Here is a 144,179-nt window from a genome sequence, read left to right as displayed (position 1 = left end):
TCCATATTCTCCCATGAGCCTACTCTGTCACATGTCTCCAGATTGTCTCAGAGATGTCTTCCCCATCTTGATTTCCTTTCTCTCCCAGACTTCTCTCCTCCCACTCCTGCTCTCCCCACATCTAATCCCTACCCTCATTCCCCTCCCCATACCCTCTCCCATCCAGTTCTCTCTCTTTGTACACTTTCAATATCCTTTCTATTTCCATTTCTCAGTGGGATTCAAGCATCCTTCTTGGACCTTCTTCGTTACTTAGCTTCTTTGAGTCTGTGGATTGTAGTATGATTATCCTGTACCAAATGGCTAATATCCACTTATAAGTGACTATATACCATGTACTGGGTCTGGGTTACCTAACTCAGGATGACCTTTACTAATTCTATCCATTTGCCTGAAAATTGTACAATTTCTTTGTTTCTAATAGCTGAGTAGTAGTCCATTGTGTATTCTATTTTCTCTATCCATTCTTCGGTTGAAGGACATCTGAGTTGTTTCCAGTTTCTGGAGATTATGAGTAAAGCTTCAAGGAAAATAGCTAGACATATATCCTTATGGTATATATAGTGTAGCATCTTTTAGGTATAGTCCCAGGAGCAGTATAGCTGGGTCTTCAGATGGAACTATTCCCAGTTTTCTGAAAAAGCACCAGATTGATTTCCAAAGTCATTGTACAAATTTGCATTCCCACCAGCAATGATGGAATGCTCTCCTTGCTCCACATCCTCTCCAGCATGTGCTGATGCCTGAGTTTTTGATCTTAGCCATTCAGATAGGTGTAAGATGGAATCGCAGAGTAATTTTGATTTGCATTTCTTTGATGATTAAGGATGTTGAACATTTCTTTAAGTGCTTCTCAGCCATTAGTTTACTCTGTTGAGAATTCTCTGTATCCCATTTTTTGTTTGGGTTATTTGGTTTGTTGGTGTTTAATTTCTTGAGTTCTTTATATATTTTGGATATTAGCTCTCTGTCAGATGTAGGGTTGGTGAAGAAAATTTTTTCCCCACTCCATAGCCTGCTGTTTTGTCCTATTGATGGTGTCCTTTGTTTTATAGAAGCTTTTCAGTTTTATGAGGTCCCATTTATTAACTGTTGATCTTAGTGCCTGAGCTGTTGGTGTTCTGTTCAGAAAATTGTCTCCTGGGCCAATGAGCTCAAAGATATTCTCCACTTTCTCTTCTAATAGATTTGGTGTATACAGTTTTATGTTGAGGTCTTTGATCTACTTGGACTTGAGTTTTGTGCAGGGTGATAAATATGGATCATTTAATGCTAGCTCTTTTGATTACTGGGGCTTTGTGGAGTTGAGAGAGAATACTATCTTTGTTTTTCACTTGTTTTCGTTGACTAGATCTGTTTTCAGATTCTTTTTCCTTTCTTTGCTATATTGTATGTGGTGGGGGCACATAATTGTGAACAGGAGTGAATATAGATTAGAAACTTTTTAATTTTTATAGAGTGGGAAGGATATTGAAGGCAATAGGAAAAATATAAAATAGTAGATATGATAAAAGATAAATTTCTCAAGAAAAGACTTATAGTACTCAGAACAAATCAGAATTCTGAGACTTTGCTAGTGGGACAGACCTAATTGTGTTGTTGAGGTAAACTTTAATATAAATGAAAGAATAGAAAACCACTTCAAAATCTATTGTTATCATATTTTTTCCAAACAGTTTTCTTGATCATTTGAATACATATCTATATGATAGAATATTGGCTCTATGTTTTCCTTCTTCATTTCTTTCTCGATGTACAGACTCAGGTGTACCATTAATAATATGCCTCATGCTTTGTTATAAACTGACAGTGTGATATTGCTGGCTCACGATTTGCAAAACCTTTTCACTCAGGCTTCTGGATTCTTTGTGCTGTCACATCTGCTAACATCTCTGGTGCTGAATGTTGATGACTTGGTTAAGGATAGTCAGTGTCTCTGTTTGACAATCATAGTTGGTACAGTAGGTGCTGAGATATCCAAATAAGGAGTTTCCCATCAAACTGACCACATCTGAGCACACCTGGAGGCACAGCTTTCCTTCATTTCTCATCTTGCGTCGTACTCAAGTGTAGAAAAGCTAGGAAATAGCAAGGTGAGGAAATGAAATTTTAATTCCAAAACCAAACATTAAATAATTGTGTTGGTTTAAAGTGCACAAAATAAAAGATTCCTTCAAAGAAGCTGACAGCAATTTCTTCTATATTTGCTAGCTTTTATTGATTTATTGAGCATGACAATGTTGACTAAGACTAATACATAGAAAGATCTCCTAAATACTCGATCAAGACTGGCTGCTGTGTTAGTTGATGATGTAGTCTTGTTAATGTGGTCATAATGTGGCAGAAGTTATCCTTTTATTGTCTCTTGGGTGATTATCAGAGTGCTTGTCGTTAGTGACTACATATCAAACAGATGCTCTGTTGTAAGTCATTTTTCCTCCTGGCCCTAAGCTCCTGGAATAAGGACTTGTGAGACTCAAATATGTTTACAAATACCTAGGCCACATACCTAGCCTCTTCTCTGATTAGTTCCTAACTTAATATTTCATTTATTCTAATCTACGTTCTGCCTCATGGCTGGTTATCTCTGCTCAGGTACCACGTCTCTGTCCTCCTCATATCTCCCTGGGGGACTCTCTCCTGCACCTGGCTATATCCCAAAGTCCTTTCAGACAGGTGTCCCACCTTCTATTTCCTGTGTCAGCTATAGGACATTAACTTTTTATTGACAGCTGATTTGTCCATACAGACATAGAGATTCATTCTACAGTACTCAGCCAGCTTAGCATACTCTTTGCTCTCAAGAACTGGACAAGTATGGCTCAACATCCATCCTTATTTCCCTTAAATATTTTGGATTTCTTGATAATGATACAGTTTGTGTCATCATTAAATAGAAATCTATTGTGACAAGTAGATGCAACTTTATTACCATTTATCTTTTTTTTATTACTTTCTAAAGTGCCTTATAATAGCTCTCCCAGAATTGGAATATATTGCAAAATCAAAGAACTCCTAGCCAACCAAATTACTTGATTGTTAAGGGAATTCAATAAATCAGTTCCATAAAGGGAGGCTTGAACCTGGGTGTGGGATTGGAGATGAAGTTAGTTTCTTTGGAAGCAGAGGCAGAACAAGATTTCCTTGTGATAATGAGATGGTTGCCCAAAGGAAGAGATACTAAACATGTTTTTTCAGGGACAAGTTTTTTTTTTATTAGCTTAATGAATTATATTTTGTTTTTTTCTTAATGAAATTTTATATGTCATTTTGTATCAACTAAAAGTAGGCATAGACAAAACTAGACATGTTACATGTTACTGTAATAACATGTTTTTGCATTTGAATGTCAGTGTTTGATCCCGAGCAGTCACATTTCCTTCTTTGCTCCCAGTCTTCACATTCTTTTCTAGTATACCTAGATATTTTCAGAAATAAGCCTGTCTTACTGTATTTTTAAAGCTATATTGTCATTACAGATGCATAGTAAAACTTTAGGAAACAAGCAGTTAATCGCTTGGGTTGCCGAAGCTCAGATTACAGGTTCAATTGGCTCACTCACACATTGATTACATTGAACACATCCTGTGTCAAGAGAAAGGAGAGAGCGATGCGGTCCTTGTGCGCTTGTTACCTCTATTTGGATGCAGTAGACAGGTGTTTAAAAACCCAGTTACATATGCAGTGACACAGTGTGTTAAATGCTGGAAAAGGAAAGAAGTGGCGATGAAGGGACTTACTTTATATGAAGCAGTGGAGGGAGTCTGTCTCTCTGAGACAGTGCCCTGGACTTAGCAGTGAGGATGTTGAAGGAAATCAGATCGGAAGCCTGACAGTGCAGTAAGCGCTCCAGAAAATGCACTGAACTGTAAGAAATCAGATGCAAAGGCAAAATTTGAAGATGGGAGCTCAGAGCTGTGGTATCTGCAGGAAGAGGCACCTGAAATCTGTTCACGTGTGGACAGCTCAGCCTGTAGTGCTCCACCCAGTGCTCCCTCCACGCCTAGATGAGGGCCGTGATCTCCCTTGTGAGCCAAATCGGAGAAAAAGAAGCCGTATTCATCATGGGCAGGTCTTGCAAAGAGGACCGTGTAGCTGATACTTGCCCCCCACAGACTCAGGCTACACTTGTGACCTTCATCGTTCACCCCAGAAAACTGAATAGTGACAGGACAGTGTTTTTCCCAGAGAAACCTGCTGAATTCTCCGCAATTAGTACAGCGTTTGATACGTGGTAGATGCACAATACACAGTTTTCGACATCTGTGAAACACATTGAAGAGTAGCTCGGTGGCTTCCTTTCCATGAAAAAACAGTCATGTTCAGAAAAGCACAGCTTTCTGTCTGTGGCCTGGCTCTTGTTTTGGCTTACCGTAGGTCTCATAAAGGACGAAAGGAAACCTTTTTATTGCTTCTGAAAAATCTTCCTTTCCACTGCTTTCTATTAGGTGTGGTGGAAAAAAAAAATCCAAGTTCCTAGTCTCTTGAGATCTTATAAAGAATCTAAATGGTTGAGCAGACACAGGGAGCTCTGAGGCATTTTAAATGCTTGGCCATGCATGTCTCAATTGCCTTTCTGTATACCTCTGCAGGCTGGGGCTGCATTATCTGTCGTGGATGCCGCCCACCTTTGTAACCAGTGGACTCTAAGCCAACCTCCGCTCCTCATCCACCATCCGTGGAGTTTTCTCTAGAGCCAAGAAGACCCATTGAAAGCTAGTGTAAGGGCATTGGTTCAAAGCTCCCTTTAAATGTTTAACCATTTTCATCAGTCCATTTGAAGTTTGGAAAGTATGGGCAACAACATTTGCATATATAATTTATAAGGCCTAGTACCTTGCACTTTGGCACAGTTTTGTGTGGCTGTCACTCGCCACTTACATAAGACTTATGGGAAAGTGCTTTTGAGCTGGTTTAAAAAATGAAGCCTCTGTTTTCAGAGACAAATAGTTCCAGGATTTCATCACACAGATCTTCCTGCTTTATGGCTTCAGCTAAATGCTAGCAGGTTTCCCACACCCAGAGGAGAGCTCAGTGCGGTCTATTTCTCATCACTACTGTGATGTATTCGGTTATGATGTCACAGGAGTTTCCAGACTTTGGCTGAAAAATTAGCACTGTGGCATGCATATTGATGTTATATGTTATATAGAGACAATGTAAGATGTTTGTCAAGTCTAGGTAAATAAAAAAAAAATTCTTTCTCAGGAGCGGGTGAGCCAGCCCTGCCCTGATGACATGGGAGTAGGAGAGTAGGTCCTGCCATGATGATATGGGAGCGAGAGAGTAGGCCCTGCCCTGAGGACAAGGGAGTGGGCCCTGATCCATGGCTCTGAGTGAACCTCACCTCAACATCTATTCCATGCATGACCTGCTAGAAGACATGAAGGGGCTGGATCTGCAGATTCAAAGATTAAGAATCTCCTTGACACACAGAAACAATGGGATATCTGACAGAATTCCCAGTGAGGATCCTGTGCCGATAGTGTAGGCCTCCAACCAGACCCATGACTTGTAGCAATGAACATTTGAAAATAAGCATATGTGGACAAAAGGCTATACTGCATGATACACTACAGCTTCTGTGACAAGTTTGTTTGTTTTGTTGTTGTTGTTGTTGTATTTTACTGGTGGGGGGAGGAAAGGAATTTTGGTGCATGACATGTAAATCATAGACATTCAATAAAAGTAAAAAAATACTATTTGCTTTACTTAATCATTGTCAAATTCTTTTAAAACTACTTTTACTTTTCTATGTCTGTCTATGTACCTGGTGAAAAAAAAGAGAAAAAGAAGGAAAGCATAAAAAAATTACTTTCTAAATAGGATATCTGGATAAAATATGGAGACTTCAGAAGCTTGCTTCCAAATACCTTTTCCAATTCTCTAACAGGTGACTAAGTGCAAGAAAGCAGTTAAAGAAATTTACTAAGGGATTTCTTACTTTGACCTTGGACAATTAATTTACTTAAAGTTCCTGAGCCTGGATTTCCAAAGTTGTAAAAGAGGAATGATGTTTGTCTTCTTGAAAGCCAATGTTTTGGCTTAACAAACACAGGTCAATAAATTCCATACAACACATCAGCACACTGAAGGGTAGAAACAATGTGGTCACACTCAAGTGTAGAAGGAGTGTGCCTTACACAACAAAGGCTGTCTTGTTGGCCATGCTAGTCAATAACAAACACTAATAAAAGTCAAAGGGTTTGATTTTTTTTTCTCTCTCTAAGACTAGGAACTAATTGAAGACACCTAATTCCACTTTTATTCAACAGTCTTAGGCAGAGCAGTCAGAGAAGGGAAAGAAATAAAGGGCATCACTCAGATTCTCACTGTTTAAAGATTACATGCTTTTAGCTACAGAAAACTCACTCCACCCCTGCAAAATACCCCCCCCAACCCAATTCCCCCAAAGCTCAGTACAATTGATAAATGCATTTAGCCAAATGCAAAGTGAAAGGATTTTGCAGTGGAAAAGAACATCTTGGTGATTGGGGCCCTAGGAATGTCACAAAAATCACAACATGCAACAAACCTCACACAAGATATTTATTGGGGAAGAGGGTGTGTGCACAAAATGGCTGCCTCTGAGTGGGATGGAAACAGTAGCGTACCAGGTTGTGATGGAAGGCGTCATTGGTGGTATATGGAGTATGTGCATAGGGAAATGTGTTGCATTGGCCTTTGGTGATGATGGGATGTTAGGGCCAAGTCATTGAAGGCAGGGTGGTGGGTGGGGAGCACTTGCTTCTGGAGTGTGGATGGGTCTTAGTTGACTGACACAGAATACAAAATCAATTAACCAAAATCAAGAATGTTTCTTTCCAACAACAGCCAATTATATGAACTGAAAATCAAGGAAGCAGTCTCATTTATAATACCTATGAAAGAAAATCCTACAAATAGTAAACAAAACTAGTAAAAGACAGAGTAAAATAAACATCAATAAAAGAGATTTAAGAAAATAGGACATTTTGAGTTCATGTTTTAGAAAAAAACAATACTGTTAAAATTTTCATGCTACTGAGAGTTATCTATATATTCAAGACAATGCCCATCAAAACACAAATGGCATTCATTTTAGGCTTATAACAAAAAACAATCTTAATATTCAATATAGAGCCATAGCAATGACACCAACAAAACTGAAATAGCCAAACCCATCTTGGCCAAAAGGAACAAAGCAGGAGATGTTCTGCACTACCCTATTTTGAAATACAAAGCTATGATAATCAAAAAAGCATGGTATTTGCATACAAACAGATACACAAATTAATGGAACAGAACAGAAAGCCTGGAAATAAACCCACACATCTCTAGCTAATTGACTTCCAAGAAGGCTGAAACATGCCCTGGAGAAAGAAAAGGCTTTTCAAGAATCAGGATAGAAAATAATGGACATCCACATGTGACGCAGAAGACTGAAACTAGGAGTCCAGCTCTCATCAGCTACGAAAATCAACACAAAACGGAGATGGAAGACTCACTTGAGACCTCAAGCTGTGAAACTACTAGAAGAAAACCTAAGGGAAACTCCAGGACAGTACAGTGGGAAGGACTGTGTTCAGCCAGGAGCTGAGGAGTGCAGGGGACAAAAGCAAAAGGAGACAAATGGTCAACAAGTACACGGAAAAGTTCTCTACGACTAACTAGTAGGGAAGTGCACATCAAAACTCTTTGCTGTGTAGAATGGTGGATACTATCAAAAGATAAAGAGGTGACAAGTGCTGGCAAGGGTAAGCAGGACGGGGGTGGGGCGGGGTGGGGGCGGGGCAGGGCGGGGGCTGCCTTAAACACTGCTGGCAGGAATGTTAGTGTAGACAGATGGAGAATAACACAGGGATTCTGCAAAAATTAAAAATAGAACTACTATGTGATCCAACTATTCTACTACAGTGAAATTGTCATGCTGAGCAGACATACACACTCCCACATTTGCTGTAGCGTTGTTCACAGTAAGCAAGACTGATAGACGACATCCTTGTTCATTAACTGATGACTAGAATGGAAGTGTGGTGCACGTACACCATGCAATGCCATCCAGGCAGGAGGAAGAATGAAATCCTGTTGAGTGTAGCAAAGTGGATGGGGCTGGAAATGATTATCCCCAGTGAAAGAGGTCAGGCCCGGAAAGACAAATACCCCGTGAATTTCACTCATAATGTGGAGCATAAAACAGTTTCAGAAAGGCTGTGAGCAGAATGGTGGTAACCAGGGTCAACCAAGGGCACTAAACTATAGTCATACAGCAGTAACCAGTTTCTGCTTGCTAGTGCCTAACCTGCTAACTCTAGATGACAGTAATATATTCATTAAAAGGAAAGCTACAAGGATCCTGAGTGTTTTCATCATAAAGAGGTGATACGTTTTTGAGGAGACAGATATTTTTAACCTGATAAATATTATACAATGTATGGCTATATCAGAATGCCCTATGGTACCTCATAAATGTGTATATATGTATGTATATATTGTATTTTTATGTATAATTAAATTTAAGAAACAAATTTAATTCTTACAAGAACTATATAAGTTAAAGCTTGGGGATAGAGCAAGGAACACTTCTTCAATGTTCTCTGTCTTTTTCAGTCTTGCTCTCTGTCTCTCTGTGTCTGTCTGCCTGTCTGTTTCTTCTATCTGTACCGCAAAGAAATAGCAAAACAAAGAGGCCAAAAGGATATTGATTTGTAAAAATTTCCATAGTGGTCAAACATAGAGGCATTGCTCATTTTTTAAACTTAAGTGTTGCTAAGAAAAATATATCTAGGGAGAGGTCAGGATGCAAAACAAGACGAAACAGAAACCAATGATTAATCTAAAATAACCATGTCTGTTAGAAGACACTTTAGAAAAATGGTATTTAAAAACATTCAGAGAGACATGGCAGGGTCTGTCAGTAACAATTTGAGTTAGGCAGTGCTTACTTGATGGTGTCTGTCATACAAGAAGTTTACCACAGGAGCTGTGTCATGGTCTGTTGGGCTATTTATCATCAGGAATACTTTGGAAGTGACTATACGTTCAGAATTTCCTTTCTTCAAATTTCTGTGGATTATGTGGGGTCTTCAAAATGCTTAGGGAAGTTGTAATACATACAGGAAAAGTTTCAGGTTGCAGTAAAGCTTAAGGTTCTGTGGTACTTCTCCGATTCTTGGCTTTCCATAGTGGAGGTTTCTGAGTTGGCTAGTTTGGTGGGTATCTCCTCTGCCTTAACCTCCTCCTCTTCCTTCTCCTCCATATTTTTCAAAGTTTAGTGCCAAGGACACACCCTTCAAAATAAAGAGACTTTCCTTTGATCTTTTGTATGAAAAACTGTGCTTTCTTGCTACACTATGTTAATCTTCCTGATCCATGAGCATGGGAGATCTTTCCATCTTCTGATATCTTCTTCAATTTCTTTCTTCAGAGACCTTAATTTTTTTTTTCACACAAGACTTTCACTTCACTTGCTTGGTTAGAGTTTCACCAAGATATTTTATGGATTTTTTAAAATGTTTTTTTTTATGTGTGTGTGTTTGTGGCTTCTATGGAGAATGTTGTTTCCTTAATTTTTTTTCAGCCTGTTTATGTTTTTGCATAAAGGAGAGCTACTGATTTTTTGAGTTAATTTTGTATCCAGCTACTTTGATGAAGGTGTTTATCAGCTGCAGGAGTTTTTTTGGTAGATTTTTTTTGGGTCACATGTATACTATCATAACATCTATGAACAGTGATACTTTAGAATTTTTGAAGTCACATGTGTACTATCTTAACATCTGTGAATAGTGATGCTTTGACTTCTTCCTTTCCAATTTGTGTCCTCTTGAATTCTTTTAGTTGTCTTATTGCGCTAGCTAGGACCTCACATACTATATCAAAGAGGTATGGAGAGCATGGGCAGCCTTGTCTTGGCCCTGATTTCAGTGGAATTGATTTTAGCTTCTCTTCATTTAGTTTGATGTTGCCTATAGGCTTGCTGTATATTGCCTTTACTATGTTTAGGTATGTGCCTTGTATTCTTGATCTCTCCAATACTTTTAACATGAATGGGTGCTAGATTTTGTCAAATGCTTTTTTTGGTATCTAAGGAGATGATCATGTGTTTTTTCTTTCAGTTTGTTTATATGATGGATTAAATCGATGTATTTCCACATATTGAACCATCCCTGAGTGCCTGGGATGAAGCCTACTTGGTCTTGATACATTGATAAATATCTATGAAAACGAACAGGTGAACAAGGGAAGCTCTGCCAGTGAAGGAAGGGAGCATGGAGTGAGCGCTTTGTATTTATTAATGGGACTGTTCTGGGCAGCTGCATGGACCAACGACATGAAGGGTATGAAGAGACAAAACTCAGAAGTAGCACAAATATACTTAGAGAGATTGCAGGCTAGACCACTCAAGACTAGTTCATCTTTGGTAGATTACTGTAAATATCTGTAATTCGTGGTTGCAAATGGCTTGTGACACATAGAAGGAAAGAAGTAACTTGTTTCTCTCTGTTGAAGTATGACTTCCTAGTTTTCCTTTGTGTTGAGTTTCATCCTGAATTTCATGTAGCATGGACAAAGGGAGTAGAGTCTATCACAGTCACTCCTGAGATGCTCACGTCCAGGCTCCACACAGATCCTCCCATGAGGGTAACTGTGCTGGGTCATCTGCCTCCCTCATAGCAAACAGACTGTTTGAAGCCAATATGTTTGGTGCTCAGATCTGAGGCCCAATTGGATTGTGTCCATCCACATCTTGCACTGCCCCAGCCAGACTGTTGGATCTGAAGCAACTCTGGTCACCCTTGCCCTTTCTCTCACTGCATCCCGCTTCCTCAGCATGAGCATATCTTACTGCCCTTCCCCGGGAAACACTGGCTTCTGTGTATCAGTCTCCACTTACCTGGGTGGGTTGCCTACGTTGGCTTCCACTTTAAATGCACAAACATAAAGCCAAGGCCCCTAGTCAAGATATTTGGACTCTGAAAAGCATATTTTGCTCTCATAAAAGGAAGGTAAACGTAACTTTGCCAATGAATGTACCGTAGAAAAAAATGGATATAACCATAAACACAAACATGTAATTTATCAATTTCTCACAAACTCACTTGTTGCTTTTCCACTTGTATGTCCTTACTGTTTACTATCAGGTTTGCTAACAGGAACTGTGTTTATACACACACACACACACACACACACACACACACACACACACACACTATTATGTCATTAGCATTGAGTACATAGCATACTTAAATATTTGTTTAAAATGAGAACAATTAATCAGATAGGTTGACTGGGGTCATATGGTTATAAAATAGAAAGTCTTTTCAAGGAAAAGTATGGAAGAACTAAAGTTTTATTGGCTGTAATAAGAAGAGGAAGGACTGAGAGGAAAGCAGGGTCTGAGAAGAGCTAGGATTCAGATGAGTAGTGCAGTGTTAGAGATGGAGACCTCCCGCAACCTCTGATGCAAGGACGAGGACAGACGAAAGCTGACAGGCATGGCATTTCCTCTCAAACACGTGCTAAGCCATTCTACTTGCCTAGGTGTGACAGACACGTCATCTCCTCTGCACAGAACTTTTGCCTCCCATGTCTTCTCATCACCTCAAAGCAGGGTCCACTCCTGAAACAGGGTGTGGAGCTACGCTGAGGTAAAGGAACAGTCCACGGAAGCAGACGCTGGGTTCTTTTCTGGTTAAAATTGGCTTTAAAGTTTTCATTAATGGAAATTTACTCAGAGGAGATCTGATTCTTCTGAAGGAACTGGTTTTGTCATTCACTAGAAGGATGTTTTCTCTTGAGTAGCTGGCAAACCCCCCCCCCCCAAAACAAAAAAAACAAAAAAAGGGTATGCCTTAAAAATACAACTCACCCATAGGTTCAGATAATATTATATTTAAAAGACAGCAAAAGGTTATTGGTGTTATTGCTGGGGTCACTGGCCTTTGGTGAGGGTTATACTGAGGGTCAAAGTGTGTGTCATAAGAAGGGGTGACTGAGCTTGATGTTGAAAAACTGCAACAAAGCAAGGTTTGCCTCGGTGGAATGTACAGTAGGTTTTCAGATGGAGAGGTTATACACATAGTGAGTGGTCACTGCGGCTTCACAAGAGTTCATGCTGCCCTGGACTGTGACTCTAACAGGTGGGGGTAAAGGCAGTGAGGTGCCTCAAGCAGAAAGAATGGGCTACGCTGTGTCTCGAATGGTTTGTGTTTTGGGTGATTGATTGAGTGAGCAAGTGGATGGCTGTGTGTGCCTGTCCCGCTGTGATTGTATCTTGTGTTTATACGCTATGAATTCAACACTCACTTGGCATCATTTCTGTACTATTATGAAGGCCTAGAAGTGGTTTGTGGTGTTATGGAAAGAGAAGATTTCCCAGAAAAAATAGTGGAGAAGTTTCTTAGACTTGGAAAGTACCAGCTATGCATTTTTCAAAAAAGTCTGGTTAGAAGTTAATTCTGTTCATACTGGCTGATCTAGAATATGGCTGGTGTTCTATTGAATGCTTTGGACCATTTGAACCTTATCCAGTAAAGGGTCATGTTGTATCATTAATTGCGCTGCCTAAGACAGACAAAACAAGATTTCACATTACATTTTTTTTCCCCAAGCGAGCTGGGAGATGGGGTAAAGACAATGTGAAAATCTAGACTTTAATCCACAAAATTCAAAACATCTTTATTAAAATAAATATCAAAAGATAAGCAAAATGGGAGCCATAATAAATATGATCAAGGTATATTATTGCTAATGTATACAGTATGGATAGAAATGGCAGGCAGGTGTTCTGAGATCACCACAGTGATTAACAGGCACTGGCAGAAAAAAAACCCCACTTAAATGAAGAAACATTAATGGACAACATGGAATTGCGTTGGGGAACAGGTTTGGTGGGACAAGCCTGTGATCCCAGCATGGTGAAAGCAGAGGCAGGGGCATTACAAATTAAAGGCTGACCTGGATTACAAAAGGAGACCCCCCCCCCCAAAAAAAAGGAGGAAGAAAGAAGAAAAAAGAAGTAAGAGAGAAAGAAAGGAAAGAAGGAAGATAGGAGGGAAAGAAAAAGAGGTAAGGGAGACAGGTGGCAGGCAAGTCAAAACTAATTTGGTACTTTTGTATATTGAATAAATAAAATGAAAAAGAAGTTATGAATAAGGTTCTATTTTCATCTCAAATTGAATTGTTCTAGTATATTGGAGGGCTAAAACCTTTTACTGCGTCTTTGAAAGATGAGTTGATAACCTGCTGCTTTCAAAACTTGACCTTAGTCATGGTCTATCCTTGGTCTCATACTCTTGTGTTCCTGGAAATATTTTCTAAATAAGTCATATTTAAAGAAAAAAGATGGTTCAGAAAAGTCCATGTATGCATGTCTTTGAAAGTTCTGAGTTTTGTACAATGTGTTTTATTATATTCACCACGCCCAGCTCTTTCCAGATCCACCCTCTTTGCTTTTTTTCTATAGTTTTCTCCCCCATGCCTGTCAATGCTTTCTTCCTATGGCCCTAATGAGGACACCACGCTCACAGGCGGACCCCCTTCACATAGAGGGTAGCATTCGTTTTCATGGGAATGGTGACTGTTTTGAAAGGGCCAGTGGATATCAGACTCTGGGATGAACATGACAAAAGAAATAGCTAGTAATAGAATTAAACGGTGTGAAGAATTTTGGGGGTCTTTCTTGTTTTCCTTTTGTTCTTTGTTCTGTTCATCTCTATTTATTTCTTCGCAGTGAACTGTCCCTGCCCACGTGTCCCACACCCCTCCCCTGACCAGCTGCAGCCCTCTTGCCCTGGCTGTGTTTTGTGTTTTTGTTCTTGATGGGATGTTCTTTGCTCCAGTAGCAACTTGCAAGGCGAACCTCTATTTGTTTATAAATTTTCTCATTTGTTTAGCAACTTAATTGCCTGCTGGGGAAGCTATTTTAGATCACAGTTAAGTCTTAATACCCTTTGGAAGTTTATCCCACACATGCAAATAAATTTGACTAAATTTGGTAAAAATGATTAGGTTTCAATTAACCTGTCAGCAGTTTTGCATCTCTGGCTGTTAGATTCAGTTCTGAATAAAGAGTTTCTGGATTATATAACATCCAAGTTCATTTTAAACTCTCTTAAAAGTCTTTAACACAAACAAATGAAAATTATCTTTGAACTTTTACCTATCGAACACTCTATCAGAATTTGGGAATTTAATCCACCAAGTGTTTTCTAGAATACTTGGCTTTATTACTAATGTAAAGGGAAGAAACCTAGTGTCTTCTTTTGCCTTGTACTCACTGATTTGAACACATTGCAGTGAGGAGTTATGGACACATGACAGCATTGGACTGAGCAAGGATTAACTTGAACTATGCAATGTGAGTTGTTTTTAGGCTATTTGCAACCTACACCAATGGCAACCTATATGACTAATGATTTTCTTAATCTCAGTGATTCCTTACACAGATCTAATATTCCCATCCCAACTTAGACAAACTTGCTTATTAACTCTGGAAACCCATCTGGTTAGGACTCATACTATGTCTGCTATACGGTGACAATTTACTTTTCAGGCAAGAACTTACCAGTTTTACAAACTCAGGAACAAAGAAAATATGTGAGAAATGTCTTTATTTTGCCAAGGGTCAACCATTCTCATGGGCTTTCTACCCATTTGAACAGGCCTTGTGAGGGACTCTGATGCTCTGTCCAGGTGACAAGGACTTATTGAAGTCCTATCATATGCCAAGGAGTGAGTTGTGACAGGGGCAGAAATATGCAAGAACAGTGCCAGACATTGTAGCATTAAGAGTGAAGTCAATCTGCAAAAGTCTCTGGAATAAGTCACACAGTTCCCACAATAGCGAATTAACCTCGCAAATGTTTATGAAGCTCTGCCGTAGGTCAGATGCTGGGTTAAGCACTGCATCCAAGATGGAGCATTAAACACAGTGTTCAATCTTCTTGGCCTCCTGGAACAGAACACTTACATGACACATATTTGGCATTAAATATAAAGCCCTTTGTAATTATCTCCAATTTGTTTCGCTTACTGCCGTTGGATCGAACTCTCCAAGGCTGGAATCTGATTACATCACTCTTCTTGCTTAAAAACCCTGAGTGACATTACTATTGCCTAATGAACAAAGACCAGATTCCTTAGTCCAGCTTTGTGCTCTGACCTTAGATTGGTTTTCCTGTCCTTCCTCCTACTCACATGTCCTTGACTGTAGCCACATAAGAGGAGAACACTTGATGACCTGCGCACCCCACCCCATGCAACAGCATGTGCTTTCAGAAAATTATTGGTTTGCTTATATGGCTCCTACTTGTACACTTATCTGCCACACTTATGCTTTAGTCTTCTTACTCAGATGTCACCTATTTGACAGCCCCTCAAGCACAGTGTACTGCTTTTAAGGACAGGATCTCCACACGAACTCCAACTTTCTTGTGAAGCAGTAGAATCAGATAGAATTGTATCCAAAATGCTGCTAAGAAATCTGAAGTAGTGCTTGCTTCCAAATAGTGTAAACTGGGATTAGGATTAGGATGCCATTTTCACCTCTGCCAGTTTACACTCACGGTGTTCACAAAAAGCATTACAGAGTTGTTTTCTACCTGCGAAGCTGTAGTTACTTTGGAAGTGGAATCCAAGCTGTGGCCTCTGCTTTGGACTGAACCCCGATGGCCATAGCCATTGTTTCTGGTCCACAAGTTCAGGTTAACTATACTGGTTTCCCTGGTCTGTGAATCCCAAGGGCTCCTGGTCATGGGCTGCGGTTTCCATCACTTCTCCTGTCTCTAATCTTTTAGGTTTACCCCAGGGAGTCTGTCTGACAGTGTCTCCACTTCTGTCCTGGCCTTGCCAACAGTGTGGATGGTCCCATTTTTAAACCTTGGGAAGAACTGTTTTTCTGGGTATGCGATTTTGAGACTATAAAAGTAACCAAAGAGTATGGTGGGCTCATCCTTTAGAACCCAGAGTCATCCATCTACTGCAGTGACCAACGTGGGCGATAATGCCCTGTGCTAGGATGGGTTTCTTCTGTTTAAATGAGAGTTTCCTACTCTCTCAGTTGGGGCTACTGTCGTATCCTTAATGGATTAACCTTGAACATTCTATTAAACAGTACTTTGCATTGTTTTACTTTAAACTTTGAAACATGTAAAGTTTTCATTTAACCAGCACCTACTGAATACAAGCTGTGCCTCAGATGCTGGGCTGGACCGTAGAGCACTCCATCATACATCCTCAACACTATAAGGCTACTCCCCTTAGCCCTCTGTTGTAGGTAAGTGAACCTAGGATCTGAAAGTTACCTTGTCCAAGGTGACCAGGCAAAGTAGTGGGGTGGGGTTGAAAGCTCAGGTCTGTTGGACTGGATCACAGAGCTCAAGTTCTTTTTCTTCTTCATGCTACTCCCTAGTGTAGGTGCCACAACAATCTAGATTCAAAGACAGTGTTAGCACCCCACATTTGACATCGTCTTAAAGCTGGCATCTAATGATTAACTGGGAGGCTGGTCCTAATGCTGCCAAAGTGCCAGTAAAAGTCTGTAAGATTTGTGAGACCTGAAAGCTAAAAGCACCTCTTTGTGCATGCCAGGGCTCGACTCTCCTTCCTAACTCCAAGTGTAGGAGGAAAAAAAAAAAGAGTACTTTTTTTACAGCTCAATTTTCTAAGTGACTTAGACATCTTTGGGGGCTTCTTATTTTGTGTGTTTTCTTGAGCCCTCTAAGGACTAACATGCTGGAGAATGACAGTGATTTTTTCCAGATGTTAAGCTTTGATTGCAAGTAGAATAGGAACAGCCAAGCAGCGGTGGAGCTGGCCTTGCCTAGTGGAAAATATTCAGACACCAGCAGGGAGGCCTGCCAAGCCTCATGCGAGGCTTTATTTGTATTGATCTGTGCTTGGCTCAGCCAGCTCAGCCTGAGGGTTTTGAGGCTGATTAGAATGACTAGGCAAATGAACTTGGGGTGCGCTCTCATTTCTCTATGAGTCCTTAGGATTGATCAGATTAATTATAGAGTCAATTATACATTTAGGTAAGAGATTGAAAAAAATATGCACCATTTAGGAGTATTATTAAGTATCTTAAATTGAGTAAGTTTGGAGGTAAATGAACAACTGAAAAGAAACTCTGAGTGTTTAAAGAAAATTTTTTCCTCTTAAAGACCTCATGTAACTTGAAGAAACCATAGATTCACAATAAAAGCATGTTAATTTGAATTTTTCATTTTTAACTTTGAAAAACACAGTTTACTAGTTTCTGTATATCATGGAAATTCCTGGCCCTTGAAAAGGATCTTCTTAGATTCCTGGCAGGAATAATTGTTCAGGAGGCCTTCCCATCTCTCTGAGTTTCTAAGGAGGGGGCAATTCCAGAGCTCTCAGAGTTTCTTTCCCTTGTCATAATAGTTTTCATTCCCACTAATAATGTTCAAAGACCCTTTATCCACATCCTCATCAATGCAGACCATATTCATACTTTTGATAATATCAATTCTGGCTACAGTGGGATGGTATTTTATTTTATTTTTTTGTACAAATTTGGAGTTTATTAAGACACAGTTTTATAGATTTAAGCACAGGGGGAGAGGGGGGGATTGAGAATTACATAGCAAAGATGTGGGAGGGATTCTTAAAAGAGAGTCATACAAAGTTATGTAATTGCTAATTGAAACTGTTAAATGTCTTAATAGATCTATTTTAGAGGCTTCTGAAGTTAGACTACTAAAAGATTTCTAATTTCCCTTTATCCTCCCCTGCTTTACCCCTTTCTCTTTCCCCTTCCTCTCTGCTTCCCTTTCTGTTGTTATAAATGAATTAAAGGTGGTTGAGGTGCATTGGCCTGGGTCATGGTCTGATGAAACAGGCCACAGGAGTCAAGGAGCCTTACTACAGCAGGTCACATGGAGTTGAAGCATCTATTTTGACTGTAAACAAAGCTCCTGATCATGTTTGTGAGAGGCTCAGAAAGTCACAGGTTTACATTTGGGAAAAGAATAAGGTTAAACTCAAAGGTCATATATGTTTATACCTTAAGAATGGTTAAATGCTGTTTTTACATGCTTACCTGAAAAATCTCAAGAAAAAGGAATATTTTCTTTATGTACAATCCTCAAGGCAAATTTTGTTAGTTGTGAAAAATTATCACCTCTCAACTGTTGAGAGACTTTAATCTGAGTCTTGGGTGAACTGTTTCTTTATTGATTAATACCTAATTATTCTCCTTTTCATGTCTAATTAATTTCCTGTTGTTCAATTCTGCCTTGGTTTTCCTCTCTGAGGAACTGTGGAGCTTGAAAGTCATTTTCCACCATTGAACACAGACAAGGAGTTGAAGTCTTGACCTGTCTGATCCAAAGGGTCAGATACACTAGGGAGTCTAAATGTGGAGACCGAGGGTCAGCATTGGTGGGAATCTGACAGAGAGGATGTCATTACATGGGGGTACCAAACCATATAAACAGTAAGCAGGCAGCAGTTTTATGACTAATTTAAGGTTTGTACCCAAAATCACAGTTTTTTTCCTATCATGGTGTACCTGAGAACCATCATGTTAGACAATCATTACAACTTCAGGCAGCATCTGACAGAGATCTGAGTGTGTAAACCTTGGACTGTGTAAACTGAGGACAGGCACATGGCCCCACTTGTTAGGTGTATACTCACAGGCATTCTGTCTTGTTATGTCAGAGTTTCTCCTTCTGCTGCGGTGGGACTAGCAAGCAAAGCTATCTTCACTGTAATAACGTCTGAGCAAAGCAGTGAGACCCCATAAATGCTTGTTATTTCCCAGCTCTAATCTCGTCTTTTCTCCCCTGAGTCTTGGTAGCTAATATTGTATACTCAATTATGACATCGATATTTTAATAAAACAAATGAGGTCATATGTAATAGTGCAACCATTTGGTGTTTTTTAAAAAAAAATCTGACATATTTCACTGAACAATCTCCTGATTCCATGATGTTACATATTGTAGGATTTCATGCTTTTTATGTCCAAGTAGTATTTTCTTATACATGGCCACCATATTTTCTTTATCTGGTCACACCTATCTTTTCTCTGCCAGTGCGAATAACATCAATGAACACAGGAGTGATGATAGCTCCGTTAATTCACCATTCTTATTTTCTTTAGATAAATAAAGTAGTGCAATTACTGGATCATGTGATAGTTTTATTTTTAATTTTCTGAGCGATTTCCATGCTGTTTTCCTCAACACACGTACTTATTCCCATTTCCTCGCCAGCATATAAAGGGTCACGGACTGAACAAGGGTAATCATAGACAGGCCAGAGTAGACGAGGACTCAATCCTACACAGAAAACTAAGGCGACTCCAGAATGTGAGGAGCAGGAGGAACAAGCAACAGCGCACCATCCTTTAAGATGGGGAAGATGGCGACCGCACAAGCCTCAACACGTGGAAGAGTCACCGCTGGCTTGTCATTTTCATGTAGGGAAGTTAGCTTGAGTTTCGTTTTAAAAGCATCTGCTTCTGACTTCTAACCACAAGTAGGAGACATAGGTGGATGATTCATAGACATGATGGGATGTGAGAACATGAAACAATATTTTTAAAAAATGCTAACAGTGCTGTTCCTTGCAGAGTATAGGTCAGTTATTTACCGTTGTTACCATGTGGATGACCCGGCGCTAAGCTCACTACCGTTTTCCAGCGTCTCATGAGAGATGGAAATTTAGAGTGCGGTCTCTGTTATGTGCACGCATCTTTCATGTGCTCATAAGTCTGTGTCACTGTTCAAAATGCAGCTCTAACTTCAACAAGAACAATAAGGTCTATTCTAGAACCAAATACGAATGACCATGGTGTGGGAATACAGATTTAGGTTGGTCCAAATACCATGTGCCAGTGAGTAACAACTTTATGAAGTTTTTATAATAACAGAATGAAGAAAGTCATAAGTCATAATGTTTTCAAATACATTGTTGGGTATATCAGCTTGGTGGGTAACAACAAAGTGGAAAATCTCTGCTATAGGCCTCAACTGCTGACTCATGAAACTCTTAGCTTTTGTGGAAAGCAAGGGTCTGTTAATATATTCAGAAGAATTTACCTGGTCACCCCAAGGATGGTAGGTCCACATGCGGAGGCGGACATGGCTACCTAGGGGAGTAAGATGACTCAAGAAGTTTAGCTGTGGACCTGCAACCTTCTAACCTGTTCATAATTACAGAAGTTCTAAGAGCCAGTCATCTTTGTAACAAAGAGTATTTAGCGTGGACAAAGCTGTTTCAGGAACATCAGTTAACAATTGCAATCTGTGGGTCACATCCTAAGTGAAGGACTGTTGGACGTTCAACCACCTAAGCCTACTTTTATTAGCCTATGTCTGTGTACCTTTATTTTAGAGTTTTTAAAGTGAGCAATGTTTTACCATAAGTTCAATCATCCTCCGTGTTTTCTGTGGTAGCACTACAGAAAGTCAAAGCCAACTAGAACGGCCAAAGGAATGAACACAATTCTAACAACTATTCTGTTGAAAGTGGCACCTCTGTTTGCTCAGCTATCTGATCCCAGACAGAAATAAATGGATTAACAAATTTTCCAAAATAAATACAGATTGAAAAAATAAAGTCACCCCCAGGCTTAGTAGAAGCCAGAGACTTCCAGCTTAATAGGTAATTGTTTTGGAAATTTGTGTTTCTAAATTGAGGGGGGTGTGGGGTGGGTGGGCAAACGCAAACGCCATCCCAACCATAGCAAATTAAAAGCAGTTGTCGAAGAATGAGCTGATCTTGGCAAAAGGCAGTGGGTTGCGACATTTGAGACAATGGGGGGGGGCGGGGGGGAGGAAGAACTCAGATAGACATCTGAAGGAGTATCTGTTTCTTCATTTTGTTGGCAATTTACTTTAGCCAGAAAACTGAAGGCTGGCTGTGTGCAGAAGCTCATTATTTTTGATACAAATGGATAGCCGGTCTATCTTTTAATTCAACCATATTCCCTGAAAACCAAACAAAAACAAACCAGCCAACTGACAAGGAGTTGAGGTTCAAACACTGCTGCTTTCTAAATGCTTGAGTTTTCCACCGAAGAGCAGCCTCCCAATTAGGTATGATTACTTATTGTTTAATCAATTGAATTCATTTTACTGGCAGGGTGATAGTGCTGTCAATAGGCATAGTGGCAGTTGTCTAACAGACCGTTAGAGCCTTTCTGGGGAGCAGTTGGGTGATACTGTTAAAAACCGTGGTGTAGCTGGTGTTTCATGCCTATAACCCCGGCACTTGGGAGACTGACGCAGCAAGTTTGTGGCTACTCTGTAAGACCTGTCTCACAAAAATAACAACAAAAACTTAATCTTTTTCCTCAAGAGGTTTCACTGAATGGAATTATCCAAAGGTAATTGACAATTACCAATTACCAACCGAAAAGGAAACGTTCTTTCAAAAAGTCTTATTTCTACAGAAAAATACTTTGCAACCAGATTCTAGGAAAATGATATGTATACAGGAAGATATACATGAGATTCTGAAAATTTCTGAACATAAAAAGTAACGAAAGGAGATCTAACTTTCACACAAACTCTGGTGCCCCATATTTGAACATGTCCCTTGGATGGAGATGCCTGGTGGCTCTCAGAGGAAAGATAATAGGTCACCAAGGAGAGACTTGATACCCTATGAGCATATACAGGGGGAGGAGGTCCCCCTCAGACACAGACATAGAGGAGGGGAGGGGAGTAGGGGGGAAGTGGGAGGAAGGGAGGAATGGGAGGATACATGGGATGGGCTAACAACTGAGATGTAATATGAATAAATTAATTTAAAAAAAGTAACGATAATGTTATCTTATGCTATTAACATGAGAAAAGTAGCCTAGAAAGAGTATACAGAGCTAATATTATTTAAATAAAAGAAAAATGAATATGTGCTCCAGGGTGGAGTTGATGGGCTACCAACTACAGTAGGAAAAAGAGTTAACATTGAAAACAGCTTAGAGCCTTTTTCTCTTGTGCTGGGGTTTGGAGCTGGATCTGGGGAAAAAGATTTTTTAGAGTAGACCTAAAGTTATAACTTTTTCTGTGTAGTCATTAAACATACATTATTGTGTTTGTGTGTGTAGTGTGTTGTAAATATGGCAAATATTTACATGTGCACGTATGTGTATGTGGAGGTTGGAGATGGACATATTTTTCCTCAATTGTTTCTACCTTAATTTTCCATAGTATTTTTAATTATTTGTGCATTTACACATCATAAACCTGTTTACACAGGTGCAAAGGATCAGACCGAGGTCTGCGTGCTTATGTGGCCAACACCTCACTGACGAGCTGGGTCCTCAGTCCTGGACACACATTCTTCCTGGGAGAAGCTCGGTGAAAACAACCAGATGATGGGCTGGACATGAATGCTTTTTAAGCATTACACTTATTTGCTTATCTAGTGTGCATAAGTATGTGTGTATAGGCATGTAAGCGCCACAGCATGCCTGCAGAGGTCAAGTGACAATTTTATTTAGTCAGTTTATTTCTTTCCACTTCTTGGGTAGGCTCTGGGGACTGAATTCAGTTCATCAGCCTTGTGTAGCAAGTGTCTTTACCCACTGAGACACCCCACTGACCCTACAATATTTTGACAAATGAAAATTCTCCAGTGATTAGGCTACTGTAAGAAACATTATACCGATGTTTCCTTTCATTTTGTTTTTCTAACATTAAGTGATTTTTTAAAAAACAAATGATGTCATCACTGCAGTCAGTGATGTGATGCTTGAGGTTAAGTATTAAGTGTTGCTGGTTATCAACTTGTTCACCACTTCAACCTTCTCACCTGTTCTTTCTTTCTTTTTTTTTTTGTATTTTTTTCTCCTTTATTAATTTATTCTTGTTACATCTCAATGATTATCCCATCCCTTGTATCCTCCCATTCTTCCCTCCCTCCCATTTTCCCCTTACTCCCCTCCCCTATGACTGTTCCTGAGAGGGATTACCTCCCCCTCTATATGATCATAGGGTATCAAGTCTCTTCTTGGTAACCTGCTGTCCTTCCTCTGAGTGCCACCAGGTCTCCCCCTCCAGGGGACATGGTCAAAGGTGAGGCACCAGAGTATGTGAGAAAGTAATATCCCACTCTCCACTCTACTGTGGAGAGTGTTCTGTCCATTGTCTAGATCTGGGTAGGGGTTTAAGGTTTACCGCCTGTATTGTCCTTGGCTGGTGCCTTAGTTTGAGCGGGACCCCTGGGCCCAAATCTGCCTATCATAATGTTCTACTTGTAGGCTTCTAGGACCCTCTGGATCCTTCTACTTTGCCATTCTCCCATGCTTCTCTCATCTAGAGTCCCACTAGAATGTCCTCTCCTCTGTCGCAGTTTCCTGGTAAGTGAAGGCTTTCGTGGGACATGCCCGTTGGGCTAATATGCAGATATAAGTGAGTATATACCATTTGAGTCTTTCTGCTTCTGGGTTAACTCATTATGATCATTTCTAGCTCAATCCATTTATCCACAAATTTCGGGAATTCCTTGTTTTTAATAGCTGAGTAGTATTCCATAGTGTATATGTACCACAGTTTCTTTATCCATTGTTCTATTGAATGTTCTTTCTTTTTAATGGCGTATTATCAAAACTGTGCATGTCACAGCCGTTTATATGAAGTGGCAATCAGCCTTTATGATTCCAGTTTTAATTGTGACAGGGATTGACTGTGGAATCACAGCGGCAGAGGATTTCCCACACAGTAAGTAAATATCCACTCTTCTTGGGTATCTCATTGTCCAACGACATGGTGGAAGTTTGCTGCTCTCTGAGTGTGGTGAGGGTCACCTTTTTACTGTAGTGTCTGTCCTCTGTGTTCCTTTTGAAGAACAGAGGGAGGCAGCAACAACATCTCCACCAGACACCTTATTAAGAAGTGGCCATACACTAACAATAAAACAAATCATATTTCACAGCCTTCCACATTATCTTGGCCAAGGAGCTCAGCATCACCATGGAATCTTTCTAAGATACGTTCTCCAAAGTCCACTGGCACTGTCATCACCAAATCACACTCAACTTAAAAAATAGTTTATTTTGAATGAAATATGAGTAGCCAACATATGGGAATATAGATTCAAGAAGTTCTGAATGGAATGCTCTGAAGTGGAGGAATTTATGTAACTTTGGTATGCAAATAATAAAGTAAGAAAGTAATTATTCAGCTACCACCAATTGTGTCCCAGAAGACCAACGCAAAGTAGGGACTAATCTTTTCCATTAGTTTCATTTACAATTTTTATCTTATGACATCCTCAGCTTTGGGGTTGGTGGAAGCTAATGGTCTGTTAAGTTGAGCAATGCATTCCTAGGGGCTTGCCTAGCTGTCCTGAGAATGTCAGGTCAGATGTAAAGGTTAGAAGTAACTGGCTATTTCCCCCAAAAGTCCTAAGCTAGTCCTAGATGATTTTGGCCCTTTACCTGCAGCATTCCATCGGCGCACAGTCATAGTAGTCTTCTCATACAAGGTCAAACGGTCTGCAGGATTTTAGCAGCAATGAGACTCCTTTGAGTTGACCAGTTCCCCTGTTGTCAGTCACCATCATCTGTGCAATGCAGTAGCCAGATGCCAGAGGATCATTTCAGAAATCCGGGAAACTCGAGACCAGGGAAATCAGGTTTCAGGAGAAGCAAGCAGCCTTTAAAGAAGAAGTCTTCAGATGGTAGAAATGGTATTGCCCATTGCGTCTGGGCAAGAGGAAATCTAAGAATGCTACCAGACTTTGCAGACTCCTGCAGGCTTATATGATCTGGATATACAATAATCTTCAGATCATTTATTTGTCAACATAGTGACATGGCTTTAAGGAGCAGAGGTGAGCACAGTGAAGTTCATTTTGTTCACTGATATTTATTCTAGGTACTGTGCAGGCTGTAAAGTCGCTGAAGGGATACTACATTGTAGGGAGCCCAGGTAAATATTTGTTAGGATATGTAGTGATAACACTTTATGAAAACATATCTTGTTCAAAGAGACTGAACTTTTGCTGGATTTCATAGACAGTAATATATCTTAAGATCATTTAAGACCATGTATTTAAGTTGATATAATTCTGTGTGATCAGTCTGCACAGTGTGCTTTTAACGGAACAATGTAACACGCAATCTTCCTTTTCTTGAGTTTATCATGCACTCAGATACTCATCTTTTACAACCTTAGCTAATGCATAACTTTAATAGCTCTCCTTTTTTTAGAGTGCAAATAGTCTTTTCATTAAACATATTATGATTATGTTTCCCAACTTCTTTATCTTATTTTTATTTCTTTTACATATCTTTAATCTTAATTTATATATTCTTCCATGCTCCTGACCAAGAGTAATTTGTGTGTGTGTGTGTGTGTGTGTGTGTGTGTGTGTGTTATAGTGATCACTTACTGAAAGCAGCCAAGAGGTAGAAAACAACCTCATGCAACAAACAGCAACCATAAATATTGGAAACAACCTGTGGATAGAGCTTAACAACCTATGCTTGCAGTACTGCTTTTCTGAATGCTTTGGAATCAACGGGGGTCAATGAAGTTACTTCTTTCCTTGCTAATGATTTCTGTAAAGAATCCATCATCCCTTTTCCATGGTGTGCTTTCTGTGCTGTGCGTTACATTCAGAACCAAGCCCTCTGTTAGGGACAGACATAGGGACACTCAGCATTAGACAGAAAACACAACATACAGATTACAGATAGGTCAGTAACCACAAACTATAGACTGATGGAAGACACAGGGAGAGAGTAGAGAAACTCAAATTTGGGTTTGCTTTGGCAAACTAATTCAAAAGGAAGTTTGTATTTTTGCTTTTTCATGTGGCATTCATACATTTTGGTATTTTTGATGTTATCTTTAATATGTTAACTGATGAAAGGGTAGGTTGTAAGGTAGAATGAAACACTGGGAGCTGCAATCAAATGCATACATAAAAATACAGCATCATTACCAAAATCAATAAGGAAAGTCAGTCAGTTAGACAAATTCTGTTAATATTCTTTATTTTTCCATTACTTGGGATGTAAGAGTTTGGTTATGCAATTGAAATATTCCCTAAAGAGAGTTCTTTTTGTGCAATTTAAAATAGGGCATTGAAAAGTTAAATCTAGAATTTTTCTTTAAGTATAAATTAAATGAAAGAATGATACCTTAGGATACTATAAAACTTTAATATTTTATTTATATATTTATATTTAAATATAAATATATTTAATATATATATTTTGAGACAGGATTTTACTTTTCAGTCCTTACTGTGTAGACCAGGCTGGCCTGGAACTCACAGAGATCCACCTGCCTCTACTTCCTGAGTGCTGAAAAACTCTAATATTCTTGAACATGAAGACTCAATTCAAGTATTATAAGAGGTTCAGGTGAGCAAATATTTATAACAGCAGTATGACTAAATGCAAGAAAAATACTGGCATCATCATTTGTAGTTTAAAATGATTGAGTTGACCATTGCTCTTAATATTTAAAAAGTAAAATGAACACATTTTGTATATCTCAGAAAATTCTACAAGAGTCATATAAAGGCATTTCAGACTATACTACATATATTTTCAGAAGAATATGGTCAATTGAAGACCCAATATGGGGAGCTTGGTCCATCCACTAGTGGTCATTGATTGGTACGAACTTTCTGAAATCAAGTAGCTGTGCTTTCTTTTTTTTTTTTCCTCCTTTATTAATTTATTCTTGTTACATCTCAATGGTTATCCCTTCTCTTGTATCATCCCATTCTTCCCTCCCTCCCAATTTCCCCTTATTCCCCTCCCCTATGACTGTTCCTGAGAGGGATTACCTCCCCCTCTATATGATCATAGGGTATCAAGTCTCTTCTTGGTAACCTGCTGTCCTTCCTCTGATTGCCACCAGGTCTCCCCCTCCAGGGGACATGGTCAAAGGTGAGGCACCAGAGTATGTGAGAGAGTAATATCCCACTCTCCACTCTACTGTGGAGAGTGTTCTGTCCATTGGCTAGATCTGGGTAGGGGTTTAAGGTTTACCGCCTATATTGTCCTTGGCTGGTGCCTTAGTTTGAGCGGGACCCCTGGGCCCAAATCTGCCTATCATAATGTTCTACTTGTAGGCTTCTAGGACCCTCTGGGTCCTTCTACTTTGCCTTTCTCCCATGATTCTCTCATCTAGAGTCCCACTAGAATGTCCTCTCCTCTGTCGCAGTTTCCTGGTAAGTGAAGGCTTTCGTGGGACATGCCCGTTGGGCTAATATGCAGATATAAGTGAGTATATACCATTTGAGTCTTTCTGCTTCTGGATTAACTCACTCATTATGATCATTTCTAGCTCAATCCATTTATCCACAAATTTCGGGAATTCCTTGTTTTTAATAGCTGAATAGTATTCCATAGTGTATATGTACCACAGTTTCTTTATCCATTCTTCTATTGAGGGACACTTAGGCTGTTTCCATGTTCTGGCTATTATGAATAAGGCTGCTATGAACATGGTTGAGCAAATTTTCTTGCTGTGTGCTGGAGCATCTTCTGGGTATATTCCAAGGAGTGGAATACCTGAGTCTTGAGGAAGCCCTATTCCCATTTTTCTGAGATAGCACCAGATAGATTTCCAAAGTGGTTGTACTAGTTTGCATTCCCACCAGCAATGAAGGAGTGTTCCTCTCTCCCCACATCCTCGCCAGCATGTGGTGTCGCTTGAATTTTTGATCTTAGCCATCCTGATGGGTGTAAGATGGAATCTCAGCGTTGTTTTGATTTGCATTTCCCTGATGATTAAGGAGGTTGAGCATTTCTTTAAGTGTTTCTCAGCCATTTGATATTCCTCTGTTGAGAATTCTCTGTTTAGTTTCATGCCCCATTTCTCGATTGGGTTATTTGGTTTGGTGGTATTTAATTTCTTGAGTTCTTTATATATTTTGGATATTAGACCTTTGTCAGATGTGGGGTTGGTGAAGATCTTTTCCCAGTCTGTAGGTTGTCGCTTTGTTCTCTTGACAGTGTCTCCTGCCTTACAGAAGCTTCTCAGCCTCATGAGGTCCCATTTATTAATTGTTGACATTAATGCCTGGGCTGTTGGTGTTCTGTTCAGGAAGTTGTCTCCTGTGCTAATATGTTCCAGGCTCTTTCCCATTTTTTCTTCTAAGTGATTTAGTGTCTCTGGTTTTATGTTGAGGGTTTAATCCACTTGGATTTGAGTTTTGTACAAGGTGACAAATATGGGTCCAGTTGCATTTTTTTACACATAGACATCCAGTTAGACCAGCACCCTTTGTTGAAGATGCTATCCCTTTTCCATCGAGTGGATTTGGCTTCTTCATCAAAAATCAAATGACCATATGTGTGTGGATTCATATCTGGGTCTTCAATTCGATTCCACTGATCAACCTGCCTGTTGCTGTGCCAGTACCATGCTGTTTTAATTACTATTGCTTTATAGTACAGTTTGAGATCAGGTATGGAGACTCCTCTGGAGCACCTTTTATTGTACAAGATTGTTTTAGCTATTCTGGGTTTTTTGTTTTTCCATATGAAGTTCAGAATTGAACTTTCAATGTCTTTAAAAAATTGTGTAGGTATTTTGATAGGGATTGCATTGAATCTGTAGATTACTTTTGGTAGGATGGCCATTTTTATTATGTTAATTCTCCCGATCCATAAGCAAGGTAGATAATTCCATCTTCTCATGTCATCTTCAATCTCTTTCTTTAGGGTTTTGAAATTTTTTTCAAACAGGTCCTTCACTTGCTTAGTAAGAGTAACTCTTAAGTACTTTATATTGCTTGTGGCTAATGTGAAGGGTGTAGTTTTCCTAATTTCTTCCTCGGCAAGCTTGTCATTTGTGTACAGGAAGGCTACAGACTTTTTTGCATTAATTTTGTATCCAGCCAATTTGCTGAAGGTGTTTATCAGCTGTAGGAGTTCTCTGGTGGAATTTTGAGGGTCACTTATGTAGACTATCATATCATCTGCAAATAGGGATAATTTGACTTCTTCCTTTCCCATTTGAATACCCTTGATCTCCTTTTGTTGTCTTATTGCTCTGGCTAGAACTTCGAGTACTATATTGAAGAGATATGGAGAGAGTGGGCAGCCTTGCCTTGTTCCTGATTTTAGAGGAATTTCCTTGAGTATCTCACCATTTACTTTGATTTTGGCTATTGGCTTCCTATATATAGCCTTTATTATGTTGAGGAAAGTGCCTTGTATTCCCGATCTCTCTAAAACTTTAAACATGAATGGGTGTTGGATTTTATCAAATGCTTTCTCTGCATCCAAAGAGATGATCATGTGGTTTTTTTATTTTCAGTTTGTTTATGTGGTGGATTACATTGATGGATTTCTGTATATTAAACCATCCCTGCATGCCTGGAATGAAGCCTACTTGGTCATGATGAATGATATCTTTGATGTGCTCTTGTATTTGTTTTGCAAGTATTTTATTTAGTATTTTTGCATCGATGTACATCAGAGAAATTGGTCTGAAATTCTCTTTCTTTGTTGAGTCTTTTTGAGGTTTAGGTATCAATGAGACTATGGCCTCATAGAATGAGTTTGGTAATGTTCCATCCCTTTCTATCTTTTGGAGTAGCTTGAAGAATATCGGTATTAGCTCGCCCTTGAAGGTCTGGTAGAATTCTGCACTGAAGCCATCTGGCCCTGGGCTTTTTTTGGTGGGAGACTATCAATGATTACTTCAATTTCTGTAAGGGAAATGGGACTATTTAGCTTATTTATCTGTTCTTCACTCAACTTTGGCAAATGAATTTGATCAAGAAAATCGTCCATTTCCCTTAGATTTTCAAATTTTGTGGCATATATGCCTTCAAAGTAGGATCTTATGATTCTTTGTATTTCTTCAGTGTCTGTTGTTATGTCTCCCTTTTCATTTCTGATTTTGTTGATTTCAATACTTTCTCTCTGCCTTTTAGTTAGTTTGGCTAATGGTCTGTCTATCTTGTTGACTTTCTCAAAGAACCAGCTCTTGGTTTTGTTGATTCTTTGGACTGTTTTCTTAGTTTCTAATTTGTTAATTTCACCCCTGAGTTTGATTATTTCCAGACATCTACTCCTTTTGGGTGTTTCTGCTTCTTTTTTTTCTAGGGCTTCCAGTTGTGTCGTTAAGGTGTTTATGTGCGATGCTTCCAATTTCTTTTTAAAGGCACTTAGTGCTATGAATTTTCCTCTTAGCACTGCTTTCAATGTATCCCACAAATTTGGGTATGTTGTTCCTTCATTTTCACTGAATTTCAGAAACTCCTTGATTTATTTCTTTATTTCTTCCCTGACCCAGGTGTCATTTAGCAGAGAGTTGTTTAGTTTCCACATACGTGTAGGCTTTTTGTTATTTCTGTTGTTGTTGAATTGCAGCCTAAGCCCATGATGATCTGATAGGATACAAGGTATTATTTCAATCCTCTTGTATCTGTTGAGGCTTTCTTTGTGAACTACGATGTGATCAATTTTGGAGAAGGTTCCATGGGGTGCAGAGAAGAAGGTATATTCTTTCTTGTTTGGGTGAAAGGTTCTATAGATATCTGTTAGATCCATTTGACTCATGGCATTGGTTAATGATGTTATTTCTCGGCTCAGTTTCTCTTTCGATGACTTGTCCTTCAGTGAGAGTGGGGTGTTGAAGTCTCCCACTATTATTGTGTGGGGATCGATGTGTGGTTTAAACCTTTTTAGCAGATCTTTTACAAATGTGGGTGCCCTTGTATTGGGAGCATAGATGTTCAGAATTGTGATGTCATCTTGGTTGACTTTACCTTTGATGAGTATGAAGTGTCTGTCCTCATCTTTTTTGATTAATATTGGTTGAAAGTCTATTTTGTTCGATATTAAAATGGCTATGCCTGCTTGCTTCTTGTGACCATTTGCTTGGAATATTTTTTCCAACCTTTTATCCTGAGGTAATGCCTATCATTATGGGTGAGATGTGTTTCTTGAATGCAGAAGAATGTTGGATCCTGTTTATGCACCCATTCAGTTAGTCTGTGTCTTTTTATTGGAGAATTGAGACCATTGATGTTGAGAGATATTAATGACCAGTTACTGTTAAGAGTCTTAATTTTGATGTTGGTTCCAGTCGAGCGTTTGTGTAGTTGTGTTTTTGTCATGGTATAGTTTTCTATTTCCTGAGTAGTTTTGATTGTAGCCTGACCCTTTGGGATGGAGTTTTCTTTCTAGTACCTTCTGTAAAGCTGGATTTGTGGATAGGTACTGTTTGAATATGGTTTTGTAGCCGCTGGTGCCGCTGGTGACACTGCTGTCTCTGCCGCTGCTGCTCTGATCCGAGAAAGTCCATGCTCCTCCTGTGTGCAGGGGCAAGCCGATCCTCCGCACCCTGGTCCCTATGAACCGTGGAGCACTTCTGCTGCCATGGTGTGGGGACCTTGGTGTTCCTGGTTCAGAAATCTGTGCAATTCCCTGAATTGTTCACTGGAGCTTTCAAACACGGTCCACACTGTTTGCCGCCATCTTGGATCCCCCAAGTTACCTAATTTTAAAGACAGTGATTTAGTAGGCTACATTTGGAGGTTGGAATAACATCTCCTCCTGCTTTTGATGGCGAGTCCAAAGTAAATTCTTATTTACATTCTTTACTCATACTGAATACAGAACCAAAGAATCAGACCTTGACAATGAAGAATGGCCCAAAGCTTCCTTTTCATTGTCTTTTGTTACGTTGCTCTGAAACTTTAGTTTAGTTTGTAAGAAAATCAGTTTAGGAACATCAGGTGTTCTTCTCCATGAGGAATTAAGTCATCATGAGTTAAATCTCTCTATTTCTCTAAATATTCATATGGAAGGGTACTGTAGTCATAAGCCATAAAAAACTTGAGGAACAGAGGACAGTGTCTCCCAAACACTTTCTCTTTTCTTGAAATGGTCTTCTTCTTTTTTTAATTTTTACTTTTACTTTTTTTCTTTTTTAAAATTAATTTATTCTTGTTACATCTCAATGGTTATCCCATCCCTGTATCCTCCCATTCTTCCCTCCTTCCCATTTCCCCCTTATTCCCCTCCACTATGACTGTTCCTGAGGGGGATTACCTCCCCCTGTATATGCTCAAAGGGTATCAAGTCTCTTCTTGGTAACCTGCTGTCCTAATTTATTCAGATTACAACTCAATTGTTATCCCATCACTTGTGCCCTCCCATTCCTCCCTCCCACTTTTACCCTGTTCTATGACAGGTCTATGACAGAGAGGGACCTCCTCCCCCACTATATGGTCATAGGCTATTAAGTCTCATCTTGGTAGCCTGCTTATTCTTTCTTTGAGTGCCACCAAGCCTTCCCACCAAGGAGAGGTGGTCAAATATGGAGTACCAGAGTTCATGTCAAAGTCAGTCCCTGCTCTCCACATAACTGTGGAGAATGTCCTGTCCATTGGGCAAATAAGAGTAGAGGTTCGATGCTTACTATTGTATTGTCCTTGGTTAGTGAGATAGTTTGAGCAGAACCCCCTGGGCCCCAATCCACTCATCACGATGTTCTTTTTATAGGTTTCTAGGACCCTCTGTGTCCTTCTGTTTCCCCATCGCCTATATTTCTTTTACCTAGAGTCTCAGTAGGATGTCCTCACATCTATCCCAATCTCCTGGTAAGTGAAGACTTTTGTGGGACATGCCTTTTGGGCTAGTGTCCAATTATAAGTGAGTATATACCAGGTGAGTCTTTCTGCTTCTGGATTAACTCATTCATTATTATCATTTCTAGTCTCATTCATTCATCCACAAATTTTGGGATTTCTTTGTTTTTAATAGCTGAGTAGTATTCCATAGTGTAAACGTACCACAGTTTCTTTATACATTTTCAACTGAGGGGCACAACCAAGAGAACATCACAATTCTGAACATCTATGTTCCCAATAGAAAGGCACCCACATTTGTAAAAGAACTATTAAAAAAGCTTAAACCACACATCGATCCCCACACATTAATAGTGGGAGACTTCAATACTCCACTTTCACTGAAGGATAGGTTGTTGAAACAGAAACTAAGCTGAGAAATAACATCATTAACCAACGCCATGAATCAAATGGATCTGACAGAGATTTATAGAACTTTTCACCCAAATACAAAGGATTATACCTTCTTCTCAGCAACCCATGGAACCTTCACCAAAATTGATCACATAGTAGGTCACAAAGCAAGCCTCAACAGATACAAGAAGATTGAAATAATACCTTGTATCCTATCAGATCACCGTGGCCTAAGGCTGGACTTCAACAACAAGAGAAATAATGAAAAGCCTACACACACATGGAAACTAAACAACTCTCTACTTAATGACACCTGGGTCAGGGAAAAAATAAAGAAATTAAGGACTTCCTGAAATTCAATGATAATGAAGGAACAACATACCCAAATTTGTGGGACACATTGAAAATGGTGCTAAGAGGAAAATTCATAGTACTAAGTGCCATTAGAAGGAAAGTAGAAACATCCCATATAAGCAACTTAATGATACATCTGGAAGCCCTAGAAAAAAAAAGCAGAAACACCCAAGAGGAGTAGACGTCTGGAAGAAATGGTCTTCTCATTCTAGTGGTGCCATGCCTCTTCTGAGGACTGCAAATGTCTACATTAACCCTTGAGACTTGTGTTTTGGGCTGACACACAGCTTAGAAAAGTAGAATCAAGGTTGATTCCTTCACTATGTCTGGGGCTTACCATGTCCATTTTATGGGACATGGATGGTCTCAAGATACTGAATGGTCACACTTCATGTGTGTATTCTTTGACCAAATGGTAAAACCTTTTCTGACTCAGGAGTGAGGTGTGTGAGAAGTTGTTTTCCTGGAACAATTCCTCCTAAGACAGCCCCCCCACAACAAAATAATTAATTACCCAGTTCTACCTTTCTGTGATTAAAGGGACAATGCTCTGATTTTTGGTTTCTTTATAATCATATATTCATAGAACTTCTATACAAAAGGAGCAAGATCACAAGAAACAGGAGAAGATGAAGTAAAATTTAAAAAGGACAAGTTAGATGATGGGGTAGCTGACAAAAACAAAAAGCCAGTGGGAACAAACAAATTCAGACACATGTGCTCAACAGACAAACATTAACTATTGGCACAGACTAAGCCAGAGGGATATCAACAAAAGCGAAACTTCTGGAGGGACTCACTAGCATTTATCAGAAGAGGCAACAAGGTTGGAGGGTTCCATGGGCCCATGTTGATGACTCTCAGTTGGGATTCTCCTCACTAAAGGTAACTTTCTGTGGGTTCCATTTTGCATGCCAAATTTTTCAATGAAAATCAACAACTCAGTTTTTAAAAGAAATAAGAGTTTATTCCAAGGCAAATGTGGATTCTTCCAGTGGAAAAATACACCATCACATCTGTCTACAGTCACGATGTTCTTCTTAGCCAAGGTCACACTAATGTGTAGGGAAGCCTCTTTGGAGAATTTCAGCTTCATAGATCAGCATGGTGATCAATTGTTGGGCCTCTGTGTTGGGCAGTAGAGGTGCTTAAAGGCAACAGTAAAATTATATATATTAAGGTAGTTACAGTATTTCCAAGAGAAGTGGCAATAGGGCTTTCACCTATGTTCACATTTTGCTGGTTAGTTTACCAAATTAATGTATTTTGGACAGAGACAGAATTTTAAAACCTTTAAGATATGAAGGAGTAGAAAGGATTTTAGAAATTCAAGGAAATTAAAGTGCAGAGGAGAAATAAGAATGAAATGATATTTTAAGTAAATTGTAGTTTCTGATACTGTTTACATCAATAAAGCATGGTCATCGCTGTACTTCAGTTTATATCTCAAATGCATCACTGTATTGCAGTATCTAGCATGGTGCTCTATTCAGTTAATGATTTTTGAGTTTTGATAAATGTGTACCAGCAATTCAGTAACTCTTTAGACAGCTGAATTAAGCCTGAAACAACAAATGGCAAAAGCTTATTCACTGTCAATGACCATCCACCTTTGAAATGTCACTAACATGTCTGAAATCTCAAAGTGCTTTTCAGTATAAAATCTGAGGACACATATTGTAAACATGAGTTAGCAGCTGATATTGATTTGGAGAAACACTAAGGTAACGTTTAATTACCTTTAAAAAAAAGTGGGTCAGCCTGGGCACACACAACTTGCCAAGCAGAAGCTTAGATTTAGAATGTAAATAATGTATTTGTTTATATATATTTATCCTCTTCTACTTGAGACAAGCTTTTTTTTTTATACACTCCCAAGTCAAAACTATCAAGTCCTATACAGTCTTCGCAGTAAGACTTGATGGTTTTGACTTGCGAGAGTGTGGAAAAAACTGATTTCAATCAGCAGACTCTTGTGATCCCAGAGCTGGATATATATAAGACAGAAGTCTTCAACAAAAAGGAAACAGTTGCTCCTCTTGGCTCAGGAAATTGAGTGCCCAGTACTGGAAGTTCAGTGCCACCTGGGAGACATTCAGACTTGTTGCCTAGCTGTTCATCTTAATGTTCTAATTCCACGGTGTTCTCCAGAGGACAAACTTGTTTATATTATGAGTTAGTGACTAAGAATTTAGGGTTGCATGAAACAAAAACAACCAGAACAACAGCAATTTAAAAAAGGCATTTCATTAGTGTCTTACCAGCTCCTTGTAGGAAAACTCTAGTTTGTTGGCCAGGGATGAATTCCTTTGTTTCCTCTCTGGGCATTTTATTTAGTTCCTAACCAACCAAACTATTCTGTGACTCTTGTCTTGGCATTCAGAAAATGGGATTGTGGGTAGCCATTCATTTTTCCCAACACAGAAAACAAAAAAGGGTAATGAAATATTGGAAAGAAAAAAAAAAGACTTTGGGGGAGATAAGCCCACTCACCCTTTTTAAATGGCACATAGCAAACTTTAGACTAAGTCTTTCGTTACCCCCCCCCCCATGACATGCCTCCCCACCAAAGAATCTATTGGAATGTGAAATAGCTAAGTCCATTTGTCTTTAGTCTTTATAAGAACACTTGATGACTGTTACTTGCAAGGGTGTGATAAAGTTTCTTGTAAGTAGAGGGTCAGGGCCTTAGATGCTTGTGATCCCAGGGCTTAGATTACAAATGGGATGAGCAGAGTTCAGTAAGACAAAGAGATTCAGTATCAGACATGAGAAATCCTCTTTTGAGTTGTTGGTGAGTGCTATCCAAGAGACTCTATAAGCATACAGTCTACTAATACTGTTATTGCTTATCCCCCAGAGGTGAAAGGCAAGTCCATATTTCTGAAGATACCAGGCTTCCAAAAGAATGAAACAAGCAGAAGCCCCACCCAGCTGTGCTTCCTATGAGCTGCGTCAGTGACCATCATGGGACCACACGTCCATGGGTGCAACAGTAGCATGAACACCTTGGCAGTAACCAATAGCTAATTGGACTTAAGACCTCTCAATGAAAGCGATGCCACACCCGCTATTGGAAACTAGGCAAACTAATCAATGCTGGTGAACTTGCAACCACTCTTTCACTAAATCACTATAATCCCAAACAGCAATCTGTAAATATTTGTTCATATGCTACAGTTGAGTGTAGTCTTCACCCGGCATGCAGGAAACTTCTCTTTTCAACAGACAAAGAATGCTACAGAAAACCACAAAATGCAGAGTTGTGGAGCCACGTACCAATGAACATGTCTGCAAAATACCCCCATACTGTGGCTCAGTGAACATTGCAGAAGCAGGGAGGGAACCAGAGATTGTAAGAGCCAGAGGTCAGGGACTTTTCTGTGAGACTGTGTCTCCTCACTAGATGCTTCCCCTCTAAAGTCTCACTAACATGACCACCCAAACATGACCTGCAGAAGGACAGCATCAACAGACATGCCAAACTGCACAGGGAAAAGCTCATGAGGCCCCAACCACACACAGAGAGCTCCAAACTACTGAGTAAGATTCAGGGCAGGAAAGCGGGTTCTCCCCAGGAATGAACACACCAATTGGTTGTCTAGGCCAAATGGCCAGCCGAGAAAATATACATACAAGTAACATTATATAGGCTCAACAGGTGTACTTGGGAATATATATGTATATTCAAATAGATATATGTACATAATAGCAATTGATAAAAAAAGAGGCCATAAATTCGAAGAAGAATGGGAAGGGGTGTATGGGTGTGAAGGGGTGTATGGGTGTGAAGGGGTGTATGGGTGTGAAGGGGTGTATGGGTGTGAAGGGGTGTATGGTGTGAAGGGGTGGATGGGTGTGAAGGGGTGGATGGGTGTGAAGGGGTGTATGGTGTGAAGGGGTGGATGGGTGTGAAGGGGTGGATGGGTGTGAAGGGGTGTATGGGTGTGAAGGGGTGTATGGGTGTGAAGGGGTGTATGGGTGTGAAGGGGTGTATGGGTGTGAAGGGGTGTATGGGAGGGAAGGGGTGTATGGGTGTGAAGGGGTGTATGGGTGTGAAGGGGTGTATGGGAGGGAAGGGGTGTATGGGTGTGAAGGGGTGTATGGGAGGGAAGGGGTGTATGGGTGTGAAGGGGTGTATGGGTGTGAAGGGGTGTATGGGTGTGAAGGGGTGTATGGGAGGGAAGGGGTGTATGGGTGTGAAGGGGTGATTGGGAGGGAAGGGGTGGATGGGTGTGAAGGGGTGTATGGGAGGGAAGGGGTGTATGGGTGTGAAGGGGTGATTGGGAGGGAAGGGGTGTATGGGTGTGAAGGGGTGTATGGGAGGGAAGGGGTGGATGGGTGTGAAGGGGTGTATGGGAGGGAAGGGGTGTATGGTGTGAAGGGGTGTATGGGAGGGAAGGGGTGTATGGGTGTGAAGGGGTGGATGGGTGTGAAGGGGTGGATGGGTGTGAAGGGGTGGATGGGTGTGAAGGGGTGTATGGGTGTGAAGGGGTGTATGGGTGTGAAGGGGTGTATGGGTGTGAAGGGGTGTATGGGTGTGAAGGGGTGTATGGGTGTGAAGGGGTGTATGGGTGTGAAGGGGTGTATGGGTGTGAAGGGGTGTATGGGTGTGAAGGGGTGGATGGGTGTGAAGGGGTGGATGGGTGGGAAGGGGTGGATGGGAGGGAAGGGGTGGATGGGTGTGAAGGGGTGGATGGGTGTGAAGGGGTGGATGGGAGGGCATAAAGGGAGGAAAGTAAGGGAAGAGATACTCTAATTGTAGTATAACAAATAACAACAGAAGACCAGGTTTAAGAACTAAATATTTACTTCTTGATTACATAAGGAACTTAGCACTGGTCTGTTCGATTCTACAATACTCACTGACTTGCTGCAGGGTGACTGTGAAGATCAACAGGGATAAAATAGGCAGTATCTGTCATAAAAAGTCTCCTGATGTCCCTCTAATACTCAGTGAGGGTAAAGTGACTTCATCAGTGTCACACAGCTACTAAGTAGCCAGACAGGACTGACCCCAAAGCCTTCACTTCTAGAGTCTTCTGTGACCGTGTGCATAGATAACCATCCAATTCCAGGCAAACATATGTTATTGTTAAAGTATGTTCTGAGAAAATATTACAGTTACTTGAAAGAGAATAGTTTGTACCTCTTCTTTCCTGAGGTTTAGTGCTTTGCAGATTTCCCAATATTCTCCGTGTAAGCTGGATCCCATGGGCAGCTTCATCTCACTGACAGGGTACTTCCAAATCCATTTGTGAAGAGGAAATTTAAAAAAACTTGGTTTCTTGAGCTTTGCATGAAGGGATGTATGTGACACTTTGTGGGGAGATTTTGTGATGTGATAATTTATTTCCTCTAAGGCCTCATATGTTGACTGCTTTATATAGTCTTGCGTCAGATGCCATGGTATGCGGGTGGAATTTACTACCTATAAAGATGTCAGAACTGTAGATATTTAGTCATAGCATTTATTTATAACATTTATGGATGCAGAAATATATCCAAGTATGATGTAAAATAAAAATATTGAGACAAAAGGCAGAAGTTATGGAGTGGAACTCTTGTTAAGTTGGAGCAGAAAGAATATTTTCTGAGGAAAAAGAGTACTAAAGGATAAAGTGTTAATTTAGGATTAGAAATAACGAATGGTACATTTACACTATAGGATACTAATCAGCTATTAAAAACAAGGAAATCTTGAAATTTGCAGGCAGATGGATGGAACTAGAAATGATCATCCTGAGTGACGTAACATAGACCCAGAAAGATATACATGTTATATACTGCCTTATAATTGCACACTAGCCCCACAAGGATGTCCCCTGAAAGTCTTAGCAGGAGATTGGGATAGATACTTGGACTTCCTACTGGGACTCCAGGTGAGAGATGTAAGGGAGAATGGGGAAACAAAAGGATCCAGAGGGTCCTAGAAATGTACAAGACTGTCAAAGCTGGCGAATCAGACCCAGGGGGGTCAGCTCAAACTACTGTACCAACCAAGGACAGTGCATGCAGTAAACCTAGGCCCCCTGTTCAGATCTAGCCAATGGACAACACATTCTCCAGTTGTGTGGAGAGCGGGGACTGACTCTGACATGAACACTGGTGCCCCCTATTTGGCCACTTGCCCTTGGTGGGGAGGCCTGGTGGCACTCAGAGGAAGGGTAAGCAGGCTACCAGGATGAGACCTGATAGGCTGTGACCATATGGTGGGGAAGGAGGTTCCCTTCGGTCACAGACATAGGGGAGGGTAATAGGGTGAAAGAGGGAGGGAGGGGGGAACGGGAAGATACATGTGAGGAGATAACAATTGAGATGTAATTTTAATAAATTACTTAAAGTAATGTTAAGTTTTAAAATTTAGTTTTTGGGCGCTTGTGTGTGTGCCCATGAGGAGGCCTATATTATTCCTCAGAAACTGCCCACCTTATTTTTTGAGACAAGATCTTTCACTGTCTTGAAATGCTCATAGTAGGCAAAGATGGCTACCAGTGATCCTAGAGACCTGCCTATTTCTTCCTCCCCAGCACTGGGATTACGAGCATGTGCCACCATACCCAGGCTTTCTTTTCCTCTACGTGGCTGCTAGAGATTGAATGCAGATCCTCATGCCTGCAAGCCCTTTGTTACCTTAGCTACGTCCCCAGTCCAGGGGGTGACATTTGAGCTGTGCGTGTTGTGCCAGGGCAAGGGAAGGGAGAGTAAAGTGGAAAGGGTGCCACAAGCACTTCAGATTTCCTAACAGCATCTTATTTTCAGGAATGAATGGTCAAACTATTGTTATCTGTTGGTTTGGCATTAGCCATGTTTGTAACAAGGGGATACATGAGCCCTACTGTGCTCATGACTTAACCTTTGCCGGTGCTCAACACATTCTGCTAAAGTTGCCACAGTCTTTAGCATCTTGAATGTTTAATGCCAAATTATTCCTTTAAATATGTGTAATATGAGGGAAAAGGAAATAAAATGACAACAAAACAAAAGACTAAGGGATCATCCAGAAAATTTCCCCTAATTTCTACCTTCTTATTACTAGGAAAAACCCAGCACACATTCGTATTTCTAATAAAAAAAAGAAAAACAAATCATCTTATATTTTAATTAATTAAAACACAAATTATATTTTTATTTATATATTTTGTGCACAAGTGTGTGTGTGTGTGTGTGTGTGTGTGTGTGTGTGTGTGTGCGCATGTGTGTGTGTCACAGAGGGGAGCTTGCAGGAGGTACTAGCGGGTGCAAGGATTGTACTCACACTGTCAGGCTTAGACATAGGTGCCTTTACCTAGTGAGCCATCCCTCTGGTCAGTGTCTTTAGTTACTTTGAGGCAGAAAAATGAGAAGTAGGAAACAGCTTTAAGTAAACTCAAGAAAAAATATTTCCTTGTTTCTAGGAAAAGGCTTTGAAAGATTATTGAAGTACTTTAGGCAGTTTCCGAAGATCTCTTGTAGACATTAGATAGTTCTTACAAAATGAAATTTTAATTGTCTGTATTTAAAAAAATAAACAAAAACATATGAATCCAATTTCAAATAAATATACATGACTAAACAAATGTAAAAAAGTATTTGGCAAAATTTACTTGAGGTTTGGTAAAATTAAAAAAAAACCTGTGCTTTGGGCTGGTACAGGCACAACTTTTTGAAAAAAGAACCTTGAAATAATAACCAAATCCCAAATATGTACACGCTAGGCTACTCTGTGGGCACGTTACTGCTATGAAGTTTGGGGGCTGGGTCACTTATTTTCTTTCAGTAAGAAAAATAAGTCCACTTCTGACAAATTCAAGGAAGATCATATTTACATTTTTTTTCCAGTGAATTCCTATAATTTGAAAACCCAATAATTTAACAAGCATGCTGCTGCTTGATTTTAAGAGGGCAACAGCACAATTCTTACAATTACGGGATTCAGAAACTGGCTTCTGGCCGCCCCTGCCCATCTTCCCTCTGGAAGGTTGATGATAATTGCAGAGTTCATCTAATCTATCTTTGGATCTTTCCTTATCCCCTCCCTCTCTTTTTATTTTTGAATTTGTTTCAGTAAGAGGATCCTGGGTGTATGCTGGGAACCGCAAATCCTAGCTTCCTTCCCTCCTAGCAGTTTCATCCTTCCATCATAAGCTTGAGTTTCTCTGCAGGTGCCAGCATCAACACTGCTGCCCTGACTCTTTACGGACTCTGCTACCGTAGCGTCTCCACCATATCTTCCCATCACTGTCCGCTCTGTGGACCACCCTGGTAGACGAGCACTGGAGGCATCTCATATTACCTGTGCTACTGGGTTTCACTGGAGTGTTCCTAGACTGTGATGCTCTGACCTTTTTGGTAGGAGCAACAGGATTTGACTCAAACCCTAGCAGGAAGAGAATGCGAGGGTATCACATCGTGCCTAAGGGCCAGTTCGGACTGTACCCACGTCTAGAACTAGGCCCACAGCACCATCATGCTCTTTTTTTCTGTATCAGCTGATCATAATGAGACTGTACCATTTGTCTGTTCTGAAAGCAGGCTTACTTCACTTCTTTTTCTGCCTGGAAAAACATGGCTGCATGAACTTTCTGTATATGATAAGTTTAGCCACCAAAAGTGAGATTAATTTTTGTTTTGTTCCAAGTTTTAAATTTTAGAAGGTAGAACTCTTACTGACTTGGGTTGGTTATGGGACTCCCTTTTGGGCTATGCTACTGTGAACAGGGAATGCAAAATCAAGACTGCCAGCAATTAATAAGGCTTGCTAGGTGTGAGGGGGCTTGTGGTCAGATGAGGCTGATCCATGCAGTGGGTGTACACTGTAAAAGTTGCTCACTTTTAACTTTTGATTTTCTGGTTATCAAATGACTACACTTTATTCATTTTTTCTTACTTGAAAGCTACGTTTCTTTTTTAAAAAATGTTTTATTGACTCTTTGTGAATTTCACATCATGAACCCTAATCCTACTCAGCTCTTCATTATGTACTCTCTGCTCTTGTAATCCCCACAAAAGAAAATAAAAAACAACAAAAATTTCTTCATGGAAGCTGCAGTGTGTCGTAGTGTCACAGAGTACACCTTTTGTCCACACAGCTTTACTTGCAAATGTTCCCTGCAATTAGGCATTGATCTGGTTCAAGGCCTCTGGCTTCTGCTACACTATTCTTACCAGGACTCCTCTTGGAGATCCTATTGTTGTTCTGTGTCATGAAGACCTTGTGGCTTTGGATCTGTAGCACCAGCCTCATCATGTGCTTCAGCAGTTCATTGATGGGGAAGATGTTAGGGTGGACCAACTCAAAGCCCTGAATCTGGGCCTGTGTGGTATGGTAGCTGAGTTGGTCAGCCAGCCAGCCTTCCCACACTGACACCACTGGGAACAGCTCTTAGCACTGCCTGGGTTAGCTCACCCCATGCTGCAGCTGGTAGGGGCAAGGCCAGTTCTCCAGCTCTCAAGCCCTCAGGGCCAGCTCACCCATGCCTTCTCCACCAGGTCCAGCTCTACCACGCTGCCCTGGTGAGGTGGGGAGCCAGCTCTTCTGGCTACTTCAGGTGGAGAAGGGTAAGGGTGAGGGGCCATCTTTCCCATGCCCACACCACCTTAGGGCAGATGAGTGTCAGGACTAGCTCTCTCTAGGGCTGGCTCATCCACACCATTTCACCAGAATCAGCACTACTGTGATGTCCAGGTGAGGTGCAGAGCCCACTCTCCCAATTGTTGTAGCTGGTGGCCGGAGGCCAGGACCAATTCCCCTGCTCTCCTGATCTGGGGCTGAATCTCCCACCTGCCACAGGTGAAGGGAGAAAGCTGTATTTCCAATGTAGACTTTATTAGATTAACACAAGCAGGTAGGAAATATATAAAGGGGCCAGAGATAAGTAGTGGCACTTTTCATGTCACACCTGTGAGTAATTTCACAGTCTATGTAAAAACAAACAACTAAACAAAGTCATTAAAATTTTGTATACATTGTCATTTCCTCTTTGGAATATTCTAATCCTGTGTGTTGGAAGACTATCGACTATTATTAATTTTAAAATCATGTTTGCCTTGGCTGAGCCTGGAGTTCATTTAGGAAGACTCACATTAGAAATACTCTGCTTCATGTGCCACATACAGTTATGGAGACACCACCAGGTTCCATGGTGCTGGAAATGATGGAAAAATGAAATGATTCCCAGGACTACTGAACCCACAGAGAATGAAGGAAAAGATAAAAATGAAGAAAAGGAAAAGATAGAGACAAACAAAGGGCATTTTAGGGCAAACAAATATGATCCTAAGCAAGATTTTACGAGACAACAGTCTGAATAAACCAGAGCCTGAAGCTACTGGGAGAACTTTCTTTTCTCTTTTCCTCTTCCTGGTATTGTCCCTATTTTCTTAGCTATGTCAGTATTATCAGTGGTTTTCTGTCTTCCTGAGGTTGTGACCCTAATACAGTTCTTCATGTTGTGAAAAATTACTTTTGTTGCTATTTCATAACTGTAATTCCACTACAGTTATGAATCATAATGGAAACACACTGTAAGCATCTGTGTTTTATGGTGGTCTTAAGTGACCCCTATGAAAGTGTTCTTTAACCCTAAAGGAGTTGTGACCCACAGGTTGAAAAACACTATCCTACATCTACAGGGGCTGACCTTTTGTGTCTGGTAATGGCAGACTCTTCTGTTCTCTTAGGTAATTATTACATTTATTTTCTTCATATCTTGGCATTATCTTACTAATAACCTCCCTGTTTTCTATGTTTATAAGAAAGAGTATTCTCAAGATACTGCCTTAAGTGCCTTCATGTGACCCCATCTGTGTGTGACCTTCATGTGGCCCCATCTGTGTGTGACCTTGCACATCAACAGTCTATCGTAGAGGTCTGTGTCTATGACCATGGACCAATTTCTCTCCTACAAGACTTTTTTTTCTTTCATTGTACTTCAACTGCTGTTTAAGCTATTTTCCCTCCTTTCTTGACAGGATCGTCTCCAGCAGCACCAGGATGAACTCCTTCCCCACCCCTTCTCCCACCTAAAAGCATTCCTGTCTTTGATTCTACTTTTTTGACCATGACTCTGCCCCTCACTTCCATGTGGAATGAGATGGTTTGAAATAGTTGCATCTGCTTGTGACCCTTGCTGTTCTTTATTTCCTGAGCACATGACGACCGTCGTTTGTTTTTGTCAATCGACTCCAATTGCTTCACTAGGCTGTCAGATTAGATAGCCATTTAAAAATAGTTTACTGGAAATACTGCAAAAGACCAGTGGGCTAGACAGTAGCTAGGGCACCTCCAGAAACAATGGTCTTCCTATTAGTACTGCTCACATGCTGGAATGTTCACATGCTGGAGTGCTCACATGGTGGAGTGCTCACATGGTGGGGTGCTCACATGGTGGGGTGCTTACATGGTGGAGTGCTCACATGGTAGGGTACTCACATGGTGGAGTGCTCACATGATGTGGTGCTCACATGCTGGAGAGCTCACATGGTGGAGGACTCACATGGTAGAGTGCTCACATGGTGGGGTGCTCACATGGTGGGGTGCTCACATGGTATAGTGCTCACATGGTGGGGTGCTCACATGGTGGAGTGCTCACATGGTGGGGTGCTCAGATACTTTCATTCTGAAGCACTTTCCATCTACCATGTCACACTTACCAGGGTTTCCCCTTCACTGGCCACTTTAAGGCTCTTTTGGTTATTTCCTCCTTATTCTTGTAATGTCTTAACAGTGGAGAACTGTTGTCATGGAGATCCTATCTGGTTTCATACATTCAGGCAACTGTTAGTTGCCACTCACTTATGGTGTATTTTGTATATCAATGGGTGATTTTTACAAAATGGGTTGAAAACATATTATTTAGAGTATGTGATACATCTGATGTAAATATTGATAAATATGAGTTGAACACATTCGCTTTTGTTTTCAATTGGCCCTCTCTGTGCTCCTTTCATTTTTGCTCTCTTCAGGATTAATTATGCATGTAAAATTACCTTATTATTGTGTCACTCGTCAGGTTTATTATCCATTATTTTGCTATGGGCTAGTTATTGCACAACCGCACATTGGTAAGCCTAATATGATTACTTCTTCTACTTTTCACATCTTTTGGAACCTCAGCTTCACAGAGTCACTTCCTTCCATTCATGATGCCAGTTCAGTCAAATGTTTTTAGCTCAGTAATTTTTCCTAATCTCCAAATAAATTACTTATATTTAGCAGGGCCTGAAGTAATTTATGTGTATTCATGTACTTACTCTTCATTGTTGTCCATTTCTTTCTTTTTAAAAAATATTTAGTTTTACTTATATATTATGTATATCTGTGAGTGTATATGGGACAGTGAACCCGGGAGCTAGAGTTATAGGCAGCTGTAGGTTGACTAACCTGGGTGCTGCAGCTCTTGGGCCCCATAAAGAGCAGGAAGCACTCTTAATTATTGTATGTAAAACATTGCCACAGTTTCACTTTTCCTAAGATTTTCCACATTTTCATTAGTGATTTTTCTTCAGTGTTGGTAAGGACCGGGCAGTTTAATACACATCTACATTTGAAGTATACGATGGCAGGAATCAACATGGAAGCATGATCTGTTTCTCAGTGCTCTATGTCTGTACCAGGTACTAAGTGCTGCAAACAAAGTGCTCAACTGAAGCTTCACAATAATTATGTCACCCAGCAGTTTTATAGAACTTATTTTAATCTATAGCCAAGAACTATCATGAAGAAGCCTAATCATTTCTGCAGTGTCACGGAGCACAGTGGACTGTGCAGCCTGAGCTAAAGCCTTTCTCAACGACTCTGTCTCAGGGATTCCTGTTGGGTCCCATGCAGTCTAACTGTGGTTCATGACTGTGTTGTGTTGTTGAAAACGGTTAATACTGTTTACTAATAATCACATGTCATTATTACGGTAGTTACTACTTAACCCGTTACCATATCAATAAAGACACAGACACCTGTTATATTTTTAATATGCCTTAAACTCTGTGGCTGGGCAGGAACTACCCCTCTAAGCTATCTTTAAGCCTCCAGTCTCACATCCCATGCCAATTGCTCTAATAATCCCCAGCTGGGCTATTTCCCATTCAATATCCCACAAATCCTTGCACATGTTCCTCATCTGGGCTACTGTACTCCATCACCGATCCTCAGAGCAGGATCCCCCTGGACACGTGCTATTTGTTCATGGTAATCCGTGCGGTTCTGCCTCTTCTCCTCTCCTGTACCTGTCTCTCTAGTCCATGGTTCTTGGGTCCTCCAAGTCTGAGAACCTTAGCTCTGCCTACCTGACTTCTGCCCTGCCCAGGTGTATAGGCAACTTTATTCAGCCAGTCAGGGATAATTTTTTTTGCGGGGGGCAAAGTTCATAAAAGTCATTTTTGAGTGTGGGAGAGTCTGCTAGTAGAACAGAGAATCTCAGGGAGCAAGCAATTAACACCTGAACACAAAGCACCAGACCGTGCTGCAACAGTGTTGTTCTTTGCATCCCGAGTGTTTAGAAAACCTTTGTTGGGCAATTTAAGTTGTAGAACTCACCCTCACGATAGAAGAGTACCTCCTTGTGTGCTCAGCATTGTTGTTTTAAGGAGAAGCTAAGTCTCCTTAACTGCGAAGAGGGCTTAGGTGTATTTACATTCAACTATTTCTGCGCCGACCTGTTTCAAAATTGATCTTAAGATTACTTCTTTTCTCTTCTTTAATGGTTCTACTGATCCTTTCTTTATCAGAATAAAACACACACTTTCTGGGAATCTACACGCAGCATTGTTTACCCTGGTTTTCATGAATGTCTTGCAAAAATGTTTGTGAGCTACATAGCACTTTTTTTTTTACTTTATTAATTTATTCTTGTTACATCTCAATGGTTATCCCATCCCTTGTATCCTCCCATTCTTCCCTCCCTCACATTTTCCCCTTATTCCTCTCCCCTATGACTGTTCCTGAGGGGGATTACCTCCCCCTGTAAATGTTCATAGGGTATCAAGTCTCTTCTTGGTAACCTGCTGTCCTTCCTCTGAGTGCCACCAGGTCTCCCCGTCCAGGGGACATGGTCAAAGGTGAGGCACCAGAGTATGTGAGAAAGTAATATCCCACTCTCCACTCTACTGTGGAGAGTGTTCTGTCCATTGTCTAGATCTGGGTAGGGGTTTAAGGTTTACCACCTGTATTGTCCTTGGCTGGTGCCTTAGTTTGAGCGGGACCCCTGTGCCCAAATCTGCCTATCATAATGTTCTACTTGTAGGCTTCTAGGACCCTCTGGATCCTTCTACTTTGCCATTCTCCCATGCTTCTCTCATCTAGAGTCCCACTAGAATGTCCTCCCCTCTGTCTCAGTTTCCTGGTAAGTGAAGGCTTTCATGGGACATGCCCCTTGGGCTAATGTGCAGATACAAGTGAGTATATACCATTTGAGTCTTTCTGCTTCTGGGTTAACTCACTCATTATGATCATTTCTAGCTCAATCCATTTGTCCACAAATTTCAGGAATTCCTTGTTTTTAATAGCTGAGTAGTATTCCATAGTGTATATGTACCACAGTTCTTTATCCATTCTTCTACTGATGCTGATGCTGGCGAGGATGTGGGGAGAGAGGAACACTCCTTCATTGCTGGTGGGAATGCAAACTAGTACAACCACTTTGGAAATCTATCTGGTGCTATCTCAGAAAACCGGGAATAGGGCTTCCTCAAGACCCAGCTATTCCACTCCTTGGAATATACCCAGAAGATGCTCCAGCACACAGCAAGAAAATTTGCTCAACCATGTTCATAGCAGCCTTATTCATAATAGTCAGAACATGGAAACAACATAGCACTTTCTCTCCACTGCAGGGTGCAATCTGCCTTACAGTGCACGATGAGTGAACAAATAAAAGTTGGTTAGAGGTGTAGCTTGACCTGTACATCACACCCTGGATTTTCCATCTGAACACTTGCATTATATCATGTAAGACTGACTTGTTAAGGTGGAGTTGAATGTTTGCATTCTGTGAACTTATCTTAGGATATTGATGATTTCCTCACATGGGATCTAATAAAATTAAAAACAACAGCTTATTCTTCTGACTCTCAGAACACGTCACTAGACTCTTTTTTGGAACACTATTAGATCAAGTATTATTATCTTGGCTCAACATTACAATAAATTTAGTTAATTGAGTTGTTTTATCACTCAGAAAGATACACAGATCCCAAGCTGTGTTTATCACCACATTATCATCTTGAGAAAAACCACACATTGCAGTCAGCTGCCTGTTTATGGTAGCTACACTAAAATTAATTTCTTAAAATATTTTTGTGTAGCCATAACCAGGTGTGCTGCCTGCAGACCCTCTCTTCTCTCTCTGTTCTCCTTGATCCAATCCTCTAGTCTCATCCCCAGGGCTGCAGCAGGATACTTGTGACAACATTCCTCGTCCCCTTCATCTCAAGTGGATTACTCAGATCTTCTAACCTTCCTCCCCTGGACTCCAACCCTAGGAGGTACATCTGCTAATTCAAGGTTTGCTCCTCCCAGGGCAACAAGTAGGCTGAAGGCAGACCCACACCTTTTCTACTGCCCCAGAGATTCTCCCCTGCAGTCCCAGCCCCCAGTCTGTCCCCAGGTCTGTAGCAGGTAACCCACTGCTTTCCATTGCTCCCTTCCTCCTCTGACCTCATGCTCAATGGAGCACAAAGATCTTTTCCCCCACCTTTCCTTCCCTAGCCCATTCCCACTATCCCAGTCTCCAGTACAAGCAGGCACTCACGGGGAACATACTAGCTAAACAGAACAGGGAAACAGGTAAGCTAACAGAAGCCCTACCATTCCATGCTTTCTTCCAAATCAAATCCCCAAGACCCATCCCTAGGGCTGCAACAGAACACTGTCTGCAGTCCATCTGTGGTCACTCATTGATTCGATGACTGTAGATCAACATATAACGTGGTAAGGTCAACTGTTGATGAATCCATGTGGTTTATAGATCAACTATCCATCAACTCACATATTTTGTAGGTCTGTCATTTGTCCACATTAATTTTTACCTGAAGCTTGAACAACAAACTTCACCTTCATGTAAGATAAGCAAGGCAACTCATTTACCATTTTTGTATCTCTTCCTAAAACAGCAGGAACTCAAAGGAAGGACTTCCTTCTGCTTCCTTTGGAAGCTCTGCAGGGCTAACGGATGAGATGGCCACTCTGGTATTTGATGAGGAAACACTGGTGAGATTAGAGCTGGTCAGGAAAGAAGCTCCTGGCTTTGCACACATGGCTCTGGTTGGACGCGGCAAAGCTCGGGTTGGCTCCTACGGCTGTCTATGCCTTCTGTCTTTGTTGTCTTTTCTTCTGAGCTCTTTAACCAGGTGGGTGCAGAATAAGCCTTTTCTTTGTTAGCCCTGAAGAACCAGTAAAGGTCATGAAAGAATCCACCTTCTATCACCACAGTTTCCCTTTAAAAGTATCCAAGTTTAAATTAATAAAATATCATTGGGTTTATTTCTTCATAAAACTTACAGAGATCCCTGATAATGTATCTTTTGGTGATGCCATTCATACCCTCCATATAGAAGATTTCCTACTTGATATCCAATTTGGATGTTCCATGTAGTGAACTGGCAGGTGACCTGAAGATCAGTTTAATTTTGAACATGAGAGATTTGAGGTTTCTATGAGATACTATGTTGCAACTGTAGTAGGGGAGTGAAGAGAGCTTGGGGTGGGGACTAAGAATGCTATACTTTAGCAAGGGGTAGGGAAGCAGACAGTTGTGGAGACACCCACCGAGACAGGAAGAACATCAAAACCCAGTGGCAAGTGTGTTTTAGAAAATAGAGATGGTCCTCATCCACACGGCTGGTCGGAGCAGTGAGGTAAGAACTGCATAAGTGACCATTCATTTGATCGGCGATAGGATAGAAACCAGGTTATAAGTGATTGTATAATAAATTGCTACACTAGTAGAAAGTATCAAGTAATCTTTCACTTTTTATGGACAAACAGGAACAAACTTCCACATGCATGAATATAGCAGTATATATACATCAAGAGGGTGTGGATGGATATAAATCAAGTTTTCCACACTGGATGCCTCATTAAAAGGCCCCAAAACTTCCGTTTCTTCATTAGGTGTTATAGATTTATATCTTTAATTTAATGAAAAGAATGAAAGGGATGAAAAGGGGAAATGAAAGGTAGAGATGTGAAGGCATAATACTGTGAGCTGTTTTGCTTAGCTTGGAAGTAGAACAGGGGAATAGGGAAGAAAAGACACGCCTCAGGGAATTCCTGAGTGCTTGGGGATAACTGGACAGAGCCAGAGAGATAATACAGCAGGGAAGAAAATCATTATAGAAATAAAATTTGGGAAATGTCTATGTTCTGTTTAAGAGTCTGTCTGTCTGTCTGTCTGTCTATCTATCTATCTATCTATCTATCTATCTATCAATCTATCTATCATGGTGACTTGAATAAAAATGGTCCCCATAGACCAATTGAGAGTGGTGTGGCCTTGTTGGAGTGGGTGTGGCCTTGTTGAGGAAATGTGTCATTGGAGTGAGCTTTGACGTCTCAGATGCTCAAGCCATGGCCAGTCTGTTTCATTTTTTCATGTTCCTGACAATCTGAATGTAGAATTCTTAGCTTCTTCTCCAGCACCATGTCTGCCTGCTTGCTGCCATGTTTCCTACTATGATACTTGACTAAACCTCTGAAAGTATAAGCCAGCTCCAGTGAAATGTTTTTCTTTTTAAGCACAGCCATGGTCATGGTGTCTTGTCACAGAAATAAAAACCACCCTAACTAATACATTAATTCTAACCCATCTAGTCCAAGTAGTGCTGCCAACATGTGTATGGGTATGGGCTCTCCACTGGGGCATTGACAATCTACTATTGGCTGTACTCCAAAGAAAAAAGACTCTTTCTCTTCTAGCTGCCATTGCTTGAAAATAGTGCCCCACATATGCCTGCATCTTGGAAGCTGGAGTCACACAGCACATATGTTTTGTAAACACAAAATTTTTTGTGACTATATATTATGAATACTTTAAAATGTGGCCTTATAATAATTACTGTATTTTCAGTATTCCATAGCACAAGTAGACTGCAATTTAAGTAGTGCTCTTGGTTTCGGTCTTAAAGTGTGATAGGAACACCATTGTGATTATTTTCTGCTTTTTTCTTTTGATAAATTCTTGGACATGGACATGAGGGATTAGAATATAAATATTTATAAGGCTTTTGGGGTCATACTAAGTGGTCAAAAATATTTTTTATTTGAAGTTTCTATAACCTCTTAAAACTTGTGAAAAGTACCTTGTAGAAGGTTATGTAACAAATTATGAAGGTAGGGCTGTGAGTGGTGGCACATGCCTTTAATCTCAGCACTCAGGAGGCAGAGGCAGAGGCAGGTGGATCTCTGTGAGTTCGAGGCCAGCCTGGTCTACAGAGCAAGTTCAGGACAGCCAAGGCTACCCAGAGAAACCCTGTCTCGAAAACAAAACAAAACAAAAAACAAACAAAAAACAAACAAACCAAACAAAAACAAAAAACAAAAACCCAAAAACAACAACAACAAAACTATGAAGGTATTTCTTTCTAAATGTTTCACTTAATGGCAAACGGAAAATTCAGTCTTCCATGATAATATAATATTCAGGGGTAAGGAATATGTACTTTTCCTTCAATCATTTTTTTGATGCTTGAAATAAGGCCAGCATATACAGTTTTAATATGTCTATTTATTTATTTATTTATTTTTAAAAATTTTATTAATTTATTCTTGTTACATCTCAATGGTTATCCCATCCCTTGTATCCTCCCATTCTTCCATCCCCCCATTTTCCCCTTATTCACCTCCCCTATGACTGTTCCTGAGGGGGATTACCTCCCCCTGTATATGCTCATAGGGTATCAAGTCTCTTCTTGGTAACCTGCTGTCCTTCCTCTGAGTGCCACCAGGTCTCCCTCTCCAGGAGACATGGTCAAATATGAGGCACCAGAGTACCTGTGAAAGTCATACCCCACTCTCCACTCAACTGTGGAGAATGTTCTGCCCATTGGCTAGATCTGGGTAGGGGTTTAAAGTGTACCGCCTGTATTGTCCTTGGCTGGTGCCTTTGTTTGAGCGGGACCCCTGGGCCCAAATCTGCCTATCATAATGTTCTACTTGTAGGTTTCTAGGACCCTCTGGATCCTTCTACTTTGCTATTCTCCCATGATTCTCTCATCTAGAGTCCCAATAGGATGTCCTCCCCTCTGTTCCAGTTTCCTGGTAAATGAAGGCTTTCATGGGACATGCCCCTTGGGCTAGTATGCAGATATAAGTGAGTATATACCATTTGAGTCTTTCTGCTTCTGGGTTAACTCACTCATTATGACCATTTCTAGCTCAATCCATTTATCCAAAAATTTCTGGAATTCCTTGTTTTTAATAGCTGAGTAGTATTCCATAGTGTATATTACCACAGTTTCTTTATCCATTCTTCTACTGAGGGTCACTTAGGCTGTTTCCATGTTCTGGCTATTATGAATAAGGCTGCTATGAACATGGTTGAGCAAATTTTCTTGTGTCATAGAGCATCTTCTGGGTGTATTCCAAGGAGTGGAATAGCTAGGTCTTGAGGAAGCCCTATTCCCAGTTTTCTGAGATAGCACCAGAATAGATTTCCAAAGAGGCTGAACTAGTTTGTATTCCCACCAGCAATGAAGGAGTGCTCCTCTCTCTCCACATCCTCGCCAGCATGTGGTGTCACTTGAATTTTTGATCTTAGCCATACTGATGGGTGTAAGATGGAATCTCAGAGTTGTTTTGATTTGCATTTCCCTGATGACTAAGGAAGTTGAGCATTTCTTTAAGTGTTTCTCAGCCATTTGATATTCGTCTATTGAGAATTCTCTGTTTAGTTCCAAGCCCCATTTCTCAGTTGGGTTATTTGGTTTGGTGGTGTTTACTTTCTTGAGTTCTTTATGTATTTTGGATATTAGACCTTTGTCAGATGTAGGGTTGGTGAAGATCTTTTCCCAGTCTGTAGGCTGTCGCTTTGTAGTCTTGACAGTTTCTCCTGCCTTACAGAAGCTTCTCAGCCTCATGAGCTGAACCCAGGACTCTGAATCTGAACTGTCTGCCAAGTCCCATTTGGGTCTCAAGGCACCGCAAGACCCAAATCCTGCCCAGAGTCCCCTCTCCCGCAGCAACTCCCATTGGCCACCACACTAATCGCCTCCACTGGAAGGCTCTGAGCTGCAAACCTCAGCCATTGCCGCTGCTGACACTGGTGCCGCTGCTGCTTCTGCCTCTGCCACTGCTGCTCCGATCTGAGAAAATCCGCGCTCCTCCCATGTGCAGGGGCGCGCAGGTCCTCCATACCCTGGTCCCTCCGAACCGTGGAGCACTCCTGCTGCCGTGGTATGGGGACCTCAGTGTTCCTGGCTCAGAAATCTGTGCAATTTCCTGAATTGTTCACTGGAGCTTCCAAACAGGGTTCACACTGCTCACCGCCATCTTGGATCTCAATGTACCTATTTTTTAAATGTATCTATTATCCTTATTTTTTTTTATAATGGCACATAACTCTGCCTGGACAAATGAACTCATGTGTATATCTAACGTGTTCTTCATTTAACTATCAAATTATAGTTGGTTTTAGTTTTTAATTAATTATGTTATACTTATATCATTTACAGATAATGATTTTTTCTTTTTCTATATATTTTTTTTATCACATTGGCTAGTTCCTCAAGAACAATATTGAATTTGTAGCTTTCACCATGGCAAACTTGATCTTTTTAGTAGCTGTAGTGCAGACACCTTCAAGCTTTAGTGCTGCATTTTCTAACCTAACAATGGACACTAGTCTCAGAGAAGACAAAGGGTTCCATAGTCAAAGAAGCCTGGGAAATAGTACAGTAAGTTCTCCTCTGAGAGAGTAGTAAAACAAACATATTGCCAATATTAAAGCCACGGAGAAATCCTCTAGTAATAAAAGCAATCTGTTTAATTTGTTATTAAGTTTGTTTGTTCTCAGGGAGATTATATTTTATAACCATGGGCATTTCCTCCTATAATACAAGTTTGGTAGACTCTGTTTTCTCATTTCACCTTTGAGTATTGAGTTTCCTGTCAGCTTCTGAGAAATCTTTTGTTTTCTTAAATCAATCATGAAAAGGAAGTTGATTTAGTTCAGGAATGTGCACAACACTGTATGGAATTCCTTTTCAAATTTATGGGAACAATGTTTCATATTTTTTCCTCCTTAAAACTCTGTCCTATAGATGGTCAACCGTTCCTTTCCGTAGTGCAGATGCTGAGGTTTTTGGAGTCTTTACTGATGTTTCTAATACCAGGCCTACCATATATTTGCTGTAGGAAAGCTGACTGGTTACCTTGGCTGCTTCTGTCTCCTGTCTGTAAAATGTAGTGAGACAGTGGTTACTTAGCCAAGGATTGTGGTGTTGGTTGGATGCCAGCACCCAGCAAGTGCTACCTGCTAAAAGTATCTCTTGTTTATTGCTGAATGTTGATAATGACAGATGCTAAGATCCTCTGGACTTGTAGAATAGTATATACCAATTTGACAACCTTTCTGTGGTGTCATCTGAACTAATTGGTTAATTTGTGTAAGATGAGGTTTCACTTTGTAGCTTAAGATGGTCTAGAACTTATCATATGTATTTTCAGCTTAGTCTGTGGCGGTGGTTGTGAATACTAGTAATTATTCATATTGTTTTCTATTCATTATTTGTTCTTACTCAGAGCTGTTAGCTATTTTTTTCTTTTCTTTTTTTTTTTTTTTTTTTTTTTTCTGTTAGCCATTTTTAAAAATTGGCTCTAGAACAGGTTTCAATTCCATTTGCAATTCCTAGGACTGTTACATTTTCAACTTACTAACTTTGTGTGTGTAAACTTTTCTGTCCTGTTTTATTTCTTCTAATATCTCCTTATATTCCTTAATTGTATGTATGTATGTATGTATGTATGTATGTATGTATGTATATGCACATACTTGATCTTACACATGCTTCTGGGCTCACTGTTCTTTTTATCAAAGCTCCAGTCTTTCCTAATTACTCATAAATGGCATGCTCTTCCTAGTTTTAATGTTATAGCATAGTAAGGGTTAACTATAGAGGGTTAAACAGGCTGGGTGCCTTTATAGAATGCACGCTAAGCATGCCAATGATGTCAGTAATGTTTATATGAAAATATATTATCCAGGACATTGTGTGGTATGTCAAAGTAGGCAAAGTTGAAGCCAAAAGATATAGCACAGGGGCCGCTACAGTGTCTGAGGTGTGGCGTATACTATAACCTGTCTATGCTGGTGGTATAGAGAAAAGGTGGGGAGGAGGTGATTTATGACAAATATGGAATTTTCAGTTCACAAATGGAATCTACAGAAAGGATTGAGCAATTAGAAAAGGAAACAGAAAGATTCAAGTTGGTATGTTTCTGGGAAAGAGGGGCAGAATTAAAATAGGATATTAAGAATGTTAATTTTTTTCATTACTTTCATGCATTTAGTAACAGCTGTGTGACCAGTTGAGCATTAGGAGCCAAAAGTGTAATGACAACTGAGATGCTTTTCTCCCTTCAACAAAATGTTGTATTATCCTTTATTTGGCCTCTGACAGAAAAGTCTAGATGCAATGTCTATGAGATTAAGCCAATCTAGACACATTAGGCCAATTTCAGGGATGTAGGTCTAGACTATGTTGTCAGAAGCCTGGCCTATGATTTTGATCATGGCAGTGGCCAGGCAAGCCCGTTTAGCTGAGCAAAGACAGATTGCATGCTGGTCATTTATATAGTGTGACTAAGGTTCCAAGGGAGCAAGGTTCCAAGGTGGCAAGGGAGCATCTTTGTCATGTGACAGCCACAAAAGCTCAGGTGCTGTTCAAGTGCTGGAAGAAGTTTGGAAGCATCTCTCTACCAAGGAGGAAGCCAAGGTTGCGTTCTCATGCCCTTTATACAAAAGCACAAGGTTCTCTGGAATTTGCAAATGGCAGTTCTTCTCAGAAAACAACCCAAAAATATGAAATTGACAAGGCTTAAAAATCAAATGACGCAATTCTGCCTGCCTTCCCAGAGACCTACAGATAGGAGGGACATGAGGGCAATCAGTTAAGCCCTTTCCAGCCCAAACTCCTACCAGCCAACTCACCTGAAAGCTGACTCAACAGTGATAAACTGAACTCTGTGCTCCATTTCCTGGCCAGCAAGTCTTCCTGCTTTCGCAGAGGCCTACCAGCAATAGGACATCCAATAAGCCTCTTCCCTCTCCAAGCCCCTACCTGACAACTTCCCTGAAAGCACCCCCAGTAGTGGTAAAGTTATACCTGGAGTTCTGGAGGCCTGCAGTCACCAGGGACAAATAGGTACAGTACAACACTGTCCCAAGCCCTTGCCTGATATATTCCCCTAAAATGCACCCATCAACTTTAAACTGCACCCTACCTACTAGACTCTATTTTCCAGCCCACAAATGGCCTGCTTTTGGGGGCCCACCAACACCAGGTACCCCAGCTCACACTGGTAATATGGAACCCAGAGACAAGGGTGGCACATAAAACCCTGGAGACTGTACAAGTCACAAAAACTGCAGAAGAGACATCATATTAGACCTGAGGACTAGCTAGTAACACAACTCCAGGCCAGTGGACAGAGAGGAAACAGAAACAAAGGGAAAACATCCAAACACACACACACACACACACACACACACACACACACACACACACACGGAATCCTGGAGATGGAAAACCTAGGAAAGAGAACAGAAACTACGTACACAGTATCACCAACAGAATACACAAAATAGAAGAGAAAATCTTGCATAGATGACATGAGAGAAGAACTTGATATGTTGGTCAAAGAAAATATTAAATCTAAAAAATTTCTGACACAAAACATCTAGGAAATCTGGGACACTGAAAAGACCAAACCTAAGAATAATAGGAGTAGAAGAAGGAGGAAATTCTCAGTCCAAAGTTCCAGAAAATAGTTTCAACAAAACCATAGAAGAAAATTTTCTTGACTTAAAGAAAGAAAGAGATGCCTATAAAAATCCAAGAAAATCCTCCAACCACGTAATCATAAAAGCACTAAATTTTCAGAACAAAGAAAGAATATTGAAAGCTGGAATGGAAAAGGTCAAGTAACATATAAAGGCAGACCTATCACAATTATACCTACTTCTCAGCAGAGATTCTAAAAGCCAGAAGACGTGGGAAGATATCTTGTATCCTCTAAGAAACTACAGATATCATCCCTGTCTGGCTTCTATATTCAGCAAAACTTTCAATCACCAAAAAGAGAGAACAAAATATGACAAAACCAAATTTAAACAATATTTTTATACAAATATATCCCTATGGAAGATACTAGAAGGAAAATTCCAACCCAAGAAGGTTAATTATGTCCAAGAAAAGACAGGAAATAAATAACTCCACACTAGCACACACACACACACACACACACACACACACACACACACACACACACACACACATACACACACACACACACACACACACACACTCTACCACCACCACCAAAATAAAAATAACAGGAATCATTGATCATTAATATGTCTCAACATCAATGGATTCAATTTCTCAATAAAAAGATGCAGGCTAACAGAATGAATGTGAAAACAGGATCCATTAGTCTGCTGTATACAAGAAACACACTTCAGCAACAAAGATAGACATTACCTCAGAGTAAAGGGCTGTAAAAAGATTTTCCAAGCAAATGGACCCAAAATGAAAGCTGGAGTAGCCATTCTAGTATCTAATAAAATAGACTTTCAATCAAAATTAATTAAAAGAGATAGAGGACACTTTATACCTATCAAAGGAAAAATCCACCAAGATGATGTCTCAATTCGGAACATCTATGTGCCAAAATGCAAAGACATGCACATTTATAAAAGAAACATTACCAAAGCTTAAATCACATATAAGACCCCATACAGTAATAGTCAGAGACTTAAACGCCACACTCTTACCAAAGGACAGATCATCCAGACAGAAACTAAATGGAGAAATAATGAAACTAATCAATGTTATGAGTTAATTAGACTTAACAGTATCTATAGAGCATTCCATTCAAATTCAAAAGAATATATGTTCTTCTAATACCTCATGTATCTTCTCAAAAATTGACCACATAGTCGATCACAAAGCAAGTCTCAACAGAGACAAGAAAGTTGAAACAATCTCCTGTATTTTATCAGACTACCATGGATCAAAGCTGGACTTCAACAACAACAAAAGCAACAGAAAGCCTACAAACTCATGGAAACTGAACAATTCTCTGCTCAATGACCACTAGGTCAGGGAGGAAGTAAGGAAAGAAATTAAAGACTTTCTGGAATCCAATGAAAATGAAGGCACAACACATCCAAATTTATGGGAAACATGAAAGCAGTGCTAAGAGAAAAGTTCATAGGACTAAGCACCCTCATAAAGAAATTGAAGAGATGTCATACTAGCAATTTAAAAGCATATCTGGAAGCCCTGGAACAAAAAGAAGCAGTAGAAGGAGTAGATGACAGGAAATAATGAAACTCAGAGCTGAAATCAACAAATTAGAAACAAAGAGAACAATACAGAAAGTCAACAAAATCAGGAGTTGGTTCTTTGAGAAAATCAACAAGATAGACAAACCCTTAAACAAACTAACTAAAAGGCAGACAAAGAATATCTAAATTAACAAAATCGGAAATGAAACAGGGCACATAACAACAGATACTGAGGAAATCTCAAGAATCATTAGGTCTTACTTCAAAAACCTTTATTCCACAAAATTGGAAAATCTAAATGAAATGGATCATTTTCCTTATAGATACCACTCACCAAAGTTAAGTCAAGATCATGTAAACAATATAAATAGGCTTATAATCTCTAAGTAAATAGAAGCAGTCATTAAAAGTCTCCCAACCAAAAAACTCCCAGGACCATATGGCTTTAACACAGAATTCTACCAGACTTTTAAAGAAAGCTTACCAATACTTCTCAAATACTGTCAAATTCATTCTATGAGGCACAGTTATCCTAATACCTAAACTACACAACGACTCAACCAAGAAAGAGGATTTCAGACCAAGTTCCCTATTAACATGGATGCAAAAATATTCAATAAAATACTCACAAACCAAATTCCAGAGCAATCAAAAACATCTTCCGCCATGACCAAGTAGGCTTCATCCTAGAGATTCAGGGATGCCTCAATATACAAAAATCCATCAATGTAATCCATCATATAAACAAACTGCAAGAAACCACATGATTATCTCATTAGATGCCAAAAAAGCCTTTGACAAAATCCAGCACCCCTTTAGGATAAAAGTCTTGGGGAGATCAGGGATACAAGGCACATACCTAAACACAATAGAGGCAATTACACAACAAGCCAAGAGCCAACATCAAATTAAATAGAGAGAAACTTAAATCAATAAATAAAACTACAAGTATAAATATATATGTATTATTCTTTTAATGTAGTAATTTAGTATTCTGGACTATGTTTATATATTTATATATCTCTATGTTGTTAAAGTTGAATGTGTATATATATATATTCAACTACATATCAATATATTTCTTTGTGGTTATCTCTACACATATGTGGTAGTCACATTAATAATCTTTAGTAAAAATGTTGCTAATTCTGGTAATTATTAGTAAAGACACACATACATAAATGTACATAAACATCTACATCCTGTATCTTCTATATAATACTTACATATAAACCCTTAAGGTGTTTTGCAATTTAGTTTGCTCAGTAGAAAGCCTGTTAGGGTTATTTTTTTTATATAAAACTGTGTTTGTTTCTTAATTTTTTTCTTAACTCTGGTATCACACTAATAATTTAGACTCCATTATATTATTTAAAACAAGTTTCACAGCACAAGAACTGAGCAGTCATTATTCCATTCTTAACCCTCTAAGCTAATTTGGGTTCCTCCTACCTGACTTCCTAGAGATTCTTGCACTTTGTAGCTTTTCCTGTTCCTGTTCTTTCTCTTGATGTCTCCTGGACCTCTCTGGTGGCTGATTCCCCTGCTGGGCAGGAAGTCCAGCCCTCTTCTCTCCCCTGCTCAGTGATTAGCTGTAAGTTCCTTTATTACCATACCAAGGGACAATTGAGGAGCAGTGTTTACATAACATTGACACAGGAAATTCTCAAACAAGGATTTCAACCAGACATGGAGGGTAGAGACATCAGCATTTGAATTACACAATAACCTTATATCTACATCAATTGTTCATGGAAACTCTGAGAAAGAATTCAGGATCAACACCAAAGTATGCATCTTAACAATTTGGCTGATGCAGACTCATGGAAAACTGTGATAAATATTTAAAAGTTTGGAAAAAACATCAGAGCAATGCAAGGAAGAATGTAAAAAATTTCATATTTATTTAATAAAGAGACTTTATGATTTTGACTGATCAGAAGAAAGAACACATTATAATATAATGATTCCTGGAGCAATCTAATGCTGAAGGAAGTTCTTAGGAACCCAGGAATGGAAGTGGACAACGCCTTTGGGCACCTCTTGAGTTTAATTGAAATGTCAAGACATCTGAATCATTGTGATTTCAACAATACAGAAGGACATGATGGTTTGTACTCACGCTCGGTGTGCATACTTAACTGACAAAATGAAGAAAGCAGATACGTTAAATGCATGGGTAAGCAGTGTAATAAGATTAACTTTGCATCATTTTAAAATTACCTGGAGAATGAAGTCAATGTGAGCACTTAAAATGGGCTTGTGATAGCCTTGGGAATATTTGCCCACTATCCCACATAAAGACATTAGTGGATGCTGTCTAGGCAGCACTGTTGGTGGTTTGGTTTATCATTCTGGTTGAGGTAGTCATAGCCAAGTGGGCCCATACAGTTGAAGACAGACATGGGTCTCGTCCTTGGTGCAGTGCCAGAAAATGGAGAATCCTGCGGATGGACTAGAACCTGGCCTGGCTCTGTCAGAGTGAGACAAAGAGACAACCGTGCTAAGAAAGTAGGAGTCAGGACTGAGTTGTTGATGGTCTTCAGATCCAGTCATGTGAACCTGGCTTTGACAACCAGTGTTTTCAGGCAATTAAAATGCCCTTCATTGTCGATAACTAATTTAGCTCTTACTGAATCCTCAGGTCTACACTTTTGCATGTGCTCTGCAGCTTGCCTCTCAGTTGGTGTTGTAAACCATGAGTTTAAGGCTCAGAGGGATTTGGGTTTGAATTCAAATCCCTGCCCTTAATAGCCATTGTTACCCTGGTCAAGTTGTCTTTTCTAGGTCTTGTTTTCTTCATCTGTGAATGATGACATCACTGTCACATAAGGTGCAGAGAGTGCAGAGTACTATCATCCTTGCCAGTCATTTTTAGGTTTTCTGTCTATTGCCTCATATGCATTCACTTTAATCAAATCCCATTTAGCCCTGCCCTCCGCTGCTCTTGATCACTTCATCAGTGTCACATGTTTTGTGTGTTTGTTAGTCTTTCTTTGTCTCGATTGTACTCAGCATCCTAGTGTCTATCCTGCCTTTTCTCACAAGGCTGTCTCCTCCCTTCCTATGGCTTTGTGTGATGTCTATGGTCCAGATGTCTCCCAGCACTATCTCCGCATCCAGCCCCTCCCTTGACCTTCACACTCAGAGGTCCAGCTTCCTGCCTGGCACGTCTACTTGAGTGTCCTCAGAGACACTTCAAGTGTACTGAGTCTGAAGCAGACTTCTTCACATCCCTCTCACTCATTAAGACTGTTTTTTTTTTGTTTTTTGTTTTTTGTTTTTTTTTTTAATCTGCGCTATGGTCTGTGCAGTCATTAAACCTAGAAATCTGACAATTCTTATTTTTTCTATTTCCTGTTTCCTTTCATTTCTTCTTTTAGCACTAAGTTATTATCTCTCATCCTATTTTTTTCCAGACTCTTCTAACATGAGCAGTGATATTCAGGTGCCTGCATTTTACCCCACATGCTATGTTTTAATTAAACTTCCTTTCCTCACTTGAGTTAAATAAAGCTTATAGATATTAGAAAGAAAGCAAGCTCTACATATCTTTAAACCTAGTTTTGGAGGACATGTTTGCAATATAAAGGTGCCATTGGATTTTAATAAAATGCATATGAAGCATCTGTGCATTACTTAACATTTGCTCAAACCACACACAAAGCATCTGGCTTCTTCATAGCACTAAACACAGTACTCAGTTTGTCCCACAAACCCAGAGTTCTTTGATATTCCTAGGACAGTTGAGGACAAGACACCCAGTTCCTTTGTGTCTGTTGGGCCTCTCTCAGTCAACTCATGGAGACTCACAATAGCGTCTGGCTTGTCGCATACCCCTCCCTGTCCCTGCTCAGCTGCCCCTAGGGAGATGGTGGGAACACTGAGGCTGGCTCCGGCTTCACTACTCATGACACCTGCAAGATCTATGCAGAGCCTCATTGTTCTGTGTCCATCTTCCAAACCAGAAAACTGTTTCCAATCAGGCGAACACCTCTCTACCTTTTCTGACTTCATCTAAGCTACTGCAAATCCACTATTTATGTAGTAGCCAGAAATCTCAGTTTCGGTGTCCTTTTGATTTGAAGTATGTATGCTAAAAATCATACATAAAATGTGACAAGTTACTGTGAAATAAGCATTATCCAATGTGAGAAATAGAATGTGAGCATTGGAGTGATGCTATGCAGGGAACTGCTACCAGCCCAGTGGTTGAGCTGCCTTCCACAAGCTACTCATCAGAGAGCTAAGGAAATAAAGATTTGGGCAAGAAAACCCAAGTCTGAATCCTGACTCATGACTTGCTTCCCAGTGGCTTTTAACAACACAATTGATGTTTAAAAATGATAGTGTGTAGAGTGAAGAAAATGTCTCATCTCAGTCTAGATGAGAGCTCTGTTTGGTCTGCTCTCAGCCTTCCTGGGCTGAGGATGATGGCTCCCATCATGCTACACTATCACAGTGCACCAACAAGCCAGAGCACAGGATTTAGGAAGTGCTAATGCACAGACTGTTTTTTAACAATTAGTATTTCACACTGTTTAATGAATTAATTTTCAGCTGACATAGCATTTATACATAATTATTTCTTAGAGCATATATATATATATATATATATATATATATATATATATATATATATATATATATATACAGTGTCTATTGATCAAACTAGGGTAGTCCAACATTTTTATCCCCTTGAAAATAATATTCTTATTTTATTCTATCTTGTCTCTGTTTCTCTGCCTTACTCCTTGTGTGCTTTTCTTTGTCTGTCTCTTTATCCACTCCTACCTTGGTGTGTGTGTGTGTGTGTGTGTGTGTGTGTGTGTGTGTGTGTGTGGTGTGTGTATGTGTGTGTGTGTGTGTGTGTGTGTGTGTGTGTGTGTGTGTGTGTGTGATTTACTGGGAAATAACCCATATCTACCTAACTTGCAGTGAAGCTCAAGAACAGTCCCTGTGTCTGCTGGGATTGCTGGTGGTCATCGAATATGTCTCTTTCTCGTCTCGTTGCATGACAGCCTGTGGTGTTTGCCTTGCTATGGGTTACTTACTGCTTAGAAGATAATGTCCCCTAGGCCAGTGGGTGTTGCTGCTGATGACAGGAGTCTTATATATGGCTGGTAATAGTTTGTTATGTTTTTATTTTATTTTAAAGATTTAAAAAGATTTCTTTATTTGTTTTCTGTGTATGAGTCTTTTGCCTGAATGGATGTATGCAGACTACATGCATCTCTGATGCCCATAGAGTTCAGAAGAGGCCATTGTATCCCTGGGGATTGGAGAGTTACAGGCAGTTGTGGGCTATCTTGTGGTGCTGGGAGCTGGATCTGGGTCCTCTGCAAGAAGAGAAAATACATCCCTCCAGCCACAGCACACAGCTCTCTCTGTGTATGCTGTATTATCTTCTCCCATTTGTCCGATGGTTGAAGTCTGTGTTGACTGTCTTAATTGTTGTGAATCATGCTTTGTTACATTTAGGGAAGTCATGTATTTCTATAATATACTGACCTAATTTCCTTTGATGCATACTCAGCAGTGGATTGTACTCTGGATCACACAATATTTTATTATCAGGCTTCTTTTGAGGAATATCTATACATTCCCCTCAGTGCATATGTCCATTTACAGCTCTATCAACAGTGCATAAGAGTACCCCTTTCTCTGCAGCCACATTAGCTTTTATTATCACTTTTTGGGTTTTATTTTTTTGGCAATTTTTTTTTGTGGTACTGGAAAGAACACAGGCCTGTGCACACCAGGCAAATGCTGTGCTACTAAGATACATACCCAGCCTCTTTTGCTGACAGTTGAGATGACATCTCATTTTCATTTTGGTTTGCATTCCCATAGTGATAATGAGCATTGTTTATATATTTTTTGGCTGTTTGTAGGATTTAAAAAAATATAGTCAGATAGTCAATCCTTTTAATAGACTTAGTTGTTTTTGCAACTTTTGCGGTTTTGGGCTCCATACATACTGTCAGCCAAGTAGTTTTCATTTTTCACATTTTCCTGGTTGTCTTCCTAGTCTTGATTGTTTCCTTTATGTGAAGAACTGTCTTACTTTGATCCGATCCCTAGGCCTATGTGTTAAGCAGTTGATGTACAAGTTAGGGGCTAGGAGGTGGTGGAGCATCTAAGAGGTGGGGCCTAATGGAGAACATTTTAGGAGATGGTACCTTTGAGAGGGATAGTGGAACCTTGGCTTCCTCCTTACTTTTTTTTCAAAGTCTCTTTTCTATTATGTGTCTGTGGCAATCTGTTGTCTCACCATGAACCTAAAGATATGGGCCAATAGATTATGAACTGGAATTTACCCAACATTTCTTCTTCATAAGCTAATTTAGGTATTTCATTGCCGTGAAGAACACCAAATAACACTCTTTTTTGGTTTATTTTTTGGGGTCCTATATGAAAAATCTTTGCTTGTACCACATCTTGAAGAATTTTTCACTGTGGCTTGACTTTCTTTACTCACCTCTCTCCTCTCCTCTTTCTCTTTCCATTCATTTTATTCATCCTTCTTTCCTTTCTCCCTTGGTCCCTTTCTTATTTTTCCTCCATTCCCTTCTTCCTTCTTTCTTTCTTTTCTTCCTTCCATCTTTGCAGACCTATGATACTTTGGATTGTCCTACGGTACACTGTAAGATACAGGAGTAAAGTTTGATCTTCTGCATCATAGGCATCTTATGTACTGAAGCAGATGTCTTTTATCCATTGTGCATTTGTTGCACTTTTCCTAGACAGCTAGCTGCAGATGCTTGAATTTATGTCTTAAGTCGGTATCTGTTCCATTAGTCTATGTGTCTGCTTTTATGCAAGTGCCATGTTTTCTTGACAACCAAAGCCTCTTAGTGACTTTTGAAGTGAGATAGTTTAATGTCTTCTGCTTTGTCCTCTTTGCTCAAGGTTGCTCTAGTTGTACATATTTGTGGTTTTCTACTTCTGTGAATGCTATCACTGTTGTTTTGATAGAGGCTTCTTGTGGTGATGGCACTGCAGATCACTGTGGGCATGTGGAAATCCACGGACATAGATGTGTTTCCGTCCTCCTGGCTGGCTCATCAACCTCAGCCACTTTCTCTTAGTAATGTCTTTGTTATGTCCCACAAGTCTGGGCAAATACTTTTATTTGTTTTGACAATTAAAAATTTTCCCTAGTTAATTTCTTCTTTTATCAATTGGTTTTCAGATGTTGCTTAATTTCCTTGCATTTGTATCACTTCAGCAGTTTTTCTTATTGATTTCTAGGTGTAGTTCCTCGTGGTTGGCATAGATACTTGCTGTGATTTCAGTTGTTGTTGGTTTTTTTTTTTGGTTGTTGTTTTGTTTTGTTTTTTGAGACAGTTTTTGAGACAAGGTCTTGCCCTGTGGTGAGGCTGGCCTCATCCTTCATAGTTCTTCCACAGCTCTTGAATTCTGCGATCGCAGGTGCGGGCAAAGCTTGTGCCACCACATGTAATTTAAAACAGACCTGGGGCTCTCTGCTCAAGGGTTCACGCGTATTGTTTGCTATAGACTCAGTTTCTGGTTTCTTTTTTTTTTTTTTTTTTTTTTTTTCTTTTAAATTTTTTTCAGATGTTATTTATTTTTTTTTTATTATTAATTTATTCTTGTTACATCTCAATGGTTATCCCTTCCCTTGTATCCTCCCGTTCTTCCCTCCCTCCCATTTTCCCCTTACTCCCCTCCCCTATGACTGTTCCTGAGGGGGATTACCTCCCCCTCTATATGTTCATAAGGTATCAAGTCTCTTCTTGGTAACCTGCTGTCCTTCCTCTGAGTGCCATCAGGTCTCCCCCTCCAGGGGACATGGTCAAAGGTGAGGCACCAGAGTATGTGAGAAAGTAATATCCCATTCTCCACTCTACTGTGGAGAGTGTTCCGTCCATTGACTAGATCTGGGTAGGGGTTTAAGGTTTACCGCCTGTATTGTCCTTGGCTGGTGCCTTAGTTTGAGCGGGACCCCTATGCCCAAATCTGCCTATCATAATGTTCTACTTGTAGGCTTCTAGGACCCTCTGGGTCCTTCTACTTTGCCTTTCTCCCATGATTCTCTCATCTAGAATCCCACTAGAATGTCCTCTCCTCTGTCTCAGTTTCCTGGTAAGTGAAGGCTTTCGTGGGACATGCCCCTTGGGCTAGTATGCAGATATAAGTGAGTATATACCATTTGAGTCTTTCTGCTTCTGGGTTAACTCACTCATTATGATCATTTCTAGCTCAATCCATTTATCCACAAATTTCGGGAAGTCCTTGTTTTTAATAGCTGAATAGTATTCCATAGTGTATATGTACCACAGTTTCTTTATCCATTCTTCTATTGAGGGACACTTCGGCTGTTTCCATGTTCTGGCTATTATGAATAAGGCTGCTATGAACATGGTTGAGCAAATTTTCTTGTTGTGTGCTGAGATTCCATCTTACACCCATCAGAATGGCTAAGATCAAAAATTCAAGCGACACCACATGCTGGCGAGGATGTGGGGAGAGAGGAACACTCCTTCATTGCTGGTGGGAATGCAAACTAGTACAACCACTTTGGAAATCTATCTGGTGCTATCTCAGAAAAATGGGAATAGGGCTTCCTCAAGACCCAGCTATTCCACTCCTTGGAATATATCCAGTTTCTGGTTTCTTAATTTTCTATGTGAGGTCACCATTCTTTGACAGACCGTGGAACATGTTGGTTAACAAAGCTGCTTATTGCTGAGGTATTTATTCCTGTCCTCATTGGCTTTGTGTTAATTCTTGTGACACTTTGGTCACTTCAGCTGTCTTAGTGCTAGATGGTGCTGTAAGTAAGAAAGTTTGGCTACATGTATGTGATTGGTGTGTTGTCAAGGTTCGGTAACAACCAAGGAGTGGGTACCAAACAAGAATCAGTCCAAAAGATGCAGTTGGTAATGATGTTCAAAATGAACTTGGAGTTCTTAAAAGGTTCATTTACACTCATGGACCTTCACCAGGGCAGGCTCACAGGTCTTACCCAGTCATGAGTCTGTGATCAAGGGCTCCAGGAAGCTGCCTGGTTCTCTGCCTCAATTATTGGAGGGACTGGGTTGAGATTCCTGTATCATGACTTGGTACTCACCTTTCCTTTCTTCCCTCACGGAGACATTGGTCTATCTGCTGTGCTTCCTGAGGCCAGGGATAGGTAAGGTGGGCAGTACCTCAGCCAGTAAAGCTGACAGGAAGCTTGGCTGCTTCTGAGTCTCATGGCTTCAGGAACCTGCACAATCTTGGGTATGTGCCCCAGGCCCATTCCACAGCTGGGGGTGTACAGGGTGAAACACGAGACTTTCCTACTGGGGCAGGTCCAGAGACTGTTTGTAAACACTGGCCAGGGCACAAGGTGTCCCTGGATCCTGCCTGATTCTGGGTTTCATTGTAGTCAGCCTGCCCCTCCCAGTTCCAAGTTCTGCTTTTACTTGTCCATTCTACTCCAGCAGCTGTAGGTTCTGCCTCTGGTGTGCGGTGCTGCCCGAAGCTGCGGAGAGGTGCTTCTGTAGAAAGAGGGACTTGCTCCCCTGGCCAGTGTGAAGCTGGGGCAGAGGGTGCGTTTGGGTGGGGTGGGGCCTTGGGGGTATTGAGAGAAACACCGACCTCTGGTTCTCAGTAGAGCTTGTCTGGTATTGGTTGTACATTTAAAGCCTGGACTCAACTTCCTTTCTCTCCTCAAGCAGGTGATGTTCCCAACTGTCCTGCTAGTGTGTGGAACAGAGTGAGTAGTCATGTGAGTAAGTCTTCCTATCTTGTCATGCCACTCCCTCTAAAAACAGGTGCCAGGATCACTCGCCTAGCCTCCTTGGATTGTGTGAAGATACTTTGGTGTTTGAGTAACTTCAACGTGATGCTTCTGTGGAGAGATGATTGGCGAAAGGTCTTACTCAGCTGCCATCTTGCTCTGTAATGCTCTGGCTGTTAGTTTAAACTTCTACTTCTTCCCTTTGGCACTACCAGGGGGCTGCAAAAAGAACATTTAATTGAAATCATACATAGTTTTAGGATTTTCCTTTGGTAAATAATGGCTACTTATTTTTAGATGGAAATTTTATTTTTCCTGTTTTTTTTTTTAATAAGGAAAATAATGGTAATATTCAAGCATTTATCTGGAATCCTCTGGTCAACCAGTTCAAAATATTTTAATACTTGCTTCTTTTCTGCAAGAATGTGTGTGGCAAGAGCAAGGCCATTCCAGGGCAGGCTGGCCTTGCACGAGCTTCTGCCTGGAGCTGCTGGGAACAGCTTGACTGAGGTGTTTGGATTTCTAGTTCTTTTTTTTCTCCTCTGAATTTCCTCATTTGCTTTTCTGGGTGTTAGAATGATGCTGGTACATAGGAGCATGACTTCTATATATTATCTATTTTCTGGTAGAGATGTAAAATCTATGTTTCTGCTTGTATTAAGTTATCTTTGCTTCATAAAAAAATGCCAAGATGAGTTTTCAGTGTGACGAACCATACAATGTGTCCCGTAGGCTTATAGAAAGAGAACGCGGCTAAAGCAGAGGAATAGCACAGTCACAGCCAGCAGCAGCGAGCGATCTCGTCAGTGACTGTTACTCAGGCTTTAGAAGAAAATGAATTCATTTCAGCCATTGGGTGTAACCTGTGGCTGACAGCTGATCCACCCATCTGAGCACTCAAACTTGCTCACACACAAATACAAAGCCTGCTTTTAACTTAGTTTATAAGAGACTGTAAAATAAAACATTTTCAAGGTTGAACTGCATACGTCGACTTTTTTTATTCACACAAGTATTCAATCATATTAAAAATCCCCCAAACTATTCTGTTGTTTTGAAATGTTTGTTTCACCAAAGCTGTTAAATAGTTCTTTCTATTTAATCACATTCCTTTTGAACTCTAGAGAAAATATGATATATATATATATATCATATATGTCATATATCATATATGTGAGTGAGTATATATATATACACTCACGTTTTACAGAGAGAAATGCTACAGCTGTGTCCATATGCAGTCACATCATTCGTAGGATAAGCTGTGAAGAGTCACCTTTGCCGTTCTAATGAACACTTGCATTTTCCGTAGGGATGGAGTATTTACAGTTGCCATCTTTTTTACTGGGTAGCAGACTACTCCAAGAGCACGTGTTTTGTCCTCCAGATAGCTTGAAGACCTCATGCTATTTAATAACAGAGGGACCAGGAGAGGCAACATATTTACGTACGTGTATTTGGCAAAGCAGCAGATCACCTGCTATTGTTGACTGAAGCGACAACAGTGCACATTTATTGAACTATTGCTGCAATATGTACAAAACTTATTTACTCTTCATAATGAGGGACGCAGAAATGAAATCAAGATATTTCACGACCTGATAGGTGTGGGTGAAGGCCTGTGGACCTGGACTCAGGATCGTGAAGACTCTGAGAGTCAAAGCTTTGGCACTTACTTGCAGACTATTGGTGGAAGAGTGGCCTATAAAATAGTGGGAGAAAGAGTCTGGGTGGTATGTGTGTGTGTGTGTGTGTGTGTGTGTGTGTGTGTGTGCACGTGTGCACGCGCACATGTGTGCCTGTGAGTATGCATGCACGTCTGCTCATACATGTGTAGCTATTTAGTCTTCTGCAATGAAAACATTTTATTCTTTTTACATACCAGATCTCACATACTGAGATTTCTCATGTTGGGAAATACAAATGCCTCAGGAGCTAATGGAATCCTTTATCATGCCTCCCAGATCATAAGCAAGAGGCGGAGGTGCAGATATAGCTGGCCGCTGTGAAACACAGCCTTGTAGATGTGTTTTCTGCTCGAGCAGCCCAGGGATTTAAGTAGGCGTGACACTAATAGGATTTAAATGTCTTGCTGTTTGTTTGTCTACTTCAGATGATATAAATAATTAAGTTGTTGAACCAACTTTTAAAGGCCATAAAACAGAATTACAATAAGACTTGTCAAAGGCATATGTATTATGTTTGTTTTCAGTTTACAAAAGCCTGGATTAGTATAGTTAGAAAGTTTTTATGGAAACAAACTGATTTAAAACTGAAAAAAGCTTATAGAAGAGTATATGTAAAATATATACATGTATAAACTATTAATCCACCCGTCCATTCAGCTGTGTTTTGTAGTACTGGAGTTGAACACTTGGCCTTGTTTATATTAATTTAGGGCTCGATCACCAAAACTTGTCCATAGAATTTAGTGGTGAATGCTGGAAAAGTACCCTCCCATTGATGCATATTACGTTTTTGAAACGTGACCCCAGTAAGCTGCTTAGACTGGCTGTAATGTTGTCATGCTTGTGCCTCAGCCTCCTGGACAGCTGGACCACAGGTGTGTACCACTCACTGTGTTCAACTATTTATCTAGCCCATAAAAATACATTTATATGTAAAATAAACAAAATTACAAGGTGAGAAAATGTTATCAATATATAAAAGCTGTTATGTGTCATAAAGTGGGGATTCATCCTCAGTAATCTGGCTTGTTAAGGTAGGGCTTTAGTGCTTAATACTTTTATGTGTGTTATTTGTAAACCTCACTCTGGTTTAACCAGGAATGAGACTATGTCTGCTGAGCGTGATGTCAGACTTGGGGCAAAGGTCATGTTAGTGTCCTAATTCATGCATTCCTCAGGAGAGAAAACTGCATTTCATGCATAACATAGAAGCAAGCTGGTAGGTACCTTAAAAATGCTGGGCTCAAATACAAATCGTTGATAATTTAAAAGGAACACAGAGGAAAAGGAACACATTTTTCTGGTGACAAAGACTACATTGATCTCTACAGTTGTGAATGTATTTCCTTTCTCAGTTTGGCTAGAGTGAAGTGCCCACAGGAAATATGTTCCAGCTTCCTCTGGTCTTCGCTGTGGACTCAAGCTACAGAATCAGGCTGTGCATTGGACTGTGGGTTCTCAGGGTTGACTTTGCCCTCAGTGCCCCATTGTCTATCTGTGAGACTCTGAACACGTGTCTCATCCTCCAGGAATCTCACTTTTCTCACCTGCACAGTGAGAAAATTAGAGTCCATGCCTACTGTGGCCAGCCAGCAAGTCAATGCACTGGTGAGGTAACACATGGGAAGCCCTTGGACCAGAGTTCCGGCACCCAGTGAGTGCTCACACCCATGCCGATTACTTCAGACAGTCCGGGCGCGCTGTTGACAAAGTTTTCGTAAGAAAACTGAGACTGTCCAGAGTTTTCAGGGGTGCAACAGTGTATGACAATTTCTAAATGTCTGATGGATGAGCTGGAGAAGTAGAGAAGCCCTCATCTAACAAGGTGCGGCCACTGTTGCTTTGTTAACGACAGGGGAAGAGATTAAATAGCACCTTGAAGCAGAGGGCCAACTTGCTGTGCTACTGATATCCAAGGCCGAATTTTTGGGGGAGAATATGACAGTGGCTATGCTTGGTGAGGTGGCCAGATGAGACACTACAAAAGGACCATTAACGTTGATTAACTTAGCCTTTTTAAAAAAATCAGTAAATGTAAAATTATTTCATAAGAACTGTTACTAGAAACAGGACTATAGGCTGCTGTGAACGGTAAACGTCTGTTCTAACAGACCAGCGCTAGGACCGTAAATGGGAGTGTGCTTATCACCGCCCACAGTTTCCCAGGCATGGATGCTTATGTCTTGCTGCCTCCAGGGAGGTGTACTTCATGCCTCATGCATGGCTAGCTCTGCTCAAGAATCCCTTAGGGTATCTGTGCCATCTGTGGTCTGCGCATCATGCATCGCGTATCACATACCTAACTCTTAACAACAGCGCCGTGGAGCTCATTGTCGGTGACACGTGAAGAGGTGGGTGATTACAGAGCTTGAACAGTGGAGTGCACTTTTTAAACCCACGTTTTTGTAATTTCCCATTCACAGCCCTCCTGCCCCAACCGCGACATTTACACAATAAGCCTGGGTTTTTGATTTACAGAACTGAGAGTGAACACACTGATTTTTTTTTTAATACACCGAGCTTGTGGTAATTTGTTGTAGCAGCCACAACAACAAACTTTGACAGGGATTGCATCGTAGAGGAGACACACTAATAACTGCTAGCAATGCTGACCAGCCGTCTGGTGTATTAGTGAAGGGGAGGGCAGCAGCTGGTTGCTGTTCTGTACAGTGTTAGGGCTTCTGAGAGCTGGTTACTAACGGTAACTAAGGCCAGAACAGACATCTTGGAGACACTGAGGTTTATGAGAACATATGACATTGATGCAAGAGTTAGTTAGCTATGTCTGTGGAGTGAGGAACACTTGAAATCTGGAGCCTATCTGGTATATTTAAGAAAACACAAACAAATGAAAAGTAAAACCAAGACAGATTTAGCCAAAGTAAAGGCAGGAGAAAAATATTAGTCATAGTTGCTTTCACAGCCATTGCAAACTCTACACTTAGCAAGAAAAAAATGATTTTTAAGTCACCTAGAACTAATTTTGTGATCATCTTGTCATTTCAGGAAAATAGCTTTCAATAAACACTATTCTCAGCTGGGCAGTGGTGGCGCATGCCTTTAATCCCAGCTCCTGAGTGGCAGGGGCAGGTGGATCTCTACAGTTCTTGGCCAGCCTGGTCTACAGAGTGAGTTCCAGGACAGCTAGGATTACACAAAGAAACCCCATCTTTGAAAAACCAGAAATCAACGAAATAAATAGAAAGAAAGAAAGAAAGAAAGAAAGAAAGAAAGAAAGAAAGTTCTCGACATAGTAAGGTGGGCATATGCCTTGTTAACTTCAAAACACGATCAGCACAGATGACAGAAACAAGTGGGCATATCACGTCACTACAAACAAAAGAATTCCATGTTTTTTTTAGGCTACTTTAGCTTTTTTAAAAATATATTTTATTAATTTATTCATATTACATCTAAATCATTATCCCCTCCCTTGTATCCTTCCATTCCTCCCACTCTCCCATTTCCCCTTATTCCCCTCCCCTATGACTGTGACTGAGGGGGACCTCCTCCCCCTGTATATGCTCATAGGGTATCAAGTCTCTTCTTGGTAGCCTGCTAGCCTTCCTCTGAGTGCCACCAGGTCTCTCCATCCAGGGGACTTTTTTAAAAATTGTATTTATTTATTTACTTATTTTAATTTTTCAAGAGAGGGTTTCTTTGTGTAGTCCTGGCTGCCCTGGACTCACTTTATTGGCTGGCCTCAAACTCATAAAAATCCCCCTGCATCTGCCTCACCAGTGCTGGGATTACAGGCATGTGCCGTCATGTCTGGCTTTCTTTTATTTTTAGTAAAAAGGTAATAACAGTTGTAGAGATTTATGAGGTACAGTGGTGTTCTTTAGCACATGGACATAATGTGCACTATTTTGTCAAGTGATTAGATTTCTGCCATTTCAAGCATTTGTTTCTTTATTTTGCATTGAGACCATTCAAGACTTTTTATAATCTGTTGTTATGATAGTCACCGTACTGTGTTGTACACTGCAATAGAACTTGTATTGTAGAGAGAACTAACCCAGTTTCTCATAGATTTGGGATGTAAATACATAAGCAACCAATTCAAATCTGAGTAAGTTTCCTTCAATGATTTGCTCTTTTATTTTTTTTAATACAATTTCAATTGTTTTCAAGTCAAAATGTGATAATCTTGTTGAGAATGTTTCTTAATTTTTTTTAAAGCACACACTTCTGGGTGATGGGACACCCATTTGGTATCATCTACATGACGATTTGATGGATTTGAAATTATGCTGATTCTTTTTGTGAGACTAGGATATCAAAAACAGTTTTGGTTGGCATAGCATGCCCTTCTGGAGTAGCTGTCCTGGAAAGGGAAAGCCACAGGCACACAGCAGCTGGAGCCAGCACAGGGCTGACCCAGTGGTTATTTTGTATTCCAAGTACCTTGGGCCTTTCAACTAGAGCAGGGTTTACCCAATGTGTTTTCCATTCCACACCCTGGATGCGATTAAATTCTAAAATCACCTGCAGATGTGGTGTAATTGTGAGTTCAACTTCACTTTCTTCTTGTGTTGTATTTGGATTATGTTTATCATGCCTGTTCTATCAATGATATCTTACTCATTTAAAATTTGGCAAAAACAACCTATGCAAACTCCAGAAACTGTAGCTAGAAACTTTTCAAGCTAAATAAACAAACATTTGTTGACTCCATGAATAGACTAGTGTTAGAATTAGCTTGGTGGGGAGATGTGTTTTTTGCCTTGCCTGGCTCCCGTTAACTTTACTTTTTACAGCTTATGAGTCTGATCTGATAGGAAGTGAAGGCATTTCAGGGTCCTGCAGTGTCAACAGAAGGGGTCTAGAAAGCACTGTCTTCAAGGGGTGCCTTGTGAGCCCTAGATTCCGCAGGTCTACTCAACTGAGTCTTCTGTTATCCAAGTTGTCTGCTGTGGACAAACAGGCTCCTCTTTTGTCTACTTCTGGTGATGTGTACGGAGTGCCATGCTGTTCGGATTCCTAGCCACTTACAGGGTGTAAAGGAGAGGTTGCCTACAGTAGGCTAAGGCACAGGATTGGAGGAATGTCTTAGGTTCTGCCAGAGAAATATGTGTTATATGTCTCTCTATAGCTATATATCTCCAGTGGCATCCGATCAGATCTAATTGTTCAAGACTTTCACTGCATAGCCACTTGCAGAGCATCTGTCTTTACCCATTAAAACATTCAATCAGCTCTTAAGAAATGAACAGTGACCAGGAGTAATAAGATACAACATACATATCCATCTTGAAACACACAGTTTTAACATTGGAAGAATGAAAATTATTTCTGTAATTATTTCATGGTCCAGATTTCAGCTTGGAAATAGGTAAAAGGGATATCTGGGTAAGGCTGGAGAGAGAAGAGGGTTGCTGGATAGGCCTTACAGTATAGACAAGATTTACACGTAGAGAGTTGATGTTAGGGTATTTCAGTAGTAGTAGGAGGAGTTGATGTGTGCATAGGCATGGATGTGAGAAAGTCTAGGGTGTATTTGGAAGGCAGTTAGGCTTGCCTGTAGGTGAAGATAAAGGGAAAAGGGCTGAGCCCTACAGTGGAGGAGGTCTTGTCAACTACAGAAAGAGAATACTACTGATGATTAATTAGAAATTATTGAAGGTGGTAACCCCAAATTTGAGTTTTAGAAACACTTTGTGTTGATTAACTGATGTGGATTAATTAATCACTCAACACTGTGTGGCATGACTTGAAGTAGGAGGAAAGAGGAACTGTGAAATGAGCATGGGGTGATCCAGCTGGTTTAAATAAGTGGAGCCCTGATCTCAGGCCATTGGAGTCGCTCCAAGGTTAGAAGACAGAGGCAAGAAGCCCTGCATGGCCACAGTTGGGATTTAGACATCAAAAGTCCCTGACAGCCCAAGTGTAGAAGTCTTAGGCAAGAGCCCATGACCCTATTGGGAGGTGGTGGCACCCTTTGCAGATGGAGTCCAGATAAAGGGTGATTGTAATATGCCTTCCCGGGAGCTATTGAAATTCTAGTTTCTCCCTTTTCCTTCTCATTGCTTCCTCGTCATCATAAGGGGAACACTGTACTACCTGCCCCCTTACCATGACGCAGGACCTCACCACAGGCCCAAACAGCATGGCCAATTTGTTATGAACTGAAGCCAAAACAAAACTTCCCGCAAGGTGGCTGTTTCTTATTTTTGTTATAGCAATAGAAAATAGAAAAAGGGACTTAGTTATCAGCAGAGTGATGACAAAAAAGCTAGAATCAGTTGCCCCTGGGAACTCAGCTCCAAAGTGTCTGTACCATAGGGAGAATATACCAAAGTTAATTGGATGTTTGTATGAGGTTAATCTTTTAGTTAGTGACATTTAGGTAAACCAAGCTGATCTCAACAATGTCAGCCTCTTCCAAACCAGTGGGGAAATGTAAACAGAACACAAGGATCAGCCTCCCCTGGCAGCTGGGGGTCCTCAGGCTGCAGCTGGAATATCATCCGCATCTCTGTCTGGTAGCAGTTGGATGGGAAGGTACTGTTGGTGCTTTTGGGACTCCAGTCTGTTAGGCTTTCATCTTCATCAGGTGAGTGAGCCAATTCCTTATCTTGTTTCTTCTTGTTTTACATATGGGCGTGCGTACTCGTGTGCACACACACACACACACACACACACACACACACACACACACACAGAGACACACACATATAGACACAGACACATAGACACAGACAAATACAGACACACGGACACACACACACACACACACACACACACACACACACACACACACAGAGACAGACAGACACACACACATAAACACAGACACACAGACACAGACAAATACAGACACAACGACACACACACACACACAGATAAATACAGACACACACACACTCACACACACGCACACAGACATGCACACATGCTCATATACACACACGCCGCATTGCTGGCTCTATTTCTCTAGACAGCTTTGGTTGATAGTCTTAGGGATGATTGTAGCTTATCTATCTCTTCCCCTTCTAACAGTTTCCATGTTACTCTCTTGGATGCAGATAAAACATTGGAAACTCAAAAGGGTCAGGTGACTTACGTAATACAATCAAGTATGCGGTTGATGACGGCACACTGACCTGCTGGTAATGTAAAAAAATGACAGAGATGTTCAGAATCTGTATCTAATTAAACCATTAACTGTGGCAGAGATGATGCAAGCAAGTAGATATGGAAGAGGGATTATGGAAGGAGACGTTTCTGTATGCTGATTATCCAGGGAGAGAAAAGATTTAACTGTAGAAAAGAACAAGTTTCCAAGTGTATAAAATGGTCTTATTTCTCAGGCATAACCTTGGACATCATTTTGGCAATAAATTGGTATGGCTAAGGTTTTCATAAAATGATGTTCTTTTGTTATCAAAGAAATCATACTCAGAAAGTATAATTCTTTTTACACATTTAAGAAAAAGATTTATTTTTAATTAAGTGTATATGTGTGTTGTGTGAGCACCAGGCTATGTACAAGTGAGTGCAAATGCCCAAAGAGGCCAGAAGAGAGTTTTTAAATTGCATAGAGCTGGAGATACAAGTGGTTGTGAACATTTAAAACATTCACCAAAAATGCTATGCTTTTGGTTTTCATTCTGAAAGTTTACAACAGGAACCTGTGTCATTCTTGCTATAGTAAAGTGTCAATAAGGAATGATACTTTGCTATAGTTGTATGAGGCATTTGGAAGATTTGAGAATCAGCTGGAAAATTCAGGCTGAAAATATCTCTTCTCTCAATATCTTCTCTCAATATTTTTCCAACCTTATTCTTTGAATGAATCAAGAGTAACTTTTTTGGTCTTCATTTATTCACTCTATACCATACCTTCAACTTCAGAAGCCCCACAAAGGTGCTTGTGTTAAAGGTGTGGTACCCGGCCTTGAAGCTACTGGGAAGTGGTGGGCCATATAGAAGAAGCCTAGTGGGAGGAAGCCAGGCCACTGCAGGTGTACTCAAAGCAAGCGAAATTGAAATGTCATGTTACTGTCATGAGTTTACTGCCCGTCTTTATTGTGCAATGCCAATTTAAAATATGCAAATAGAACACTTTACTTGATTTGAAAATCATCAGAACTTTGCAACTTTTATTCTGTGGCTCCTCTTTCCATTGTGACTCTGACTGGTTGGAGGAGAAAGACTCAAGACAGGACCACAATGTTTGGGAGGGAGCACAAGGGGCCCCATAGGCACAAAGGCCACAGTCAGCACTTAGAACATAGGGGTACTTATGAAGCCAGCACTGATTCTCACAGGGTGCTTAGGCTCCTGCTTACTGGTTTGTGGTGCATCTGTCCTTGTTGAGCCCCGTTGAGCTGCTAAGATTGCCCTCTCAGCACAGCACTGAGGGATGCCTGTGCTGGGCCTGGGCAGGGTTGTGGTGTGGTTACGGTACCAGGTATCTCTTAATTTATAGTCTCCAACACTCTAACTCATGCTTTATCGGCGACTTCTGAAAATGGTCAGGCCTCTGCTACAGTACTTAGGTGAGAGTGGTCTAGAGGCTCTTTCTCTCTTCCCTTGGCATGGAATTGCCACAGGGCATCTGTGGCCATGCTTAGACATCCAGCTTGAGACCAGCTCCTCCCCAGGGAAGAGTAGCAGCTGTTACTGGGTATGTGTGAGGAAGGAGGAAGAAGAATGTGTAGGGGCTTGAGATAGGAAGGCGCTGGGTGAGGAGCTATTCCAGGAGACACGTCTGGGCAAACAGGGTTGTAGTGAGATGGGATTCCTGGCTCCTGGCCCATGCTCTATTGTTCTGCTGGTGCTTACTCACTGTACACAAACTTAAAGGGGAGATGGTAAAGACGTCAGGATGGGGGCTTTACCGTGCTGACTTTAAACAGAGCAACCATTGGTCTCCATGCTCAAGGAGATTGTGTGGGATGATTGATTGCCAAGAACATACAATTTGCCAGAGACTCTAATGCCCAATAAAGGATTCTATTTGCTTTATAGAGCTGTGTAACCAAGTGCCACAAACTTACACACAGAAGTACACACAACATAAGCTGGAGCTGGGGATGTAGGTTAGTGGTGTGGTACCCAACACATACAAAGCTCTGGATTTCATGTTGGCACTGTGCATGAGTCCACACCTGAATCCCTGGCACTTGAGACATGGAACGGGAGGATCAGAGCTCAAGGTTATCCTCAGCTCCATGGTGAGTTTAAGGAAAATCAAAACTTTAGTGTCTCGTATGGTGGCAGGCTAGAAGCCCAGAGTGATTAGCAACCTAGTCAGCAAGGTTAGGTTCTCTGAGAGCTGCTGGGGGAGCTGTTCCCTGCTGTTTGCCGGCCTGGGGATCCTGGGTTGTCCCGGCTGCCGGGTGACTCCACCATAGTCCTACCTCTGGACTGGCATCAACTGATTTTTCACACGTGTGTGGAATTGTCTGTGTTACACCTTCACAGGGTTATCTATGGGTAACAAACCTCAGTCATATTGGACTGGAAGTTGTATTCCAGCATGGCCTGGCTGTAGTTACATCTGCAATAACTCTTGCCAGAATTACAGTAGCAACCTCCTTCCTCATTGTTTCTAGTCTCATTCGACTCTTGTCTGACCTTCCCAAGCAGCCAAATTGACTGATAGTATGCCAACCATGAAGCACATTGACCAAATTCGTACTCGTTTTCCCACACACGATGATGGTATGAAACCTAAGGAAATTACCAGGTTCCTTAATCCTTGTTTTCTTTTTTGCAATGATGAAAAGGCACTATATGGCTGTCCATACCACAGCCTTGTCACAAGGATTAAGTAGTGTAAAGTGTCTAGAGCTCTGTCCATGGTAGGTGTTGATATGTCTTCCTATAGCACCATAGGATTTTATTGGTCCCCCATTTACAACTGAAACACATTCCCATCCCTCCAAACAACTTCTTGGACTCTTAGTCCATGAGAGGATAATATTTTTGAATATTAACCGTGTTTGGGAAAGCTATTAAACAAATGTTTAACAGAATTCTTTATTGCAAATAATTAATCGACGTTGTCAATCTTCCAGAAAGTGGATAATGATCTATGGGCCCGTCTGAACTCTAGTCCCTTTGGGAAATACTATGTAGAAAGCACTCTTGTCAACTCTGACCTACTTACTTAACCTAGCTTCTAGACCCTTCCCAGTCTACACAGTTACTTCTCCCCCAGTTTCACCTCCATTCCTCACCCTTTGAAGTTTTGCTTCAGTCCACACCCTTAGCTTCTGAAATCTGTAGGACTTCACACAGGATTGTCTTCATCTTTCATAATCTTGCCCCAGTCGCTCCGACAACAACTGACTGCTAGTCAGTCTTCAGGGATCAAGAAAGTGCAGTACAAGAAAGATTGATGTCTATGTTGTTACAGGCTGTCGATCTGCAGTCGTTACATGATTGGCAGCTTTATATACTATGGTAAGTCCTCAGGAGCAAATGAATAAATGAGTGAGTTAACGAAGTGGCTTAAACACAGATGTATGACCCAACCAGAAAGAAGCTGAGTAAGTTAGCTTCTTGAACAGCCGGAACATAATGAGCAAAGCAAGTCTGTCTGACCAGACAGGCTGGTGCTCTTCCCGAGTCTTCAGGCAGCCCCAGCTTCAGTGAAAACACAAAGTGCTGTCCTTTACATCCAAGGCTTCTGCTGAGAACTAAGCCAGAAGAAGGGCAGACATCTGCATTGTTTTGGTTTGAGCACAGAAGGTTTTGCAATATCCAACCCGCATTCTTTCACAATATCTCAGACCATCCATGCCGTTCTTTTTGTTGTTGTTAACTATTTATTGTGTAAAAAGGCTAGGAGATAAAAAGAAACTAAAGTTGAGAAGAAGTTGAATAGAAAGGCATTTCAGAGGACTGGGGAGATTATTCAACAGTGCAGGCACTCATCACCAGCTCTAATGGTCTGAATTTGATCCCTGAGATGCACATGGCAGAAGGAAAGAACCTACTCCCCCAAATTGTCCTTTGACCTTTGCATGCACCCTGTGATATGCTTATACCCATGTACCACACCCAGTCCCATACGCACACAAAGCACCTAAATAAGTGTAATTTTAAAATAAATATTTTTTAAAAGATAGATATTTTGGATCACCTGGCCTGGGTGTGTGTCCTGCGGGACATGCAGGAAGGTGTCCCGGATTGTTTTCATCCTCAAACGGAGGGGGCAGTGGGGCAGACAGCCCAATGGGCAGACTGCTCTGGACCAGAGATCTGGGTGTGGCGAGAAAAGAGGTGCTCACTGACTCGATGTCAACTCTTAGTGCTCATTTAATAGGGTCAGAACAACAGTGATTTCTTTTTCACAGTACTACATAAATCACGTTATTTTTACAATCTACTTTGCATCTCTTACTGGAATTTCTTCATTAGAATCCAATTTCTTAATCAAGACATAGTTCACCTGAGTGGTTTTTTTTTTGCTTGTCAAGACAATATTATTTTATTTTTTAAAAAGCCCTAAACGCCAACATATGTTCAGACTGTGCCTTCCACTTCCAACTTCTGCTTCCTTCAGAGGAGTCTATTGAAAACCCTCCCTAACCTTTTACCCATTCTTCCTCCTCTAACCTGGAACTTGGATCCTAGCCACTCACTCCAGAGCCCTGAATTTCTGTTGTTTTTACTGCCCAGTATGTGGTACTTGATCACACAGCTCTAGGAAGCTAACATATCCTTTACTAGGTAGTAAATCTATGGGTTAATTTTATTATGTTTTATAATTCACTACTCACAGTGTATTACATACATTACCTTTTATGTATCAAGTATTTACATAACAGAAATGAAAAAATAACTTGTAATTTTCATAATAACCAAATGGAAGCATGTTCCTTCTATTCATCTCAATGGCAAATTTCAATAAATTTTTGTAGGCAGTTTAATTAAAATAAAAAAAAACCCTCAATTTTCAACATTCCTTCTTGATTTTTATAGTTTTGTTTCTGTTTCCATGTCATGGAGTGTGCGCATTTTCTGTCTACGTTGCTTCATGTCTAACCCTGAGTGGTGACTGCTGAGCATGAGTTTCCTGTCCCCTTGAATGGTGACAAAGCTTTGTCTCCATGCAGTATCAAGAGAACACTAGTCATCCCAAACCCCATCACACACATACCCAGAATCATGCTCATCTCCCAGCAGAGCACACACAGTACAGGGCTCCATGCTTGCTCACACAGGAGTTATATCTGTCTGCTAGAAATAGCATCTGCAGAGGGCTAATTCTCACTGAATCTGTTGAACGGATGTGTCCATAAACAGCTTTATGTGTGTGTCAACTTCTCAGGTGCAACCATAAAACTAAATTACATTTTAGAAGGCTTTATCGGCCTCTCAGACTCTCCTCTTACATTTTGGTCTGACAGCTGTGCATTAGCCAGTCTTGGAGAGCTTTCTTTTTTGGCAATATGAATGGGGGATGGTGTCAGACTTGGGTGGCACATAGGCCTGGGAGAGTCATTTAAAGTTGTTAATTGTTTATTCTTTGATAGCAGCTTGCCCTGCTAACATTAATGTGTCTAGTTTGTTCGCTGTGTGTCTTGTTTAAGGAATGGGGTTGTAAAGGAGGAATTTCACTAACAGATGCAGAATAGATTGGAAAAAACTGATGCAATTTATGAAGTACTTTGAAATAAGGAATCACTATTGCTTTGATTTTATTAAGTGCTTCAATTTGACTCGAGTGGACGCGCGTGTTTATGCAGTGCCACGGCAACCGGTGTGAGATGCCCCTGTCTTCACGTGGCAGAGAGCCAAAGCTGAAATGCCGACTCTAGAATTTATTAATTCAAAGGTTTACAGAAAGCAGATGCTGTTCCAGTCAGGACAGAGGGGTGACGGAGAAGACCTCTGGGGAGGGTCATATCAGTGAGAGAAACACAAGGGAGACCGTCAACACGCTGCACTGTGACTAAGTGCTGTTAATCATTAAAGGAGAGAGTGGCACTCGTGCCACATTTCCAGTGTGGCTTATGACATGGTTGTTCTTTGGAAACTGGCCATCCAGGCACACTATTTTTCTGCTAATCAAAGCTTTCAGTTCTCTGATCATACCCAAGTAACAGTATAAACATGCTATGATAATATCAATTAAAAAATTCTCTGTCTCCACCACAGGGCGAAAGTGTGCGATTGGTCTTTTCTACAGTTAATGGCTAATTTATTTTATCTCGCTTTTGCACTTTATGATCCCTTTCAATTTTCAGGAATTTAGAAGCACCTTCTGGTTCTGGAATGGAGAAACGGATTTATGACAGTGTAGCGCTGTTTCTTCACACAGCTAGTGGCAGCGTTTTACCAAGTTCAGAACGGAAGTTAAGAGCAGTTAACAGAGTCACACAAGCATCGCGGAAACGACATGCTAACAGGTGCAGGGTGCTGTGTTAATAGCTGAAGGCAGTTACGGTGCAAAAAGCTCACGTTATACAAGTTCATCCAACACTATACATTTCTGGTATAACATGGCTTAAATGATTCTTAGTGGAAAACGAGTGTGTCTCTACTTGAACACAAATTGAGTTTTACAATATCCTTTGTTGTGTGATGTCATCAGAAAGTCTCTCAAGGACTTCTGTGCTCCCAAAAGGTCTCCAACACCAGACCAGTAGTGCTCAGGAATGCGGCTTGCACTTTCCCTTCATTTTCTTTAACTAGATGGACCTGCTCGCCTGTGAAGGTGGAGCCTAAGGCTGTTCTTACAGCTGCCCAGCACTTTTTTTTAAAAATTCACTCCCCAGGGAGTTCTGCCTCGAAATTCTCTTTCAAACAGGCAGCCCTTTCTCCCCATTTCCTTGCCCCTTTTTGGTTGCACTTGAAATGAGTTCATTCCTTTAAGCTGTCTCCAACAACCCCACATATCAGGGACTAGACATGCCTTGGCCCTCTTCACTCCTGTCTTGCAGCTTCAGAAATGGCCTCTTTCATTTGGAAATGAGTTTAAAGTAAAAACTTTCCGAAGCTGTCTAGTGGCTGAAAGCATCTGCTGCTGCTGGGTGGCCAAAACACCAGAGGAAAAAAGGGGCGGAGAGGAGAGAGACGAGAAAGGGGCGGAGGTCACCCAGCCCTCCACCCCGCTGAGGCTGCGAGCATCTCTAGGTGCCTTGGAGTCCAGGGCACAGTAGGTCCTGCGGTGATCCAGCGCGCACAAGGGACCTAGGGAGGTGCGAGAGGTGGAACCTGAGGTTGCGGCTGCGCGGGGCTGGGTGCGCCATGGCACAGGGAGCGCAGTGCTCTTCTGCTCCGGACACAGCCACTTGGTGGCCCAGGATGCCGAGGTAACCAGCAACCCGATGGCTGAATTCCCACGGCCGGATTCCCACGGCCCCTGGATTCTCCAGCCGGACCCAGGGTTGATAGACTCCTGTGGCGACAGCTGCAGAGGCCCAGCGGGAGAGTACCTTAGGCTGCGCTTGGCAGTGACTTTGGGACCCAGTTCGTGGTGTACTGTGGGGAGAGAAGGGTGGTTGGGCTGGACTTTGTGGATGGGTCCCAGTGGCAAAGATTCCCCCAGGAGACAAGCGAGTAAAGAGGGCTACCCACTTCTTTCCCTGAGATTCTCTGCCAGCGGCACGTTATGGTCCTTGCCCGGGCTGCTGAAGACCTTTGGCGCCCCCCAGGGTGGGAGGGAAAAGAACTCTGGAGTTTGAGGAATTGCAAAAAAGTTTCAGCATGTTGGTTAGGTTTAGAGGGATGTTGCAAGCTGAGGTCCCATGGGATCTGGGGTTTGCAAACTGGCGAAAGTCGAACTGTGAGTAAGACACGGAGGGGCCAGCCATCCTTTCCTCCAGGCACCTAAAGCCACTGCACTGTTGGATCCCTAGCCTCCCCTCCGGGAAAACTGCTTTGGGAAAACAATCTAATTAGTTAGAGGTGGGGTGCCTGTGGTCCCATAACTAGCGCGGGTGAGTTAGGACTTAACAGACTAGGGGAAAACAGTACAGTACTTCTCACTGGAGGCAGCAGTTAACTTGACAGCATGTTTCAGGACAAAACATTGAGGAGGCGCTGCTTCTGCTGCTTTCCCCTTCCTCATCTCCTGCGGGGATTTCTGCCCTGGTAAAAGGAGGCTAGATCAGAACTCAGCACTCTCTTCCATAAGTCATAAGTCATGTGTGTGTGTATGTGTGTGTGTGTATGTGTGTGTGTGTGTGTGTGTGTGTGTGAGAGAGAGAGGGGGGGGGGGAGAGAGAGATATTCTGTGTGCTGCCCTATCAATCCTTTGGTTTTATGATAAGCAGGTGGCTCACCTAGGGGTCACCTACCTGTAGGTCCATGCCCCACAGTGAAAAAGAACAAGTTCTTAAAGGATTAGTAGATCGCTGTGCTTTCTAAACGTCATTGGATTGAAATCTAATCTTGTTAGTGCTTTAGTAAGACCTGAAATGATTTTCGAGGCCAGCGGCGCTGCCTCAGACAGAGATTTCTATCCTTGCAGGAAGTGAACTGCCAGCTGTCAACCTGGGCGGCAGGCAGGCATCTTTACCTTGAAAGAGAAGAAGAGAGCCAGATGCCTGCTGGTTCCAGAGTGCTGCAGCCTGACTTATGACGGGCTGGGCAAGTCCTTCCCATCCCAGGGTGCTGATGACTGGAAATTTGATCCTTATTATTCCTGTCCTCTTTGCTACAGATGTCTGCACGTGGAGACTGCACAGCTGTGACGAGGAGATGACTTGAGGGGACAGCTTCGATCTCTACAACGATGTCCACGAACAGTTCTAAACAGCCAGTGTCTCCTGCAGCCGCACTCATCGCGAACACAACCTGTCACACAGAGAACCGGCTTTCAGTATTTTTTTCAATAATTTTCATGACGGTGGGGATCTTATCTAACAGCCTGGCCATTGCCATTCTCATGAAGGCATATCAGAGGTTTAGACAGAAGTCAAAGGCTTCCTTTTTGCTCTTGGCTAGTGGCCTGGTGATCACAGACTTCTTTGGCCATCTCATCAATGGTGGCATAGCTGTTTTTGTGTATGCTTCCGATAAAGACTGGATCCGCTTTGATCAATCAAACATCCTGTGCAGTGTTTTCGGAATCTCCATGGTGTTTTCTGGTTTGTGCCCACTTTTCCTAGGCAGCGCGATGGCCATTGAGCGCTGTATCGGAGTCACCAATCCTATATTCCATTCCACGAAAATCACGTCTAAACACGTGAAGATGATATTGAGCGGTGTGTGCATGTTTGCTGTTTTCGTGGCTTTGCTGCCCATCCTGGGACACCGAGACTATCAAATTCAAGCGTCCCGAACCTGGTGTTTCTACAACACAGAACACATCGAAGACTGGGAAGACAGATTTTATCTCTTGTTCTTTTCTTTCCTGGGCCTCTTAGCTCTCGGTGTTTCATTCTCGTGCAACGCCGTCACCGGAGTTACCCTCCTACGAGTGAAGCTTAAAAGCCAGCAGCACCGACAAGGCCGGTCTCACCACCTGGAGATGGTCATTCAGCTGCTGGCCATAATGTGTGTCTCCTGTGTCTGCTGGAGTCCATTCCTGGTAAGACCCTAAAGTACTGCTGGTTTCCTGCTTTCCTGGGTGTATCTATGTTCTGTGCAATATTGGAGTTGCTGGTCTAGAGTGTCGGTGTCTCAAATGCTAAAACTGACTTCAGTGCTCAGCTCTGGCTGAGTTTGACCCACATGTTTGTTTTTCCATAGGCCCCGAATTAAAAGAAATGTGTTTCTGAACAAGTGTAACCACAGTCTTTCCTGCCTCCATGTGGGAGAAGTGTAAAGTCAGACAAGTAGTAGTTTCAATATACTGGGTGTTATTATCTTCTAAAATGTTGATGGAGTATGTCATTGTGATAGACCATTGCATCATAGCCAGGTGCATTTTAATAGAAAGTGACCCAGGTTTTCTTTTCCAGACAGAGTAGAGCAGACTCTGGATTGCCTTTGACATGTAAGGAAACTATCACAGCTTGCTAGCTATGGGGATGAGCTGAGAGAACTGAGAGGTCATGTAACCCTTCAGATAACGCAGAACAGACATCACTCGTTCACCAAGGCCAGAGCAATGCTGACAGTGTGGGGAGAAGTAGGATGGGGCAGGAAGGTCAAACGTTTACGAAAGTAAAACTTTCATTCCTTTAAATACTCTGCAGCCAGCAGGTGCCTGGGACAGCTTGGTATTTAATCTGGGCACAAAGGAATTTGTAACAGAAGTGAAGCATTCATATTCGGTTCCAGATAGATGACAGGAAAACCGTAAGAGAAGTCATGGCCCCAGCTCACTCACCAAATTCACTTTATGATGAGAGAAATGATAATAGGAAACTAAGGAGACAAAAACCATCCTTCTGTAGGAGGAAGGACAGCGTCAAGTGGTTTCATCCCTTTGCCTGCAGTGGTGGGGGAGCAGGCTGGCATCCAGAGATGAGCATCCAGGATGGACCAAGGTCAAAATGAGGCAGGAGGAGAGGTGAGGTGTAGGTAGAGCAATACGAGGTATGGCAGTCACTAAAGGAGGTCGTCTGCAGGTCTGTTAGCATAGCAGCTGCCTGAGAACTGTAGCCTTTCATACACAACCCAGGTGATCTTGATGTGCATAAGAGGTGGTGAGCACGACTCAGCAGCCAAGGAAAAAGATGGCTTTGTTTTATAAAAGGACTTCTTATTTTCACTCTATGGCTTTACAATTCTAATTCAGTTTTGTAAATTGTTAGGTCATTAAAAAAATAGCTTTATGCTTTCCCTGGGCTGTCCAGGTGGAAGAGTCCAACTCAGAGAGATGAGGCCATTCATGACCATTCAGCGTCGGGAAGACTGTGTGCTGTCAGGCTGTGGGGCCTAGGCTGAATGAAGGCTGGAATCTGCTTTGCCTCTAGTTGTGCCCTGTTTTAACTGAAGGGCAAAAGCCACATCTAACATTTTGAATTACATCGATGTTCATTTTGAGTGGTTGAATTTAAATTTATGATACTTAGCATGAGGAATTTCTTTCTTTTTCTTTTCCTTTCTTTCTTTCTTTCTTTCTTTCTTTTTTTTTTTCCTTTTTGAGACAGGGTTTCTCTGTGTAGCCTTGGCTGTCCTGGAACTCGTAGTCATCTGCCTGCCTCTGCCTCCCCGAGTGCTGGGATTAAAGGCGTGCGCCACCATGACCAGCACAAGGAATTTCTTAAGTTTTTAAAATAATGTCGTTTTTCAAGATGTGAAATGACACTGAGTGTGTTGTACTTAATTAGGTGTTTGTGGAGGTAAAATGAAAAGAGTCGGGTGAGAAGGAAACATTGAGAGTGAAGGGTGAAGGTCATGGCTCTGAGGGACTCTGCAGTGAGTGCACTAGAGGGGGGACAAATGACTGCAACAGCCCAGGCAGGCACTGACGTGTGTGCTGGTTGGCTCTTCATCATCACAACAGTTCTGATCCGCTCTGGCTCTTGACCTTGAGTAACTGGAGTGAAACTGGAATCCTAGACTCTTGCCATGTATGTACTGAACTTAACGTTTCCTCCTTTAGGCTGAAATCTTGGTTTCTTTTATCATTAATTAGGCAGTTAATATGATTTAGTTTATATTTCAAGTAATTCTAATGTTTTTCATTATTATGAAATCCCCCCCGCCCCCGCCGCCGCCTTCCTTTTGCTAGGCATACAAAGTAGCAGGTTTTCCTGTGGTATGTACTTTCCTTTTCTTTTAGGAATTATTGATATACTTATGTGTCACTACTTCCAGAATGCTTTTCAGTGGGTAAATTCCTCCTGTGTTAAGCGCATAGGCGATGTACCATAGGTGCCTCTCAGTTTGCTGGGACTGTGAGTTGTTTCAGCCATAGGCGATGTACCATAGGTGCCTCTCAGTTGGCTGGGACTGTGAGTTGTTTCAGCCATAGGCGATGTACCATAGGTGCCTCTCAGTTGGCTGGGACTGTGAGTTGTTTCAGCCATAGGCGATGTACCATAGGTGCCTCTCAGTTGGCTGGGACTGTGAGTTGTTTCAGCCATAGGTGATGTACCATAGGTGCTTCTCAGTTGGCTGGGACTGTGAGTTGTTTCAGCCATAGGCGATGTACCATAGGTGCCTCTCAGTTGGCTGGGACTGTGAGTTGTTTCAGCCATAGGCGATGTACCATAGGTGCCTCTCAGCTGGCTGGGACTGTGAGTTGTTTCAGCCATAGGCGATGTAGCATAGGTGCCTCTCAGTTGGTCGGGACTGTGAGTTGTTTCAGCCATCCTCTGGGTTTGCCTGCTGTATGATGAGGTCAAGTTTCTGCCAATCATCCCATTCCGGCAAGTAACCATGTGGCGTAGTATCTCATTTCATAGAGGAGGAAAACAGGATTTGCTTTTTCCAAGAAATTAAGATTTATAAGTCAAGAGTAAATATTGCATTTATTTAAAATATAACTTAATAGTAACATGTAGGTTTTTGACACATCTCTGCTTCATAACTGCAAATAAGATTAACTCCTAAATTCAATGGATTAACATTCCAGCTGACAAATACAAGAACCTACACTTGGCATTTAGCTTAGGGTTCCATACAGAAACACACTCATTCCAAACTCAGAGTCAAGCAACAATTACAAAATGGCCTTCTGAGCTACATTTACCTGGAAATCACTTGGTAGACCAAGCTGTCCTTGAACTTGTGGTGACCCTCTTGCCCTGTCCCCTGAGTGCTGGGATTAAAAGCATCCCCCACCATGTCCGCTTCAGGTAACACATTTTTAATAATCTTTGTTTTTCCTTTATTACATGGATGTAACGATTCTTTTTAATGCCCTTTTCATAGAATATATAACTTTAAAAGGAGTTTACTGTAATTGCCATGCATATTTCTCCAGTTTGGTAGGGCAATAAATACTTGCTGACTGGTTGATTGAAACCTAAGTAGAATGAATGTCAAGAGATTGGAAATGATTGACCAGAGTGGATTCTGGATTTGGTAGGTAAGCACTAAGGAAATACTGAAACCAAATGCTAAATTTTAGTGTTTCCCATGGCAGCACCTACAGATTAACAAAACGTTGAAATTCACCTATCTCTCAGTAGAAAAACAGACCTTTATTTTACTACCTCTTCAGAAACACAGGATATTTTTCCACGAAGGAAAACAAAGTAGCTGAGGAACAAGATGATTTCCCTTGCAATGCAGTCTACCCAAGAATGTAGTCTTTTGTACACGTACAACTGAATTTTGATTTTTCTCAGGCTGTTAATTGTTTTTTATTAATTTATTCAGATTACATCTCAATTGTTATCCCCTTACTTGTCTCTTCCTGTTCCTCCCTCCCTCTGCATTTCACCCTGCTTCCCTCCCCTAGGTCTGTGACAGAAAGGGACTTCCTCCCTGTCATATGGTCACATCTTGGTAGCCTGCCTATTTTTTCCCTGAGTGCCATTAGGCCTCCCCGCCAAGGGAAAGTAATCAAATATGGGGCACCAAAGTTCATATCAGAGTCAGTTCCTGCTCTCCACACAACTGTGGATAATGTCCTGTCCATTGGGTAGATCTGAGTAGGGGTTCAATGTTTACTGCATGTATTGTCCTTTGTTGGTGCAGTAGTTTGAGCAGACCCCTTGGGTCCAGACCCGCCCACCATGATGTTCTTCTTGTAGGTTTCTAGGACCCTCTGGATCTTTCTATTTCCCCATTCTCCCATACTTCTCTCGCCTAGAGTCCCAATAGGGGCTAGAGTTACAAATAGTTGTGAACAGCCTAAGATAGGTATTGAGAATTGAACTCAAGTCCATTGGAAGATAAGCAAGTTCTATTTCTAGCACCATATGCATATATATATATATATATATATATATATATATATATATATATATATATATTGTATTTGCATACACAGAGAGAGAAAGATTATACACAATCATTAAATTATTTACAAAATTAAACATATTAATTAAGATACTTTTAGGCTTGACCATGTTGAGTAAGAGGTATTCCACTGAAATTAATAGCCAAGTGGATCTCTCACTGTGTTGTTTCATGTATTGGATAAAGCTGGGGGTTTGGCTATCATTGGGTTGCTGCTGACTTAACCTTGTCTCAGCTGCTTTCCATCCTGTGTCAGTGTGTCTTAGTTTGGAATATGGGAGTCACAGTGTAGGCGCCTGGCAGGATCTATGACTTCAGGCTTTCACTTCTGTAAAGGCAGTCCCTACAACTCAGTTCCTTTCAGAAGAAAAGACACGGCAAGCGTTACTGTGCCAGCACAGTTTGAACTATGCAGATGAGGGCAGCCTTCTCACGCAGTAGGGGACAACAGGTGTAACTGACCATGGCTGGCACAGGAGTGGACCTGAACCCCCTAGGAGCACGTTCTTTCCCTGAGCCTGGGCATCTTTTGTCTAGAACATTTTCCTGGCATTCTCACAGCTTTCATACTGTTTTCCTGTTGCTCAAATATTACCCCTTCTAAGCTGTCTGAAGATTTGCCGTTTCTCAACTCCTCTCCTCCACGTCTCTGCATTATTTCCCTCCAAGCCCTCAGAAGTATGAAAGCTTTCTTAGTTTGGCTGGCGGCTGTTTAGCTTTTGTCTATTGCATGGAGCTCCAAGGAGGTAGGGGACCTTGTTTGTTGCTCTATCCTCGGTTCCTGGACCAGCCCTGGGCCTGCGGGGTTGGTTTCTATAGTAGATGCTAACCCACAAATATGCAAAGGAATGCTTAATGCAGGACTATATTGTCTCAGCTTTGCACTCTATACGCGGCCTGGTTGGCTTTACAGCTCCAGTTCATGATTGGATTGGAATGTTCTGAGAGGACGAAAACGTCTATCCTGAAGTTCCCGATTCACAGAGCCCCTGCAAGAACCCCAGACTCTCTGAAGCTTGAATCTGAGCTATGATTTAGGACCTTGTCAGTGCTCTATAATAATCTTACAGATAAACTAGGCTCGAAAATTTATTTTTGTATTATTACAGTAACCTATTCATGTGTGATTTCCTCAATTAGTCTCAGTGATTCTTGGTGTTGTGCTCTATGGCATTTGTGTTTTAGTTTCTAAGCATTGGGGGAGGGGTGAATGATTCGTCAACACGTGTTTAACAGAAACCAATAAGCCAAGCATTGAATGGGGAATCTTGAGGCCAATGAAAATATTATGCAATAAAAATGTATTATAATCTGTCTTCATCCTTATTGGCACTGTCTTTCCCTTTACGGACACCCTCATAATGCGTGTGGGAGTCTTGTTAGGGAGCAAGAGGAGAAAATTACTTCCAGAAAAGGCTTCCAGATGTTGCATGCTCACTGCCGTAAAATGAAATATTTACTCTAAATGTTGAAATTTGTCAAAAATTGAACTTGGTAATGCCATGTCTTCACTGACTGATTGAATAAATATGTATGTATGTATGTATGTATGTATGTATGTATGTATGTATATATTCCTACTTATATCTTGACTTATATATATTTTTGAGGCAGGTATTAGACATCACAGCCTGGCCTTGAACTCATTAGGTAGCTAAGGACTACCTCAGGCTTCCGTCTCCACCTCCTCAGTTCTAGGATTACATGTGTAGGCCTCCACACCTGATTTATACAGTGCTTGGAGATGGACTCCAAGGATTCCTGGCCATAAACAAGCACTGTGCCAGTGGAGTTATGTTTCCAGTACTTGATTTGTATAGTAAGACTAGAAGACTAGACCCACTTTATATTTAGAAATCACTTCTGAGGATAACCAGACAGACGGGTGGATGTCTGTGGATATGGAAGCACCCCATAGAGGGACCCTTGGGTGACTCTTGTTGGGGATATTTACTTCAGCTGTGGGGTAGCTACCTTGCCCATTATCATGCCACTGTCTCTTCCTGAGGTCATTTTATAGTGATAGATAAACACAGACTGGAGAACTCTGCCCCTTGTGTCATTTGGGACATGCCCACATGTCCTCCCTGCTTCCAGGGGGATCTTCTCACTGTTTCTTGGCTGCTCGGCTTCTGCCTGGTACTGCTACCCACTCTCTGCCACATTTTGGAAAGTGTTCAGTGTACGAACCTCCAGTTCAAAGCTAATTGCCTGCAGAGTTTGTCTTGGGGCAGAGATCCATGTCTGTCTGCTCACGTCCTATCTGCATTGAAGAGTATTTCATACAGATTTGAAATAGGACCAGATAAATATATTGCACTCTGCCCATGGGACTGAACTTGACTGGGAAGAGTAAGATATTTCCTCATGGAAAAATCTACCCAGTGAAGGTCGGTTAGTTAGAGAAAAGACACTGCTGGGCTGAGAAATTACACAAAAACCAACTGAGCATGGTGGTCTGGAAGACTTTTTTATTTTAAGTTCATTTATTCTTGGCGAAACAAGATTTCATATTTTCAAGAAGACATAAAAATGCCTGAAGATGTCACAGACATGGAGACAACACTTATAAACACTGCTTGAACCATTCAAGTATAAACAAGTCACAAACATGTGAATTAGAGTTATACTGTTGTGCTGTTAAAGTCTTGTACATTCCTGGGTGGGCTTCATAATTAAGTCTTCATACATCTGAGGTATAATGCAAGAGGTGAGTATTTCCAGATCTCCCTGAAACCCCATATGTAAGCTTATGTGCTTGGACTTACATGGACATGAGGTACATAAAATGCACTCACATCTGTGTTTGCTTTGGAAGGTGTTAACAGCCACATTGACTTGTCCTGGCACAACCATATTGTTTATCCGTGTTCAGGAAAGAATGGGAGAAATTTGTCTATTGATCCTTGTAAACATATCTTTCAAAGTTTGTGCAAACTTGCTGCTCTGTCTGTTCTCTGACCTGGATGTGAGGGTGTGAATGCCAAAGAGGACTGGATACAGTTGTGGTTTACAGGGACAGGGAGGCAGTTTCCTCACTTGTTCTCAGCTATTGAATCCACAAATAAAAGCCAGAGGGAGTGGGGTTGTGGTGCGATGCTGAAGGAGACAGATAATTGGGTTCTGCAGAAGGAACTATTCTAGCTTTTTGGGCATTGTTGCAAATCACACCAGCCCTTGAGAGCACTTACTGAGAGCACAGGCTAGGAGCAGGACTGTCGTTCTCAGCATGCCCTTGCTGTGACCTTGGAGCTGTCCTGGGCTAATTTTGCACATACGGGAACCGATTTCAATAATTATACTTAGTCAGAGGTATTATTGGATTAAATCACTGGACTTTCCCAAAAGCTGTAACAGAGCAATCAACACACAATAGACGTACAATATAAAAACTCTGTAAAACTATCGCCATGATTTCTGCTCATCATCCTGATTTTCATGCCATTGCCCACACCACTAAGATGGGCTGCATGCCACAGAGGAACATGACAGAAGCTTATAGTTTCAGAGAACTTTTTAAAAGACATTTTTACTTGCTTCTGATTCTGGTCCTTATTTCAGGGTCTCCTCAGAAGCAGATGGTGCCTGCCAGTCATTTGCATCTTGCTCTGTTTTGAAAACTCTCATACTGTAGGTAATGAATCAATGTAAAATTAGCAAAAATTGTTAGGAATCATAGGGTACCATGCTTGGTGCTGTGAGTGGTGCCAGGGAGTAGAAGAAACAGACTAGCTCCCTTCCCAAAGAGAGGGGGTAGCTCAGATAAAGTAAGAGGTGTAAGGTTTTTGATTTTGAGGGGGTGAGGACAGTGCTTGTTAACAAGCCCCCTTTCCTCTGCTCTTGGCCACATGATTGGAAGGAATTGCTCTCATAGAGTGGAGATCTCGCCAGGCATCCATGGTGCACATCTTTAATCCTGGCACTTGAGAGGCAGAGGCAGGCAAATTTCTGTGAGTTTGAGGCTAGCCTGGTTTACAACGAGAGTTCCAGGGCATTCAGGGCTATTACACAGAGAAACTCTGTCTTGAAAAACCAAAAATACCAAACAAACAAACAAACAAACAACAACAACAACAAAAAATAAAGTGGGTATCTCAATAGCACCCACTTTATAGGTTTGTGGCAAAAAACCACCCACCCAACCAACCAAACTGGATATGTTTGAAGAAGCATTTAAAATTGTGTCTGATGTACACTATGTGCCATGTGTTTTCAGGTATTATGCTGTTATTATTACATGAAAATCTTGTCATATAGTAACTTTGTTAATGAGATCATGACTGTAAAATTACCTAGAGTGTTACAGCAGGACTTGGCTCTTAGAGTTTAGAAGCTCACTAGTACTTATTTACTGATTTGACAAATTCTTCTTAGGTACTTTTCGTGTGGCTGGTACTCTTATATTATCTAGCATGTCAATCACTATGATTCACCTGTGTTATGGTAATTTTATAAAACTGTTTGATTCTCAATTTTTCTCTTAGCCTGGATATCACATAAATAATTAAGACTCTATTATGTATTTTAAACAAACTTCCCAGCCCAAGAACTGAGCAGTTTTAACTCTATTCTTAACCCTCGAAGTGAATTTGGCTCCCTCCCATCACACATTCTAGAAATACTCGCACTTTGTACCTTTCCTTGCTGAGCTTTCTCTCCTGGGCCTCCTGGCCTTGTGTTCATGGCTGAATCCTCTACTTCTTCTTCTAACTCCCCTTCCCCTGGCTGGCAGGAAGTCCAGCCCTATTCTCTCCCCTGCTCAGCTATTTGCTGTAAGTTGCTTTATTGGCATGTCAGGAGACAATTGGGGAGCATTGTTTACACAATATTGAGACAGGAGATTCTCAGATCAAGGATTGCAACAAGATATGGAAGGTATAGGAAGCAACATTTGAACTACACAAAACCTTATGCGCATACAATTGTTCATAAAATTTATGACCACAAGCAAGGGTACTTGAAGAAAGTGAAAGGATGTTTGTCAGAAGTTGAAGTAGAGTAACAGCAGGTATTCTGTTGTGGATGTTTATGGATGAGATTCTCTTTGACAATTTATACAATGGAAGTGTGTCTAGAGAACATTGTTTCTTAGAAAGAAAAATTGGCATGGAAATCCAAAGCCAAGGTATGTGAGTGTTCAAAGCAAAAAAGAAATAGAATAATGTTTATCACAGAATAATGTTTATAGATAGAAAAGTCTGTATTTTACAATGGTGTTGGTACAGGTTTTAACAACATTAGAACATACTAGATTGTAGAGAATTAATATTTTTATTGAAAATAGATTCTTCTCTCATACAATACATCCCAACCACAGTTTCTCCTTCTTACACTCCTCTTAGAATGGGTCTGCAGTGATTAATATTAAGGGATTTTTTTCAAGTAATGAAATGAGCGCTGGAATGATTAAATCGGATAATAAACATTCAATGATTAAATTAATATTTCATATAATCTTTGGATAATGACACAATTTAGGGTATAGATGACACATCAGATATTAGTGAGAAGAGTGCTGCAGAGGTGTCTAGTGTTTTCTTAACATGCAGGTTAAAAACATTTTGGAAAAGACTAAAAAATAAATTAAATTTATATTATTTTTAAAATAATGACATGAATAAATTAATAAAATAAAATTAAAAAAATAAAACAATGGAAATGGTGAAACTGAAACCTTACTTAGGCTTACCTACACTCACTAAGTCCTTCATTGGCCTGTTCTTTCCTGGGGGAAGAACTGGGTGTCTCCTGGGTAGAAGGCAGAGAACCCAGAAGAAGAAACAACCACAGAGAAAATCACCATGAAGTCTCAGAATCACACTTTCTGTCTCCTTCACAGGCTGTGCTAGAAAGTGCTTAGAGCTTCTGCCTAGCATACAGAGAGCCGCAGGTTCAGTCCTTAGCCCTGAAAATAAAATGCGTAATGCTTGTATATAATGGCATTGATTTCTAATCCATGACTACAATCTGCCTAATAAATTGAATTGTTACATACACATCTATTTTCAATATGGGATGAACATAATAATTTCTATTTTCCTGGATCTGCTTGGTACAAGCCAGAAGGATAAGTTCTCACTAGCAGGGTAATCCTGGGTGGAGAGCAAACACGTGTGGCTGAGGACTGGTCGCACAGTTGTAGCACTACAACGGCAGTGACCAGATGTTACTGTCACAAGTTCGTCATTTTCCCGTTCACATACATATTCACAGCTCAGGACCAGCAGAGAGAAAGGAAGTTGGAAACGAGTGAAGGGCTGGGCGGGGGAATGGGAGCGGACAGGACTGTACAGGCTGAAAAAGGCTGGGATGTGTCCAGGCAAGTGCCATGGTCTGCTCACAAACGCTGTAAGTGAGGCTTCCTTCACCTCCACAGATGCCATCTTCTCACCGGAGAACTTCAGGTTCATACAGTGTGTTCTCTTAAGCTATAGAAAAGAGTTTATTAGCTACAAAAGCTTTGTGAAAAACACAGTTAACTGCAAAGTAGGGTCAAGTTTCCTCAACTTCCACACTCTGGTTGCATTCTTCTATTGGCTAGCATGAGACGTGCGTTACTTTAAGTCTTTGATGAACGGCCCAGAAGATCCTTTCTTCTACCACTTTTTTAGGTTTCTTTTGTGCAAGGGCTTGTGTAAATATTTCCCCAAGTGGTTTTTCAAGGATATCCTTTGGATATCAGGGAACAAATAATTCTGATATAAAATAATTACAACTATCAGTTGTTGTATAAAATTGTCTTCCAATGTTATTGCCGTTTAATTTAGAACTTTAATTTGATATTAGAAAACTGGTCAATTTTTTTTTTGTAGTTAGTGCCTTTTGTTTGATGTGAAGGAAGTGGTTTTCTAAGAATAAGATGATAATATTTATATCATTTTCTTTTCTAATGCTTTTCTCCTTTTTTTGAAATTTTTTATTAATTTATTCATATTACATCTCCATGGTTCCTTATTTCTGAATATCCTTATCTATATCATCTACATCCATGTTCATATTTATATCTCAATCTCTCTATGACTATATATATATATATTCACATTACATCTATATCTTTCTGTGTGGCCAGCAAGCTCTCAGACTCTGCCTGCCTCTGCTCCCGAGTGCTTGGATTTCCAGCCACCTGTAGCCAGCCATGTCTTTTTTCCTTCAGTGTTTGTGCCTCATGCCTCCAGAGACAGCACTCTTACTCTTGTGTTTATGTTTTAAATACAGTTATAACTCAATTTGGGTTTATTTGAAAGTTAGTAGTCTGAGTTTTATTTTGAATAGCTAGTTAGTTGTCCCAAATTACTAGCGACTGTTTTAAACTTCTACCCGTCGTATTTGGGAATTCTTCTCTAGCACTTGCCTGGATCATCCTGAACCTGTTAGCCAGTTTTATTTATTTTTTTCTGGGGGGTGGGGCAAGGTCTCCCTTTGTGTCCTGGAACTCTCTATGTAGACCAGGCTGGCCTCGGACTCACAGAGATCCGCTTGCCTTTGCCTTCTGAGTGCTGGGATTAAAGACATGCACCATTGTGTTCAGCTATTTATCCCCCCTTTTATCCATTACATGCATCTTTTTATTCTTTTCTTCACACAGTTCTACACAAATTGACTGAAGAAATTTGATGTCCTGTGTTTATTATACTGGTTATATTTTGAAATTTGGTAATAGTAGTTTCCCGTGAGGTATGTTTGGAACCAGCATGGGTTAGATGAGAAACCTCTCTCTCTAAGTTTCACTACAGCCAGGGTCACCTGCTGCACAGCCCCTGTTTCGTGCTGGCCCCTGTTGGCCTGTGTAGCTGCTATCACTGCCTTTAATGTCGTTGACAGCCTGGGACTGGTTACTCTCCCCTACAGAGTGACAGACTCTGCTCAACAAGGCAGAGATGCTTCATGGTTTGTGTGGTCCCTTCTCCCTGCCAGCTGAGCCCCTCTCATCTCTCTGCCCTTCCTTTGGCAAGGTGGTAGACATGTAACGTGACATGTAACGTGCCACTATTTGGTCACGGTGGTGGAACTGCAGCAAGAAGGATGAATCACTTGCTTCAACTATAGAGCTCACTGTTTCTCAAAACTCATATTTCTTACAATATTGTGGGTAAACAATAAAGCCTAGTTTATAACATCAAATTAATTTAATGAGCAATTTTTGCCACTGCAGTTATTTTGTCTGTAAGATGCTGGAGTGAATAGCATAACCTCATTGTACTGTGGTGACTTCTGGACAGCCCCGAGTCATCTTTGCGTTTGGGTACAGACATTCCTGCAGTGCATCTTTCATAAACAACAACAACAACAAAAACAAAAACAACAACCAGGTCAAGATTTTCTTTCCTCTTCTCTCATGTGTTGCTTTTGGTTGTCTCTTGAGGCTGGTAGCAAGACAACAAACTATGACTAGAAACTTCCTATTCCTGCGTGGCTACAACTTTCTCTCCCCATGTGGCAGCCTGTACCTGAGTAGGTACTTTAGTCTGCTATTTCAAAAAAGTATGTAGGTTTAACCAGATGCAGGGCAGAGAGTGGAAGGGTGCGGGTAAATCCAGTTTTAAAAGGTCGATTTTAACGAGCTCCAGGAACTTGGTACTGACCACAGTGGTCCTAAGTACCTGGAACGGCCTCTTGCAGTCCTGCCAGGGTTTTGGTTCAGTGTTGCCCAAGACATGTCTTAGTAAGAAACTTCTGAGAATCACCCCTCATGTAGCACACCCCAAGGGTTTGCTTAAATAGAAATGCTCATTTTCAGCAAGGCTTACATAGAATGGCTCATAGGAGGAAAAAAAGCTGTGTGAAGATCTCCACGTCTTCTTCCCTAGTATATGAGTTGCTTTCCTAATTATAACTAAGATCTGCAGATAGCTCCACAATTCCAATAAAAGGAGGGTTCATTTCTGATGCTGCTTAGTATCATATGCTTATAACTATGCATTTGTTGTTGTTGGTTTTTTTTTTTTTTTACTTTTGAGACTATAATTTAATCACAACATTTCTCTCTTCCCTATATTTTCACTACTGATAGTTTCCACAGTTTTCCCCTATATGGTCCCCTGTCCCCATTTCTGAGTTCATCTCAACTCTTTTTCTTTTTTTTTTTTTGTCAAGTTGGTAGACTTGTAGAGTGTTGATCATTTGGTTGTATCAATGAAATTAGGGCAAGAAGAAAGAACCGCCTTAAACCATATCTATCCCTGAATGAGAAAAGTGCCTGACCTACCAATTAAAAAAAAATTAAGCCATTATAAGCACTGATAGGTTCTGGCACTTTCATTGGGTATATAGTGGTTCTTCCCCCCCACTGAGAGCCTGAAGACAGCTAAGGCAGACTCTTCCTTCTTTCAAGGGAATATAAACAAGCATTCTGCCAATGACAAAAAGAAAGAAAAATTCAAACAATTCCAACGGTATGTTAGCGAGCGGAGGCCTCTGCCTGTCAGCACTGACCTTTTACACTTAGAGAAGGCTGATGTGGGAGTACAGTGTCAAGGCCAATCTGATAAAAGTATTTCTGGATATGGAGGAAGACAGTGATCTGTCGAGGAGTGAGTTCTATGTGCCCTGTAGGCCTTTCCTGCATTACTCAGGTCTGACTTGTTAAGTGTTCACAACACGAAGCCAGTCTGCATATTCGTGTAAGATTGGCATTCCACCTGGGAAACACTGGAAGAATACACGTTTTATGTGCATGCATTTCTTGTCTTAAACACCTCCACTGATTTACAATGACACTAAGGGACAGAAAGATGTGTTCAGAAAGTGTTCAGAAAGATGGACCACCTCTATCTTGGACATCTGGGTTTGTTTTGCTTGGTTCTCAAAAACTGAGGATGAAATAAACACAGCTTACTCACAGACAATTTACCTACTAAACTGTAAGGAGGAGGCGGGAACAAATCACTTAGAAGGCACGCTTCATTGTGGTTTCTGAGCGATGTCCCTTACTTCAGGTACAGAGCAAAGTTGTGGCATGCAAGAGGTCCCTGGGAATCTCCCTGCTCTCACTTAGTCCTTACAAGACCAGAGAGCACTCTGAACAAGAACCAGAACACTTTGGTCTACAGGTTGCAGGTTTCTCTTCGGAAAGACCTTCATGTTCGCTGTCCAAGGGAGGCCACTGGGCACCATATGAAAGGAGAACTGTGAGGCTCCTTGGACTATTCTCCTGGAAAAGGGTGACTTTAGGAATAGATCAATGCAGTTTATTTACATTTTTATAGCTAAAATTGTAACAGTTTCATGTGCATGCTAGCTGTTAAATAATGTTTTTCCTTGCAGCTTTAAAAAGAAAACACATCTGTTCATTGATAAAATGCCAAACTTGTATGACTTCACATGAAAAAAAAAACCACAAGGGAATTCAAATCTATATGTGGCTGGTGAAAATCATCTCTAAGAATATGCTACCTTGGAAGGTAGAGGCAGGAGTTTCAGAAGTTCAGGGTCAGCCTCAGCTACAAATTGAGTTCAAAGTCAGCCTCGGCCATATGAGACCTGACTCATCACCACTACCACCAACAAATCAACCAACAAAATAATGTTATTATAGAATATTAAAGTAATTGAATTATTTATTTGGATTGTAGTTCTAAAATTCATGATTTGCATTTAGTTACCTTTGCTGTACTCTCTATGGAACCCATGCTGATTTTTTGTAGCTTACATTTATCTCATGTTGGACAAAACAGACCAAATTCAATCTGTTCCTAGTGTGTTTGTTTTGTGACTGGCTGTCTCTCAAGTTAGTAGAAACTTCCCAGCGACACAGTCAGTGTCATCTGTTTCTACTCTGTTTCCTTTAGTACTTTGTACAATGCTTGGAAAGGTCCAAGGAAAATACAGCTCATCCTTTAGAATCCTTTAATCACATATAAAATTAGTGAAGAAAATAACAGCCTTATGGCAATGGTTATTAAGCATCCAGGATGTCATGTAAAGGCTTTGTTTGAAAACACTAATTTTGGAAAACTTATAACTCTTTGAAATATAACTGTAAAATCTCATTGTTGTAATTGCTTTGTGTTTAAAGTTATTGCTTAGTTTTGTTCTAAGAATTAAAACTTAATTAATGAATTGAGAAAAGCCCTGCATGCTTATCTTGCAGTGTGTACACAGGAAGGGAGGATCAAGGTAACTTGTAAATTCCCAGGGGAACCTTGCAGCATTCCCATTGTGCTTGTTCTCAGATGCAGAGAACATTAGTGAATATAGATATTTTTAAAAAATATATTTTATTAATTTATTCATATTACATCTCAAGAATATAGATATCTTGAGGGCATAACCCAAAGGATGTAATAATTTACAACGTCTGCATTTAGCATCAGAATTTATTCAACACAATTAACCACACATTATACTTAAAATTGTAGTTAAAAATAAAATAAATATCCCCAGACATAAGGCAACAAAGAAATACAAAGATTTTGATTTGACCATGATTTGTGGGGAAAAATAAATGGACTAAAAAGAGAATTCATTTTGTGTTCTGTTCTTATGATAATGCAGGTCTGACAATAGGGTTGTCTGAAGAAATTTGCTAATATTTGCATTTTAAATGTTTTTTAAAAGTAATTACACTTTGTAGAGCCGTAATTCCAGCACTCGGGCAGGCAGAGGCAGGCAGAGGCAGGCAGAGGCAGGTGGATCTCTGTGAGTTTGAGGCTAGCCTGCTTGACAAAGTGAGTCCAGTTTGGCCAAGGCTACACAGAGAAACCCTGTCTCAAAAACAAAACAAAAACAAATAAGCAAAAAAAGGTGATTAGTCTTCTCTCCTTTATAGAGCATGGAACTCTAGTCTCCAACCTTTCCTCTTCCATCTAAGCTGACCTCTAATTTCCCTGAATAAATCTGAAATTTCCAAATTTAAAAATAGACCTCTTCATTAATTGGCAATGCATATTAAAATCATATTTTGGTTTTGTAAGTAAGTGTTTTTGCCTCTGATAAGTATCTTTACTCCTGTCATTGAAATGCTAAAGCCCCACCCACAGGTAACAAGTCCCTTTCAAGTGCTCATAGCGGATGTTTCAAACCAGATGGAGCTCGGAGGAGCCAGCTGCAGCACTCTGGTTACAACAAAGCAAACCTTTATCTTGATGTATTTATTTCACTTGAACAGAATGCTGAACATCCCAAGTATCTTGCAAAGTCTGATGGCTTTGCTACCGTGGCACCACTGCTTGCACTCATACCCAGACATGTCTGTAGTTGGAGGACACCATAGTTCTTTGAGTGTGTATGTGTGCTTGAAGGAGCCAGAGGAAGAAGGCTGCTCCATCTTGTTCCCTTGAGGCAGGGTCTCTCACTGAACCTGGAGCCAGGATGGTGTCCAGTGAGCCCCAGTGACCCTGCTGTGTTCCCTTTCCACAGTGCTTGGCTTGTAGGCACTCATGGAAATGCCCAGCTTCTTACTGAGTGCTGGGATCTGAGCCCAGGCTCTCATGCCCTCACCCTCATCACTGTGTGTGTGTGTGTGTGTGTGTGTGTGTGTGTGTGTGTGTGTATGTGTGTACACATGCATGTGTGCCTACATACACACATAAGTACAGTGTTACTTGGAGGCAAGAAGAGAACATTGGATTTTCTGGAGCTAGAGTTACAGGCAGTTATGAACCATTGATCTGTGTTCTGGGAACTGAATTTGCAATGGCTCTACTTTCTCTTAGTTTCTGAGCCATCTCTCCAGTTCCAAGTTCCTGATTTTTTTTTAATGGATCCAAAGATATAGCCTTAGTGAAAATGTACTACTTAAAAATATAAACCAATAAAAACATATGTGTAAAGGTGATATGGTTAGAGATATTTATTCATTTATTCAGAAATATTTTTCTCAAAGCATTGCACTCCTCAGACAACATTTGTTGGAGTGTGCTAGGACTGCGCTGTGCTATCAGATGGCCCGCTGGGCCTCTTCTCCTGTGACGGGTGGGCTCCTCGGTGGTGTAGGGTGCAGAGGGTGCAGGTCAGTGTCAAAGGGATGGAGGATGAGTAAACACACAGATTACCAGGAAAGTTTTCAAACTATGATTACCCTGAGTGGGGCTGGGCACGGGGCTATCTTAGATCAGATGACCAAGGACAACCTCATAAGGAGCCTGTGCCTGCAGTAAGAGTACAGCTAAGGATGACAATGGAGAATTTCTAGAAAATTTTAGACTATTTTGTTGACTTCCCCCAAAAGGTGCAAATATTTCTGAAGAGAGAAAAAAAAAAAAGATGGTGCTACCAATAAGTAGCCTTGGCATACTTTGTCCTGAGACATCTATGTTTCTGAATAGATCTGCTTCATTCCAGCCTCTGCACCTGGGATGAAAAGGCTTGAGTCCATTCCCAGGCAAACAGGAAACTCTGCATTTCCTACTCTGGTCTTGTATCCACCTACCGAACATTTGACAGATACTCACTAAGGGTAGAGAGAGCTCAGCTGTATGATTTGTGCCAATGAGCATCTGTCAGTGCTGGTTCCATGTGTATGAATTCATCCAGGCAGTCTCACTCAGAGGATGAATCCAGCCTCCTTGCCCACATCTGAACCTTTTCATCTACAAAGTGAGTTCCTGTAAGAATCTATGTGAAATTCAGGTTTGAGTGCAAAAGATAAGATAGATAAGGGGCAATATGAGTTTTTACATATTGTAAGCAAGGTGCTACCTTGTCCTCACAATTATTATGGCCATGGTTGTACTTTACCTTCTAGTAAAATTCAGTGGAAATTAAAAAGTAGTGACAAAATACCTACCAGACACTTTCACATGTGTTTCATAAACATAAAAATGACTAAAATAAGATATTAACCTTAGAGAATGCGTGGCTTGTTTGTGGAAGTGCGGCAGAACTAGCTTTGTTACAAAAGACCCATGAAGTCCATGGCCTTTCAAGGAACAAATGAGGTTAAATTGCCCCATTTTCCCCACAGATGTAGAGGACACCACCAGAGGCTCACGCCGTATCCTGCTCTTCTTTTCAGTATGCGTGTGCTTAATGAGCTCCTCTCTGAGCTGCCAGCGGACTCCATTGCCTTTTGCGATGCTGGACTTTTGAAGTTCAGGATTAGAGGGATTTTGAATCTCATACTGGCCTCTGATCAACCCAGACAGCAGAATCTAGATGCTGATCCACTTCATCTTCTGTATTAAATAGTTTATCTGAGTCAAAAGCGTCATCTCTATTTTCCATTGCTTGTTTCTAGAGAAACCGTATTGTTTTAAGTGAGGCCATTTTTGTGGTATTACTTGCAAAACCTCTCCGGAACACAATATTGTCCACATAACTTAAGAGGAAGGGCTTGGCTTTCTGGTGCTGCAAATAATACCACAAGACCTGGCAACTTGATAGAAAAAAGTATCAGGATTAATATAATGGAAAAAAGGGTGGTAGAACCGGAGCTTCAGTTGTACACAGTCACGCAAGAAAGAAAATTTCTGATATTTGCCGACTTCTCCAGGGCAGGAAGAGAGTCTTCAGTGCCGTGGAGTGACAGGGGCGAGTGATGGGTATAGGTTGGTGACACTAAGCTTTCGATTTGGAAGTGATTATAAAGTACACACAAAAATGCCTCTATTGCCTATTTTGAATGCATTCACAATTAAAAAATAATTTGATACTGAGTGCTGGTTTTTTTTATGTTTATTTACATAGCCTAACTGTGTCGAGCTGTGTCAAGGCCCTGGAGAAGAATGTTGGGCATTTAAGCACTGTCTTTTGATTACTCCTTGGGGTCTGGGGTAAACTTCCAGGAGACACTTTCAACCTTGTAATTTCCCAATCTGAATTCAGGCAACGGCAAGGTTTTCAGGGGTCGTGTTTTTGGGACCAGTCTGAGCTCTGCAGGGAGAAGCATCAGAGATGTAGCTTTGATCCTATTCCCTAAGGCAGGATAGGAGAACCAACATGCTGGCCGGGTTCTGGCCACATAGGCTAGCAACCTCTCTTAATTTTCCCTTCTCCAGAGATGCAGACTCATTCCTCCTTCTATGCGTGACCTTTTTCCTCCTGCAACATCTACTAATATGAGTTGTCTTAACCTTTGTGCTATAATTGTGCTATTGACTACAGAAAAATTATTAGATGAGAGAATTTTTTTCCTTAAAAAAAAAAAAAAGAAAAGCAACACACACGTGTGTGCCTGTGGGCATGCATGATCATGTAGGTTGTGGGAGTTTATAGATGTTTGTCTACATGCATGCAGGCACATGTGCACATGTACATACCTATTTATAGAGACCAGAGGTCAATTCATATGCCATTCTTCAGATTCCAACTACATTGGTGTTTTTTTGTTTGTTTGTTTATTTTTTGTTTATTTTTGTTTTTGTTTTTTTTTTGTTTTAGGTAAAAATCTCTCAGAAGCCCCACAAAACCATGCCCAGGCCCTTTGAGAATTCTGGGATCAAATCAGGCTCTCATGCTTGCATGGCAAATATTTCAACAGCCATCTCCCTATACCTAAACTCCAGAATTTCCTCATAAAGGAACTAGAAGCCTAGCATTTATCTCTCTGTGTTACCTCAAGGAGGGAAGCAATGATGGGTTTAGCACCTATGGTCTGTAACACCCTCGGCAACGATGCCATCTGCATAGTGCTCAGCTCCTGGTTTATTCCTTATCTCATTCTCATTTATTTGTGCTAATATTATAAATACTTTAAACTTTAAGTTTTTGTGGGATACCTTGTTACTTCCCCTGAGAGAAGTGTTCAGACGCCTGACTATGGCAGCTTGCTGTCTCTCTGCTCCTGGTGTGACTGAGATGTGCTTACTTGCTGCCACGTGGACAGCTGATGTTGCCCTCTGCTGTGTGTCATGGGCACTCTGCAGCCAAAGCCCAGAGTCTGAAGTCGTATGATGCTGCTTAGGCTTTACTCCTCTGTAAGGAAGCATACAGGGTGGGATGTGCTGTTCTGTTCCTCTCCATGTCATCGCCCGGAGGCAGGATCCCTCACTGAGCTTTTCCTGGTTTCTTCCAGGCTGATTAGCCTGTGAGCCTTCAGGGAGGTCTCCAACCCCACTCTCATCTACAGCTACAGGCTTGAGTGGCCATACCCAGCTTTTTATGTGGATGCTCAGATTTGAACTCAGGTTCTCACAGTTGTAGAACAACTGTGCTCTTACCTACTAAGCCATCTTCTTATCCCCTGATGTCATTTTCATGCTCTTCTTAAAGATAAATGCTATACTTTGGGTCCTTCATGCACTGTACAGGCCTATTTGTTGAAGGCTTGGTCTATGGTAAAAAAAAAAAAACTTTGGGTATGGTGGCTGATGGAAGTGTGTTAGATCATTATAGGCATTCCTTTGAAAGGACAATAGGACTCCTATCCTCCTCTGCTCCTCTTTGCTCCTGGCTGTCATTGGGTGAACAATATTCTCTACTGTGAGGATTCTGTCATGATGTGAAGTGTCACCAAAGGCCAAAAGTCTTGGTGTGTAATGACCATGGACCAAAGGCTCTGACCATGATCAGACTGTACTGCCAGCCACAGACTTAGATATCTCATGGACTAAAGGTGAGAATCTATGGTCAAGTATTTTAGTCTATATATAGTCTATGCATATATAAATTTACACACCTACCTATAGGTATACATAATAATAGGATGGGTATTTAATGTACTGAAGAATTACATGGGCAAAGGCAAGTTTGATCAAAGATTCAAGTCAATGAGTTGTAATCTAGAAAATACTAGTGCCTATGCTGGGTTACAGCCAAAGAAGAGGAATTTTAGTTTGCTATTCTTAAGAAAGTTAAAAGCACGACTGTAGTGCATGATGACACACTCCTGAAAAGCTAGCATTTGGGAAGAAGAAAGAAGCAGAGACAGAAACAAATCCAAGGCTAGCTTTAGCTACATAGTGAGCTTGAGGCCTGTCTTAAGGTGAAACCTTGTGTAAAAAAATGAGAAATAACCAAAGACCAAAACTGAAATATAACTGTATGACCCTGAAGGGGTCCATTCAGATGTTACGAACCAATGAGTTACACTGTCTTCTTCCTGCTGACCATTAAGTGGATGGACTCTAAAATTATGACAAATAAAGTAGTTTAAAATGACTTGACTGACTGACCAGCGAGGGTTATACTGAGCAGAGCAACAGCCTGTGCAGCCTGTGGCTTTGACTATAGTTCAGTAGTTCTGCTTTGGAGTCAAGCAGACTTCACCCTCCCCTCCCCCTCACCACCCCCCTCCTCCCTGCAGCTCCTCCCACTGCACAACCCACTGTTTAGTTCCCTAGGGTTGTAGAGAGTGCATGTTCTCTATTAGCTTAGGATAGCCTTCTCAAATTCTAGTTTCTCTAAAATTTATTGATGTCTTTTATTTTTAAAGGGACACCCATCTCATTAAGACTTTTCTTTGGTTGACAAATGATTGTACTAGCGTTTAGAAACGCTTTGGGCAATCTTTCCAAACTACTGTAATAACAAACCTCTGGGGCAATTGGAAATTTCTCTCTGGAAAAAACATTCTGTGTTTCAGGACAGATGGTTTACTGAAGCACCTTATTGGTACCGGCTGCTTTTGCTATGAAAGGCGTGCTGTAAACAGTCAAACAAAGTAGGCTTTGCTCATGCAACAATGAATTGCTAACTCTGTGACCAACTTCCAGCTAGTCATTTATACCCATGATCCTTGGGATTGCTCTGGTTAAGCCATAAAAGATAAACACTTCTTGATTAGGATGAACACATCTATGTCTCTATTTAGAATATAAACATTTTTTTTTTCATATTAACCGTGGGTTTAATAGCAGTCGCTGTGACCGGAAGCTAGAATTCACAGAGCTGTAAAATGCATACCTAAAAGTAAAATGCCTCCAGTTCTGGTGGGACATATGTCAGTGTTCTCCTTTTGAAACTGACATTTTGCCGATTGAGTTTTTACTGTAACCACTGCCAAAGACAGAAACGATGGAGTAAGGATCATAATTAGAACAATGACTTCTCAGATTAAATAATTTTTTAAAAAATCCAACAAGCATCTGAACACCAATTTGAGGATGAAAGGAAGAAGACTATCAAATTGAAATCATGCCATGGGATGACGGATATAAAGACACCTAAGGAAAGGGATATCGTTTTATGCCAACGTCTTACTTTAAAGATGCTTGTTGTGGTTGTGCACACCTTTACTTACAGCACTCAGGAGGCAGAAGCAAAGCTTGGTCTTCATAGCAAATTTTAGACCAGCCTGCAAAAGGAACTGTCATTCACTTGTTTCAGTTGCTGTCTGCTAACCCAGGCCTAGTCCTGGAAGCTTCCAGCCTCCGTACAATCTAACCTAGGCCTAGAGCGTTTTCAGCCTCTGAGACTTACTGCTTATCAGCCCCAGTAAATCTGCTTCCTCCCGCTGTACGCATTGCCCCTTACATAGCTTCCCTTTCCTCTCTGTTCTCATGAAAACTGTACGTTTCCTATTCTGTCAAGTCTTTCTCTGATTCATCACCTTTTCTGCTGCTCAATTAGACATCAGTTTCAAACATGGAGGTTTCCTTCTACAAACTGACTTTACCTTCATTGTTTTGGATTAAAGGCATGTGCCACCACACCTGGACCTAAGCTTTTCTTTACCTGAAACTTGCACTGTACTAGGCTGGCTTCAACTCAGAGATCTGCTTCCCTCTGTCTGTATTCCAGCCAGATCACACAGACCTAGAAAGTCTTTGGATGGGATCTCTTGCCAGATCATCCATGTTATGAATTAGAATTACTCTAGACCCACCAGGGCTACATAGTGAGACCCTATTTTTGTTTTGTTGGTTCATAATTTCTACAAATCACCCTTTTCATTGCAGAATAGTCTAACCTTGTACCATTTTGACAGCTGTGTTTGTTTCTGTCTTTGAAAAAGATGTATTTGTTGTGTGTGTGTGTCTTTGTGAACATATGACTGTGTGTACATGTGTGTGCTCTCTGTCTACATACAAGAGGCCAGAGGAGGCCACCAGACCTCTTGGAGTTGGAAGTACAGGCATTTGTGGGGTGTCCAGCTGAGACTGCACAATAAACACTCTTAACCATTGATCTGTGTCTTTCCAGTCCTGATATCTGTGTTCTGACAGACATCTGGGTTATGGGGTTCTCTGACAGACAGACAGTTACCTTGGTTATGGGGTGCTCCGGCTATTTGGCCTGTTAGGTAGGCTTATTGTAATTGGTACAGAGGATTCAGGACATCACATCTATGAGTGTCAGTTTGGATTTGAGAAAAGATACTGGTACCAGAAAGCTAGCTGACAGACAGCTTACAGAACATCTGTGTGGAATAACTTGACATGTTCTGTTTGAAACACGAACTCTACTAAGGCCAAGGAAGCTTGGTACTTCTTACCCACCAGCTCCCACTCGAAAAATCCCAACTCCTCTAGATTTTATTTTATTAATATTTACTTTATTTTTATTTGTGTGTCTGTGTGTGTCCATGTGTGGGTATGTGCATGTGTACGTATGTCCCCATGGACACGAGGAGAGTGTGTCAGATCTCTGGGAGCTGGAGTTAAATGTGATTGTGAACTCCTCAGTGCAGGTTCCGGGAACCAAACTCAGGTCCTCTGCAAGAGCAGCAAATGCCCTTAATGGCTGAGCCACCTGTCTAGTCGGCCCATCATATTTTAGTTGGGTGACCTTGAGCAAGTCTTGGTGTCAGCATCTTACAATAGGGATAATGCTACTCCCTTCATACTTGGACACACGTGTTTACTAGCAAGCAGCATGAGGCAGGGTGAGCACTCAGCTGGGGTCCGTGTTACGGCCTGCCCATCATCTGCCTGGTAATTGCGGCAGAGCAGGCAGGGAGGCTTATGTTTCAAATTTATCTTGACTACTTTCTAGCTGACATAACCTGGGCAAGGTAACATCTCTGGTTTTATTTTATTTTTGCCTTACATCAAAAGCTGGTATAGAGTTTTCAGACTTGGGATTGTCACATTATAAAGTGAGAGGTGTCACTATAACAAGGGAAGGTGTCACTATAACAAAGGAAGGTGTCGCTATGACAAGGGAGGGTGTCACTATAACAAAGAAGTTGTCACTATAACAAGGGAAGGTGTTACTATAACAAGGATGGTGTCACTATAACAAGAGAGGGTGTCACTATAACAAGGGAGGGTGTCACTATAACAAGGATGGTGTCATTATAACAAAAGAAGGTGTCACTATAACAAGAGAGGGTGTCACTATAACAAAAGAAGGTGTTGCTATGACAAGGGAGGGTGTCACTATAACAAGGGAAGGTGTCACTATAACAAAGATGGTGTCACTATAACAAGAGAGGGTGTCACTATAACAAAAGAAGGTGTCGCTATGACAAGGGAGGGTGTCACCATAACAAGGGAAGGTGTCACTATAACAAGGATGGTGTCACTATAACAAGGGAAGGTGTCACTATAACAAGGGAAGATGTCACTACAACAAGGGAGAGTGTCACTATAACAAGGGAAGGTGTCATTATAACAAAAGAAGGTGTCACTGTAACAAGGAGGGTGTCACTATAACAAGGGAGGGTGTCACTATAACAAGAGAAGGTGTCACTATAACTAGGGAAGGTGTCACTATAACAAGGGAGGGTGTCACTATAACAAGGGAAGGTGTCACTATGACAAGGGAAGGTGTCACTATAACAAGGATGGTGTCAATATAACAAGGGAAGGTGTCACTATAACAAGGGAAGGTGTCACTACAACAAGGGAGAGTGTCACTATAACAAGGGAAGGTGTCATTATAACAAAAGAAGGTGTCACTGTAACAAAGAGGGTGTCACTATAACAAGGGAGGGTATCACTATAACAAGGGAGGGAGTCACTATAACAAGGGAAGGTGTCACTATAACAAAAGAAGTTGTCACTGTAACAAGGAGGGTGTCAGTATAACAAGGGAGGGTGTCACTATAACAAGGGAGGGTGACACTATGAAAAGGGAGGGTGTCACTATAACAAGGGAGGGTGTCACTATAACAAGGGAGGGTGACACTATAACAAGAGGTGTCACTATAACAAGGATGGTGTCACTATAACAAGGGAAGGTGTCACTATGAAAAGGGAAAGTGTCACTATAACAAGGGAAGGTGTCACTATAACAAGGGAAGGTGTCACTATAACAAGGGAGGGTGTCACTATAACAAGGGAAGGTGTCACTATAACAAGGGAAGGTGTCACTATAACAAGGGAAGGTGTCACTATAACAAGGGAGGGTGTCACTATAACAAGAAAAGGTGTCACTATAACAGGGGAGGGTGTCACTCTGAAAAGGGAAGGTGTCACTCTGAAAAGGGAAGGTGTCACTATAACAAGGGAAGGTGTCACTATAAAAAGGGAAGGTGTCACTATAACAAGGGAAGGTGTCACTATAACAAGGGAGGGTGTCACTATAACAAGGGAAGATGTCACTATAACAAGGGAAGGTGTCACTATAACAAGGGAGGGTGTCACTATAACAAGGGAAGGTGTCACTATAACAAGGGAAGGTGTCACTATAACAAGAGAAGGTGTCACTATAACAAGGGAGGGTGTCACTATAACAAGGGAAGGTGTCACTATAACAAAGGACAGTGTCACCTAACAAGGGAGGGTGTCACTATAACAAGGGAGGGTGTCACTATAACAAGGATGGTGTCACTATAACAAGGGAAGTTGTCACTATTACAAGGGAAGGTGTCACTATAACAAGGATGGTGTCACTATAACAAGGGAAGGTGTCACTATAACAAGGGAAGGTGTCACTATAACAAGGGAGGGTGTCACTATAACAAGGGAAGGTGTCACTATAACAAGGGAGGGTGTCACTATAACAAGGGAAGGTGTCACTCCAACAAGGGAGGGTGTCACTATAACAAGGGAAGATGTCACTCTAACAAGGAAAGGTGTCACTATAACAAGGGAAGGTGTCACTCTAACAAGGAGAGTTGTTACTTTAACAAGGGAGGGTGTCACTATATCATGTCTTTCTCTCTCTTTTCTTTGTGACTTTGACAGTCCTTGACAGAGAATAGAATGTTCTATCAGGTGACTGCTTAGTCCTTCATAAACAAGTTAGGTACACATATACAAAAAGAGTCTTTAGATGCCTTTGTTTTTTCAGCACTGTATTGTACTTCAGTGTTGTTCACATGTTCAGTGGTTGGAGCTAGACACAAGAACTATTACTTGCTTACCTGTGGTCCCAACACAGGGAGGATAAGGAGCTCTGTCCGGTCCATATAGGGAGTTTGGGGCCAGGCTGGGTCACAGGGACTCTGAGACAATGTGTAAAGGTGAGGAAATGGGCCAGTGAGGAAACCGCTTGCCTTGTAAGTATGGGGACTTGAGTTCACCTCCCCCCCCCAGACCTGTGGCAGTGTGTGTGTATAATTCCATCATTGGAAAGGCAGAGAGACAATCTCAGAGTGCCCTGGGCAGCTATGTCAGCCTGCTTGGCAATCTTCAGGCCAGTGAGAGAAGATCCATTCTCAAAACACAGGGTAGATGGTTCTTGGGGGGCGGGGAGGACACTGTGTGCTCTGGCTCCCCTGCATAGTGCGTGTGAACACACACACACACACACACACACACACACACACACACACACACACCACAGTGCACTCACACACCACACAGTGCACACCCCCCCCCCGCCTTTATCCTTTTTCCCTCTGCTGTAATATTTCCATATTTCTCTGAATCACCCATAAAATTCAAAATCTTATTTCAAGGTTTATTTTTAACAAATAAATAATTGAGATATAAAAGTTATACAATTTAGGTAGGGAAACATCTTCATACTCAAAAACATTTATCATGCCAGAGTCTGTAATTTTCAGTTTTTGTAGTTTTAAATATATAGTATATATGTGTATGTATGTTCATGTAATATATGTGTATATATATTAATGTGTAGTTATATAGTAAGAATTGTTCCCCTGCCGGTTCTGGACACAGTTATCCTACTTGTCTTGAGTTGAAGTCGCAGTACGTTGCCTAGACTGGCCTTGATCTCAGTATGTATCAGTCTGACCTCTGCCTCCTGGGTGCTGAGGTTGTAGATATGCATTGCAATGCCCTTCTTTTTTAAAAAAATATTTATTATAATTTATTTACATTACAACCTGGAGTAAGATAAGTTATGCTATGAAGTCAGGCACAATGAGGATGCCTGTGTCTTAACTTATGTTTCTATTTGCTGAGGTAACCATCGTGACCAAAAGCAAGTTGGAGAGGGAAGGCTTTATTTCACTTACTTTCCCATCTTTGAAGGAAGTCTGTTGAAATTATTTTTATAAAACAGTGTTTGTTTCTTTTAGTGTATTTCTTAATCTGGTTACCACACAAATAATGAGGCTCTTTTATAATACAAGGCTTCACAACACAGTCTAAGCAGTTTAAGTCTGGTCTTAACTCTCTATGCTATTTTGTCCTACTCAGCACTTCGTAGCTTTCCTCGGCTCCAGCCCCTTCCTCCTCATCTTCCTTGGATCTCTACTCTTGGCTGAAGTGCTCTTCTTTCTCTCCTAACTTCTCCTCCCCTCGCTGGCAGGAAATCCAGCCCTATTCTCTCCCTGATCAGCAACTGGCTGTAAGCTTCCTTATTGATATAATAGGGGGGCACCTGGGGAGCAGAGTTTACACAAAATTTAGAGAGGAAATCAGGATTTAAACTCTGCACCAAACTTATGCCTATGGCAGTCAGAGCAGGATTCAGATGAGAGGAACCTGGAGGTAGGAGCTGATGCAGAGGCCATGGAGGGATGCTGCTCACTGGCTTGCTCCTCATGGGTTGCTCAGCCTGCTTTCTTATAGAACCCAGGACCACAGTCCAGGGATGGACTCACCCACAATGAATGACCCTCCCACATCAATCACTAATCTAAAAGGTGCCCTAGAGGCCTCTCTTCAGCTGGATCTTATGGAGGGAATTTCTCAGTTGAGATCTTCTCCATTTATAGGACTACAGCTTGTGTCAAGTTGACATAAAACTAGCTTGCATAATCTACTTCCATGACTAGATGAGAACTCTATGTAATAATTTTTACAGGCATCACTCACATGGAAAGAGGTCTTGTGACTGTTACATAGAGGCTTTTGGTATCCAAGAATAGGGCATCTCTCCAGGAAAGGTTTTGATTGTGTATTCACTTAAATCACTTTAAAATGTGCCAGGAAAAAAAATGATTCTACATCTGAATGACGCTAAGTTGAAACTTCTCAAACAACAGAGGCCTTTTGTTTTCATGTTGCTGGAGTCAGACCTAGGATCTCAAGCTTGCTGTGCAAATGTTTAACCACTGTACTACATCTTCAGCCCTTTAAAATTAACTCGGCCTGAACAACTGAAGTGCTAATGCACTACAAAATTGTGAAGATGTATATATTTTCATGATGATATTTACAAATTAATTCTTCTTGAAACAACTTATGTGTCTTTACTGTGATCCATGCAGTATTATAACTGTATCATGTTGGTCCCTCCACTTAGAGACATCATACATTCTGTCTCACTCAACAAAAACAGATAGCCTTACTGTAAGCCAAGTGTTGGGACAGAGCCAAGAACCATACAGACGACCACATGGGCTTTTGAGAAGACAATATTTTAATGCTATGATTTGCTAGATAACAAAACTAAGTTAATCATTTGTTAGACAGAATTTCCCTTAAGCTTTGCTTCAGTGTCATTGTCATCTTGCGCAATGCCTGGACAGTTGACAGTGAAACTCTCTCACTGCTAGATTAGTGTATTTCTTGAAAGCTCAGAGAGACAGAAACATAAACACACTTCTCGACTTTGCCATGAGTGTTTGTTTTTGCTCTTCTGTTTTGCCACATAGCTCAGGCTTGCTTATGATGTAGCCCACGCTGACCTCAAACTTCAGATCCCTTATCCAGCCTTTCAAGTACTGGATTTATGTGTCATCGAGTCTGGCTTACCACTGCTTTTACTTGTAAATGGCCATTGGAACCCTGACTCAAGTCAGCACATGCAGACACAGAATAAGTGCTGGTTTAATAATTTCCACAGTAAAACTTTAGCTAACATGAACTCTGTTGTTGATAACAAAGCTTGTAGATTCATTACTATAATGACCTTATTAGTTGACATAATTTTATTTTTCTAACTTGAATGGAACAAAAATTATTATGTCATTTGTTTTGTTCTTTGAAACCTGAATATGTGTGTGAGCTCTCTTCATACATACATTATTTTGAGCAGCTGAGAAATTATAAATGTAAGTAATGGATTATTTTCATAGATGATGAAAATTCCAATCACTAAAAAGGGATGACATCTTATTGGGTACAGTGCTTTCTGCACAAATGTGGGGACTGGAGTTTAGGACCCTAAAATCCATGTAAATGCCAGGTGGCATGGTGGCCTCCTGTTACCCCAGCATTTGTGAGTAAAAGAGAGGGGACCCCAGAGCCATTTGGCTAGCTTGACTAACTGAATTGATGAGCTCAGAACATGAGCTCTTATATATTGAGCAATCTTAGAAGACACCCAATGTCACTTTTGGCAGTACATGTGTACCCAAAACATGTACATTTGTACACACACACACACACACACACACACACACACACACACACACACTCAACATTTCAAGATCCAAGGTAAGCTATTTTAGAAAACACAGTTTTCTTTTGGTTCTGTACACTAGGCTGTTTGTGAAAGTCAGTTCATAGCATTCTGGGATGTGGTTGATGAGAGTCTGCCCATAGCATTCTGGGATGCAGCAGAGGATGCTGCCTACTAAACAGTGTGTTCCCTCACTGAAAAATCAGTAAATTACACAAAACCAAAGGAAAATAGATCAGAATCCTATTATTCATAGTCAACCAATGAAACCTTGACTTAACACCTCTATTACTTTATTGTATGCACAACAAACTCAACTATAATATGCACAAAATAACATTCCCCTTTTCAGAGTTGAGGTCACATAAAATATTACTAGTAACTTGTTTCCTTTAAGTTAACCCTTAATCCCAAGACCAGTTTACCTGTGTAGTTCCATTATGTGAAATGACCACAATTTATCCTTTGTTGGACATCATGACTGCTCTAAACTATCAGTAATATATTGATACCAATAACATCGTAATTGGTGTTTTATTTTACAGAAATATTGTACCTATTTTTTTTGTTGATGGCTAACTAATTAGTGACTTGGGTCCTGAAACAACTGTTCCAAGCTAACGGGAAGAGTTATGAGTGGCTGAGCACTACGTTCATGTTGTAGAGAGAAGCTAAGACCTGGGCTCCTTCAGCAGATGACTAAATATCTGTTCACAGATACCTGGTGATCAGACTATGGTCCAGGAGAGAGGAGAATCAGAGGTGCTACATGTAACTGAGGTACTTTACATGTCCATAGGTGCAGAGCAAGGCAGGCTATTTGATGCAATTGCACGGAGTACGTTTATGCCCAGATTTACAGGGCAGTGCCTGGCTGAGCTATGAGATACCAGGGGCACAATTCATTCACTACTAGAAAGTACGTGCTTTTTATACTTGTCAGGCAAGATAAATATTTACACATTCACCCTTGAACCAAAACTAATACAACAAAATTCTCGGAGACAGATGACAGATTTCATCTGCATGCTTTGTGCCTTCAATGCCTAGCACATTGCCTAGATGAAAGCAGGTAATGGGGACTTGATGAGTGAAGATACCTCATTCCAGCTCACAATCAAGTCTTGGCTCCTCTTCTGTGACGAGTGGGGCCTACACAGCTACATTTCTTCAATCCTTTCGCATAACTGGGGGCGGGGGAAAGCAGTGGCAGGAGTGCATCTGACCCATGTGCTCTTGTGCAGGACACATGACTTTTGTTTTATTGGCTACAGCTCATTTAGATCTGTAGTTTGATACATTATTTCCTGGAAAACGAGCCATTTCCCAAAGCGTCTACTTGGGCTTTAAGTTTATGCTCCTGCAGAAACCCTTAGATAATTTTAATGCCTCAAAACATTCCTTTGCGAGGATTGGGCAGGATTTTCTCTGATGATCAGTTGTGCTTTGAGGAATAAAAATGTGAGTGAATTTACAAAGCACACTTTAAGTGTGGGCTTTGTATCTGGTAGTATAAATAAAAAGTCACTCAGAGGTGCATAGAGCAGGGCAGGATTCTCATGTGCTTTGCGTGCCTAAGTAGGCAAGGATAGGGACCAGGAATACCACAGAGGGAAAAGCTGAACATTCATCCTGATGGAGCCCGTGGATATAATATGGAGACAAGAGCCTTCTTGGAGGGAGTTTATAGCATGGGTGGGAAGTAGTGGACAGATAAATGAGGCAGTTCAAGCCAACACTCAGACAGATGCTATACCTTTAGAACAAGTGAAACCTCACCAGTGATGGGAGCAGAAGGTTTGTGCCTGGGCTATGAGGTGGTAATGGCCAAGTTTTGGTGCGTCATGCATCCGCTGCTATGGAGTGTGCTGCGCGGACAATAAACGTTTCGTTAAGGGATCCTCATCCTTCAGACATTGATACCATTGGTATGAATAAAGACTTTTCTTTCTGAAAAATAGCCTTGATTTTCTTTTCTTTTGGAATTTTCAGGTTTTGCTATAGTATCTATTAGCCTAGATGGCACAATGGTCCAAATGTCTTTTTAATTTTTCTGAATCATCTTCTATTCATGTATCCATTACTTATTTTGATAGCCAGAATGTTTTCACTATTCTCTTATTTGCATCTTTTTAATGTGCTGGTCAAAGATGGGCTTGGTGGTTTACCTTATTTTAGCACGTAGTGGTAACCATGTATGGAACTGGGTCCATAAATGATCTTAACAATGGTGCATGCAGGATATGAGTACAGGACACCAAAAATAGGCCTTGAAATGATTAAGCCACAGTTGAAATGGGGACTCATTTCTATAAAGCCTTTGGAAAGTTCTGTGCCAACTCCTGGGAATGCTAGCTGAGTAACAGCAGAGATGCAGAAAGTGGAGTTGTTGGCATCAAGTGAAAATGTTGGTAACAATGGGAAATTCTAATTTTTTTTTGAGACAAGGTCTCTATATGCAACTCAACTGGCCAGGAACTTATGATACTTTTGCTCTTTAGAATACCTGTATTACAGGTACCAGAGAAGTTCACTGTTTAAAAGTACTTATAAGCTTATGAATAATTTATTTGTTTAAATATATCTTCTTTAACTTTTTATTATTAAATATGATTTCATTTTCTATTGAATAAACAAATGTGCATTTGCTTTAAAATTCTTTTTGCTTTAAAATTCTTATTCCTAGAAGTATAAGGCTAGTTTCTGATATCAATGTTTGTATCCCCTTGAGTCTGCTTATGTAAAGTAGAGTATCATTTTTGCACTCTTCATGTCAATTTGAATTAAAATAGTCTATGGCCTACATTCAGTACTTACAGCACCATTTGTTTATATCCACCAGTGTTTTGCTGAATACCTGCACTTTGTGGTATGTGGTGCAAAGGTCATGTTGCATTTGTAGTCAACTTGAAAGACCAAGGAACTGAAGAAACGTGTGTGATCAACAGCTTTCTCTGTTCCACTTGTTTTCTAGGTAACAATGGCCAACATTGCAATCAATGGAAACAACTCCCCAGTGACCTGTGAAACGACACTCTTTGCTCTCCGAATGGCAACATGGAACCAGATCTTAGACCCTTGGGTCTATATTCTCCTCCGGAAGGCTGTCCTCAAGAACCTGTATAAACTTGCCAGTCGTTGCTGTGGAGTCCACATCATCAGCTTGCACATCTGGGAGCTCAGCTCCATCAAGAATTCCTTAAAGGTTGCTTCTATTTCTGAGTCGTCAGCGGCAGAGAAGGAGAGTCAGCAAGCATCCAGTGAAGCTGGGCTGTAAGTCAATGCAGGGAAGTTTTGGAAGCATCTCAGCTGATCAGACACAGCCTAACTGGAGCATTGGGACCTCAGTGTGTAGTTCCAGGAGTACACTGCACAGACAGCTGCTGAATTGTGTTATGCTGCCTGCTGCGTGATTGTGCATTTTTCACTTGTTTTTGTCAACAGGAGGTAATCTGATACGATATGAGGGAGTTGAGTAGAACACTCATTTGAGTATAGCCATGTGATCTGCTTTTGGAATAAATAAATCTGCTGAGGCCCAATACCTTTACTTGACCTCTTTGTCCAAGACACTTAATGCTACCTGCACCATGAAATTGCCATTTGAGGACCACTGACTTACAGACAAGGCTCAAAGTAACACAAGACTCTGGAGTTGTTTGTGTGAGGTTCTGGTCTGTTTACTAGACTCAGTCAGTGTCTACATGACCTTGACATCTGGGACTCACAGTGATTTGTGACAAGCACTACATAGGCTGGGTCAGCCTGACATTGTGAGACTGATGAGGATAACCATTCTTGTCACAAGTGACAGATGTTATTGTGGATGTCACTTATCGTTTGCAGAGTTGTCTTCCTATAAAGCCATAGATTCCCTGTGTTTAATGTACCACCCTTTCCTCTGAATATTGTAGAGAAATACAAGCCTTATCTTAGCACAAATTCAGCTCATAATAACATACCCACTAAGCCCTGCCATGGAATCTGACACAAGCCAAGGACATGACAAACATTGCTTTACCTGAGCTGTCATTTCTGAGTCAGAGAATAAAAGAAAAACAGTCAAGACATATTGAAAGTCTGTTTGCAGCTAGCGTGTTTCTGCCTTACACACACAAGCAGAAGGGAGTTCTATTGACTGCAGTGTCACTAAATATGTTAGAGCACATTCTTTAAAACCAGAGTTATAAGTGTGGAGGGCAAAGATCTGAGGACCCATTGTTATGGTTAACCAGAGACCAAGAGACAAGACTCTGTCCTCATTTTTCCCAATCTTAATTCATACTTCTTTACTTGTTTGTATAATTTAACAAGAAAAATTTCAATGTTGGTAATCATATTAAACATAGTAGGTCCATCAGTGACTAAGGTTAAGGGCTATATTTGATAAAGAAATGCATTCTCATGCTTTAAAAGCCCTTGCTTTCATCAAGTTCGGCTTTATTTAAAAGTCATTCCGTTTCTTTGTTTTGCGTTGTGTATGAGTGCTTTGCCTGAGTGTATCTCCATGTATCATGCATCTTCCTGGCACCAACTGAAACCAGAAAAGGGCATCAGATCCTCTGCGACTGGAGTTACATGAGGCTGTAAATGACCATGTGGATGCTAGGAACTGAACCTAGGTTCTCTGGAAGAGCCCCCAATGTTCTTAAGTCCTGAGCCTTCTATCCAGAGCCTAAATGATTTCAGATTCTAGGATCCCTGAGTCATCAATAGGCTTATGGTACTATCTCTATAAACTTCTGCTTTTGATTGGTAGTTTACATTAGATATAATTGCAGATTTTGGTAAATTCTCATGAGTAAGTGAAAAGAAATCAAGAAAATAGGCTTGTTGAAGGCTTAAAGGAAATTTGTAGTGAATCTAAAAGGAATACACATCATCATATGATAATCTTAACTTAAAGACAACAAGTGATCAATCATACAATTGAATCTTATGCAGAGAATAGGTCAAGTAATAGACAACAATATTCTGGTGTAAATTTGGCATGGAGTTGTAGAGGTTGTGCACAATTTAAATTTAAGCTGACAACTGTATGTTGGCTATTGTGATGTACATACATATACATGTATGTGTGTGTGTGTTCATGTGTGCATTCATGTGAGTATGTACTAATTTGTGTGTATAAGTATGTGCAAGTATAATGTATACAATTGTAAAAAGCTATGACAATTTGTGATTACTGTTACATTACATAAATGTAATCATTTTTAATTTCAAGAACACTTAAAGCTCAGAAAAAATTTTAGAAGTTCACTTACTTTTGGAACAGCTATTTATTTCCTACAGCGATAAGGTGTTGGCATCCTATAAATGGAGGCAGGAAGAACTAAATCTTTGCCTTTCCTAATTACAGTTGGTAAGGCTCTGCAATGAAAATTACCATGCATTTCAATGAGGAAAGGCACGGAAAAGGAACTTGATCCTGAGACCCCAGGACTCTTTATTGTAAGCTGTAATGCAGGCAGAAGTGTTCCTCTATTGCTATGCCGCCACCTTGGCCATGTGTGTCTACACTGAGGCCATCTTGTAGCATCACCTGTAGTAGAGGCAAGACTCTGGGAAGTGGCAAGAAGTTTTTTTTCTGTGCATGTTCTGGATGATTTATTCATACTACCTGAGTGTACTTTTAGGACAATTTAACTGATCGGAAGATAAGGCTAAAGCCACAGTGTAAATATCAAAACTTGAAAAATGTTTCATGTTATACCTGTTTGTTATTGTAGATGTTGGCTAGAGCTTAGCAGTTTACTCTGTAATGAGAAATAGAGAAAGCATTTGCTGGTAGCTTCCACAGACCTAAGTAAAAAAAAGTGTTTGTTTGTATTCATTACAATAAATTGTAGAAATAGTTCCAACGAGCTCGCCAGTGTGAGTGTTTAGGCTCTGCGTTGACATTCATAGCCTGTTTGACGACGTGAACTATTGCCCACACAACTTCCCGTCCTATCCAAACGTTGGGTTTCTGGAGAATCACAATCTTTATAGGCAAACAAACATTAATCATGTCAGGCCTTTTTAAAGTCTTTGTAATTGTTTTATGAAATGAGACAAAATACATATCACTTTTTTTTCAAGGATTGTATATACAGAGAGAATACTGAATTATAGTTAGATGTGGGTACCACCCAAAACCATGACACTTGCTGGTGGGTTTAATGAGGTGGTAGAAATATTTTAAAGACAGGACATTGCTTCCAATTATCTATGAAGTGGAAAATCTCTGGATGTTAACTCAGACATAATACATGTCTGTTCTGTAACAGAGCTTTCTCTTCTCATGTTCAGACTTAAAAGGTAAGCATGCCTTGTTTTTGTGCCTAGTGTAAGGCTAGGAACTAAGCAAGAATATTCACTAACTATGTAGAATGTGGACCAGTGGGTGCCTGCTTTATTGCATATCATCAAGAGCCACAAATGAACCGTTTGCCAGGACCAGAATACAAAAATGGGATTTTACATTTTCTTAATTTTTTTGCCTGGTTGTGAGAAGAATTTACCACCTGGTAAGTAGTGTTGGACTTCAAGTCCCTGCTGACACATTTCCACTGGAGAGGAAGTGAGTGTTTTAGGTGAATAAATGTATTTTTCATTCTTCATACGTGTAGTAAAAGCAAATGGTAAAGAGGTGTACATACTCTCTCTCGCATTAGTGTGCACTGCATGTTAGCTAAAGGCTTTCGCTAGCTTGAACCTTCCAATGGCTGTGTGATGAGCATGGATTAAGTTACCATGAGGCGTTAGCTTTAGAACATTCTTGAAGGGAACTTTTATTTCTATTTGTTGTTGGGTGGGAAGCACTTCAATTTGCTTCTCATGCTTCTGTTACTCCTTCCTTCCCTCTCTTCGTGACATGTGTGGTTCTGTCGTCTGAGCCTCAGTTTCCCTAGGCACACTACAGTTCAGATCTCATGGATTATAAACTCTGCGGGAGTAGGTACAGTCAAGGAGTCTGCAGATGTCCATCCAATCAAATAGCCTCACATGTCTGTGCTGCAGCCCTCACAAAGGTTTGCTCCTTGCCTGTGGCTGATGTCTAGTCAGCCAACTGGTCACTGCTCAGAGAACTCAAACACGAGTTAGCCACCATTACACACTGCACTCATGCCAGGACGGAGGGCGTGTGGAGAGCCCAACAGGTTGTTAAGGCCTTGGTTGGTGGGGTGACTGTCACTCACCCGTCTCTGGCTAAAGCAAGTGGTGCAAGCTCTCTGTTCTCAGCAGGGACAGGTAAGGATGTGATAAGACACCCCACAGCTCAAACATGACTGATGGGCAGCACCAATAATCTCAACATCTATAAAAATAAATCACTCTATCCTTCCTAAAAGCATTTAAACAAAAATCACTTAACTATTTGTTCAATTTAGTTTTTTTTTTAAATTAGGCATGAAAACATTTAGGAATCAATGTAAGTACTGAGAAACTTGTAACTTCAACAGAGAAAAAAATTGTTTAAATTATGGTGTGCTCATCTTATGTAATGGTATCACATCTCATTTTAAATGTTTTTATTCAGTTATATTCTTTAAAGAATGTCCTACCTTGGGATTTCCATTAGGGTTTTTGTTTCTTCCAAGTAGGGTGTGTGTGTGTGTCCACATCAGTGTGGTAACACATGTGAATGCACTTCTGTAGAGATCAGGAGGCTTTCTTGTTCACTCTTCACTTTACTCTTTGAGGCATGGTCTCTGAACTGAACCCAGGGCAGGGCTCACCAATTCAGCTAGTCTGCATAGTTTGTTCAGGGAATTCCCTGTCTTCATCTTGCAAGGTAAGAATGACAGGGGAGCCGTCATGATTGCTTGGAAGTTATATGAGCTCAGAGGATTCCTAACTGTGGTACTGAATCCTGTATGGCAAATGCTTTAACCAACAAGCAATCTCCCTAACCTCTATCAGGCTTTTTGAAGAACTGAAACTTAACTTGCTGTCTTGTTATTGACTCGTACTGGGAAACACTAGATCAAGAGACAAAATAAAAATCAATTAATCTATTGATCAATCAATCAATCAATCAATCAGTCACATGAATATGACCTACCATTAGTTTTCTAGGAAAGAATATAATTATATGGGATTCTGCCATTCCTGGCCCCACTTCCCTCCCTATAATGGAGTGACTTCCCATGATCATAACATGTGGATTCTGGGAAGGGGAGCAAGGCAGGAACATCGGGGGGGCGGGGATGGAAACCTCAGGCAGTGGTGAACATTAGAAACAGCCTTTTCAGGAGACAGCTTCAGTGAGACAGGTCCTTTAGTTGGGGGAAACAAAGGCCCTTTAAACTTTCGGAGACTGAGTAGAGGCTTTAGGGGCAAGTGTATATCACTGGCTGAGGCCAAGGTGCTGGTAATGTCCTATTTGCATGAAGATGAATTCCAGATGCTTGTTGGACATGACCTTATAAGAAGAGAGGAAGTTTAACCTATAACCTGGCCACCAGGCTACATGACCACCTCAAAGGTGTGGTCCCAGGGCAGAGGGAGCAGTTCTACTCCTGCCATTCTCAAGAAGAGATTTTTTGGGTTTGGACATGCCTCGACCTCACTCTTGCTCCAGGCTGGCTCCTCCATCACACAGCTTCAAGTCCTCACAGGATTCCATACTCCTTTTGCCGGAGGTCTGCTGAGATCAACACTGCAGAGTGTCATGTGGTGCAGGGTGAGATAGGAAGGTAGTAGCTTGCTGGAGCTGTTGTAGCCCAGTGTCACAGACTGGGCCAGTAACATCAGCAGGTCTTTTCCCCTTACGTTTGTGGAAGCTTGAAATATCAGTGGATGGTCAGGGTCTGTCCACTTACCTTGTGGTTATGTCTTTTCCCTTCGTCTTCGTGCAATCTTCTCTCTGTGAGCTTCTGTGCCTCTGTCCTCTATTAGGAAGACAGAAGCTGCCAAACTCGAGTAGGATTCATTCTAGTTTTCTTTTTGACCTTAGTAACTTTAGGAAGATCCTACTATCAAAAGTGATTACAATACATGACATTTGGAAGGTCACAATTCAGTCTGTAGCAGCAGCACAGACAATGGCATTGAAGTGACAGACACATGGAGACTTAGACTAAATGTTGGTGTGTTTCCCTTGGGAACAGATGTTTTCTGTAATTAGATTTCTGTGACCGGCTACACGGACTGATTTGGCAATTCTGGGTTTATTGGAAGGGAATTTATTTTGTAATGGGATTTCAGATGAGGGTATCAGGCAATGCTAGTCTGAAGAACACACTTTGAGAACTGCTGACATAATCCCACTTAAGCATGTGGGTCACCAGCCACATGTGGCATGAAATGCACAAAAAAACCAAAGAATTGTAAAAATGCAAAATTTTATCACTATTTTCATACTGGCCATTTCATACCTAGCCCAAGTTTTCTCCCCAATCCTAAGCAAATTGAATAAGAAAAAGTGTCTTCAGAAAGAACACAGACAATAAGCTGTGTAAAAACAACCCCAAATGACAGTGAAATAAGGTTTAATTCATCTCTAGCCTCTTACTAGTTTCAGAAGAATTTTTCAGAAAACAGACAAAATTTCTACACTAGATTATTTTGTTGGAGTTTGAGTCTATAGCTAATTTTTTTTTTTAAATTTTTACTTTTTGGGTTTTGAGATAGGGTTTCCTGTGTAGCCTTGGCTGTCTTGGACTTGCTCTGTAGACCAGACTGGCCTCAAGCTCACAGAGATCTGCCTGCTGCTGTCTCCTGAGTGCTGGGATTAAAGATGTGCTCTACCAAGCCTGACTAAACTATTTTTTTCTTTTGATGTCTCCACTCCTTTCTTCTTAAAATAACTCAAGGCCATTTGGATTATTTTATGTTTTTATATCTATTTACGATGTATCTATCTTCTTTGATTTTAGTGTTTTCCACTCTTATTTGAGTCCAGTTGGATTTAAAATCACTTCCGACTGTAGTAAAAAAAAAACCTTTAATTGGTTGTTGGTTTTCTAGATGAGTGCGGAGTATTTATAAGATAGAGAGGTTTAATACTTTTGTTCTATGGCAAGTGAATTATTACAATGAATTCTATTCAATGGGATTAGAAAGGTGATTGAGGATAAATGGATGAAAACAAAATAAAAATACATTGACAAGCAAGTTTCATCCTAAAGGTATTTATTTATCAAAGTTTTAATATAAATCTAAATGGCATTCTTAAGGAAACACTGACAAAAAGAGTTCAATCAATAAACAAAAATAAAAGAAGCAAACAATAACAAAACAATCCAACACACACTCACAGACACACAGATATACTCACACATGCACACACACTCACACACATGCATATATACACAGACATACACACATGCACACACACACTTTCTCACACTCATGCATGCACACACAGGTACTCACACATGCACACACACTCACACATACATTCACACACACATGCATGCACACACAGGTACACACACATTCTCACACACATGCGTGCATACATACATGCTCACACAGGCACACACACATGCATGCATACACACACACACACACACACACACACACACACACACACACACACGCATGTACACACACTCAAACTCACAATGAATCTGTAGACTCAGAAGCCCAGACTACTCTTTTGCAAGATTCTACTCCACTAGGGATGTTCTTTCTCCTCTTGAGAGGAATTTATGGTTGGTTACTATGACTCACATATGTGCATTTTAGAAATGTTTTAACACATCTTTCTGAAATATTAGTGCCAAACCCACTAGTTTATAAGTTTTGAGCTACTAGAAGAGTTGAAATAGCAATCAAAGTTGTTTTTCTAGGTCTGTGAAATTTGTGAGCTCAGTTTATAAGGATAATTTCCTCACAGAGGCACAGAGGTAAAATGAAAAACAGAAAGCTCAGGAGCGGCCTGAGAGTTAAAGAGGCTCAAACTGAAGCCTCTTTATAGGTATTCACATCTAAGACAGGCAGGTGTTAAGTGCTAGGATGACCGTGAAATTTTCCACAAAAAGCCCCATTCTCAGGGCCTCAGGAGAAGGCATAGGATTTGCGTGGTGGCCACACTTCATGCAGTGACAGTGCTCATCAAGAAAATCAGCTGGTTTTCAGCTCCATGTTTCCTAAACACACAGTAAGCTCATCTTTTGCCTCCAGTAGAGACATGTCATTTAGATCTTCACATATTTAATTCCATTTTAGTTTATGTCCAACTAAAATATAAGTGCATTTGCTAATTTTATTTCAGAACAATTTGCCAAATTATTTTCAGAATGAAGACAAGATTCTTGTGAGTGAAGGAAGTAACAGTTTAGCCTGTGGCCTGGAATTGGCATCACCTACCTGACCATGTGTTTAAGAATTTTCTAGGCTTCTGAGGTGTACAGAGGGGAAGCACTGAAGAACAAATGGAGAAGATTGTTGTCAATAACTTCAGAAGAAAACCTGTATTCTGAGAATGGATGCTGACCTAGCACTGAGTTATCATGCTGCCATTTGAAATAATTTGTTTTCCAGAGGCATTACTGGCAATTCTTTATAGGATTATAAGTTCTCTCTGAAGTTCAAGATTTTTACTGTATTTCTGAATCCTGTTTGCAAGTTGGCATGAATGTCATTAATTTGTAAAATGTTGACATCATTGTGATAGAGGTTGTGTTTGGAGGATCACATGTTCAATGACACTTTCTTTTTAAACATAACATATTTGTCAATTCTCTGGTAATTTCACATGGGATGCTCCAGTAACACTCACTTCTTAGTCCTTTCCATGATACTTTTATTGACGTAAGCCACCCCTTTCTCTGGTGTTCATACAATTACTTCTCAACCGCTCTTCTGTCACTTTGAGCACTTCAGATAAGGCATGGACACATTTGTTCAATGTGTAGCTGTGGTTGTTGCCTTTTCTCCAACTCTCTTGAGCAGTTAGTAATTTAACTTTTCACAACACATGTAGAGTTTGATTCTTGAAAATAATGATTATTTTACATATTTGCTTTGAAAATTTTAACTGAACTTTTTGGCTACTTTATTGTGTTCTTATGTCTACCACCCTTCTCCAACTCTATCCCTTTCAATTCCCGCCCCATTGACCCCAGAATATGCACATGCTATGTACTCACTTATAAGTCAATTTTAGCCATATAGTACAGGATAAACATACTATAGTGCACAGACCCAAAGAAGATAAGTAAAAAGAAGGCCACAGTCATCCAGATACCTAAACCACACAAAAACTCAATAAAGAAAATTTCAAACCAAGCTTCCTCATGAACATTGATGCAAAAACACTCAATAAAATGCTCATGAACTGAATCCAAGAACACATCAAATACATCATCCACCATGATCAAGTAGGCTTTATCACAGAGATGCAGGTAAAGTTCAATATAGAAAAATCCATCAATGTAATCCAACATATAAACCAACTGAAAGAAAAAAGCTACATTATCATCTCATCAGATGCTGAAAAAGCTTTTTAACAAAACCCAACACCCCTGTATGTTAAAAGCCTTAGAAATATGAGGGATACAAGGCACATACCTAAACACAATAGAGTAAATATACAGCAAGGCAATAGCCAACATCAAATCAAATGGAGAGAAACTTCAAGCAATTTTACTGAAATCTGTGACAAGGCAAGGCTGTCCACTCTCTCCATATGTCTTCCATATAGTACTTGAAGTCTTAGCTAGAGCAATAAGACAACTAAAAGATATCAGGGGGATACAAATTGAAAAGGAAGAAATCAAACTATTGCTATTCTCAGATGATATGATAGTATATCTAAGTGCTTCCCCAAAGTTCTACCAGAGAACTCCTTTATCTGATTAAAAAATACCCAAACCTTTAGCAAAGTGGCTGGATAAAAAATAACTAAAAATCAAAACAAACCAGTAGCCATCCTTTATACAAATGAAAAGGGTCTGAGAAAGAAATTAGGGAATAACACTATTCACAATAGCCACAAATAATATTGAACTTTCTATTCCATTTGCTATGTAGGTTTTTCTATGCTTGTGACATGTTTACAGAGTTCTATTGTAGAGTCTCTCTCTCTCTCTCTCTCTCTCTCTCTCTCTCTCTCTCTCTCTCTGTGTGTGTGTGTGTGTGCATGCACGCACATGTGCACATGCTGAGAATTAAATTCATGGACTTACACATGCAAGCCAATGCTTTATCCTTGATTAATTCCAGTGCTGCAACACTGATGTATGTTTTCCCTGCCCCGCCTCTTGGGATTATGAAAACAAACACTTACTAATCCCAGACAGGGCATTGAAAGTAGATAAAAGAAATGACTACTCAAGTCTCACTTCATGAACTGATAAGTTTATTGAAATTATTCACTGAGGCATGGGTGAGAGGCTACATAATGGAACATAAGCCATTGAGAGGCATCTATGCCCCTGCAAAGCCCACCAGCATGGCTGATGACTTGAGAAAGCTCTATCCTTGGGAAACTCAACATCTGAAGAGTCTTATCTCCCTTGTAATTGTTCACTTGTTTCAGAGGGGAAGAGCCCTTTGTGACTACTGTTACTTCCTGAGCTTGGCAAGTTGTGTGAGTTTTCTTCTCCCTCCTGAGGGGAGTGTTTCAGTTCTGAGAAAATGGGCAGGCATTAGTAATGGAATTCATTCATACAATATTAAACTAACTGTTTTTCTAAGGAAAACTAGCATCTCTATGGGCTGTAGTCAGAAGCAATTGTCTTCTCAACTTTCCCCAAAGAAGAATATCTTATATTTTACTAATAGCCCAAATCTAACTTGTTTCCTCATCTCCAACTGATCTGCCAACCACAGACATATTTATTTTAATCAATGGTGCATCCGGTTCTTCATTGTTTAGTCTGATGGTCCTTGGTGCCCTGCTTTGCTTAATTAAGTCTGTGATCAAATATTGCTGGCTGGTTCTTAAGTATGTCAAATTCTTTCCTGGTGTCTAAATGTTGGTTTGTCTGTGTCACACTGAAGTGAAAGTAGTCATGTTCTCCTTGGAATAATGGTTACTTCTTAGATCAGGTCAAGGAAAACACAAGAAGGATGTAGTATCTTTTAGTAACTGAAAAACAAACAAACAAACAAACAAACAAACAAACAAATGCAAACAAAGACTGGGATGTCTTAAAGAGACAAAGGCAACAACATATAAACCCTCACAACAACCAAAGTTGGGATTTAAAGAATGAATAACACATGCAGATTTGGATTATAACCCAAAGTATATATGTTTATAAATATTACATTGATACAAATGACTGAATACATTAAACTGGTGAAGGGGATGAAGAGGAAATAAATGGTTCTTACATAATAATTAAAGATATTCTCCAATTTATGAGTGGTCATAAGGGACTTTTCAATGTTTTTGTATTCTTCATCTTTATACTTTCATGGATATTTAAGGACTATATTGTCACATGCCTGAACTCCCTAAGTATTGGTGTATTTCTATGCACCTAGCAATAACTTGATATCTTCATTTTACTTTAACTTGCTCAGGTATGACGGAAAGCCAGCTATGTATTTGCTGCATTATAATTCATAAGCCCAAGTTTTCAACTAAAATGATTTGGCATACTACCCACTTAACTGGATTGCTTTTAGGAAGCTCTGAACAACTAACTTTAAAACCTTAAAAATAATATTGCTAAGTAATATCAACAACAGTGCTATGAACTAAACTTTGAGCTTCCCTAAATTCAGATACTAAAACCCCAACCCCCACTGTGGTGAAAAATGAAAGTTGGACCTTTGGCAGTAACTAGTTACATGGGGGTGTCCAGGATGGATCCCCTAGAGTGGGATTACTCCTCATGTAAGAAGAAACAAGAGGATTGTCTTTCTCTTGTTTCTTCTGTGTGAAGAGACAAGAAGATAGCATCTTCAAATACCAAACACAAGATGTACTAGCACCTTAATTTCAGTGTTTCTGTTCTCAGAAGTATAAGACGTGTATGCCCATTGTTTATGTCACCACTTTATGGTAATATAGAACAGAGACCTTAACAGATTGAGATAAACAGTCTGAGCTGGGCACACTTGTAATCCCAGCACTCACAGAGTCATAAGCAGGTGGATCTCTGTGAGTTTGAGGCCAGCCTGGTCTACAAAGTGAGTCCAGGAAAGTCAAGGCTACACAGAGAAACTGTCTCAATAAAGCAAAACCAAATAAGGAACTGGTACAAGGCCAGATCCATTATGATTGCAATTATATGAGCAGTCAATATAAAGGGACTTGTTGAGAAAAGAGGTAACCATCTAATTTCCTCTTAAATTTGTACCATCTGCTCCTATAACATATATATATATGTAGAGGGCTCCATTCCTGAATAAAAAGGAAGGCCAAGAGCAGGGAGAAGTGATAACTAACTGTCCATTGGACTGGCCAAGTAGTGAATCAGAAAGAAATAACCAAGTGTTTTATATTGTTTATAAAATTAACAATTCAATTTGGAATCTGTATATCTGCCTTTCTATAAACTTGCATTTTTTTCATCAAAAAAACCCAGATCACAAAGCTAGACGATATACCTAGAAGACTGTGTAGAAATTGTGGAGGATTATTTAGGAGCTATCTACTCACATCAAACCAAACACAGATTTGTTTTAATAATAATTTAAATGTCCAGTTGGGAATGAAGATTGTCATTCCTAATGTAATTAAACAAAAAACCTGGTTGCAGAGGCAGGTACAAAGATACAAAGATGGAGTCTGATCATGAGTTAATAAGGATGAATGGTTCTCTATTGGATTAGAGATTAAAAACTGGATGGCACAGTGCAGAGATCTGCTCATTGAATTTAAGCTACTTTAATGTAATTGTTAAATTCTTTAAGAGATCTGAAATCACACAGATCAAATTCATGAGTAACATTGGTTATAATCTCTTAGTAATTTGAGAAAAGGCTCACAGAGTCAGGGGTCTGCAGAGGACAGTGGGGGAAGTTCTTAGAATTAGTTGTAGACATAGAGTTATTTTGTAATTCAAATGCTGGTTTCTGTAGCTCCCATATCTGGTTGCAAGCCTTGTTCTGATAATCTCCTGTCTCAATCTTGTGTAAACACTGCTCCTCAATTGTTCCCTGATATGTCAATAAAACAGTCTATGGCCAATCACTGAGCAGAGAAGAGAATAGGGCTGGATTTCCTGTCAACCAGGGAAGGAGGAGTTAGAAGAGTGTAAGGGTCTGGAAAAATCACTGAACGAAGACTCCAGATTTAAATAGGATGCACAGCAGAGAACATTTATTCTACAGCAACAGCCAGCATGCCGGGGTCAACCATCCATATAAAATGGCAGAAACTACTGACAAAGTAATGCAAGCCTTTTATAGGCAATTAGGCGACTTCTAAGATGGTGGGTTATCCTCTAACTTGATTGGACGAGTTAACGAGCAGTTGCATAGGGTGCCAGCTGATAGGATGGGGCTGGGTGGCCAGTCATCTGAGTAATAGTCCAGAGCCAATAGTAGCTGATTGGCTCAGATCTTTCCAGCATGGTCTTTTCCAGTGCTAAGAGCATCCCGTTATGTGACTCTAATTGTGAATGGCTGGTGCTGGCCAGTGTCTTTGGAGGCTATGTGACTTCTGTCATGTCACCATGGGCCAGCCTCTGGAGCTACATGACTCCTGCCATGGGCCCCTTGGTAATATCTGATCGTCTCAAAGAGGAAGTGGGGGATGCAGCCACAGGCAGAGGTGCAGGAGGGATGAAGAAGATTCAGCTGGAGCAGAGAAAGAACTAAAAAGCAAGTAACTTGGGGATTTTAGCAAAGATGGAATCAAGATAATATAGAGGGTTGAGAACAGAATTAAACTGCTCAACATTGTGTTGTAAAGCCTTATAAACAAATATAAATGAGTCTCAATTATTTGTGTGATAGCCAGGTTAAGAGAGAAACTAAGAGAAACAGACACAATTATGAAAAAAAAAATAACTGTAATAAATGGCATACCAAGTGGGGTAGAATTTACAGCAAGAATTTATGCAGGAAATAAAAAGTACAGAGCACTTTTGTAGTTCTGTTAAAAAAGAGAGGAACCACAGTAACAATTAGTAATGCATAGCAAAAGCAAAGCTGCCTCTGTTCTCATTTTATCTACATGGAAAAATAAACAAGAAAATCTTTTAACTTTCTTAGCATTTAGAGATGAGATTAGCAATGTCATGGACTGCAAGACCTACAGACAACTTGGCACTTTACATGTAGGTTCCGGGGAGGATATGGGGGTGACTCTAGTTAATACTCCTAGCATCAGGGGAGGTGGAGACTGAAGTGGTCACCTCTTATAGCCAGAGAGGACTTCCAGTGGAGGGAATGGGACATCAATACACTCACAAAACCTTCAACCCAAAGTTTACCCTACATACAAGATATTCAGGGAGAAAGCTAGAGCAGAGATTGAAGGAAGGGCTAAACAATGATTGGCCCAATTTGAAACCCACCCCATTGGAGAGAGCCAACCCCTGTCACTACTAATGTTACTTTGCTATGCTTGCAGACAGGAGCCTAGATATCTGTCTTCTGAGAGGATTCATCCAGCAGCTGATGGAAACAGATGCAAAGACCCACAGCCAAGCAATAGGCGGAACTCAAGGAGTCTTGTGGAAGAGTCGGGGGGCTGGATAGAAGGACCCAGAGGGACAAGAATTTCACAAGAAGACCAATAGAGTAAACTAACCAAGGACCATGGGGACTCACAGAGACTGAACAACCATCTAAAAAGCATGCATGGAAGGGACCTAGGCCCCCTACACATAAGTAGCTGATGGGAAGCTTGGTCTTCATGTGGGTCCCCTAACAAGTAGAGCAGGGGATGTCTCTGACATGGACTCTGTTGTCTGCGTTTGGATCTCTTTGCTTTAGCTGGGCTGCCTTGTTGAGCCTCAGTAGAAGAGGATGTGCTCAGTCCTGATGCAACTTGATGTGCCAGCGTGGGTAGAGGGGATCCCTTTTCTGAGGAGAGTGGGAGCAGGAAAGGAGGAAAAGTGTGGGAGGCTCGAACTGGGTGGAGAGAAGGGAGGAGGATTTAATAGGGATATAAAGTGAATAAAGAAAATTTAAAAATCCTCAAAAAGAAAAAAACCTTAGCAGTAGTGAAACAAACATGCTTAAATATGGTGGTGCATACACATAAGGGTCACTTATAACAGTATATCTTAAATGGTTCTTATTTTAGAAAAACAAACAAACAAACAAACAAACCAACCAACCAAAACCAGTAAAGCCAGTCCACACTTGTATCAGTTTAAGCACTTTGGATTTTACTATAAGATATTGTTATATTCTTACTCTGCCACTTATAGTTTTCATTTCTCTTGCAAGAGTAAAATGAGAATTCTGGCTTGCTGGGTATTATCGTAAGACAATATCACAGCTGGGAACTTAAAATAGAAACTAATTTCCAACAGTTATAGAAACTGGAAATATAGGTTGAAAATATTGGCGAATTTGTTCTCTCTTAAGGGCTCTGTCATTGTACTGCAGACAGTTGGCCTGTGCCTATGTCCTTACATGGTCCTCCCTCAGTGTCCGTATTCCTTTGCATATACGGTTACCAGTCACAATTAGATTAGGGTTCACCTTCACAACTGATTTTTAACTTATTTACTTCTTTAAAGACCTTTATAGAAGTGCAGTCATTTTTGTTAGTGGAGGGAATAGAATATCAACAAGTAAATTTGGGGGGGCAGAGACACAATTTAGTCACAACAATAAGTTTGCTATATTTAAAATGTCATTTAGGGAGAAATGGGATAATTTTACACCATACTGGCTTCTTCACAGCCATCTGCAGCTGTGGGTCATAATAACGTATCTATATATGTTTGGACTCTGCCTGGGAAGGGATGATGACACAAGACAGTGCACACACTCACTACACCAGTTTGTACTAAGCGTGGGAGAATACTACATGTCCAGCTACTTGCACCTAAGGATGGACAGAGTGTAGACTGAAGCCTTTCGTATTTCTTCAGGGCTGGCTAGGGAATCTCTTGTGTGATTTATATATATGTCTTTCTTCTTCTCTAAAGGAGGGGTGATGTTATCATCCAGCATAATTCGGGGAGCCACATACCTAAGACTGAAAACTGCCTCAGCCTTGGCTCCAAAATGATGATGAGCCACAGGGGGACACTGCTGTCAACCTTACAGGATTTTTTATAATACACACACACACACACACACACACACACACACACAAACTTGTTTTAATGTAACCATTAAGATTTAAGTTAATTTGTTTAATACAATATTTTGGATCACGCTTTTTCTTTTTTAACTTTTCCCAGATCCTTCCCATCTCCCCTCCCTATCCAACTCCACGCCCTTTCTTTGTCTTTAGAAAACAGAGGGGCAAACAAACAAAAACCCAAGAAGACACACACACACACACACACACACACACACACACACACACCAAAGAAAACCCACAAATACGCTAAATTGGAAACCATAATATACAAGCAAAACACCAGGAAGACAACAAGAAATTCCCAAAGAAATATGTGAGAAAACATCTATAAAAATAGCATTCAGTTTATTTTGTGTTGGCATCCACTTCTAGGTGTGGGGCCTGCCCTGAACTGTGGTTAATATACTTGGTGAGACTCCATTGAAAAAAAAACCCTATTTTCCTTTTCAAGTTCTTTACACTGGAGATGGCTACTTGGTTAGGGGTGGGAACCCATGCCTAGTTCCCCTCTCAGTACTGGGACCCTGTCTGACTTGAGCTTTTGTAGGCCCTGTGCACCCTGTGCAAGCGATCTCTGTGAGCTCCTATGTGTCTAAAGGGCATTGTTCCCTTGGGGTCATCCATCCCCTTTGGCTCTTAACACTTGCTCATGACTTTCTCATAGAAAACCGGAAGTGCAGCCAGTGGAGGATCCCAGGACTGAAGATGACAAGCATGGAGGGACATGCTCATGGAGAGCTCGGCTCCACCCAGAGAAAGAAACAAGGACCTGAGAGTAGATAGGCCATGGATCTACGGGAAACCAAACACTATTGCTCTGCTGCAGAAACCTAATTAGTCTCAGCAACATTTTGCCCATAGAGCAGTGCCTTGCTCAGCCATCACTGGAGAATCTTCCACCTGCAGCAGATGAGAATTGACACACTGCCCACACCTGGAGGGTGCACAGAGTGAGAGGGTTTGGGGAACTCAGTCCAAATAGGATGTCTTCTCCTCTCAGGGTTCAAGAAGCTATGGAAAAGAAAGCAGAGAGCTTGAGGGTTGGTTTGTTTGTTTTTGACTTTTAAAGCAGTTATTTACCAGGACTACAATCAAGTTAATTTAAGCTTTTTAAATAAACAAATTACCAATGAATGCAAAATTCTAGTTGACCAGTAAATCAATAACCAACTTCACCCATGTAAAACATTTGATGGTGATTTTGTAAATTGATTTAACTCAAAATTTAAAATCAGAAGAGTTTTATAGCTGCTCCTTGATATAAACGGGTTACATTTCAGGACAGATGCTTTTGGGATGAGTAACATGCATTCTTGTTATTCTATTTTAGGGATGAGGAAGCTGAGATATGAGATCTTGTCCAATTTTCCACTGCTAGAAAGGAGATGCTATGATGTCAGAGGTTGGGCCTGTGAGCTCCTTGTGTCCCTGTGACTCATTGCTTCATGATAAGGTTCAGAGGTTTGTAAAGCATTTCAGGTATTGACAAATCAACAAAAGCAGTCTTGCAGCCACTAAAACTCTTAGGTGTCCTTTGCAAGAAGAGAGAATGGCTGCCCTGACAGGTAACCAGAGACACCTCAAAGCTACTCTGAGTTGCTTGTTATCCTCTGACCTCCGTTGTCAGTCCAGTGCTCCACCCTGCCCACCCCTAAACGTCCAGCTAGAGCCTCCCCCTTCTAAGCCCCTACCTGTTGGGTGCCTTGGGCCACACTTAACTGCCTGGAGATCCATGCTGTCCCCCAACCTCCATTTATGGCCACCAGTCCATCCCCATTTGCCAAGCCTGATATTGCAGGAATATCCAGGCCTGCTGCACCTGGGACGTCTGTCACAAGCTGTCCGCTGGCTGCCTGCTATACCAGGAACATCTAGGTTAGGCCCACTTTTCTGACACCTGCTCCCCCAGGAGCATCCATTAGTGACTTAACCGCACACCTGGAAGCTCTAGAGCAAAAAGAAACAAACACACTGAAGAGGAGTAGATGGCAGGAAATCATCAAAGTCAGGGCTGGAGTCAATAAGATAGAAGCAAAGTGAACACTATAAAGAACGGACAAAGCCAAGAGCTGGTTCCTTGAGAAAATAAACAAGACAGACAAACCCTTAGCCAAATTAACCAAAAGGCAGAGACAGTGTGCAAATTAACAAAATCAGATATGAAAAGGGGGGCATAACAACAGGCACTGAGGAAATCCAAAGAATCATTTAGGTCTTATTTCAAAAACATGTACTCCACAAAATCGGAAAACCTAAACAAAATAGGGAAATTTCTAGAGAGATACCACTTGCCAAAGTTAAAGCAAGACTATTTAAATAGTCTTACAACCCTTAGGGAAATAGAAGCAGTCATTAAAAGTCTCCCAACCAAAAAGAGAAAAGAAAATAAAAAGCCCAGGGCCAGATGGTTTTAGTGCATATGAAACATACACACAATGCATATTTTAGACATCATATTATGTATTCAAGTTTGGTCACAACAGAACTCCTGGTAAACTCTTTGCTGTTGTGAAATGAGTTTTTGTCAACTGGACACAAAGTTGGGTTCACCTGGCAAGAGAGAAACTCAATTGAGAAATTGGTCTTATCATGTTTGCCTATAGGCAAGCCTGTGGATCATTGTCTTGACTAATGATTGATATGGAAAGGCCCAACTCACTGTGGGTAGTGTCATCCATGGGCACCACTTGTATTGTATAAGCAAGCAAGCTGAGCAAGCCATGGGGAGCACGCCATGGGGAGCACGTCATGGGGAGCATGCCAGTAAGCTGCACTCTTCCATAGCCTCTGCCTTGGCTTCCCTGATGACAGATGTTTCTTCTTGTGTTGCTTTTGATCATGGAGTTTATCACAGTGAATAGAAAAGATCTCTAGTTGAAGATAATGTGCTTTATTCATATAGTTGAAGTGGTGGGAGGAGTGAGTGAATCAATTTATGTGTAAGTAGAAATGAAAACACCAGAAAGTGTCCTTTTACTAAACAAATTTAGAAATAGATTTCTAGGTTTCTGTGATCTGTACTATATCAGAGGTAGTCTTTTCTCCAGGAGATAATGGAGTGTGTGTGTGTGTGTGTGTGTGTGTGTGTGTGTGTGTGTGTGTGTGAGAGAGAGAGAGAGAGAGAGAGAGAGAGAGAGAGAGAGAGAGAGAGAGAGAGAGAGAGAGACATGACAGTTCTGCCATGGGCCTAAAAAGCTCCCCTAGCAAGTGAGCATCAGGTGCCAAACCTTCTTTCTCCCAGGACGTCATGCCTGCCCATGCCAGATCTGAGTCAGATGCTAAGAACTGACACAGAAGCCAGAGGGTGGGGAATCAGTGTAAATCAGTGTTGTCACAGGGGCTAGGAGCAACGAGAACAAATGGTAGATGACCAGTAGTAGACACCAGGGCAGAGGAGAAGGGGATTCATGTGTGGATTCTAAGTGCCTGGAGGACTCCATAGCACCATGTGTCTGCACAGTTTAAAGTCTGAATACTGAGCTACGCATCACAAAAGCAAATTACGTTGATTTTACTTCATTTTGAAAAATGAAAAAGCAAAAATGACATTTCAAACCCCATGATTTTTTTGGGAGGAAAACTGTGAGGAGATAAAAGCCAGTTAGTGTGTAAAAATCAGAAGAAAACTTAGTATTTATGTAATAACTTCCAGGTGCTGGGTACCATGTAAATAGCTTTACTAAACTTTTATTTCTTGAGGACTACTGCTTTATTTATTTTGTATATGTTCTCATTTATTTTGGACCCTGGTCCAGGACCTAGTTGTCTATGCACCCATCTATTCCTTTAGTCATCTTTTCTTGTATATCTACATCATGACAGAGATACTCATGTGTGTGTGTGTGTATTATGAACAAAATATAATATATATATATTGTGTGTGTGTGTGTGTGTGTGTGTATTATAGTTTAGGTCTTGAGTGTCCTGAAAAGGCCCATATATTGGAGTCTTGGAGCTACTAGAAAGTGGTAGAACGTTAGGAGGTGGGGCTTAGTGGAAGGAAGTTATCTTTGTCTTTAGGAAAAGCTCAGAAAGAATGTTCTTCAATGTTCATGTAAAAGAAAGCTGGAAGTGGGTAAAGCTGAAGTAGAATGCAGCACCACAATTAGCTAGGAAGCTCACCTTTCTATTTTGTTACCCAGGACTGTTGAGTGTGTGTGTGTGTGTGTGTGTGTGTGTGTGTGTGTGTGTGTAAATTTTACATATATATTTATATTATTACACATATATACAATAAACTACATACAATAAGAGGGACCATGAAACAATTAGGAATTATATAAATATTTCATTGATAGTGTTTTGCCTATTTGTATTTGGCAACCTTGAAGAAAACATCTTTCTTATCTTAGTGAGCCTACAATTCTGAATGTAAGTCAATATCTATCATAGCTCATCTCTATCAACCTAAAAACTTCTATCTAGACCCAAATACTTCTTAACCCCTAAACAACTAGGCTTAATTTTAAGACTAAACTGTCTAGTCTTAAACTCCATCAGAGACTTGAGAAGAAATAAAATTTATTATCTGAGTAAATACAAAGTGCAAGTTAGCAGCTTCTAAAATGAGAAAATGACAGAGATAGTTCACTGCCTAGAAAGTCACCCAGAACTCTCTATAACGTTGGAGAATCATCTTCAACCTTTTGGCCCAATATATCTGACAGACATATTTGTGAGTCAGGAACTATTGAGGACTTGCTTATCCTGTCTTGGCAGGGTTTGGGTGTCAACTCTGCCTGCATCCAAGCTTATCCACTTTAGGCAGAATTTTGTCTATGGTAGAAATGAGGACATTTTTCCCCCCAGTGGCTTGTTTGTCACATTTGAAGCCATCTCCATAAGGAGGTTTTTTGAGGCTCATCATATTCTCTGAGGTAGGCTGGGGGTTGCCAGGAAACCCCCAAAAAATAATCTGTTTTATTGTCAAAGGATTCTTAAAATCATAAAAACATCTTTAAATGTTCTGTAGGTCTCTGATGTTTTTGAAGACCTTATCTAACTATTTTACCTCTTTTATCTATAGAATCTTATCTATCTGTTAAATCTAGGTGTATATTCTTGTGATGAAAATAGACTAGTAATTGACATGACCATGAGTTGATTGACTATCTTTCTTTCTTAGGTATAGAGATAGGGGTCAAAAAGAAAGAAGGGGGGAATATGGAAATATATAGGGATGACAGGCCAAAAGTAGCTTATTGAATCTACTCCTCAACTTAAGGTCTTACTTAACTGTTACTCACAAACATGGTTATTTTAATTAATTAGTATAGAATTTTGTATATTGATACAAAATAAGTTCAATTTTGATACATTGGTATAGAATTCAAATTCAAGATTATTTTTCTCACACATTAAATATATTGCTACTCTAATAGGATGTAGTATACCCATACAACTCAATTATAATACAAGGTTTACTTCCAATAATTTGACGATGCTAATGCAGGCTGTTTAGGACGATTAAGTAATACAAGTTAGTTGTTAGTTGATCTTTTTTCCTTTCTTACAGTATTCACAGTTTAGAGACTTGATTCATCAAGCCAGTTTCACATAGGGGAAGGTATCAATGGAATCACCAGGCTTTAACCAGCCATGGAAGGAAGGTTTCATTAAGTAAATCTCTTTAAACTATCTCTAGCCTCATCAACTTCATAGAATATGGGCAATATTCTTTTCATTTCACATGACAGTAAGCTCAGATAAAAGTGTATTGTTGAGGAGGAAGAGTAATGGGGTTAGGATGAGCAACAAATGGTCAAAAAATGATGGAGGGCTTGGGAGTCTCAATGAAGATAAGGCAAGGACAAGGCTGCCGACTCTCCATATATAACTGCTAACTCCATTAAAGTTTGATGTTTGTTTTTGGTGTCCACATATAATTCTCCCCCACCATTATGGAAACTCCCTCTGGAATCAGAAGCCAGAATAAATTCTTCCTTTGGTAAGTTGCTTTTGGCCATGGTGGTTTATCACTGAAGCAAAAAGTAACTAATAGTGGATATTCAAGGAAAAGGGAAGGAACCAATACAGTTGATAACGGAAAAAAAAAAAACCCAACAAACACATAGAGTAGCAGATGTGTATTTTTTTACTTAGTATTCATTTATTATTTTCATCACAAATTACATTTATTTGTACATATACAATATTTTCATTTATGTAGAAAAATGGGTACATAGGCTAAAAAAAATAGATGTAGGAAAGGTTGGTTGCCATTTTCACCACAAACACAGGGATATTAAAAGTTAAAGTAATATGGCCCTAACAGGAAGGAAGAAGAACATGTGGAAACAGGAAGATACTACCTCCAATTTCATGGTAATATAAACAAACTGAATAAAATTACTTTTATTCATCTTAGTTCCATATTTTAACTTATACTCCTGCAACAATATTTAATTATTATATTTTCTAATCACACATGCTGAACTGTGTTTTAGAATCTGTAATCTGTTACTTTTGTCAAAAAAAAAACCTTATGTGTCCTTTAGTTGCATCATAACTCCTTTCCTTAATCTTATAGTTTTATATATTCTATATGTATGTATGTATCTAAATGATATTTAGATATTTATTATCTACTTACAAATCTTTCATCTTTTCAGAGCTAAGCAAGTTACTTGTAAAGCTCTTTTAAAGTTCTGGGAAGCAGTTTAGTAGCTATTAAGACAGAGAGTTTTACGGTCAACACTCAATGATACACTTATTCTGTAACATAAATGCAGGAGCACAGTTTTATTTGGGGTTTCAGCTTTCCAAAAGTGTATTTGGCCTCAGTGGTGTCAGTGGGATAGATTTGGTGAAGTAAAGTCTCTCAATGATAAAGAAGTGCATGCACCATTTGAAATCAGCTTTACTAAGACTGTGCAAAAAGAGAGGCTGATCCTCACACCCTAGAATTCCCCATGAAACCCCAGGCAGAGAGATTCAGCAGTGGGACAGAGCATCCGCAGAGGTTTGTCCTTTTCTATCAGTAGAAACAGCATGTCTTGGCTACTGATTTTCACATGCCATGGCCTTCAAAACAGATGCTTGAGCCTACAAATTACCCTGTATAAACTGCAATTTAATATCATCCCTAGAGAAACACTTGCCCAACCTTCCCTTTTAACAAATATTTGCTGAACTCCTTTAAGTGCATGCCAGTTTTAAAAGCCACAGATTAAAACTGCCCATTAATTACTAATCTGTGGCAATTAAGTCACCAACATTCCCTTTATAAGAATATGTAATACAACAGAAAAGCCTAGACTAGCAATGGTTAATTAGAAAACATCTGATAGTCTTTAGCTGTGATGAATTTGTACTTAGCTTTTTAGCTTTTGCAAAGCATTCTGAAACTCACTGATATGAACACCTCTTCTGTGAAATTGCAACTTCTCAATTTAAAATTTGAGATGAAATTGAATCTGTGTTGTAGTTAGTGAGGTGGGATGCTCTCATCTATGTTGATTATATATGAAAAAAGAAATTTGTATTAATGTTTTAAAAAAATATAACAAGGGCTGTGGAGATAGGCATTAGTTGGTATGTATGTTGAAATTTTGTATGGAGTATCCAGCCTAGGATTCTGTGCATGCTAGGCAAACAATCTATCAACTCTGAGCACTGCTATCAAACCTGTCATTTTTGAACGTGAGTGTATTCTGGTCCTTCTGAGGCCCCGACTGAGTCACATTTCCTTTCTGGGAACTCGTCATCCACCATAAGCACCTTAAACTCACTCAGCCTTTACATTATAGGGTGAAATTATCAAATTATCATTTTTCCCTACTGTTGAAAATAAAGTTTCACCGAGTGTGCTGGCACACACCTTTAATTCCAGCGCTCTGGGAGGTAGAGACAGGTGGATCTCTGTGAGTTCCAGGCCAGCCTGGTCTACTAAGCAAGTCCAGGACAGCCAAGGCTACACAGAGAAACCCAGTCTTGGAAAAAGAAAAAGAAGAGAAAGTTTCATGAAAGTCAGAACACTGTTCTGCCCACTCCATCTCTTATAAGAGGCCCATACACCATGCTGGCTCTCCATATTTGTTTGATAAATCAGTGAAAGAGCTAACAGACTTACATGGAAAGTTGTGATGCTCATTTCATCGAAGCTGAAACCAGGCTCCGGCTGAAGAGATGAGTTCTTATTGTCAGCAGATTTAGTAGACTTAAAATCAGGCAATGCCACAGAGACTGCATGCACACACTGCAGGAAAACAGGGTTCTAAAACATTGGACAAAATGCAGAAAAGCAGCTCTACCTTATATGTGTTTGAGTTCAGATTCCTCTGTTTAACATAGTATTTCACAAAATGCACTGATAAGTGCTACTGAGGTTTTCTTGTGTAGTAGTTTTTAAAGGAGAGATAAGCCTGTGTTTTATGATCCCAAGTATGGGATTGGAACCGTCTTGTGAGAGAACAGGTGAGATTAATCTACTAGAAGACCGACCGACCGACCACCTGGTGCAGGAGCTTCATTGTTGCCAGCTGAAAAGATCCCGTGAACAGACTCTGGGAGGA

The 144,179-nt window shown here is 40.7% G+C and overlaps 1 protein-coding gene across 6 annotated transcripts; it reads left to right on the top strand.

Annotated features, from left to right (window-relative positions):
• The first annotated feature begins 68,229 nt into the window (after positions 1–68,229).
• On the top strand, positions 68,230–122,362 carry PTGFR (prostaglandin F receptor). Of its 6 annotated transcripts, XM_084755777.1 has the most exons (4): positions 68,230–68,323; positions 68,453–68,502; positions 85,831–86,700; positions 119,476–122,362. In XM_084755777.1, exons 3-4 carry the CDS (start codon positions 85,903–85,905, stop codon positions 119,776–119,778), a joined length of 1,101 nt encoding a protein of 366 aa, XP_084611903.1. In that variant the 5' UTR covers positions 68,230–68,323; positions 68,453–68,502; positions 85,831–85,902; the 3' UTR covers positions 119,779–122,362. The 6 variants fall into 6 exon arrangements, with proteins under 6 accessions (XP_084611903.1, XP_084611902.1, XP_084611906.1 ...); XM_084755776.1 differs by lacking the exons at positions 68,230–68,323; positions 68,453–68,502 and adding an exon at positions 83,965–84,478; XM_084755780.1 differs by lacking the exons at positions 68,230–68,323; positions 68,453–68,502 and adding an exon at positions 84,518–84,619.
• Positions 122,363–144,179: the final 21,817 nt, after the last annotated feature.

Source organism: Acomys minous (assembly GCF_964271855.1).
Source record: "Acomys minous genome assembly, chromosome: 14".
Classification (NCBI taxonomy): domain Eukaryota; kingdom Metazoa; phylum Chordata; class Mammalia; order Rodentia; family Muridae; genus Acomys; species Acomys minous.
Note: the sequence above shows the minus strand (reverse complement) of the source record. Positions and strands in the feature narration are given on the sequence as shown.

Bases quoted from the DNA above. Each gene is read 5' to 3' on its own strand.
- PTGFR (XM_084755777.1), top strand. From the start codon at position 85,903: ATGTCCACGAACAGTTCTAAACAGCCAGTGTCTCCTGCAGCCGCACTC. The intron at 86,701-119,475 runs GTAAGACCCTAA...CTTGTTTTCTAG, and splicing joins TCTGCTGGAGTCCATTCCTG to GTAACAATGGCCAACATTGC.